Source organism: Schistocerca piceifrons, chromosome 2 (assembly GCF_021461385.2).
Source record: "Schistocerca piceifrons isolate TAMUIC-IGC-003096 chromosome 2, iqSchPice1.1, whole genome shotgun sequence".
NCBI lineage: Eukaryota > Metazoa > Arthropoda > Insecta > Orthoptera > Acrididae > Schistocerca > Schistocerca piceifrons.
In genome coordinates this window covers 755,399,696-755,543,874 of record NC_060139.1, presented here as the reverse complement: position 1 = coordinate 755,543,874, position 144,179 = coordinate 755,399,696, and the positions used below count along the sequence as shown (strand labels likewise).

The 144,179-nt window shown below is 41.3% G+C and overlaps 1 protein-coding gene across 1 annotated transcript; it reads left to right on the top strand.

The window, feature by feature from the left end:
* The first annotated feature begins 53,153 nt into the window (after positions 1-53,153).
* On the top strand, positions 53,154-131,106 carry LOC124775827. The gene is made up of 11 exons (XM_047250661.1): positions 53,154-53,340; positions 62,977-63,194; positions 63,369-64,279; positions 64,337-64,430; positions 80,069-81,550; positions 88,027-88,595; positions 89,938-90,022; positions 99,596-99,770; positions 115,343-115,481; positions 115,956-116,067; positions 127,145-131,106. Exons 1-11 carry the CDS (start codon positions 53,154-53,156, stop codon positions 130,316-130,318), a joined length of 7,146 nt encoding a protein of 2,381 aa, XP_047106617.1. The 3' UTR covers positions 130,319-131,106.
* Positions 131,107-144,179: the final 13,073 nt, after the last annotated feature.

The following is a 144,179-nucleotide window of genomic DNA, read 5'->3' as shown; positions in this document are numbered from 1 at the left end:
ATCTGAAAATGAGAAATTTCCTAACACTGAATTTAAATTATAATGTTAGGAAAGCTTAAATTTATTAAAATCGAATTTAAGTGTTAGGAAATCTTTTCTGAGGTATTTGTCTGGAGAGTAGAGTTGTACGAAGGTGAAAAGTGGACATGAACATCGAGACAAGAAGACGTTAGAGGCATCTGAAATATGGCCCTGCAGAAGAACGCTGAAGATTAGGTGAGTAGATCGAATAGCTAATTGAACCAAATTGGAGAAAAAGGACATTATGGCACAGCTTAACTAAAAGAAGGGGATCGGTTAGTAGGGCTCACCGTGATGTGTCAAAGAATCGTCAGTGCTGTAATGGAGGAACGTGTGGAGTTTAAAATTTGTAGAGGCAGACCAAGGCTTGAATGCAGTAAGCAGGTTAAAAATAATGTAGACTGTGGTAGTTACGCAGAGATGAAGAAGTTTGCGGAGGATAGCATCAGTCTTTGCACTGAAAATCACAGCAACGACAAATTATGCTTACAATGGTTTATTTAAATGCTGAAATACCAGTCATCTTAGCAGTAATTGATTGTAACATTTATACTCTCAATCGTCAACATCATCATCAACCATTTGTCTAGACTAGCCCATGCATTGCAGTTTTCAGTAATAATGAACCCTTGTTGCTGCTGTATGTTTTCTAATGTCATCTGCCAACATTTCATTGCGCAGTCGTGCGTTATGGGCTGCGGGGCTGCTGGGACTCTCCTCTCTATTCTGGAATTGCCACACCCCTGATAAAATATAATGGAAGCTGTAACAATGGCCTACCAGTATATATTCTTCAGTATACTAACATAGCCCGAATCAGTACTTTCTTTCTCAAGGGCTATTAGGTCGGATTTTGTAGAAATCGAGTCAAAAGGTTGCTCAAAAGCTGTGGAACCCAGGAAAAATGGTATTTCATATTCATTGCTCCAGTCTACAATTCACTTATAAGGACTGTTTATTCCTTTGCTTGATTAAAATTGTTTTTCAGCATATTTGGTAGTAATTTTAGTGAAGGTCTTGTACTGTAAAGAGAATTGCCGGATAACTGTTCAGTGTTTTATGTCATGTCTGTCGTATTTCGCAATTGTTCCTTGCGCATTATATCTGCTCCATATTTAATCATTTATATGTAAGTACTATCATCTCAAGGCGCCTTTCACTCTTCAACCCTCGAATGGCTTGATATACCTCGTCTAGTTTCACTTGTTCAATTTCGCTATTTTCATTCTTAACAACTTATGTTTCTACATCTACATCTACATCTACATTGATACTCCGCAAGCCACCCAACGGTGTGTGGCGGAGGGCACTTTACGTGCCACTGTCATTACCTCCCTTTCCTGTTCCAGTCGCGTATGGTTCGCGGGAAGAACGACTGTCTGAAAGCCTCCGTGCGCGCTCTAATCTCTCTAATTTTACATTCGTGATCTCCTCGGGAAGTATAAGTAGGGGGAAGCAATATATTCGATACCTCATCCAGAAACGCACCCTCTCGAAACCTGGCGAGCAAGCTACACCGCGATGCAGAGCGCCTCTCTTGCAGAGTCTGCCACTTGAGTTTATTAAACATCTCCGTAACGCTATCACGGTTACCAAATAACCCAGTGACGAAACGCGCCGCTCTTCTTTGGATCTTCTCTATCTCCTCCGTCAACCCGACCTGGTACGGATCCCACACTGATGAGCAATACTCAAGTATAGGTCGAACGAGTGTTTTGTAAGCCACCTCCTTTGTTGATGGACTACATTTTCTAAGCACTCTCCCAATGAATCTCAACCTGGTACCCGCCTTACCAACAATTAATTTTATATGATCATTCCACTTCAAATCGTTCCGCACGCATACTCCCAGATATTTTACAGAAGTAACTGCTACCAGTGTTTGTTCAGCTATCATATAATCATACAATAAAGGATCCTTCTTTCTATGTATTCGCAATACATTACATTTGTCTATGTTAAGGGTCAGTTGCCACTCCCTGCACCAAGTGCCTATCCGCTGCAGATCTTCCTGTATTTCGCTACAATTTTCTAATGCAGCAACTTCTCTGTATACTACAGCATCATCCGCGAAAAGCCGCATGGAACTTCCGACACTATCTACTAAGTCATTTATATATATTGTGAAAAGCAATGGTCCCATAACACTCCCCTGTGGGACGCCAGAGGTTACTTTAACGTCTGTAGACGTCTCTCCATTGATAACAACATGCTGTGTTCTGTTTGCTAAAAACTCTTCAATCCAGCCACACAGCTGGTCTGATATTCCGTAGGCTCTTACTTTGTTTATCAGGCGACAGTGCGGAACTGTATCGAACGCCTTCCGGAAGTCAAGAAAAATAGCATCTACCTGGGAGCCTGTATCTAATATTTTCTGGGTCTCATGAACAAATAAGGCGAGTTGGGTCTCACACGATCGCTGTTTCCGGAATCCATGTTGATTCCTACATAGTAGATTCTGGGTTTCCAGAAATGACATGATACGCGAGCAAAAAACATGTTCTAAAATTCTACAAGAGATCGACGTAAGAGATATAGGTCTATAGTTTTGCGCATCTGCTCGACGACCCTTCTTGAAGACTGGGACTATCTGTGCTCTTTTCCAATCATTTGGAACCCTCCGTTCCTCTAGAGACTTGCGGTACACGGCTGTTAGAAGGGGGGCAAGTTCTTTCGCGTACTCTGTGTAGAATCGAATTGGTATCCCGTCAGGTCCAGTGGACTTTCCTCTATTGAGTGATTCCAGTTGCTTTTCTATTCCTTGGACACTTATTTCGATGTCAGCCATTTTTTCGTTTGTGCGAGGATTTAGAGAAGGAACTGCAGTGCGGTCTTCCTCTGTGAAACAGCTTTGGAGAAAGGTGTTTAGTATTTCAGCTTTACGCGTGTCATCCTCTGTTTCAATGCCATCATCATCCCGTAGTGTCTGGATATGCTGTTTCGAGCCACTTACTGATTTAACGTAAGACCAGAACTTCCTAGGATTTTCTGTCAAGTCGGTACATAGAATTTTACTTTCGAATTCAATGAACGCTTCACGCATAGCCCTCCTTACGCTAACTTTGACATCGTTTAGCTTCAGTTTGTCTGAGAGGTTTTGGCTGCGTTTAAACTTGGAGTGGAGCTCTCTTTGCTTTCGCAGTAGTTTCCTAACTTTGTTGTTGTACCACGGTGGGTTTTTCCCGTCCCTCACAGTTTTACTCGGCACGTACCTGTCTAAAACGCATTTTACGATTGCCTTGAACTTTTTCCATAAACACTCAACATTGTCAGTGTCGGAACAGAAATTTTCGTTTTGATCTGTTAGGTAGTCTGAAATCTGCCTTCTATTACTCTTGCTAAACAGATAAACCTTCCTCCCTTTTTTTATATTCCTATTAACTTCCATATTCAGGGATGCTGCAACGGCCTTATGATCACTGATTCCCTGTTCTGTACATACAGATTCGAAAAGTTCGGGTCTGTTTGTTATCAGTAGGTCCAAGATGTTATCTCCACGAGTCGGTTCTCTGTTTAATTGCTCGAGGTAATTTTCGGATAGTGCACTCAGTATAATGTCACTCGATGCTCTGTCCCTACCACCCGTCCTAAACATCTGAGTGTCCCAGTCTATATCTGGTAAATTGTAATCTCCACCTAAGACTATAACATGCTGAGAAAATTTATGTGAAATGTATTCCAAATTTTCTCTCAGTTGTTCTGCCACTAATGCTGCTGAGTCGGGAGGTCGGTAAAAGGAGCCAATTATTAACCTAATTCGGTTGTTTAGTGTAACCTCCACCCATAATAATTCACAGGAACTATCCACTTCTACTTCACTACAGGATAAACTACTACTAACAGCGATGAACACTCCACCACCGGTTGCATGCAATCTATCTTTTCTAAACACCGTGTGTACCTTTGTAAAAATTTCGGCAGAATTTATCTCTGGCTTAAGCCAGCTTTCTGTACCTATAACGATTTCAGCTCCGGTGCTTTCTATCAGCGCTTGAAGTTCCGGTACTTTACCAACGCAGCTTCGACAGTTGACAATTACAATACCGATTGCAGCTCTTGAATTATAAAACAAAAATGTATGTTTGGCTCTAAATTTCTTTCTGTTATGTACAGCGTCATCTGCAACCTTAACTAACAACATAAGTATCTGTTTTGTTTTCTTCGTACTCTGTATTTTTTCAGTTAGTTTTCGTACAAAATATTCACTGTATCGTCTCATATCCTTGGGCAGATATTTCCAAAGTGTATTCCTGTTATCACTTGATCGAAACTCTCGCGTACTCTTTAGTAGTTTTCTTGTCCCTTCTAAGAACTTATTTGCCTTTGTCTTCTCTGTGTCTGTTATTACTCTTTGTATTACTACTCTAAAATCAATTGAATAAAAAAGCGTTTTAAGAGGACCAAATTCTGTCTAGTTTCCTTATTGTTTAACAAAATATAGTCAGTTTTAGTTTTAGCTCCATCTGGTTTTTGCCAAGCCACTTTTTATTTATTTTCGGGAAAAATGTGCTGAAGGCGAACGTGTTGTTCTTTTCGACAAATTCTACAAACTTAAGACCTCTGTCATTTCTGGTGTATTACCTAAAGTTTTGCACTGAAGAATCGTTATGTAGTTATCGTATTTTCGCATTGATTATAATCTCGTAGCGGGATTCGCTGTAATTTATCAATTTCTGTAATTCCTCTAAAAGATTTTCTACCTTTTTATCAGAATCTGAACACGTCGGTCAATTTATTTGAACAGTTTGCATAGAATATCATATGTTCACTTTTAAAACAAACCTCCCTATTCTATCAGGGTTTCCTTCGATATCTGTAATATTGTTTTTAATTTCCAGATTTATAGTAAAGTCTACTTCTTAATTTCCTCTATACCCTCTTTGTGATCAGAATGTCTGAGAAGTCTGTGTTAAGTGTTCGAGGAGGATTTTAACAAGTTGCCTCCCTGATACTAATCTTTAGCCCTGCCCTCAATATGTGGCTCGAGCTTGTGACCTTTGTTCATTTATTCACCTTCTTTTAAATATTTTTTGTCATTCAGGAGTGTTTCGATATGTTTTAAGTCGATCCCTACTTCTTTCTGTTCTGGTGTGCCGTATGTTCACCACTGTGTGCCTACTACAGTTTATATCCTTACAACTACCACTATAAAGTTATTCATTCCAGGCTTTGTTACCCCATTATTTCTTGTCCTTTATTGCTCCATGCATTAACAGTATGCTGAATGCGTCAGTATTTTCGCGTAAATTTTGTTTATTTATTTTCCTTTACCCAGTAACAATTTTCAGTTTCTGCTCTAACATATCTTAGTTATCAATTCGTCTGTCGAATTGAATTTTAAGACCTTTCTAGAAGACGGAATTTCTTATGCTCCCAGTTTTCGCCTTTCTGGTCAGTGTGTTTCGTTCTAGTAGCGGTGTACTTCAAATTTATAACTGAAAAACATTTTTCTTAAGCGCAACTCATTGTTTGAGGCAAGCTATTTATCTATTGTCAAGAAAACAACCAATGACATTCCGCCTTTAGTGTCTCCCTTAAGCCGGCCGCTGTGGCCGCATGGTTCTAGGCGCTTCAGTCCGGATCCGCGCCGCTGCTGCGGTCGCAGGTTCGAATCCTGCCTCGCGCATGGATGTGTGTGATGTCCTTAGGTTAGTTAGGTTTAAGTAGTTCTAAGTTCTAGGGGACTGATAACCTCATGTTAAGTCCCATAGTGCTTAGAGCCATTTGAACCATTTGTCTCCGTTACTCTATCACGTGAAACTTTGCTACCCAAATGGCAAATCTTCTTCACTCCATGCCAACGTATTCGTTTGATTTTGGAATTTTGAGCAGCTCTTGTCTATTATTCCATTGCGAATCCTTAGATTTGTTCCCCATAGTTCAAAACTTTGCCAAGTAAACTACTATAATTAGTTTTATTTTCGCCTTAGGCTGCCCCTATACCAACCAGTGACTACGATGGATGCCAGTGATATCAAACGAAGGCACAGTAGTTCTATATTTATCTACTCGAACTTTCCTTTTCTGGGAATTACGATGTGTGCTACGATTAATCTTCTGTTTATTTGGCGTGAGTTCCCGCCCGATGTCAGGGTCTTTTGAGTGTATGCGTTGACTCCATTTTCTTTGGTCATAGGCCGTGACAGAATGGAGATTTAGAGCCTCCGTGTCATTGTGCAGTGTGTATCGGCCCATCGTTGCCGCGGTCGCCCCTTGCGGCTCCTTCCGGTGACTTCCATTGTGTGGGCTGCCTTCGGGGTTGTATGACCCCTGCGCGTAGCACTTACCCAGACCATCGAAGACTGTTTTCACTCACTCTCTTTCTCTCTCTGTCTCTTGGATCAGCATAACTCCGAAACGTTCCCCACTCTCACCATTCCAGGTAGATAAGCCATTCCAGGTAGATAAGGTCTTGCCGACTGTCCACTTACGAATCTTCGCCTCCTCGACGTCCAGCTGTCGTTCTGCCTCTCTTGTAGCTGGCCAAAACTCGGTGACGTACATTGTCTTATCAGAAGTATCCGGCCACACCTTTGTAATGCGGCATCGATCACTAGTTGTCACGAGAGGCGGACGCCAGTATCAAAGGAGGCGGGGAGTGCTGTGTTGTCAGTAGGGAAGCAATAGCAGCGGAGTGGGTCGATCAGGAGAGCTCATCAACTTCGAACGTGGACTGGTCACTGGATTTCACTTGAGTAACAAATTCGTCAGGGACATTTCAACCCTTCTAAAGCTGGCCGAGTCGACTGTTGGTGATGTGGTTGTGAAGTGGAAACCCGAAGGAACAACCATAGCTAAACCTAAGTCCAGACAGACCGCACTTACTGACGGACAGGGACCCACGCAGATTGCATAGCGTGGTTGTAAAAACCACATGAAATCAGCGGAATCACTTGTGAGTTCCGAAGCGCTGCCGACAGTCTAGCTAGCACACTGAATGCGCGTAGAATGTGGTACAATGTGGTCGGTGCTAAGCGATGCTTGATGGGGTGTAAAGAGCGACGCCATTGCATGGTGGACGACTGAAAATGAGTGATTTGCAGTGATGAATCACGCTACGGCGTGTGACAATGAGATGAAAGGGTTTGGATGTGGTGAACGCTTGACATCATATTTACTGCCAACGGTGAACTATGGAACAGGTGGTGTTAGAGGGTATTTTTCGTGGGTAGACTGTGGTCCTCTTAATTCTGCGCTTAAGAAACCGCTAAATGAGGGAGGATATAAGCATTTTTTTACAGCATTGTTTACTGTATACAACAAAGGGACATTTCGGAGGCAATGACTGTTTGAATCAGCATGAAGTGCACTGTATCATAAAGTAGTGTCTATGAGGCAATTGTTTTTGGACAGTAACATTCTTGAAATGGAGTAGCCTGCCCAGAGTCCCGACATGAACCTAATGGAACACATTTGAGATGGGTTAGAAGTCGACTGTGCCTCAGACCCCAGTGTCCATCATCACTACATTCTCTGGTTTTGTCTCTTTTGGAAGAATTGGCTGTCATTCCTCCATAGTCATTCAGACACCTCATTGAAAGTGTCATTAGCAGGACTGTAGCTGTCATAAAGGCGAAGGATGGACACAACCCATGCTAATGTCCATTAATAGATGTAGATAGATACTTCTTACAGATAGCGTAGATAAAACTCGGTGGGTAACAGTGCGGTAGATTTTATATTTCAGATTACACGACACAAGTGGCGTCTGTAGTGATCGTCGCTTCGTCCATGTTTCGTTTCCCTTACACTCGCCATTAAATGGATTGTCGACAGCGATAACGTTCATTGGAGGTAGTATAAATAACGGCCCATAATTGGCAAACTGTTTACAGTTCTGTCCCGATCACTTGATACAAGTAACACAGTCGAAGGCGTTGTAGACAGTCGTGGCTATGCTTAAGAAGAAACAAGTTGTGACATCACTGCCGCGCGGGATTAGCCGAGCGGTCTTGGGCGCTGCAGTCATGGACTGTGCGGCTGGTCCCGGCGGAGGTTCGAGTCCTCCCTCCGGCATGGGTGTGTGTGTTTGTCCTTAGGAAAATTTAGGTTAAGTGGTGTGTAAGCTTAGGGACTGATGACCTTAGCAGTTAAGTCCCATAAGATTTGACACACATTTGATTTTTGTGACATCACTAGTGTTTATAAGAACCAGACAAAAAATTAGCTTCTCCCCTGTCCCAGGAGACATTACGCGAATACCGCTTAACACAGGCTCTATTCGGCGCAGAAGTGTCCTCAAGTTTCTTCAAGTACAACATACGTATTGAAGCCGTTCTTTGATGATTGGAACTACCATCTTGCGGGGGTTTTGATAGCTAAGTTTCACCTGCTGTCCCAAATAGTCCCAGATATTTTCTGTTGGCTTAAGATTGGATGATACAGTGCGCCAATCGAGATGTGAGGTGGGGTACCCAAGTATTTGTCAACCCTGGAATGAATGCGTGGAACCCTGTGAACACGGTTGTTGTCGTCTTGGAAGACGGTTGTGTCCACAGAATACACATCATGAACATGTTGAAGAAAGGGAAACATAGGGTCACCGAGACTGCTGAAATAAGCTCCCTGTTTCATGTTCACCGTAGCGTGGATGGTTGGGGCCAAGTCGTGGTACGAAGCACACTCCCAAAACATCTTAGAACTAAATCGTCCGCACACTGCGGGTTACACGCCTCATTAGGTCAGTGGTGCACTCGACGCTTGCATAATATGACAAGTGGCAACATAGCGGCTCGCCCGGACACACAACACCCTTACAGTCAGCTACTGTCCCGTTATCGCAGGGCTTCCCAACCTTTTCAGCTGGTGGACACCTTCTTCAGTCGAAAATCCATGGCGGAACCCTAGTCTGTTCCCAATGACCCCCCCCCCCCCCCCCACACCGAAGTATCAATAGTCTTTGGTTTAGAGATGAATGAAAACAACTTGAAGGTCAAAATCGACTTATAAATAGGTAGTGCACTGACAAAGCAAGTTTAACATTTAATGATGCCTGGGGCCGCATGCGTGCCAGCGAGTGCTGTGATTGGTCGACAAATCTCTCTCCGCGCATGCGTAAAAGGTTTCAGCGCATCTACCGCCGTGAGCCGGCGCACAACCGACCCCTGTATTGCTGGGAAACAGTCGATCAGAGAAGCCGCATTCTCCGGCACTAAACTGTGTATGCGTTCTCATTTAGGAACCGCAAACGCTGCTTGGAAATATGACCTGAAGTAAAAGTACACATTTTTTTCACACGAAAAAAAAGTGATGAATTTGATTTTCACATTTTTATTCAATAATTTTACTCATTATTTTACACGATTTCGTGAAGGGCGGCCACGGACCCCCTAGAAAGAGCCGGCGGACCCCTTAAGGGGTCCGCGGACCACACGTTGGGAAGCCCTGCGTTATCGTAATGTTTGGCACCTGAAGAAGTGTAGCGTCTTGTGGCGCCGTGAACGACGGCCTTTTGCTGGATACCCGACTCTGAATGTCCACTACGCAGTGTCCAGCCAGAAATTGCTTCAGACGGACGTGCATTCACCGACAACAGCGATTTCTGTCGGGTTTTAACAGACAAGTCGTCTCCGGACCCTGTCGGTTAGGATCGCTTCACGATCACAGTTCTTAGCCGTATTGCATGAGTGCGAATGGTAAACCATTCCTTGTAGGCACGTCGGACAATCAATATTGACAAACCGGCAAATCGATGTTGTTGAGGTCATCCCAAACTCGATAGCTTTTTTCTGTCACTTGTCCACGCTGACCTGTGTTACCGCACTGGTCCACACAACCAACTGGCACATACATATCACTTCACTGACATGGTGGGTAACATGATCCCTCCCACAACCCCCGCCCTGCATCAGTTATACAACGTCCATAGCGTTCCAAAGCTAGCAGTGTGCTCTTTTAAACGGGTGACTAATATTTTATTTGTTGAGCTTACTATTGACTTGGCTTACCCTGGACCCAAATATAATGGTGTGAGAAATATTAATATTGTCTACCTCTTCATGGAGGAAAAACACAGTTCACAAAACACATCGCAAATTAATTTTGCGAAAATGTCCGGGTTTCTTGCTACAGAATGTATGGTTCAAATGGCACTGAGCACTATGGGACTTAACATCTGAGGTCATCAGTCGCCTAGACTTGGAACTACTTAAACCTAAATAACCTAAGGACATCATACACATCGATGCCCGAGGCAGGATTCGAACCTGCGACCGTAGCAGCAGCGCGGTGCCGGACTGAAGCGCCTAGAACCGCTCGGCCACAACGGCCGGCACAGAATGTATGTCTTGCCTGGTTGCCGTATTGAGTAAACAAACACGATGTGACAAGGTTTTTGTGTGACATTGGGGCAGAGTGCTGTGATTTAACTACGTCAGCATTCTATGTCTGAAAATAAATACAGTTTGACCGTGCTATTCCGTTAAAGAAATACCTCTGTAAAGAAATAAAGCTGCTAATCATTGCTGCATATGTATGAGGCGCATCCTTGGGAAATTTTTCGGAACTGAAAGTTCTAGTGGTCATTGACTTTAAAGACTGTCTCGGAAAACACTGTCCGGTTTCAAATCCCAGGCCTGAAGATGGATTCAATCTTGCACGAAGCTGAATGTGAAACTTTGTGAAACTTTAGTCAGGAATCGGCCAGATCTGGTGTTACAAGTATCGCGAGGTAGGAGACGCAAACACTGTCAGAGTATGAGAAAAGACAAAACGGTTCATCGAAGTTGCGAGTTTCATCGCGAGGTGTACTTTAACAGCCCGCAGTCAGTTGTAAGGTATCAGCAGCGAACATCAGACGTACCTCTCACAAAATACCATACAGCCACTCGATATTAATCGGCCCCGGGGTTTACAGTGAAGTTTGTTTCTCCAAGGCTTGGGATGCCTCACATTGTCGCTAACCGCAAACTCCACAAGTGCGTTTGACCAACGACAGACTAGAAACAGTTACCCAACACGTGATGTTTAAAAAATAAAGTATATTCTTGGGACTACCATTCACTTGAATATGCTTGGGAGATCTAGTTTCATAAGTTATACAAGCTTGTTACGTGACTTTCTCAGTATTTCATAAACTGTTCAGAATAACGAAACAGATTTTACGAAAAGCGACGATATGTAAGAACAAGTATTCTGCTATACTGATAATACTGATAATTATTGTTTATACACTCATTTATTGACGAGATCATGTTTCTGTTAATGTGTCGACTATTAAACAAGTAACGAATATTAAACATTCAGCAAATTACTCGCATTTTTGCCTTCTGTTACTTTTCGATAATGTTATTTTGAATTGTCTATAAATACCAGAGCGGCGTCATGTATATCGCTTTGCCACCATCATTTATTGTTCGTAAACTGTAGCAGGCATGACCTGTTTCATCAGTTCATTTGATGTCACATCTGTTCAAAAAATATGTAATTCTGCGTCAGTCATCAAATGAGGGCCAAGAGGCCAGGCTGCGACTTCTGCCGTTAAAATTAATTGAACGAGGCAAGAAATCGACAATATTTGCCACTAAGAACAGCTCTGTAAAAGATACCTTCTCCTGATGATGGTAGTGGGCGAGGAGTCAAAACGCACAGTTGATTAAATAAAGACTTTGCGACTTGCGATGAATTGCATACTCTTTTTTTTTCCATTTCAGTTAACAGTCGCAGTCACAAAATATTCCGTAACGGATGAAATTGGCATATCAGTGTTTCAAAGAATATTGCGTTTCTCATTTGTTTCAGTTTCTTTTGTAAAGGCATAATAGTCTGTCGACAGTAAAGCCAGTATAACGAGTGGGGGTAGAGGCGGCTTACACCACATTTCTAGGAACCGTCTGGACATTCGTCTAATCTGTTGTACAGTAACCACCTAAACAGCTACAGGAGCATACGAGCTTCTCCCCTCCCAAGTGTGAGTGCAATGTGCAGCCTCGCTTCACTCTTTTCCTGAGAGATTTTGGTCCTCAGGCTAGTGTTCTATCAGGTATAGTGACCAGCTTCTACAAACACAGCCCACTGGAGGGCTCCGATAAAGCGCCGTCTGTTGCTGCACGCGCACAGGAACTGTTTCGTCAGAGCGACATTGCCTTGTCCCCACGGTTAAACCGTTGAGTAGTAATACCGCACATCGTATTTGCTAATCATAGCAAACGTACTACTGTCCAAACATTAAACATAATTGGATGAAAACAAAAAGGGAAAGAAAAAGGTGGACAGTCGAAGTAAATAACATTCATGATTTCTTCGCGTCTCACAATTGTACTATCTCTATGGAAAAGGAGTATTTCCTGCGTTGAACTGGAACGTTACTCAGTGAGAAGTTGATTGCATTAGACTCGTTATGTCTCAGTCGTGTTAGCACTTTCATTGTCTGTCTCTTGACCTCATCCTGGAGGGACGTAAAACCATTTTTTTTCCTTTCTTCTTATCTACTTTTCTGTTGTTAACAGAGTGAAATTCGACGTAATGCTGCAAGAACACCATTTGGATCCGGTTTTGTGGGATAGAATCCTTGGAAACCTCGAATCGGGTCAGAAAAAAGACACAAAATAATTGTCAGGCTGCAAATTCGATCTTTGGGATTCATACCTCGGGGGTATTTTAATCCGGCACTTCTCGCTTCTTTAACTTTTTGCAGCGTACTACTGATCTGAAAACGGCAGGTTGCACAGTGATTCTGAGTTCGCATTCAAATGTAGGTACCCGTATACAGGCGGCTGGGTCAGTCAGCTCAGAAAGCATGGACATAAAAATATTCAAATGTGTGTGTATTCCTAAGGGACTAAACTGCTGGGGTCATCGGTCCCTAGACTTACACACTACTTAAATTAACTTATGCTAAGAACAACACATACAACCATGCCCGAGGTAGAACTGGAACCTCCGGCGGGAGGCATGGACATACCGAATCCAAGAACACCATGTCTAGTACAACACTGCTGTGTTCAAACCAACCTTTGGGTTGAGAGCAGCTGTAGTTTTAGCTTTTAGAGAGATGCCGATGCCTCAGTGCTACAGCACAAGATTCGAGTTGAAATCCCTTTGTTTCTTGCTGGAGCTAGTACATGCACCAGTCTCCACCTGACAAAAAATCCACAGTTATAAATTTCCGTTTGTGTGTAGTTATTATTATTATGATGGTGTTTTCATTCTCTTCAGTCGAGAAGGTATTTCTGTGGACTGTAGCCATGCATGGAAGTGAAACATGGACGATAAACAGTTTAGACACGACGAGAATGCTGAAATTAATTCGATGAATCACGCAACTAATCAGTAGGTACTGAAAGGAATTTGTGGTACAACTTGACTAAAAGAAGTGATCGGTCGATAGGAGACATTCTGAGACATCAAGGGATCACCAGTTCAATATTGGAGGGAGTATGAGGTAAAAATCGCAGAGAGAGACCAAGAAATGAATAAAGTAAGCAGATTCGGAATGATGTAAGTTGTTTAGCAATTCGGAGATGAAGAGGTTTGCACGGAATAGAACAGCATGGAGAGCTGCATCAAACCAATCTTCGGACTGAAAAACACAACGATAGGGGCGGCAGCAGCAACAACAACAACAATCACCATATGTTTCCATATGCAAATTATGGTTTCAACATTTACACTGAAGAACCAAAGAAACTGGTACACCTGCCTAATATCGTGTAGGGCCACGCGAGCATGCAGAAGTCCCGCAACACGACATGGCATGATCTCGACTAATGTCTGAAGTAGTGCTGGAGGGAATCGACACCATGAATCCTGCAGGGCCGTCCATAAATCAGTACGTTTATGAGGGGGTGGAGATCTCATCTGATCAGCACGTTGCAAGGCATCCTAGATATGCTCAATAATGTTAACGCAGGGGGAGTTTGGTGGCCAGCGGTAGTGTTTAAACTCAGAACAGTGCTCGTGGAGCCACTTTGCAGGAATTCAGGACGTGTGGGATGTCTCATTGTCCTGCTGGAGTTGCCAAAGTCCGTCGGAATGCACAAAGGACATGAATGGATGCAGGTGATCAGACAGGATGCTTACGCACGTGTCACCCATCAGAGTCGTATCTAGACGTATCAGGGGTCCCATATCACTCCAACTGCACACGCCCCACACCATTAAAGAGCCTCCACCAGCTTGAACAGTCCTCTGCTGACATGCAGGGTCCTTGGATTCATGAGATTGTTCCATACCCGTACACATCCATCCACTCGGTACAATTTGAAACGAGACTCGTCCGACCAGGCAACATCGAAATTCCGTGTGGCTAGGGCCTCCCGGCGGGTAGACCATTCGCCTGGTGCAAGTCTTTCGAGTTGACGCCACTTCGGCGACTTGCGTGTCGATGGGGATGAAGTGATGATGATAAGGACAACACAACACCCAGTCCCTCAGCGGAGAAAATCTCCGACCCATCCGGGAATCGAATCCGGGCCCTTAGGTATGAGGCAACATGTTTCCAGTCATCAACAATTGCTGATATTCACGGTACACTCGTGAAGTAGTCGTACAGGAAAATCCCCACGTCATTGCTACCTCGGAGATGCTGTGTCCAATCGCTCATGCGCCGACACTAACACCACGTTCAAACTCACTTACATCTTGATAACCTGCCATTGTAGCCGCTCTAACAACCGCACCATACACTTGTCTTATATAGGCGTTGCCGACCACAGCGTCGTATTCTGCCTGTTTACATATCTCTATATTGGAATACGCGTGCCTATACCAGTTTCTTTGGCTTGATATACCACGAAAACAGTTTTTACTATAGTTTTTTGACAATAAAGGGAAGAAAGCAGTTAAGGCGTTTGTCTGTTACGGATTTTGGTATGCGCTCGCCCATTGGTGTCGCACCCCAATGCTCCGTCTCTTCCCGCCGCTACCGTCTGTCTCTTACGCATGCACGTGCGTGTATGTGGCTGGGACCGGAGGAGGGACGGCGGTACTCATTTTGTAGCCGCACTTGGGTTGGGAAAAGAGGGAATGAAAGATTTCTTCAACTACATGTTTTACAATATTTATATTATCATTACTCTTGCTTCTGACATTTTGTCACTGTGAAGCAAACTTAAAAAAAATTAAATAGGTTTCGGCTAAATCATGCGTATAACACGCATTAATCACAATTAAACAGATTTTATACATACACTGATATACGCACATGCCAGTAACTACAACACAGTACAGATAATAAGTTACAAAGGCACATTAAATGGTTATCAGTTCTTAGAGTAGCTTAACATGGAGAATCGAATTCCATGTCATTTGCGTTTCCCATTTACGGATATAAGAGTATTTTTATAAAGACGTTACCAAACTGTCTATGAAACAGACATTATTTCCAGAGAGGCAGCAAAATAAATCTAACGCCTGGACTGTCACTGTAACAAATCTTAGCGGATTTTAACGTATTTATCGATCTCAATACATTTTTAGTACTGCAATAGTACAGCAACGGTGTAAGAACATGGAATTTGTAAACTGTATTTCTAATGTCTGCTAACATAAAGAACTGAAACACATGTTTCTATGCGTGCGAAATGTGGAGAAGACCGAAACAAAACGATCAGAACCCTGATGAATGTGCAGCTGTGGGAAACTGTTGAAGATCATTCCTCAGCCGGCCGGAGTGGCCGTGCGGTTCTAGGCGCTGCAGTCTGGAACCGAGCGACCGCTACGGTCGCAGGTTCGAATCCTGCCTCGGGCATGGATGTGTGTGATGTCCTTAGGTTAGTCAGGTTTAAGTAGTTCTAAGTTCTAGGGGACTGATGGCCTCAGAGGTTAAGCCCCATAGTGCTCAGAGCCATTTGAACCATTTTGTTCAAATGTGAGTGAATTCCTAAGGGACCATACTGGTGGGGTCATTGGTACCTAGACTTACACACTACTTAAACTAACTTATGCTGTTAACAACACACACACCCATGCACGAGGGAGGACTCGAACCTCCGGCGGGAGGGGCCGCGCGATTCCTGACATGGAGCCTCTAACCGTGCGGCAAACTAACTCAAACCGACCTTAGGAGTGCAACTTCCTGGCAGATTAAAATTGTATACCAGACCGTGGCTCGAACCTGTAACTTTGCTTTTTGTGGTCGAGTGGTAGGACAAGAGGTGATGGGGGAAGTAAAGCTGTGAGGGTGGTCCGTGAGTCGTACTTGGGTATGTCAGTCGGTTAAGCTGTTACCTGCGAAAGAGAACATCACAGATTCGAGTCCTGATCCGGCACACAGTTTGAATCTGCCAGGAAATTTCAAATCAGTCCGCTGCAGGATTCATTCTGAAACCTTTGGCGTGATGACCAAACCAACAGCATCGACAATACAACACTACTTGCACCTTTTCGTAATCAGTAGCCGAAAGCCTTGTTTCACTGTCATCAACCGTTCGGGAAATATTCGAAGTTAACTGATTAGATCACCACAATTGTTACAGTTCTTCTCATCGCAAATAAGGTATTTATTAACGTTCAATTTGCATTGGCTATAGTATTACGACCCTTAACAGCTTTACACGCGCCGAAGTATGCAGCGCACTGTCAGTCTTGTACGATGAGCGGATAAAAAACTTCTTTCGAAACAGAACCGTCGGTCACGGAGACAAGCGAGGCCGCTATCTGCTGATAAGAGCTCTAGGAAGGTGAAAGCAGTGGGGCCTCGGCGGCTCCTCCAGTTGCCACGCCAGACCAGTGGGCGCAGCAGTCTGCGGTGACGCACTGGACTTCCTGGTTCCTGTGTGCGGGAGGCGGAGGAGGGAACGCTGCTGACGTGTCGGTGGCTGCGCGCTATCTGGAGCCGGCCGCTCTGTCTATCTTATCCTTCGTGTGGATCTTTCCAAGTAATTAGCCGTCTCCGTGTGTGGCAACTGAAAAATGTCGGCTTTTGTTGCTCAGAGAGCAGGACATGTCGGGCATCTTCAGTGGGTTCTGCAACTAAGAGGAAAGAAGAGTTACGAACATATGTGTGTATATATGGCAGTACTACAGTTGCACGGGTCTTTAGTAGCAAACAAGTTAAGGTTTTCTGACTTGTCTGTTTAACAATATATTACTAACGTTAATACGTCGGGCATGGCGATCTTGAGATAAAACGCATACCTGGAAAACGAGAGTTCGCGAAATAGAATTCCCGTCGAACCACGAAATATTTTCAGCTTACCTTTAACTTAACCCTCACTCTCTCAATGATGTGAAGATACAATACAAACGACACGTGGTTCGGATTGTACGTTAAGCTGTTGGTCCCCTTTCCCCAATAAGTTTGCTCGGGTAGCTTAGGAACACGCGTATCACTGAATTGGCGTTCAGTTCAAAGACCTGCACTGGGCCGTTGAATCACGAAATTATTATTATTATCATTGTTAATACGTGTTACAGCGACTTAACTCCATTAATAAGGGATAGTTTTCGTCCAAACGAGTTCCTGTGGAAGTAATCTCGTATCCTGTAGATATTCTACATCTGTGTCATGTCGTCCATTTCCGAGTTGGTTGGCATGGGTTCTGGAATGCTTCACTTGATTCTTTTGTCTCTCATAGTGGGGGAATTCAGTAAGTGAAATTTGATGGTGGGGCAGGAACATATGAGAACTTTAGCCACAGAAAAATGTTTCTGTTAGATTGGTGCGATTTTGTTTGTTTGTTCATCTCTCTCCCTCTCTGCGCGCGCGCACATGTGTGTGTGTGTGTGTGTGTGTGTGTGTGTGCGTGTGATATAAAACTATCTGCTCGTACTTAAAAGTTCCATTTCTATCGAATGTAGCTGCCCACTGCAGATGGTCCGCATCTCGTGGTCGTGCGGTAGCGTTCTCGCTTCCCACGCCCGGGTTCCCGGGTTCGATTCCCGGCGGGGTCAGGGATTTTCTCTGCCTCGTGATGACTGGGTGTTGTGTGCTGTCCTTAGGTTAGTTAGGTTTAAGTAGTTCTAAGTTCTAGGGGACTGATGACCATAGATGTTAAGTCCCATAGTGCTCAGAGCCATCCCACTGCAGATGCTAGGCGAATTATGTTACGGTAACATAACTCAGCACGTAAATTAATTTTAGGAATGTGGTAAGACTGTTACTGTGTACAATATATATAAATTATCTAGTGGATAACGGCAGAAGCTCCACGAGGCTATTTGCAGTTGTCCATAAGAAGGTAGCAACACCAGAAAATTGTAGCCAACTGCGGGAAGACCGGCAGAGGATGGAGAAGGGTGCAGAGATTGCAACTGACACTCAATGCAAATAACTGCAGCATATGGCAGATCCGTAGGAGAAGAAATACACTAGTGCACAATTTGACTATTGGTGATAGATCACTAGAAATAGATACTACCGTAAAATACCAAGGAGTAAGCACACAAAAAAAAAAATGGTTCAAATGGCTCTGAGCACTATGGGACTTAACATCTGTGGTCATCAGTCCCCTAGAACTTAGAACTACTTAAACCTAACTAACCTAAGGACATCACACACATCCATGCCCGAGGCAGGATTCGAACCTGCGACCGTAGCAGTCGCGCGGTTCCGGACTGAGCGCCTAAAACCGCTAGACCACCGCGGCCGGCTAAGCACACAAAAGAAATATTTAAAGAAAAGATGCCAGCCTGAGAATCACAAAAGAATATTAAGAAAATTTAATTAATGCACGGAAGAAGTGGCTTAGAAAGCCCTTACTCGACCGACTTTTGAGTACTGCTCATCAGTCTGGGATCTTTACCAGGTATGATTAATCGACGAGATAGACGAGATCCTGCGAAGAGCGGCACGTTTCGTGACGGAGTGATTTACATGGCGCGACGGCGTCACGGAGATGCTCAACAAACTCCGGTGGCAGACGGTACAAGAAAGGCGCATAGCATCGCAGAGAAGTTTACTATTGAAATTCCGATAGAGTACGTTCCGGGAAGAGTCGGAAATGTATTGCTTTCCCCTACGTACGTTTCGCAAAATGACCACAACGAAAAATCAGAGAGATTATAGCTAATACTGAGTTTTACTGCAGTCATTCTTCCCATGCGGCACTTGAAAATGCAAGAGGGAAGAGGGATCGAATAGTGGGGCGAGAGGGACAATCCGCCGCATACACTGTAAAGTGGCTTCCGGAACACAGGCGTGGCGCAGGTGTAGATAACAACAAGAAACTTCTGTTGCTAAAACGTGGCAAATTATTTCAAAAACTTGAACGAGATTCAGTGAACCTTCTGTCAGGCACTTAATTGTTAGCCACGTAGAAGTAGAGGTAGATATTCTTAAAGGAAAAAAGGAGAAAAAAGACTAGCAAAAAAAAAATTATGCTAGGATTTAAGTTTGTTGATTCAGCGGCGTTTCGTCCACGTTTCCAAAAGCGATTAAGTGGTAGGGTGGTTGAAACACCGATGTTACATTCTGGAGGGACGGTATTCAGTTAGCTATCTGGCCATCTTGGTACATTTTCCGTGGTTTGCGAAAATAATGCCACGCGAATGGTGGGATCGTTTGTATCGACAAGGCCACGGCCAAGCCCTTCTTCAGTCCGTTATCTGCTCAGCCAGTGCACCGTCTCTTAACGACCTCGATGCCGAAGCAAAGCTCGAAACTTTCTCCCTTCTTTCCTGCAGACCAGTTTGCCCATCTACTCCGCAAAAGTAGCCACTGTTGCGTACCCAGGGCAACGAGAAAGATGAAAGATAGATGCGGGAAACGCCAGCTTTGCTTTAAGATGTGGTGGTCATTGTGGACCTGTCGATGTCCCGTGACGCTGGTACAGACGGGTAAGGAAGTGATGTGTAATACCATGTCAGAAACACGCTGTACCTTTTTTTACTTCGTATCCATGTTCATTTGTTCGTTAACTCTGTAGCTTAGTGTCCCTCTTGGCCGCGATTGTGCACTGAGTCCAGTAATTCCGGATCCGAAACTGCAGCATATCTCCGTATAAACTTCACTGCGAACCTCTGAAGGACTACGCTGGCGCTAGAAGGAAAGCTCCTGCACTGACTGGTCAGTCTGATGACTCATCAGCGGTGTCACATGATTCCTATTAAAAAAAAAAGGGCTGGTTCGAAGTAGGAAAAGACTTGGTGGTACAACAAGGAAGAAAACTTCTGATGATTCGAGGTCTTTAGATACACAGCTCTCCCTCTGTTGGATGAAGAATCTATCCCGGAATTAAGCTGAAACAGTAACAAGAAACCACAGAAATATAAATCTCAGTGTTAGGATGCAAATTTCAGCTGCATGCCTTTGGACAACCTATTCAGAACTTTGTCAATCGCGTTGCTAATGCTAGTATCTATATCTAAAGTACAGGGCATTTGACAAAGATTTATCCGCTTTCAAAACACTACATTTTGTACATGAAATGAGATAAAGTTATATTTAACTTACACATAGGACAAAAAAGTGTTTATTTTCGAAAGAACCTTCTGCTTTTATTTGGTTATCTCTTTTTACATTTAGATTTAGGATGAAAGTTTTCATTTAGCACTTCACAAGTGTTAAATGTGCCATCCACTGGACGCACGACAGACTTCTACATGATAATCAAATTCGTCCTATGCTTCTGCAAGCATTTCTGGAGTTTAGCATTCACTTCATGCAGAGGTATTGCAAGGAGAGGCACCATAGACGAAGCATTTCGCAACCTCCAACAACAAAACATCACATGCCGTAAGATCAGTTGTGCATTGCGATATCCTTACGCCCTTTACGTCCGGTCCATCGTAGAGGCAACTAATTGCTACGAAGTGATCTTAGATGCAGCTGCCAATACGACGGCGCTCCGTCATGTTCAGATTTGAAATTTTGCCACGTTCTCACAGTTGTAGAAAATCCAGATCCGACAAATCCAGCTACAGGATGAGGAGCCATGTCGTCTTGGAACACGGCATCGCCATTGGGGGACAAACGTCGTAGCATGGGAAGGACCTGGTCAGCCAAAATGGTCACATAATCCTTGCAGAATAAACATAGAGTCCATGGAATATCACGATATGGCTGCCCAAATTATCACGAACCCCCGCCATGTTTCACTCTTGGGACGTAAACTCGTCCAGAAGTTGGAAACTGTGTGCAACAAGACTCATTCCGACCAAATGACTGTCTCCCGATGCTCCATAAGTCAAGTTTTATGGCAGTGGCATCACGTTGCCCCGCCTTGCGTCACTGATGTGTGGTTTTGAAATTCCAGCTCGCCCTCCAGTTGCTCGTTTCTGGAGCTTCCTTCGTGTTGTTTTGCTGCTGCCTGGATTCGCGAGTGCGACATTCAGTTCTGTAGTGACTTTTGTAGGATTCATCTTCTTGTTTTTCGTCATATTTTTCGTCACAATCCTTTTCAATGACCGTCTGTTACAATCACTCAATACACACTTTCTTCCGTGTTGTGACCTAGCGAATAATGTATCTCCATTTCCCCTGTATGCGGTATAAATCTTGTATATGATGCCTCTCGAAGCAGCAAACACTTCGGCTACCTTGGTTACACAAACATCCACCATACGAACACCAACAACTTGTTCAAATTCGAATTCACATATCTCCGACATAATGCAGCGACAATCACACACAACACTGTGCTGACCGCGACTGACCCATTCCACAGGTGTCGTTCGTGGTCGGATACAACGGTGCGACCTCCAGGCTTGGCTAGCATCTGCATTTATATTCAAGCGTGCATTTCTCGCGGCATTTCCATATTTTTGCCGAACCCTTGTATGTGATTCGTGTAACGGAGCGAGCGATCTAGTTGCTTCAGTAAGACGGCTATCGGCAACCGTTGACCAGGCGACTTGCAACTTAAACTTTTAGTTTTGACGTATACATTACCGGCCATTAAAATTGCTACACCAAGAAGAAATGCAGATGATAAACGGGTATTCATTGGACAAATATATTATACTATAACTGACATGTGATAACATTTTCACGCAATTCGGGCGCATAGATCCTGAGAAATCAGTACTCAGAACAACCACCTCTGCCCGTAATAACGACCTTGATATGCCTGGGCATTGAGTCAAACAGAGCTTGGATGGCGTGTACAGGTACAGCTGCCCATACAGTGTGAATACAATACCACAGTTCATCAAGAGTAGTGACGGGCGTATTGTGACGAGCCAGATGCTTGGCCGCCATTGACCAGACGTTTTCAATTGGTGAGAGATCTGGAGAATGTGCTGGCTAGGGAAGCAGCCGAACATGTTCTGTATCCAGAAAGGCCCATACAGGACCTGCAACATGCGGTCGTGCATTATCCTGCTGAAATGTAGGGTTTCGCAGGGATCGAATGAAGGGTAGACCACGGGTCGTAACACATCTGAAATGTAACGTCCACTGTTCAAAGTGCCGTCAGTGCGAACAAGAGGTAACCGAGACGTGTAACCAATGTTATCCCATACCATCACGGCGGGTGATAAGACAGTATGGTGATGACTATTACATGCTTCCAATGTGCGTTCACCGCGATGTCGCGAAACACGGATGCGACCATCATGGTGCCGTAAACAGAACCTGGATTCATCCGAAAAAATGACGTTTTGCTATTCGTGCACCCAGGTTCGTCGCTGAGTACACCATCGCAGGCGCTCCTGTCTGTGATGCAGCGTCAAGGGTAACCGCAGTCATGGTCTCCGAGCTGATAGTCCGTGCTGCTGCAAACGTCGTCGAACTGTTCCGTGCAGATGGTTGTTGTCTTGCAAACGTCCCCATCTGTTAACTAAGGGATCGAGACGTGCTGTACGATCCGTTACAGCCATGCGGACAAGATGCCTGTCATCTCGACTGCTAGTGAAACGAGGCGGTTGGGATCCAGCACGGCGTTCCGTATTACCCTCCTGAACCCACCGATTCCATATTCTGCTAAGAGTCATTGGATCTCGACCAACGCGAGCAGCAGTGTCGCGATACGATAAACCGCAATCACGATAGGCTACAATCCGATCTTTATTAAAGTCGGAAACGTGATGGTACGCATTTCTCCTCCTTACACGAGGCATCACAACAACGTTTCACCAGGCAACGCCGGTGAACTGCTGTTTGTATATGAGAAATCAGTTGGAAACTTTCCTCGTGTCAGCACGTTGTAGGTGTCGCCACCGGCGCCAACCTTGTGTGAATGCTCTGAAAAGCTAATCATTTGCATATCACAGCATCTCCTTCCTGTCGGTTAAATTTTGCGTCTGTAGCACGTGATCTTCGTGGTGTAGCAATTTTAATGGCCAGTAGTTTAAGTTGAACCCTACACCACGTTTCTGTCTTCATTTATGTAGTAGGCACGGCTTTCTGAAATTGTTTAAATCCTTTTGAAACACCGAGTAATTTGTTACTGTTGATATTGGGGGGATATTGTGCGATTCGTACGAAAGTGAATGCGTACTTCGTACTATGGGGATGAATGATTAAGCGTACGTGTATGTGGTACTCTTCTTAGAAACAGTGAGACTGGAAGTGAAGATGTATGTGACGGATGTAGCAGAGGTATTTTTCTCGCAGTGCTCGGTTCTCGGCTGCAGACATGTCATCAGCGGGCCGAAGCGGTCGCAACCCTCCGCTGACGTAACAGCTTCCGCCGGTGGGCGCAATTTCTCGGAGCGGGCTTATGTCGCCCGAGACTTCAGTCTGCTGCTTCTGTTACCGCGGTAACTCGAATTGCCTGTCACGCTATCTTACCATTCCCTCGAGACTTATACCACTATGGTAACATGGTTCTACTTATGAAAAGTTTCCGGAAATGGGTGGCAGTATTGTGTAATTATTTTTAGTCATTTTCCGTTAATTTTTTTTATCTCCAAGAAACCTTGTAGAATTTTTTGTTGCCAATACTAGTTACCCTTGGAGCATAACTGCTGAAAGTTGGTTGTCTGTGTTGTAACAAATGTAACGTGTTTGTCAAATTTGTTGATACAGATTGTGATATTCATGCTGAAGAAGCACCGACGTGTCAACGTACTCTTCATGAACATCATCTTCCTTTCAAGGATTAGGCTGTTGTCTGTGCCGAACTACCGTACGACGCAAGGGTTACAAGGTTAACAAGGGAAGCTCCCCCTTGGCACCCCCTCCTATTTAGTGGTACGATGGTCAAGTGGATAGCCCGTCAAAAACTGAACACAGGTCAAGCATGATAACAAAAAAAAAAAAAAAAAAAAATGGTTCAAATGGCTCTGAGCACTATGGGACTTAACATCTGTGGTCATCAGTCCCCGAGAACTTAGAACGAATTAAACCTAACTAACCTAAGGACATCACACACATCCATGCCCGAGGCAGGATTCGAACCTGCGAAGGCTTGATAACAGGAAGTAAGTGTACTGAACTGTCAAAAAGGAAACCAAATAGAAACTGTGAACGGTGCAAGCTCAAGATATGCAACATGGAGCGAATGCGAATGAACAAGGCGTCTTCGTTAAGTGGTCAGGGTGTTGGACTACGAAGGGGGAGGCCCCCGTGTACAATTCTCACTCGTGTCCCAATTTCCCCCCCCCCCCCCCCCCCAAATACGAACTTTCCACCCTTTCATTGAAGTGCCTGTTCGCTGTATTCAGATCTGTGTTTGTGTCGTGGTGTCACATCCGTGTGCAACAGCAAAGTATAAGAAAAGGATCTCCAGACGTAAATACCTTCTGTTTGTTCTACACAAGGGCCACAAGTTACGACTCTTGCGTTATGATTTGGAAGTTATGAGTATTGATTTCTTTTGTTGTAACATAGTTCGCATCTGTTTATTTGTCGTTTTCATTTCTCTGAGAGATATATGCGGGGTTTCTTCTGCTCTCACTATTCATCAGATTTATTTGCGACGGTAAATACACGACTCATACTCTATAACCAATTATAGTATGACAATTGCCGAGGCTACGGAAGAAGAACAGACACGTCAGTGACCGGACGGAGAGTTCATAATTTTCTGAAAAAACTGGGGCATGAGAAAGATTTGAACACGAATCTCCCACTCTGCATTCCAACACTGTGACCACACAACCACGATGCCACGATTCTTGCAATTTGCTCGATATTGCACATTTTGAGTTCGGTCCGTTCACTATTACTATATTTTTACAGTTCAAGAACACCTTCTTCCTGCTTTCATGCTTGATCTGTATTCAGTTTTTGACCGGCTATCCGTTGGGCCATTTTAGCATTGAACCTGAGGGGGGTGGATGTGGAGTTTCCCTTGTAAGCTAACCTGGAGTGTCGAAAAGATGGCGCTTACCGGAGGACGAGACGCTACTGAAGAACATGTCCGGCGCATTCGATGATCAGAGAAATCTATCACCCACAATAGTTTTCAAATAAACTGTACAGTTTTTTTGAGAATGAGAGTGTATGCAAAATTAAACTTCACCTCCCGGGTTCCCGGGTTCGATTCCCGGCGGGGTCAGGGATTTTCTCTGCCTCGTGATGACTAGGAGTTGTGTGATGTCCTTAGGTTAGTTAGGTTTAAGTAGTTCTAAGTTCTAGGGGACTGATGACCATAGATGTTAAGTCCCATAGTGCTCAGAGCCAAACTTCGCCTAAAGCCACACGTTCTTATGCCTGAACGATTTTAGAATGTGGGAAGAATTTCGTTTTGATGGGTGCGAAAAATTTCTTCTGTCATGAGGATTCGGACCAGCTGCTTCAGAGTCTTTCGTCACCGCATCAAAGGTGCTTCAGCGATTCTGACTGAGGAAGAAGATTGTATTACCTGATTTAAGAGCGGCTTCCATCGCGCTTTAGTTTGATTATTTTTATTTTGTTGTGTAGCGTGTAATCATTATTACTGAAGGACAACACTTTGCTACATTTACTAAAGGACTAGGAAGAGAAGTAACCTTTATTCGGCAGAAGAGTTCAGTGACAAGAAATTTTTCATACCCGCTGAAACGAACTATTTCCTTACCTGGTGAAATAACGCACTTCAAAATCATCAGAAGCTGTGACTTCAGGCATAGTTTAATTGTGCGCACCGAATCATTCCAAAATATTGTATAAAAAAAAGGTCAAATGTGTGTGAAATCTTATGGGACAACTGCTAAGGTCATCAGTCCCTAAGCTTACACACTACTTAACCAAAATATCCTTAAGACAAACACACACACCCATGCCCGAGGGAGGACTCGAACCTCCGCCGGGACCAGCCGCACAGTCCATGACTGCAGCGCCTTAGACCGCTCGCCTAATCCCGCGCGGCAAAATATTGTACAGTTTTGTTTGCAAACTACGGTGGGTGATAGATTCCTCTGGTCATCGAACGGGCCAACTTTCTTTTTTCGATGCTCCAGGCTGCCTTAGTCGTGCTAATAAACCTTGCACTGAAACTTCCTGGCAGATTAAAACTGTGTGCCGGACCGAGACTCGAACTCGGGATCTTTGCTTTTCGCAGACAAGCTGTGAGGACGGGTCGTGAGTCGTGCTTGGGTAGCTCAGTTGGTAGAGCATTTGCCCGCGAAAGTCAAAGTTCCCTAGTTCGAATCTCGGTCCGGCACACAGTTTTAATCTACCAGGAAGTTTCATATCAGCGCACACTCATTCTAGAAACAACCCCCAGGCTGTGGCTAAGCCATGTCTCCGCAATATCCTTTCTTCCAGAAGTGCTAGTTCTGCAAGGTTCGCAGGAGAGCTTCTGTGAAGTTTGGAAGGTAGGAGACGAGGTACTGGTAGAAGTGAAGCTGTGAAGACGGGTCGTGAGTCGTGCTTGGGTAGCTCAGTTGGTAGAGCATTTGCCCGCGAAAGTCAAAGGTCCCTAGTTCGAATCTCGGTCCGGCACACAGTTTTAATCTTCCAGGAAATTTCATATCAGCGCACACTCCGCTGTAGTGTGAAAATTTCATTCTATAAACCTTGCACTGTATGGTCGTGGAGCTGGCAGCAGCCTAATCCTTGATAAAGAAGATGGTGATGATGAGCAAAGCTTAAGTCTAGGTACCGGATGTCCCTCTTGAGAATCGTCTGGCACATTTTCTCTGATGTTTCTGTCGATTTTGCAATTTCGTTTTTGCAATGTGGAGCTGAAGTCATCGCAAACAAATATGCACATCCCGTCTTTCACACGACTTCCAGTGTAGATGGATAGCTTCGGTTTGTTTCCCGTTAAAAATAAAATTATTTTTAAAGAGGAATTTTACGTTCGATAGAAAGGTCCTGGAGTTGTCAAATGAGATCTTTTTTTCATCGATGTGTATTGAAGGACAGCACAACACGATAAGTAGCCACCCAGTACTCTTGCAGCGATAGAGCACCGCCGCTGCATGGAGGCAGCAGTCGGCGCGGGCAAGGGCAATGCTGCCGCTGGTGGAGCACTGGTTATTCTTTCTGTTTTACTGTTCCTGTTAAGACATATCCATAAAACAAACATCGCACTAGGCTAATTTGGGACCGCTCTATCGAAAGGACACGTAAAATTCCGCTTTAAAAATTATTTTGTTTGCGACAGGAAACAAACCGATACTGTTCGTCGACACAGGACGACGCACGAAAGACGTGATGACCAGTATTTCTTTGGACTGGCTTCAGCTATAAATTCCATGAACTAAAAGCAAATATCTGCCGAAACACCAGAGAAAGTACGCCTGACGGCTCTTAGGAGGGGCGTACTGCTTGCAGTAGAAGACACAGTATCGAAGATGAAATGGTCATAGCTGGTAAGGTATACATCTTAGAGCCCATGTTTAATGTACTTTTTTAATCGAATCACCGTTCCTGCCATATCCCTGAATATTCGTCATTCCTCCTGGGACACCCTATATACCGGCTGATCAAAAAGACAGTATAAATTTGAAAACTGAATAAATCACGGAATAATGTAGATAGAGAGGTACAAATTGACACACACAAGCTTGGAATGACATGGGGTTTTATTAGAACAAAAAAAAATGCAAACGTTCAAAAAATGTCCGACAGATGGCGCTTTATCTGATCAGAATAGCAATAATTAGCATAACAAAGTAAGACAGGGCAAAGATGATGTTCTTTACAGGAAATGCTCAATATGTCCACCATCATTCCTCAACAATAGCTGTAGTCGAGGAATAATGTTGTGAACAGCACTGTAAAGCATGTCCGGAGTTACGGTGAGGCATTGGCGTCGGATGTTGTCTTTCAGCATTCCTAGAGATGTCAGTCGATCACGATACACTTGCGACTTCAGGTAACCCCAAAGCCAATAATCGCACGGACTGAGGTCTGGGGACCTGGGAGGCCAGGCATGACGAAAGTGGCGGTTGAGCAGACGATCATCACCAAACGACGCTCGCAAGAGATCTTTCACGCGTCTAGCAATATGGGGTGTTTTTTTGGTTCTAATAAAACCCCATGTCATTCCAAGTATGTGTGTCAATTTTTACCTCTCTATCTACATTATTCCGTGGTTTATTAAGTTTTAAAATTTATACTGACTTTTTGATCACCCGGTATAAGTGTTCTACTGAACTCACCATGTAGTAAACCAGGCTGACTGCCTTACAATTTGGAAACACCAACTTGAGATACGATCGGTACATATCACTATGGCAGTTCTGAAGCCTCTTACTTCTTCCATTCTCGGAACTGATTCGAGAATTATGGAAGCCATTACACTGTCGGGCGACTGATTCTGTTGCCTTAGCTTAACGGAAGGGATTGCTATCATACGCCTGTATTCGGTTTGTACTGTAACGCGTATGCGTACTTCAGTGTTCTGATTCCAGAAAAGTAATATACACTGAAGCGCAAAAGAAACTGGTATAGGTATGCGTATTCAAATACAGAGATATGTAAACAGGCAGAATACGGCGCTGCGGTCGGCAACGCCTATGTAAGACAAGTGTCTGGCGCAGTTGTTAGATCGGTTAGGCTGCTGTTGCTATAATGCCAGGTTTACACTTTTACGTGAGTTTGAACGTGGTGTTATAGCAGGCGCACGAGCGATGGAACACAGCATCTCCGAGGTAGCGATGAAGTGGGATTTTGTCGTACGACAACTTCACGAGTGAACCATGAATATCAGCACTCTGGTAAAACATCAATCTCCGACATCGCTGCGGCCGGAAAAACATCCTGCAAGAACGGGATCAAGGACGACTGAAGGGAATCTGTCAACGCGAAAGAAGTGCAACCCCTCTGCAAAATGCTACAGATTTCAGTGCTGGGCCATCAACAAGTGTCAGCGTGCGAACCATTCAATGGAACATCATCGATACGGGCTTTCGGAGCCGAAGGTGCACTCGTGCACCCTTGATGACTGCACAGCAGAAAGCTTTACGACACCAGCATTGGACTGTTGATGACTGGAAACTTGTTGCCTGGTCGGACGAGTCTTGTTTCAGGTTGTATCGAGCAGATAGACGCGTATGGGTATGGAGACAACTTCATGAATCCATGGACCTGCATGTCAGCAGGGGACTGTTCAAGCTGGTGGAGGCTCTGTAATGGTGTGGATCGTGTGCAGTTGGAGTGATATAGCACCCCTGATACGTCTAGATATGACGCTGATAGGTGACCCGTACGTAAGCACCCTGTCTGATCACCTTCATCCATTCATGTCCATTGTGCATTTCGACGGACTTGTGTAATTCCAGCAGGACAATACGACACCCCGTACGTTCAGAATTGCTAAAGAGTGGCTCCAGGAACACTCTTCTGAGTTAATACACTTCCGCTGGCCACTGAACTCCCTGATATGAACATTATTGAGCATATCTGGGATGCCTTGCAATGTGCTGTTCAGAAAATATCTCGACCCCCTCGTGCTCTTACGGATTTATTGATAGTCCTGCAGGATCCATGGTGTCAGCTCGCTCCAGCACTACTTCAGACATTAGTCGAGTCCATGCCATGTTGTGTTGCGGTACTTCTGCGTGCTCGCTGGAGCCCTACACGATATTAGGCAGGTGCACAAGTTTCTTTGGCGCGTCAGTGTAAGTTTAGAAAAAGGATTCCAGTTATTTATTATGGTGAAGAGCGGTGAAAACGGAGTAGGAATGTTGATAGGGCAAAAGCTGAAAAATAAGGTAATGAAGTTACAAAATATTGATGGAAGACTGATGATGATGTGACTGAAGGGTAGTTCAAAAGATTTGGTGTTAATACAGGTATATATGCCAACCAGCCAGAGTAGAGATGAGGAGGTGCAAGAATATTATGAGAAAATACAAGAACTCATCGAGAAAGAAATTAGAAATGCCTGCATTATCATTATGGCGGACTGGAATGCAGTGGTGGATGAAGGAAGAGATGAAGATACAGTAGGAAAATTTGGATTAGGAATAAGAAATGAGAGAAGTGAACGACTAATTAGTTTCTGTAAAGAAAATTCACTAGCAGTGGGTAACACAGTATTTGAACACCACAAAAGGACGCGTTACACATGGATATCAAATTGGAATAGGGAAAGATATCAGTTGGACTACATCCTGATACAAAAAAGGCTTAGGAACTTTTTGAAGAATGCCAAAGCCTATCCAGGAGCGGATATAAATTGAGACCAGAACCTAGTAGTGGGAGAAATATGAATGAAGTTGAAAAAAGTCTGGAGAGGTAAAGCAAAGGAAAGACTAAACATAGAACGACTCAAAGAGGTAGGAAAGGCATCAGATTTAGAGAACAGATTTATGGAAAAATGGGAAAGAGGTAGTGTTGATGAAAGTGTCAATGATAAATGGATAAAAATGAGGGAAGGACTCATGGGCTCTGCCAAAGAAGTACTAGGAATTAGAGTATCCCAAAGTACCAGGAAAGAATGGATAACAGAAAACATCTTGAAAAAGAAGGAAGAGCGGAGAAAGTGGAAAAATGTAGAAACTGAAGAAGGCAAAAAGAGGTACAGGAAACTGAATAATGAATTAAGGAGAGAAACTGAAGAAGCAAGGGAAAAATGGATGAAACAGAAATGCGACGAAATAAAGAAAATGGAGAAAGAGGGAAAGCATTGCTAGCAGATGCTTTGGAAGGATTGGTTTGTGGGAGAGGACTGAGAGGAAGAAGGAGATACAAGATGATAGACGACATAAAGGGAAGAGGACAGCCTGGAGGACTACCATGTGAAAACCTGCCTTTTGGCAGAACACTGATGATGATGATTATTATTATTATTATTATTCAATATAAGTCCGTCCTTCAACTTCGAAAAGACAGAAAGACGGGACAGTTACTGACCCGTAAAGACTTTTGTTCCGCATTTACAATTATAGTTTCTTACGCGGTCACCGTACCAAATGTCCTGCGAGTTATTGTACTTGTATTTAGTGTTTGGCGAGCTAAAGCCTTCCGGTAGCGTAGCCGTCACTAAGAAATTGCAAACAGTCCTGCCGTCCATACAGTTGGCGGACGAAGCAAACGACGGAACCCGAAACAAAAGTGAGAGATGTGTTTTATTATCTGCCACGTGCTGCACGTCTGTTCACAGTCGTTTGGCCGTAGCGTTTCGCAAGCTTGTTCACTGACTTCTTCACGTGGGTTTTGTTTGAACACAGCGGGGCTGTTGACTTCTTTACGATGCTCAGCTCCCTGATGGTTCTCACTGCCCTCACTCTGGTGTGCGTGCGTGCGAGTGTGTGTGTGTATGTGTGTGTGTGTGTGTGTGTGTGTGGGTGTGAGCGCGCGCGAGTTTGTGAGTGTGTGCGCGGGTATGTGTGTTCCTCGCCGCATTCGGCGTAGTTCCCGTTAAGATTAAAAGCCAGCTTTGCATAAGGAGCTCCAGTTCCATGGTGATACATAGAGAGAGTGATTAAGTATGAGGTACAGCAAAGGAGTGTACTGACTACGCGAAACCCTTTAACATAGTTGCAGAAACTCTACTGCAGTTCTATAATACAACGGTGGTACCATGCAAACTGCGTGGCAGGGAGACATGGACAGTTAAACTTAAAAATGAACACAGGGTTTAAGTGCGGAGATGAGACTTTTAAGAAGAGTAGGTGGGTACAAGAAACGAAAAATTTTGCAAAAAATCTCTGGGACAGTGAGAGAGATGGCTGGAGAGTAATGGACAACCACGAAATTAACAAGTTATCCAGGAAAAATATAGTTAAATCTGGCGAATCTCAGAAAATATGCTGGTCGAAGTGCGTGGATTAAAAAGGATGTAACACAGAAACGTAATCTTTCGCCGCTAATGTTCAGTCTAATCGAAGAATGAATGACAGTCTATATATCGAAGAATGAATGATGGAAATAAAAGAAAGGTTGAAAAGTGGAATTAAAATTCAAGGTGAAAGGATATATCAGTCATAAGATTCGCTGATGACATTGCTATTCTCAGGATCTGCTGACTGGAATGAACAATCTAATGAGTCCATAATGAGTCCATATTGAGAGTAAATCGAAGAAAGATGAAAGTAATGAGAAGCAGTAGAAATGAAAATAGCGTGAAATTTACCATCAGAATTGAAGGGCATAAGGTAGATGAAGTTAAGGAATTTTCCTAGACAGCAGAATAACCCAATGACGGACGGAGCAAGCATAAAAAGCAGACTTGCTCTGGTAAAAAGGGCATTCCTGGCCAAGAGAAGTCTACTAGTATCAAAAAGAGGCCTTAATTTGAGGAAGAAGTTTCTGAGGATGTACGTTTGGAGCAGAGCATTGTATGCTAGTGAAACATGAACAGTAGGAAAACGAGAAAAGAAGATAATCGAAGCGTTTGAGATGTGGTGCTACAGAAGTATGTTGAAAATTAGGTAGACTGATAAGGTGAGGAATTAGGAGGTTCTGTGCAGAATCGGAGAGGAAAGGAATATGTGGAAAACACTGATAAGAAGAAGAGACAAGTTGATAGGACATCTGTTAAGACAACAGGGAATGACTTACATGGCACTAGAAGGAGCTACAGAAGGTAAAAACTGTAGAGGAAGACAGAGTGTAATACATCCAGCAAATAATTGAGGACGTAGGTTGCAAGTGCTACTCTTAGATGAAGAGGTTGGCACAGAAAAAGAATTCGTGGCGGGCCGCATCAAACAAGTCAGATGACTGATGAGTCAAAAAAATGCTGCTTAACAATAATGAAAGGAAGACTGTAATAGCTTGAAGGGAGAGTCGTCGAAGAGTGAGTTGGCCGGCCGGAGTGGCCGTGCGGTTCTAGGCGCTACAGTCTGGAACCGAGCGACCGTTACGGTCGCAGGTTCGAATCCTGCCTCGGGCATGAATGTGTGTGATGTCCTTAGGTTAGTTAGGTTTAATTAGTTCTAAGTTCTAGGCGACTGATGACTTCAGCAGGTAAGTCGCATAGTGCTCAGAGTCATTTTTGAAGAGTGAGTTGGATGGACAGTATGTTGAAAAAGGAGATCAAGAAGAAAAATTTCAGTATTAGAATGCATCTGACAGCTATAGGGAACATACATCGGGTTGTCTTAACTGGGATTAGAAGATAACCCTTAGAAATTTAAAAGATCTGATAGATACCATCCTATCCACGATCGAAGAAAGTCTCGCGAATGTTCACTAAATCAGAAAGAGGTTTTAAGTTTAGGATCTTGTCGACACTGAGTTCGTAAAGCCCCAGCTTCCGACTGGATGCGACCTCATTCCGGTACTCGTCAGAATTAATGTAGGGAAACCATGGAAAATCTCGCCAGAATAAAGAAGTGGGAATTCGGTCCCTGCTCTTTCTAATCAAGAGTACGATTACTTATCCGCTGCGCCTCATCGCTCGGTTGGATGGTCTTTACCGGGAATATTTAAAACGTTATCGTCATTGCTGTCTGCACGCACATCCTTCAGTGGCGTAACTGAGACAGTTTTGCAAATTTTCAGGTATGTTGAATATGCCTAATTAGTAGGTATGTACATGGGTTGGAAATTTGTGGTAAGGTCTTATGGGGTCAAACTGTGGTTGCGAAAGCTCGTATCGATGATATTTCGTTGAATCATTCGCACGCTGATACTTGTTCATGGCCCAGCATTGAAATCTGCAGGAATTTGCGGAAGGGTTGCGCTTCTGTCACGCTGAAAGATTCTCTTCAGTCGTCGTTGGCCCCATTCGTGCAGGATCTCTCTTCGGCTGCAGCGATGCCGGAGATCTGATGTTTTACGGATTCGTGATATTCACGGTACGCTAGTGAAATGGTCGTACGGGAAAATGCCCACTTCATCGCTACCTCGGAGATGATGTGTCCCATCGTTCGTGCGCCGACTCTAATGCCACTTAAATCTTGATAAACTGCCATTGTAGCAGCAGTAACCGATCTAACAGCCAGACACTTGTTGTCTTATATAGGCGTTGCCGACCGCAGCGCCGTATTCTGCATGTTTACGTATCTCTGTATTTAATACGCATGCCTATACCAGTTTCTTTGGCGCTTCAGTGAATATTATTGGCTTGGGTTACCGAAGACATGTCCCCATGGGTGCAGGTATGGAAGTATTTGTAAAAACTATTCTAGCTTGGACTGTTGCATCAATTCGGACTTCTGACTGATGACGAGAGTAACAAAAAGGTATTGCGTCAAATGCAATACTTGTTTCTGTACTTGTTAAAGTATTTCGTCGGCAGGTTTGCTAGACGTATCTTTGCCTGCATACAGTCCGCTTATACGATCATATAAAGTTTCTTTCCGAAAGATAAGTGGCGAAAATGAAGCTGCTTCCTGCGTACAGGCGACACGTGCTTCTGCTTAATGCGGTCACTGCTGAGGCAGCTTTGTTGCCGACATCCTCGTGCGGAGCCGTTGCTCAGTTTAACATCGCGTGGGCCTTTCAGCGGCTTCCCTGTGGAAAAGACGGATCAACGACATTGGTTAAGACACTGGGCTCTCCGTCGGAACGACAGAATTTTGTATTTGCGTCCGACCATCGCGTTGGGGCTTTCCCGGTTTCTTGGTTCGTTTAAGGCGGATGCTGAGATGGTTCCGTCAGGTAGAACACCCCAGCTCCCGTAACTGAGCGCGTGCTGCATCTGTCGCTGCCTTAAACTCGACGGGACATTAAGTCCTTCACTTTCGTGTTGAAAAGATGGTTGTCTGAGACTCTTGTGCTTCCCTGTAATCAGTGTGAAACAAGTGACCGGTAACGCTGGACATGTTTGTAGCATATAGGTCGGACACATGAATTCCTGCTCAAAAGTGTGAGACAATTTCAGTACTGTAATGGATTCTGAATTTTGTTGTACGTGGATTTAAAGAAACGGCTTTTTAAAAACTGTATGCTTACTGTAACTTATTCCATACGTGTTCAGTTGTTTGCTGTTTTTGTCGCACAGTGGAAGAAATTTTTGTTGTTTTCTTCGTAACCTATTCCCTCCTCCTTCGGCAAATTTGACTGGAAATAAGATACATATTCACTTAATTTAGAAGGGAAACTTGGAATTATATCGGCATGTGGGACACTAACAGTGGTGTATGTATTTATTAAGAGACTGAAGAAGATAAAATGTATAAATACATGTTTCAGTATAGCAAATTTCAACAGAGGGAGTTATTAAAAGAGGAGAAAAATATCGTCGGTTTAAACGCGGCAGCTGCCAGCAACGGCAGCGAACTCTGTTGTGGGCTTAGCGGGACTCATCGTACGGTAGGGTTACGTAAACAATGGGTCAGTGAGTTAGTCTAAAACTGTCAACAGTTGGCGCAGAGGGTTTCATTTACATAATGTAGTGAACTCTTTTAAACTTTTTTTTTTAGCATCGTCAGCGATATCGTTAGAAACGTACCATTCTCCTGGAAGGAACATTCGAGGGAATCGCCTGTTTCTTAATACTAGGGACCATCACGGCATTCTCAAGAGATAATGTAGAGAAACAACGAAAAATTTAAATAATATTCTTGGATCTGGTTGTTGAACCGTTGCAGAGTACGGGTTCACTATCTTAACTAGTGCCCCCTCTCGTTCGACATTAGTAGTATCACTGCACATAAATTTATAGTTGGAGTCACGAAATACGGCGGTCGAGTTTAGGCTTGTTCTACGCACCTACGTCACGCATACTCCGACAACCAATGAGCGTTCACTAGTGTTTTGAGCACTCTGAATGCCGTAGTTAATGCGAGCATGAATGTGGTCGGAATTTTTGTTTCATTTGTTTGCGAGCTGTCATCGCCGATGATGGTGGCTGTCATCGCCGATGATGGTGGTAAGCGATAAATTCTGCATAAGCAAACGAGAGACATAATTTTCAGGGTATGGTATATGCTTCCTTCACGCGGAAAGCACGTGCATGTGCGTACTGCAACTGTCGCTTGGAATCGTCAACAATCCTATTCCCCCGAACCGCCACCATTTGTGGATCGGACTATAGTCATTCCCTTGAAAGGGCACACTGATTGCTTTAGTAAGTTGTGGATGGTTTAAAACTGATACTAGGCGATCATGTGACACTCCACTGCTGACTTAAGACACGGTGTGTGTGTGTGTGTGTGTGTGTGTGTGTGTGTCAGTCAGTTGTACGGAATCAGCGCAGTATCATAAATCGACATGGGTATGTGGGAGAGAGTCAGAAAGAAGCTATCGTGCTGGATGTGCCCGTGACCACACCGTGAACGATGTTGCCCTACTTGATGGTGTATCAACGCGGTCTGTCCAACATGGCTATGAGGAATAATATACCACTCCCGCCACGTAACACGGTGTAAGAATAGTGGTCCTAAAAGATCATAACCGACATGGGACGGAGACTAATGTCACGTCTTATCAATGACGGTCGCTTTCAGAACCGACAGGAACTGCTGCTGTTAGTGAATGCAGTCCATCTCAACTATTTTCCGAGCGAACATTGCGAAGGAAACCTCGTGCAATGGACGTATGGAGTCGGGTACCTCGCAAGGGACACATAACGGCATGTAAAGAAGCACGTTTTCAGTGGCCCAAACAATACAGAAAATGGACAGTATATGACTGGAGACATGTAATACGGTCCGACGAGTCGTGATATTGTATCTTCTCGGATGATGGAAGATGAATGCATGACGGCCCCATGTGGCGTTCAAACTCGCAGTGTGTGGAGCGTGTTGTTCAAGCTGGAGACGGTTCTGTGATGTTTCGGGGTGTTTTTATCCTCATGATGAATATGTTGTGGACACCACAGTCTTCAAAGATGACGACAGCGGTGTTCACAGGACTGCACGCATATGTTCCTGATTTGACCCTGTCACATCTCGACTGGCGCACTGACTCATCCGATTTTAACCCCACATAAAAGTATATGAAGAAGGTATCTGTTCTTTCGGACGCGTCCGAAAGAACAGATACCATCTTCATATAGTTAAGGCTAACAGGCCATTGACCTCCTCCTGTGCCGATGCACACGCACTGCCCGAACTTTTACGGGACTCGGTAAGATTGTCTGCCGCGAGTAATGAGTGTAATGGGCAGGTGCACTAAGAATTTAGTGTGTGGACATTAAGTTGGGAACGTGGGTATCACGGGGAGCGTGCAAGGGATAACTCCCTGCAGTCGCACTATCCTCTGTGCCCTCGGTGGCTCATATGGATAGAGCTTCTGCCATGTGAGTAGGAGATCCCGGGTTCGAATCCCGGTCGGTGCACACATTTTCAACTGTCCCCGTTGACGTATATCAATGCCTGTCGACAGCGTAGGGTCTTGATTTAATTATCATTTCATCCACATAAAAGTGTCTGGAAGTATTTGGAACAGCACGTAAAGCATAGCAATCGGCATCCTTTCAGTTAGGCAGCTCTGTGCGATCTAATCGCTACTGAGTGGATTCGACTTGCAACGCTAGAGGCTTGTTATTCGTCATTAGCGTGTTGTTTTCTCCGCGCGCCTGATTTTTTTTGTCCGGTGAGCTTGTTTTCTCAGTGCCATTGTAGCGAAAAACTGCTTTTGCCAGAATATTCTAGGTGTTTAAGTCCTCGTAGGTGGAGGCGGCATGACGTCGTTGGCACACTGGCCTTCATAGAACTTCTTATGGCATCCGGACAGCGGCGTACGTGATAAGACGGCCGATTTGTCGTACGCTTCACCTCAGTGCTTTGTCTGTAAGATGCTCGCGTGCATGCTATTAATTGATTTGGTAATTCAATCCTAGTTTAACTTGCACGCAAGAAGTTGGCTCTACATACTAGAAACTTTCGGGTTGTTTGGTTTACGTCTCGTCGTTTATTTCACAGTTCTTGTTTAGAATGTATGGGTCAAACAGTTTGGTGACGTTATAATAGCTAGGCTAGCACAGTCATAAGGTTTACATAATAGCGGTAGGGGAAAACATTTTTTTCGTGTTCAATGTTTTGTAAAATATTTCACAATAGAATCGATATCTGTATGCACACTATCAGTGCCCGCATGAGCAACAACAACAATTTCTTTGGGTATGTTGACTCACTATGGGAATTTTAAAAGGCTCCAACCTTTTGGCACAGTTCTGGTGCCGACAGATCTGCAGCAGTGATGGGACTGTCACTGTTTCCACATTCCACGCCTTTTGCTCATGCTATGTTCTCCGAGCTTCCGGAAACACTAGCGAATCGTTAACCTTTACTTGTCCAGAGTCTGTTAGTCGCAATAGTCGTCAGCTATTGGAACGTCGCTTAAGTGAGTTTGTGTTTTAGCAACCACAAGAATGTCTCTTGTCATCTACCCATCTTCCATTAGTTGTCACTTCGGGTTTTCCTTATCTCTTGCAACCCGCAGAGAACTTCCTCGGCCCATCTACCGTCCACTCGCCTTACTACATGTCTCGTCCACATTCATTTCATGTTCATTACAGTCGTAGTTATGTCATATATTTCAGTCTGTTTCCTGATCAATTTGTTTCTTTTGTTGCCTCTGCTTATAATTTCCAACGTGCACCTTTCCATTCACCAACGAGCAATCCTCGGTTTTTTATGGCCAGTGAGACAGTAGGAGAGTAAGATATATCCGTGAAGCACGAAAAATTGTTGTTGTTGTTGTGGTCTTCAGCAACAACAACAATTTTTCGTGCTTCACAGATATATCTTACTCTCCTACTGTCTCACTGGCCATAAAAAACCGAGGATTGTGAAAAATATAGCCTAAGGGAGGTTCAAAAAGAAACGAGCCGGAGGCATAATTACAGAAACCAGTACCTGTATGTTAGAAGTATGGACCCTGGCTGTTGACACACTTGTCCCTCTGTGACACAAAGCGGTGAATGGCTCTCTCATAAAATTCCCGGGGCTGCGGTGTGAACCAGTTGCGCACGTACAGCTGGACGCCGTCGTCCACACGAGTGCAGGAAAAGTTATGCTGACGTTCTTCCTTGACCAAGATGATTGACTTCTGATTGGACAGCAGTGATTGCCTAGCGTTACTCGCAAATCTTGTCCACTCTTCGGCAAGCGATCAAATCAAAACGAGCAGACAGTCTCACCCGTGGGGTCATTCTGTTCCACGACAATGCAAAGCCTCATACGGCCACACAGTCGCGGCACTCCTGTAGAAATTCAAACGGGAGGTTCTCGGCCACCCTCCATACAGCCCGGAACTCTCTTCCTGTGATTACACCATTTTTAGTCCCCTTAAAAAGGCTGTGAGGCGCAAATGATTCACCTCGGACGACGACGTCGAGCTGTACGTGCGGAACTGGTTCACATCGCAGCCCCGGGAATTTTATAAGACAGCCATTCACCGCCTTGGTGTCACAGTGGGACAAGTGTCTCAACAACTAGGGTCATTACTTCTAACATACAGGTACTGGCTTTTGTAATTATGCCTCCGGCTTGTTTATTTTTGAACGCGCCTTATATAGTTGCGTTTATCAAATCTTAGGCGATGAGCTGGTTAGGTCTTATGTAGAGAACTACAGATGACTCGTTATCCAAAAAAATTGTAAGAGTAAAAGTGTATTCAAGCAGAAGGAAGCGTCGATCAAGAGCAAGATGTTTTAGATGACCAATACTCAAGCTTTTTCATAAATTAACTGTTATCACTGATTGTATCCACAGTATCAAGTAATTTTATAAGAAGTGTATCGAATCTTTTAGCTATTTTGCAGCTGTCGGGAGGGCAATTCCTGCCATATAACCACCGAATTCAATACTCCGCTTGCACATTCCGTGTAGTAACTTGGTTTGTGCTATCCAGGTACAAAAGTCGACTTTGTTGAAAGACCACTTACTTGCCTGTCGCCATAGTTTATCACTGTTTCTCTCAGGTGTCTAATCAGTTAATATCTCAGGCGCTTATTTACTGTGCTATTCTGTTGTATAACTTATAATAGAAAGTGCGTCTTTCAGTGATGAAGATATGTGATCATTAATTATATTTGTATTCTGTTCGGGCGTATCGTCCACATTCATTTTGCCAAAGTCCACGATTTGTGCTCTTTCGGGAAAAAACGTCATTTTCTGTAGAGACACAAAAAGGAGGCAGATGCCAGACTACAAATCAAAAGAACTCTGGTTCGATCCCCCCCATGGTCCTAGGATTTTGTATGTCGCTTGTTTCATATGTGACAGTTATTTGTTGATGTGAAGGAAAGATGTCATGCTGCACCGAGTTTCAAGACTGTACATAGCCCCCCCCCCCCCCCCCCCCCCCCCCCCCCGCCACCCGTGAATTGGGCTGGGTGAGTTAATCCAAAGATCCAATAGTACAATGCACTGCTGTGGTCAAACCAATCTTCGTGTTGATGATAGCTTTACCTAGTGGATGATCGATTTGAGTAAGCCTAATGTTAGTCTTTACCGACGATAATCATCAGACACTAAAGGCAAGGCCTTGTTGATGTACGGTAGCCGTGCTTGTGCGTCTCGCCATCTTTAGCGTTTCGTTGTAATTGCTGCAGTTCATTCCACTGATAACACTAAGGAATACGGATGTTCTGTGCCTTCCTCTTGATCTTTTTCCCAGAGTTTTCCATATAAGTCGCTTTTTATAAAACTGTCATGTCGAATTAGGTGTCCAGTTAATTTAGTTTTTCTTCTCTGTATCATGTTAGTGGGTGTCCTTTTTATCTTTAATTGATATTAGTATTTGTTCATTGGATTTTCTATCATTCCAGGACGTTTTGCCAGACCAGGACTCGAACCCAGGACATTTGTCTTTCGTGGGCAAGTGCTCTAAAAATTGAACTACCCTAGCACGGCGTCTGCTAGTTTCGCTGCGGAGCTTCTGTGAAGCTTGTAAGGGAGGAGATGAGGTACTGGCGGAAGTAAAGCTCTGAGCACGGGTCTCAAGTCGTGTTAGGATAGAGCGGTTGCTTGTCGGCACGGTAGATCAGCGTGTTTGGTCAGAGAGTTAGTCGCCCTCTGTAATAAAAGAACTGAGTAAATGGATCAACGACGAACTTGAATGGGTGTCTTGGCACGTCCGCGCCGAACAAATGCAACGAACAAAATGAGATAAAAAAAAAGTTGGTGGAGCACTCACCCGCGAAAGGCAAAAGTCCGAGGTTCGAGTTCCGATCTGGTACACAGTTTTAATTTTCCAGGGAGATTCATTTGATGTAATAAATATTTAAATAAAAATAAATTGTTTATTTATTACGATTTCAAATTTGACGAAAACGTATAAAATAATTTTTCCTATCCGCACACAGGCAGTACCGAAAGTTTGTGCTTGTAAATTTTGAATAGCTGTGGCAATATTTATAAGATGCGTGTAACAAAAAACGGAGGGCATATGCAGTAGATAATAGTTGGGAAGTGAACTATTCGTGCATCAGTTATGTATTACGTGCGTCCCACGTTTTGCGTTATAAATCTTACAAGTATTGTTATGGTTATTAAAAATTCACAAGCGCAAATTTTCAGGACTATCTCATTGAATTAGGAATCTGTACGGAGCTAGGAGAAATTATTTTATACTTTTTAGTCCGTTTTAAAAAGTGTTATATTATAAATTTGTTTTTATTTGAATAGTTATTTTTAGCTTGTGGTTGTCAGAGGACGACCATGGGATAACTAAACTACATAGCGTAATTGCGTGCATTGCACTCATCCTCGACTACGTATGCAAATTTGCGAGGGTTTCGTCATAGAAAACGTGGAAGAAAGAAAAGTTTTTCAGAAAGGAACTTTCGCCGGCCGGAGTGGCCGAGCGGTTCTAGGCGCTTCAGTCCGGAACCGCGCGACCTCTACGGTCGCAGGTTCCAATCCTGCCACGGGCATGTGATGTCCTTAGGTTAGTTAGGTTTAAGTAGTTCTAAGTTCTAGGGGACAGATGACCTCAGATGTTAAGTCCCATAGTGCTCAGAGCCATTTGAACCATTTGAGAAACTTCCGTTCCATACGGTGGAGCGGACAGGAAAAACGGGCTGGGTCCCCCGGGACGAATCCATTATCTGCGTGCAGGGAATTGTGTTGGCGATTGGGCGCGACTGCCATCAGCACGTAGTACAGCGAGCTATCTAATCGCGCTGCTGGCAGCGCGGTCGGCGGTTGGCGGCGTGGAGCGGTTGGGTCTGCAGCAGCAGGCGAGGCCTTGGCGGCCCCGACGCCGGCCTCGGCACGAATAGCGCCAGCTGCGCCTGCGCTCCTCACCTGCTCCGCTCTTCCTATCTGATACCGCCGCCCAGCTCCTACCATCACGCCCAAAGAAGCCGCTTTGAGTCAAGAGTCGCGCTCCAGGTGTTGCTCTTTCTCTACCTATTACTACCGTACAGAATGTGACACACTTCTTCCATCAGCGGACAAGCTCATGGGTATCCGGATTCTACAACGAATCCATCACTCCCGTCACTGCATTGACACCTGCGACAGACCACCGAGCCTAGTGCTTAGCGTCTTTGGCTACTATTGCAGAGGTCTAGGGATCGATTCGCTTCTGTGGTGGGAGGTTCTGCAACGGGGTCCTCTCAGCCTGGTGTGACAAAATAATACAGCCGCTTAAGGTCTAGGGATAGTTTCGCTTCTGTGGTGCGAGGTTCTGCAACGGGGTCCTCTCAGCCTGGTGTCACAAAATAACACAGCCGCTTAATGAAATAAGCAGCAAAATTGACACTCGAGCCGCCGAAGTGGCGTCAAATAGGAAGCAACCACTCTGTGTCATTCACAGACACGATACTGATGTACTGCCGTCCCGTAAATGACTGCTAAGCAGTAGGGCCTTCGTGTGAGAAACGATGAATACGTCAATGGGTGTATAGCCGTGTGAATAATGTAAAAGTTGCACACCAGTGTGCCATATTTTAATTGACTGGGTCTTATATACTGATAAGTCAGCAACTTTTCTTGATAATAATTTTTCCAATTTTTTAAATGATAATGAGGTGACTTATCTTAGAAGATAGATTAAGACAAATGAAAAAACTGCTAGAAGCCGACCTTGGGGAAGACCAGTTTGGATTCCGTAGAAATATTGAAACACATGAGGTAATACTGACCCTATGCGTTATCTTAGAAGATAGATTAAGGAAAGGCAAACCTACATTTCTAGCATTTGTAGACTTAGAGAAAGCTTTTGACAATATTGACTGGAATACTCTCTTTCAAATTCTGAAGGTGGCAGGGGTAAATGACAGGGAGCGAAAGGCTATTTACAATTTGTACAGAAATCAGAAGGAAGTTATAAGAGTCGAGGGGCATGAAAGGCCGGCCGGAGTGGCAGAGCGGTTGTAGGTGCTACAATCTTGGAACCGCGCGACCGCTACTGTCGCAGGTTCAAATCCTGCCTCGGGCATGGATGTGTGTGATGTTCTTAGGTTAGTTAGGTTTAAGTATTTCTAAGTTCTAGGGGACTGGACCTCAGATGTTAAGTCCCATAATGCTCAGAGCCATTTGAACCATTTGGGCATGAAAGGGAAGCAGTGGTTGGGAAGGGAGTGGGACAGGGTTGTAGGCTATCCCCGACGTTATTCAATCTGTATATTGAACAAGCAGTAAAGGAAACAAAAGAAAAATTCGGAGTAGGAATTAAAATACATGGAGAAGAAATAAAAACTTTGAGGAGCGCCGATGACATTGTAATTCTGCCAGAGACAGCAAAGGACCTGGAAGAGCAGTTGAACGGAATGGACAGTGTCTTGAAAAAAGGATATAAGAGGAACATCAACAAAACCAAAACGAGGATAATGGAATGCAGTCGAATTAAATCGGGTGATGCTGCGGGAATTAAATTAGGAAATAAGACGCTTAAAGTAGTAAACGAGTTTTGCTATTTGGGGAGCAAAATAACTGATGATGGTCGAAGTAGAGACGATATAAAATATAGACCGGCAATGGCAAGGAAAGCGTTTCTGAAGAAGAGAAATTTGTTAACATCGAGTATAGATTTAAGTTTCAGGATGTCGTTTCTGAAAGTATTTGTGTGGAGTGTAGCCATGTATGGAAGTGAAACATGGACGATAAATAGTTTGGACAAGAAGAGAATAGAAGCTTTCGAAATGTGGTGCTACAGAAGAGTGCTGAAGATTAGATGGGTAGATCACATAACTAATGAGGAGGTATTCAGTAGAATTGGAGAGAAGAAAAATTTGTGGCACAACTTGACTAGAATAAGGGATCGGTTGGTAGGACATGTTCTGAGGCATGAAGGGATCACCAATTTGGCATTGGAGGACAGCGTGGAGGGTAAAAATCGTAGAGGGAGACCAAGAGATGAATACACTAAACAGATTCAGAAGGATGTAGGTTGTAGTAGGTACTGGGAGATGAAGAAGCTTGCACAGGATAGAGTAGCATGGAGAGCTGCATCAAACCAGTCTCTGGACTGAAGACCATAAAAACCACAGAGGTGAGTGTGGAAAAAATTATAATATTTTTAGGCTTCCGTATTTCAGTCGATAATAACGGAACACTTATAGGATCACATTGTTGCCCGCCTGTCTCTCTGTCCGGCTGTTAAAAACCCTTTCTCTCGGCAACGGGTAGATGTATCAAGTTGACACTTATGTGACATACATAGGTCTACGGTTCCCTGGCGACGTAAATAAAGCTAAGCTTCTAACTCAATCAAAAGATACTGTCATTTATTTCACATGTTTTGATATTCGCAAACTCACTCATCAAAACCTGTAAGATACTCCCGTTGACCTAGAATCTTGAAATTTGGCAAGAAGCAAGTTTTCACAGTACAACCAACGGAGCCGCGCGGGGTAGCCGCACGGTCTTAGGCGCCTTGTTACGGTTCGCGCGGCTCTCGCCGTCGGAGGTTAGAGTCCTCCCTCGGCCATGGGTGTGTGTGTTCTCCTTAGCGTAAGTTGGTTTAAGTTAGATTAAGTAGGTGTAATCGTAGGGACCGACCACCTCGGCAGTTTGGTCCCATAGGAAATTAGCACAAATTAAAAAAAAAAAAATCGGAAATTGTGAATTTGCAATTATTTTGTTGTCAGACTGTATGTCTGTCCGTGCGCCTGTTAAGAAACCTTTCTCTCAGGAAGGGGAATACAGATCAAACTGGGATTCATGTCACATACTACGAGTCACATCTATGGTGCCTTGGCTGTATAACAAACGTTAGCTTTTAAGTCAGTGCAGACAAAACGTACAAACATTTCTGTCACAAATTTTTTGATAGTCGCAAACTCACTGATTAAAAGTATACGCTACTTCCCGTTGATGTAGAATTATAAAATTTGGCAAGAAGAAGGGTTTCACAGTACAAGTAAAGGAAAAAAAATAAGAAAATCGTCGTTTTTCAATTATATTACTGCAAAAGATATTTCTTTTGTAATTTATTGCCCGATTTCAAATCTGAAATTAAAACTCTCTCGAAAGTCTAGGAGTCCCTGGAACGATATCTTGCTAGTATCAATGTCGATAGCAGGCAGAAGTCGTCAAGGTTCTAGATTCCCGTGATGGATGAAGTGTCTGTACACATGATTAAGTTTGTACGGAAGCCTCATTGCGCGAGTCCTACTCACACGTCGCCAGTTTTTGTATTGTCAGAACGCTTGCTCAAATAGTTGGGTGGATTATTTTAATGTAACTCGCAGCGGCTGGTTCATCCTAATTTTAGTCAGTGGTCAACCCAGCCACGGTTTTCTTAATCAGTTCAGTTTTGGCTACATGTCCATTTGTCTTTTAATATAAATTTTTAAACTGAGACTCAGAATTTTATTTAAGCATTTTTAACGTTCATTTGTGGAACCTTATCCAACATGTATTTGTTCTCGCAGTGGCTGACTTTTACGCCGTTTTTATTAGTTGTCAGCCGGCCGCATGTAACTAGAACTAAGTTTTAGTCCTTTCTACTGCTATAACTATGTTATAGATTTATTTAAGCGCGAGGTAAGGGCGTGGACTTGTGTGAAGACACGCACCCTTGAAAAGAAACCTCTGTATGTGAGTGGTCATTAACAGACAGTCTTTAAAGTCTCTAATAGATGTCAACGGGCCATTGTCCCAAGAAGATTGCTTAAGAGGAAAAACGTGATCCTCAGTAAGCAGTTAGTTCATATTTTGAAAGGGCGCTGACGACCATGCTGTTGAACGCCCTGAAACGAATATCATCGTCGTCATCAATAATATAATGCTATCTTCACAGTGTGGAGGCTTTCCTGTCTGAAGATGTCAATTCTGTTGACGTACGGCGCCAAGTCTATAAGTAAACGCAGTTTGTAACTAGTCTGCATGTGACAAAACAGCGGCATGCCGTAACGTGACTCTTCTTCTTCTGTGGCAGTTACGTTGATTCATCTAGTCGTAGTGATTTCAGAGCATTTTTTTGTCAGTACCCCATTGTCCGTAGCACAAAGGAAGAAACAAGCGGAGTGATTCCTTTTCTGTGCTCTGAGTAGACTAAAGCTGCGAAGATTATTCGCAGAATACAGCTACAGTATGGCGAGAGCTGTCTTAGTGCCCGAAAAAATGTACGAGTGCATAAATCATTTTTAAAAGGGATGTGTATCCGTCTGCGATGAAGAGCCTTCGGGTAAACCTTCCATTTACAAAACGGACAGGAACATCGAGACAGCTGAGCGAATGATCTTACTAGAATTGATGATATTGACCAGAAGTTGAGCATCAGACACGATTCAGCATTTACAGTCGTCTATGAATCTCTCAACTATCACATTTTTGTGCTCTTCTCGTGTACCTCGTCCACTGACAGACACAAACAGGGATATTCGTAAATTTCTAAATCACAGTTAAGGCGTTTTGAAAACGAAAGATTCATTACACTACTGAAGCTCAAATACTGTACAGTGACAACTGTTGTGAGCTACTGCGGGATCTGAAGCACAAAATAAAAATGAAGAGGAGATGATAAAATTCAAAAGGAGTGGTTTTGCGTCACATAATGCCCACTCTCATACAGGTTGCAGAACAATGTGTTGTAATCAGAATCACCCATCGCACTGTCCTGACTTAGCTCCGCGTCGTTTTCATCTTTTTGATCCTAGGAAGGAGAATCTGCGCGAATGTAAGCGCCACAATGCTTCTTCCAGGACGGAATTAGGATGCTTGTCAAAAGATGAATCACGTGCATATAGGTTCAGGGAAATATGTAAAGGAATTGTGTTATTTATAATTTTCTTTTCCCAATAAACAGTTTCTTTTTAAAAAATTCTTTTCCTTTTGACATGCCCTTTTACCATATCAGATACTACTTTGTACAAGGATGCCACCACAACTTGAAAGTCTTGATACTTATGAATCCAAGCCCACAGACTTCGCTTACTCTTGTCTATTTCATCTCACAGCTGGATTCATCTTGCATCTCGCTAGACCTATTGTTTCTGCTAGTTACTATAAAATCTCCAACTCCTGCGAAATCTGTCTATCTTCCCGCTCTAAGTTTCGTGTGTTGCCTATAATTTTCCTTCGTTTTCTTGCAATTCCCACTTCTTAATATCGCGATGAGTTCCTTCTTGGAACAAAAAAATCGTTACGAATTCTCCAGCAGATAACAACATATATTTTAAGACTCTCAACATACATAATTTCTACCTGGTGTACAGTATATTGTAGCAATTTGTTTATTCGACATTGGTTTTTCTACGGGGGATTTCGAAGGTTCGCCAAGTCTAAAAATGAAATAGAAATAATGCGGATTCCACACCCACCCTGGCACTTGACTTGCCGTTTTCGGTGACTGATGTACCCCTGACCTATTCAGGACGCTTTTACATGTCTCCATTCCGTAGCACAGGTTGAGGAATATAAAAACTGACTAAACTTTTGATTTAATCCTCCACGCGCGACTTCAGACCAGAGCATCCCAATCAGTCCTCGGAATGATGTTGCGAATCCACAGCTGTGCTACAAGGGAGTCTAGCTGTCTTCGCCGTAGCGTGACTCTTCTCCGAGAAGATATTTGGGTCTTTCATATTTGGGTTTTTAGAATAATCTCTGGATTTCTCTAGCAGCATATCAAATTCTTCCGTAGTCCTAAGATATGCAAGAGCTACTTTTAGAGCCTCTACAGAATGTTACACTCCGGCTGCATTAAAATTTGGATTCTGTAGGGACTGGCCAGTTTCCCACACAGTCCAAATACTTCACTTGCTACTGTTATACAAAAAATAGTATCAAACTTTTCAAGCCACTTTGCATAGCCCCACAGGACTGACATTCTTTTGTCTCTATCTGAGCTCGGTACTTTCAATATTTAGGTCACCATCTTCTGGACCTGCTCATAGTGTTACCTGAAACATGTCAAAGATTTTATTCTTACAGCCCATTGGGTGGGACACATTGGAATCAGTCATTGAGCTTTTGGGTTTGGATTTGTCTCATCGACACCAGATGTTAGCACAACATCTGCATACACATTTTGCCTTTTTGCAGATTCTAGAATTATATTTGAGATGTCTTTCACAGATACCAGTACATTGCATAATCGATCACAGCTTCTTGAAACTTCCCAAAATCCCAGATCCAAACAATGATTGCTGCAGTGGGCGCCCGGAACAGGGGTGAAAACCTATGTTCTCCCTTGCTCCTATGATGTGTTCTTCCACCTGGCAGACCTTTCCTGTCTCGATCTCACCGAGTGCATATTTGAGCGGCACTATCGTGCACGTAATGTTCGAACTACCTACAGTTAACAGCTCTCTTTCTTTTCCCCTGTGGCCACCAGGGCTTGGACAGAGGAGAGATTGCTGCCCGAGCAGGAGGGCGTTGGCACGCTGGCTCCGCGTCATTAAGGCAGTGACTCAACTCTGCTCGTTAGAAATATAAAGTTACATTTACAATATGCAACCTCTTCCATGGAACAGCTCCAGATCTAAGCTTGCTAGTTACTACCAGATACCTGCTAAGCGCTAGATCGGGGTTCTTTGTGGGCCACGTTGGCAACAGGTGTAACTGACAAGCTCCGTGACGCGTTTACGTCAGGAGACCGTCCTGCCACTCCATCACCGGCGCATTTCGCAGCGGCCGTATAAAGCCGGTCGACAGCTGCCAACGAAGCTTTCAACCTTTCACGGACAGCAACCGACTCCTCCATCAAGATCCTTAGCTTATTTACTCACTAGCTGACAAACCTGGCATTGCCGAGGTATTCATTTTGCCAATTTTCTATTAGAAACGAAAACAAAAAATTAACTGTGTTTGTAGTGAATTATCGAAAAAATGTCGTGTCCGTGTATTCGTGAAAACACCCTTGAAATTGTGAATCAGTTGTACAAATAAATATTCGTAATTTAAAAATGTGTAAGTACTGTATCCAATATAAAAAACAGGGTCCCAGACAGTTCCTGTACATCGGGGAAAGCTGCTTCGAGTGTCTACATTGCGATTTTGTAAACGTTTCTATGGCCTCGACTCTTCTTGCCTCTGTAGACGGCTATCCTTTTCGCCTACAGACGTTTGCGCTTCGCAGTTGAAAGCTGTCAAAAGCGCTACCAGGCGTCAGGGATTTCCTTAAGCTGACTGGACCATGTAGGAGTTTCTTTGGAGCAAAGAATAAATGTATTAAAACTTCATGCATGATACGGAATTTTTTCATGTATCACAGTGTTTATGACATATCTCTTGGATTATTTGACTTACAATGATACACTACTGGCCATTAAAATTGCTACACCAAAAAGAAATCCGGATGATACACGGGTATTCATTGGACAAATATACTAGAACTGACATGTGATTACATTTTCACGCAATTTGGGTGCATAAAACCTGAGAAATCAGTACCCAGAACAACCACCTGTGGCCGTAATAACGGCCTTGAGAGGTCTGCGCATTGAGTCAAACAGAGCTTGGATGGCGTGTACAGGTACAATTGCCCATGCAGCTTCAACACGATACCACAGTTCATCAAGAGTAGTGACTGGCGTATTGTGACGAGCCAGTTGCTCGGAAACCATTGACCAGACGTTTTCAGTTGGTGAGAACTCCGGAGAATGTGCTGGCCAGGGCAGCAGTCGAACATTTTCTGTATCCAGAAAGGCCCGTACAGGACCTGCAACTTGCGGTCGTGCATTATCCTGCTGAAATGTAGGGTTTCGCAGGGATCGAATGAAGGGTAGAGCCACGGGTCGTAACACATCTGAAATGTAAAGTCCTCTGTTCAAAGTGCCGTCAGTGCGAACAAGAGGTGACCGAGACGTGTAAGCAATGGCACTCCATACCATCACGCCGGCTGATACGCCAGTATGGCGATGAAGAATACACGCTTCGAATGTGCGTTCACCGCCATGTCGCCAAACACGGATGCGACAATCATGATGCTGTACACAGAACCTGGATTCATCCGAAAAAATGACGTTTTGCCATTCGTGCACCCAGGTTCGTCGTTGAGTACACCATCGCAGGCGCTCCTGTCTGTGATGCAGCGTCAAGGGTAACCGCAGCCATGGTCTCCGAGCTGATAGTCCATGCTGCTGCAAACGTCGTCGAACTGTTCCGTGCAGATGGTTGTTGTCTTGCAAACGTCCCCATCTGTTGACTCAGAGATCGAGACGTGGCTGCACGATCCGTTACAGCCATGCGGATAAGATGCCTGTCATCTCGACCGCTAGTGATACGAGCCCGTTTGGATCCAGCACGGCGTTCCGTATTACCCTCCTTAACCCACCGATTCCATATTCTGCTAAGAGTCATTGGATCTCGACCAACGCGAGCAGCAATGTCGCGATACGATAAACCGCAATCGCGATAGGCTACAATCCGACCTTTATCGAAGTCGGAAACGTGATGGTACGCATTTCTTCTCCTTACACGAGGCATCACAACAACGTTTCACCAGGCAACGCCGGTCAACTGCTGTTTGTGTATGAGAAATCGGTTGGAAATGTTCGTAATATCAGCACGTTGTAGGTGTCGCCACCGGCGCCAACCTTGTGTGAATGCTCTGAAAAGCTAATCATTTGCATATCACAGCATCTTCTTCCTGTCGGTTAAATTTCGCGTCTATAGCACATCATCTTCGTGGCGTAGCAATTTTAATTGCCAGTAGTATATATTTGTGTAGGTACATTCAGCGGCGTTTGTGGATCCTATCTGGGAAATATGTTGCGAATAGAGTTAGTCGCAAAGAAGTAATAAATTTAAACGTCATGCATGATGCAGCAGCTTTTCACGTATCTCAGTGTTTATGGAGTCATATCCCCTGAACTGTTTTTAGTAAAATGATATACTCTTGTAGCTAAATTTAGCAGCATCTGTGGATAATGTCTGCGAAATTCATTGCGAATACAGTGGGCAGCACAGAAGTAATACATCTAAACGCTATGCAAGATGCGGCAGTTTTCACTCATCCCATTGTTTGTGACGTCATATGTCCTGAACAATGGCAGGTAGGTAATTCTTACCCGGCAGCGATTATTGTCTGACACGAAGGGATATGTGTACGTGGTTTGGTTCAGTTCAGTCGAGCGGTTTAGGAGGAGATGTGGAACATAAACACCAACATATACACATACATACAACCATTTCTATAATCTAGATCTACATGTATACTGCGCTAGCCACCAAGCGGTGTGTGGCGGAGGGCACTTTTTGCGCCAAAGTCATTGCCCCCCCCCCCCCCTCTGTTCCACTCGCGAAGCGCACGAGGGAAAAACGCCTCAGTACGAGCTCTTATTTCCCTTATCTTTGAATGATGATCATTACTCGATTTGAAAGTTGGTGGTAATAATATATGCTCTACATCCTCGGTGAAGATTGGATTTCGGAATTTTGTGAGCAGCCCCTTCTGTTTAGCGCGTCGTCTATCTGCAAGTGTGTTCCACTTCACACTTTCTATGAGATTTGTAACGCCCTCGCGATGTCTAAGCTATTTCCTTTGTTGAAGGACTGCATCGCTTCAGGATTGCTGGCCGGGGTGGCCGAGCGGTTCTAGGCGCTACAGTCTGGAACCGTGCGACCGCTACGGTCGCAGGTTCGAATCCTGCCTCGGGCATGGATGTGTGTTATGTCCTTAGGTTAGTTAGGTTTAAGTAGTTCTAAATTCTAGGGGACTGATGACCTTAGAAGTTAAGCCCCATAGTGCTCAGAGCCATTTGAACCATTTGCTTCAGGATTCCACCAATAAAACGCAATCTAGAGTTCGCCTTACCCGTTACTTCTGTAATCTGATCATTCCATTTGAGATCATTTCTAATAGTTACACCCAGATGCTTGACTGACGTTACCGCTTCCAAAGACTGATCATTTATTTTGTACTCGTACATTAATGGGGATTTTCGCCTTGTTATACGCAGTAGGTTACACTTACTAATATTGAGAGATAGCTGCCAGTCATTATACCACGCATTTATTTTCCGCAAATCCTCATTGATTTGTTCACAACTTTTGTGTGATACTACTTTCCTGTAGACTACAGCATCATCGGCAAACAGTCTCAGGCCGCTGTCAATACCATCAACCAGATCGTTTATGTAAATCGTAAAAAGCAGAGGACCTATTACGCTGCCCTGTGGCACACCTGAAGTTACTCTAGTTTCTGTTGAAGTTACCCAGTTCAGGACAACATACTGCTCCCTGTCTGTTAGAAAACTTTCTATCCAACCGCATATGTCACAGGATAGACCGTAAGCGCGCACTTTATAATATGTATAGATGAAAGAGATCGCAGGTTCGAATCCTGCCTCGGGCATGGATGTGTGTGATGTCCTTAGGTTAGTTAGGTTTAAGCAGTTCTAAGTTCTAGGGGACTGATGACCACAGATGTTAAGTCCCATAGTGCTCAGAGCCATTTGAACCATTTTTTTTTTGAAAGAGACCACACACCTAGCTCTCGCAAAGGCGAAAAGAAGTACAGAAATTTAGTCGATACTAATGACTGCGCGTAAACATTAAACTAAGTCCAAGGTGCCGACTTTATTCCGCGGTTGCTGTAAGTGAGCCTAACTAGTGCCGATGCCTCACGATTTGGCGCACTCCTGGATGTTCTTTAACGGTCTTTGGTTCATACTGAACGTGATAGCAGACTTACGGTGTAGTAAAATTTAAACGACGGCTGTGTTACCTAGACACGATGGCGCAGTCGAGGAATGAGGAAACGGGCAGACAAGTACGTGGGTGCCAAGTGTTTGGCGCCAGAGCTGCTGGGACGTCGGTTGCAGACGGAGGCCGTGGGGTCCAGCCACGGCTATTTCAGGCGGCGGCGGCGCGCAGGTACACTCTGGAAGCCGTCTCTGCCCATCCGCGCCGTCGCCGAAACATTCGAGAACACCGGCAGTACTGTGTCCTCGTTCCGCAGACGCTACTCCTTGTCTTTGCAGCTGTAAGGCGCATATTTTTGGCCTAGAACACATCTCCCCTTTCCTAATAAAGTGGATTGGATAAATTGTAATGAAATTAACCTTCCTGGGTCATTAACACCTTGCGCTGGCTCTAGTTCTACATCTACATGGATACTCTGCAAATCACATTTAAGTGCCTGGCAGAAGGTTCATCGAGCCACCTTCACAATTCTCTATTATTCCAATCTCGTATAGCGTGCGAAAAGAACGAACACCTGTAACTTTCAGTGCGAGCTCTGATTTTCCTTATTCTATCATGGTGATCGTTTCCCCGTATGTAGATCGGCGTTAAAAAATATTTTCGTATTCAGAAGAGAAAGCTGGTGATTGGAATTTCGTGACAATATTCCTCCGCAACAAAAAACACCTTTGTTTTAATGTTGTCCATCCCATATCCTGTATCATTTCAGTGGCACTCTCTCTCCTATTTTGCAATAACACAAAACGTGCTGCCCTTCTTTGATCTTTTTCGATGTAGTCTGTCAATCCAATCTGGTAAGGATCCCAGAACGGGCCGCAGTATTCTAAAAGAGGACGGACAAGCGTAGTGTAGGCAGTCTCTTTAGTAGATCTGTTATATTTTCTAAGTGTCCTGCCAATAAAACGCAGTGTTTGGTTAGCCTTCCCCACAACATTTTCTGTGTGTTCCTTCCAATTTAAGTTGTTCGTAATTATAATTCCTAGGTATTTAGTTGAATTTGCGGCCTTTAGGTTTGACTGATTTATCATGCAACCGAAGTTTAACGGATTCCTTTTAGCATTCATGTGAACGACCGCCGGCCGGAGTGGCCGTGCGGTTCTAGGCGCTACAGCCGCAGGTTCGAATCCTGCCTCGGGCATGGATGTGTGTGATGTCCTTAGGTTAGTTAGGTTTAATTAGTTCTAAGTTCTAGGCGACTGATGACCTCAGAAGTTAAGTCGCATAATGCTCAGAGCCGTTTTTTTGTGAACGACCTCACACTTTTCATTATTTAGGGTCAACAGCCAATTTTCGCACTGTACTGATATCTTTTCTAAACCGTTTTGCAATTTGTTCTGATCTTCTGAAGACCTGACTAGACAATAAACGACAGCATCATCTGCAAACAACCTAAGACGACTGCTCAGATTGTCTCCCAAATCGTTTATATAGATAAGGAACGCCAGAAATCACTTCTGCTATACTCGAGGACTTCGAATTCCATCAATTACTACGAACTGTGACCTCTCTGACAGGAAATCATGAATTCAGTCACAAAACTGGGACGATATTCCATAAGCAAGCAATTTCACTACAAACTGTTTGCGTGGTACAGTGTTAAAAGCCGTCCGGAAATCCACCCCGGGGCATAATATTTCACTGAAAACGATCGTAAATGTCCGAAAATCATTTTAATCTGTCAGGAACATTCATTTCGGCAGGTCCGAGGAAGGTGGCGCAGTGGTTAGCGCAATGGACTCGCTTTTGTCCATCCAGATTTAGGTTTTCCGTAATTTCCGTAAATGCCGGGATGGTTGCTTCGGAAAGGTCACGGCCGATTTCATTTCCTATCCTTTCGTAATCCGAGCCTGTGTCCTGTCCCTAACGACCGCGCTGTCGACGCGACGTTGAACTCTAATCTTCTTTCTTCTTCATTTGGCGGATGCCCCATTTCAGAATGACAGTTTCATTCTGGAAGCAACTACCGTGCTATATCTAAGTAATTTTGCAGGATAGGGTTTAATGAAACAAAATATATAATTCTGCGTCAGTCACGAAATTTTATACTATTCACTACGAGTTTCGATGCTTAATCGTCATCATCATCTACATCTACGTGATTACTCTGCTATTCACAATAAAGTGCCTGGCAGAGGGTTCAATGAACCACCTTCAAGCTGTCTCTCTACCGTTCCACTCTCGAACGGCACGCGGGAAAAACGAACACTTAAATTTGTCTGTGCGAGCCCTGATTTCTCTTATTTTATCGTGACGGTCATTTCTCCCTATGTAAGTGGGTGTCAACAGAATGTTTTCGCAATCGGAGAAGAAAACTGGTGATTGAAATTTCATGAGAAGATCCCGTCGCAACGAAAAACGCCTTTGCTTTAATGATTGCCACTCCAATTTACGTATCATGTCTGTGACACTATCTCCCCTATTTCGCGATTATACAAAAAGAGCTGCGCTTCTTTGTACTTTTTCGATGTAATCCGTCAGGACCACCTGATGCGGATGCCACAGCGCACAGCAGTTCTCCAGACTAGGGCGGACAAGCGTGGTAAAAGCAGTCTCTTTAGTAGACCTGTTGCACCTTCTAAGTGTTCTACCAATGAATCGCAGTCTTCGGTTTGCTCTACCCACGATATTATCTATGTGATCGTTCCAATTTAGGTTATTTGTAATTGTAATCCCTAAGTATTTAGCTCAATTTACAGTCTTCAGATCTGTGTGACTTATCGCGTAATCGAAATTTAGCTGATTTCATGTGAATAACTTCACACTTTCCTTTATTCAGGGTCGATTGCCACTTTTAGCACCATACAGATATCTTATCTAAATCATTTTGCAAGTCGTTTTGATCATCTGATGACTTTACAAGACGGTAGATGACAGCATCATCTGCAAACAATCTAAGACGGCTATTCAGATTGCCTGCTATGTCGTTAATATAGATCAGGAACAATAGAGGGCCTATAACACTTCCTTCGGGAACTCCGCATATTACTTCTGTTTCACTCGATGACTTTCCGTCTATTACTACGAACTGTGACCTTTCTGACAGGAAATCACGAATCCAGTCGCACATCTGAGGCGATACTACGTAGGCACGCAGTTTGGTTAGAAGACGCTTGTGAGGAACGGAGTCGAAAGCCATCAGGAAAGCTAAAAATATGGAATCAGTTTGACATCCCTTGTCGATAGCATTCATTACTTCATAAGTATAAAGAGCTAGTTGTGTTTCAAAAGAACGATATTTTCTGAATCCGTGCTGGCTATATGTCAATAAATCGTTATCTTCGAGGTACTTCACAATGTTCAAATACAGTATATGTTTCAAAACTCTATTGCACCATCAGGTGTAAGACATATTTTACGTGGTTGTTGTTACTGGTAAGCATTGGCGATTTCGTACAGCAGCATGTGAGACGGTCAGGTAGTTTGGTTATTACTTACACTGCTTATTATTAATTGGAAATTAGCCACGTAGGCTATAGATGTGACGTAGCAGCTGGTTTGTTCAGACTAATGAGGGTTTTTCAAGAATCGGTCGTACAGGTGCTTCGTAAGCCACTTCTTTCGTGGATGAATTACGTTTGCTTAAGTTCACCTAATGAATCTCACCCTGGCATGTGCTTTTCCTTCAGTTCGTTTTACCTGATCATCCCATTGTAGACTGCTTCAGACGATTACTCTGATATTTTACGGTTGTTTTGTTACGAGTATATCTAGTGATTTTTCGTCAACGGCATAATCGAACAGTAGCTAACGGATCTCCTCGGATGTTTATGCGCAACATTTTAACTTTTATTTACGTTCAATATTACTTGCTAGTCCGTGCACAATCAACGATTCTCCGCAGGTATTCCTGTCTTTCGTTACAGCCTTCCGACGTTGCAACCTACCTCTGGACAACACCATCGTCAGCGGACAGTCTCATGGTGCTTCCAATGTTATGCACTAGATCATTTGTATATACTGTAAACAGTTACGGTTTATAACATTCCCTTGGGGTACTCCTGGAATTACCTATACATTCCACATCAGTGCTGTGTTCAACGCGTTTATACGTATTGGTAATTCCATTTTTTGCTATATCTCTGCTAAAGTGGCACTAATAAGACGTCTCTGTTTGAAGTGAGGCGGGGGTTGGCTATACAGGGGAACGTTACTCAAGAATTGGTCGAACAAGGGTTTTGCATCTCCTTTGTGGGTTAATTATTCTTCCTCATCTTTGGTACAACTTCCAAGAAAAAAAATCTGGAGACCGGCTGCTATAGACAGTTAACAAGATCTTGCTCCACTCTCGATAAACCTGTTCACCCCATGTCTGAGTTTAATGTGGTTATGTTCAGCATCGGCCCTCCATCTCCGATGCGTGATTCAACCAAGTTACTTGCCTCCCGCTACTTTTACATCATTAACTACTGCTCTTTCTCGACTGTGCAGTTGTGCATTATGTACAGACTGCACCACCGTCTCCTCTCATGTCGTTGTTTTGTGAATCACTAATGTATAACAACGGGCGCAGTTGTTTTGATTATTGACACCCTTCCCAACTTAGTGTCAACGCAGGGGTCATTGGTCGCTGGAGATACCATCAGCTACAAGGAGAATAAATGGACGAATTAGATTTACTGGAAGAAACCAGGAAATATATTTCACAATTAATGGCTCCTCGGTTTTCAGGACGCGTAGATTGTACTTCTTGAGCTTTCTATAGTCACCGCACCCATCATCTTCACGAGTTAAAATTATTGGCTCTTGGAAACGATATCGTGCCTTAATATGCACGAATCACGACGGAGAAGAGAGAGGGACAGAGAGAGAGAAGGGGGAGGGGGGGCGATTGGGAGCGCCATATGCAGAAAATCACATACTGTCCTTTACTCTGTGAGTAATTTGACATATTTTTCGGCATTCAGGCACTTGATAGCGACCAAGAAGTTCGATGGAATGAAAGAATTTCATGTGTACAGCGTATGGTGTTGATTTCCGGAATGTGTTTCGTTAAATTCATTAAGGTCGTCAGCAATTGCTATCGTCAAACATTCATTGTATTTCGGTTCTATCAGTTTGTCAGAGAGTTGGAAAATCTGTTGCTAATGTAATGTGGAAATCAATTTCTTAGTTATAAATTAGTTTATTAAAATTCAGAAGTGGTTTCGGCTTTCCAGCCATAATCAGATCTGAAAATAAGCAATTAAAAACAAAAAAACATGTCACTGGAGTTATAAAGCAAGACACAAGTTTACTAAATGTGCGGAAAAAAGTGAACAGACTCACCGAGTACACGTAGGCGTGTAGTCAGGTACGTAAGAGCGCAGAGTGTATATTTAAAGAGAAAGTAAATGGTACTTGTTAGTTGTATTATAAAGCTATTAATGTGTTTTTAATTACAAATAAACAAACATCGTCTGGATCAAAACCTCTTTTTCACCGACTATCGCTTACAATCTCGGTGCAGATAAAAAAAATGGTTCAAATGGCTCTGAGCACTATGGGACTTAACAGCTGTGGTCATCAGTCCCCTAGAACTTAGAACTACTTAAACCTAACTAACCTAAGGACATCACACACATCCATGCCCGAGGCAGGATTGGAACCTGCGACCGTAGCAGTCGCGCGGTTCCGGACTGCGCGCCTAGAACTGCGAGACCACCGCGGCCGGCTCGGTGCAGATCATATTCAGGTCTGGCGCCGTAAAGTGCAGTTTTGTCAACAGTGATGTAAGACTAACGTATTTGACGTTAGTTTTACGTTACTGTTGCAAATAAGATCACCGTTCCTAGTCATGGCGTCAGTTATGAGATATGTTTTTTGTTTAAATTTTCTCATTTTTACATTAGATGATGGCTTCAAAGCCGAAACGGCATGGGTTTTGTTTGAATAATGTTTTCGCCATTTAACTGTTCAAACGTCTTTATTTCATGTTACTATCACGATTTCGCCCATACACCGTTATGAAGTTCAACAATGTTGGATACAATTAGACTTTAAGTGAAGTCTTGATCAGGATCTATTGAACTGGGTGTCGCAACATGTAGATAAGTACATCAAAGAAATGTATGGAGACAGGCAGCAAACTTGTTTTCCAACCGTAGAACAAGAGAGCCATAAAATGAACATCAATACAATCGTTACATGTCCAGTGAATATGGTCTGAAAATAAACTATGGAAGTTACTAGTTGACTGGTGGTCGAAGATGAACACAGATGAGCATCTTTGACGACCAGTCAACCAATAATTTCCAGAGCATACGTTCAGAATCACCGCACAAGTAACGACAGTGTTGACGTCCATCTTGTGGCTCATTTGTTTTACGGCTGGAAAGCAGGTTTGCTATCTGTCTACACACATTTCCTTCATTTTGTACGTATCTATACGTCGGGACACCCAGTTCAATGGATCGTGGCCGTGACTTCACTTAACAAAGTCTGGTTATATCTAACAATATTGTACTTCATAATGGTTTCAGGCGGGAATTTGATATAAAATAAAGAAGTTTGTACAGTCAAACGGCGGAAATATCTTTTCAGGCATTGCCCGCATCTCGTGGTCGTGCGGTAGCGTTCTCGCTTCCCACGCCCGGGTTCCCGGGTTCGATTCCCGGCGGGGTCAGGGATTTTTCTCTGCCTCGTGGTGGCTGGGTGTTGTGTGCTGTCCTTAGGTTAGTTAGGTTTAAGTAGTTCTAAGTTCTAGGGGACTGATGACCGTAGCTGTTAAGTCCCATAGTGCTCAGAGCCATTTGCACCATTTTTTTTTCAGGCATTATTACATGACTATGGTCCAAAAATACAGCGTGTTCATAGATTATCTTTACAACCTAAGACTTTAGTACCTTTAGAACTGTACTAGATACTAACAATTGGTTTTCAGCATGTGATAAGATAAATCATAAAGTTTTGTTCCTCAGTTGTACACATCAATTTGTGCACCCTTAGTCGCACAGATAATGTCTAGTCGGAACGCCATTTCTCTCCACAAACGGTACAAGATCTTCACGGTGATATATTCAGACGCATTGCAAATGCGTGCCTTCGAATCCTATAGGTCTCTAACCTTGGTTCTGTACACCAGATCCTTTACAAAACTCCACAGGGAGAAGTCGAGGGTGTGAGGTCAGGGGACTGTGACGGCCATTGGATTGGATCATTTCGTCCAACCCACCTATCTGGAAACTTTTCATCTAGAAATTGACGAACATTTACGGACAAGTGGGATGGAGCCTGATCGTGCTGGAATATGGTACCAGGTTACACGTCTTCCAGTTGTGGCACGGCAAACTCTTGTAACATGTCGAGGTAAATACCACTGTTGACGGGAGACTCGATGAAAAAAAAAAGGACCAGTGATGCAATTGTGCTTCAGTCCGCACCGAACATTGACAAAGGGACTGTTTCTTTCCATTTCACGTGTAACATGAAGATGCTGGGACGCACCGATGTTGTTGGACTCCTTAAAAGCGCCTGCCGTACCTGGTCCACGTTGGCGTCCGAAACAAATGGGCTACTCTTGCCTCCTTTTTATGGAGAACACTACCTGTTTCTATAAATGACGTATGCCAAGGCCGAATAGTTGGTCGAGACGATGGTTGCCTTCCATACGGTGTTCGAAAGTTTCGTTGCACTTGGCTCTGAGCACTATGGGACTTAACTACTGAGGTCATCAGTCCCCTAGAACTTAGAACTACTTAAACTTAACTAACCTAAGGACATCACACACATCCATGTCCGAGGCAGGATTCGAACCTGCGACCGTAGCGGTCACGCGGTTCCAGACTGTAGCGCCCAGAACCGCTCGGCCACACCGGCCGGCTTCGTTGCACTTGGGTGTAGGACGTTATCTGTATGAATCAGGCTTTCTCATGTGGCGACGACATTTTATCAGGTTTTCAAGTTCAATTTTGCATCAGAACTGCGTCACCTGGAAGATAAAAGAAAGCTTTTTGAGTTATCATATGTTGAAAAACATTTTTTATTATGTAGTAATATCTATTGTCAGATGCTCATTTTTCCATATGAGTTTATTTTCATTAGTGACTACGCAAACTGCATTTTAACTATTAAATTTACGATACTAGTTAGTAGTGTACTCTAACTACAATGCCCTCTGCTGACCTCCGTTATTTGTATAAATACCAGGCGCATCCAGGCCGTCACCAGCACTTGCTGTGTACCTATATGTATAATTTTTGACGTTGATACCTACGTCAGAGCCGGCCGCGGTGGCCGAGCGGTTCTAGGCGCTTCAGTCCGGAACCGCGTGACTGCTACGATCGCAGGTTCGAATCCTGCCTCTGGCATGGATGTGTGTGATGCCCTTACGTTAGATGGGTTTAAGTAGTTCTAAGTTCTAGGGGACTGATGACCTCAGATGCTAAGTCCTATAGTGCTCAGAGCCATTTGGACCTATATCAGAATATTTTATCGTGCGTTTGGCTGGTATGCATGGTTGTTAAGCGTGTAAATATTTTTTTATTTTTCTTAATTATCAGTAGGCCTGTTATAGATTTTGCTTCAGCCAATTGAACTTAGTTGATTACGACACTGTTTTTCTATTTGTAACAGATCTGAAGATGGCAAGTAGCCGAAACCGGTAATTATTAACTGTAAAATCTGTATGATGAAGGGGGAGTTTACAAATGAAATATCTAATATAGAATAACACTATTACATGGCCCAAACATACAATGTGTCCATATATTATCTTCGCAACTTAAGACTTAAGTACCTTTAGAACTGTACTAGATATTGACAATTGGTTTTCAACATGTGGTAAGATAATTCATAAAGTTTTGTTCCTCAGTCGTAGACATCAGTTCGCGCACTGTTAGTCGCACGTACACTGTCTAGTTGGAATGCCATTTCTCTCCACATACGATACAAGATCTTCACGATGACATGTTCAAAAGCATTGCAAATGCGTGCCTTCAAGTCCTGTATGTCTCTAACCTCGGTTCTGTACACCACATCCTTTACAAAACCCCACAGGGAGAAGTCTAGGGTGTGAGGTCCAATCCACGTATCCGGAATAATCGACCGTGACTGTTTCAAAACTATGACAATGTTTTCAGATACCGCTACTAGTCACATTTGACAGTCGGCAACAGAAACCAAAACATTGCATTGAAACAAGCGTTCAGTTCATAGTGCTGTGGAAGGTGGGAAAAAACCGCAAATTTGCATTCATAAGAAGAAGAACACCACCAAAAATGCAACAGGAGCGTAATATGTAAGAAATTGTCCACGCAACCTGCCACTGATGATGCCTTGCAGAAAATAAAGGTGAAACGCGTATGGCACTAAAATTGTGTTTTATTCAGTTGCTATCAGACAGTCCATAAGTAAAAATTATCAATATACCGTAATATTACACGCAACTGAGGAAGAAAAAAATGGTTCAAATGGCTCTGAGCACTATGGGACTTAACTCCTGAGGTCATCGGTCCCCTAGAACTTATAACTACTTAAACCTAGCTAACCTAAGGACATCACACACATCCATGCCCGAGGCAGGATTCGAACCTGCGACCGTAGCGGTGGCGCGGTTAAAGACTGTAGCGTCTAGAACCGCTCGGCCACTCCGGCTGGCAACTGAGGAAGACAGGACTACAAAAGTTTAAGATAACTAGTCACAAAATTTGTTGCTCATTCAATTATTTATTTAGCGACGTGTATCGAGATGATATTTCATCAGGCTATATTGGCATTATAAAAAGATTTAAAGTGTTAACAGATATTAAAGTTTCTTTACACGATTCTTGTGATCAACTGTGTTCTTGTGGCGTGGTATTCTTCTCGTGATTGCCAGTGACAGATTGCAAGATATTCGGCGATGCTGGACCACCGGTTTGTGACGCAGCTGTGGCACTGTGGCGTGCCTTCCAGAGCGGCCGCTGCGCTCTCTCCCGGAGGCGCACAGGGCGTGGGCGCAGCTCGGCTGGCAGCCGCTCCGCGCGCCGAGGGATAAAATTGGAAGCAGCCCGTCGGATGTGGCGCTCCGCCGCTATCGATTGCCGGCGGCCGCTGGCGCCCGCGCTCGCCGCTGGCCGCGCTCACGGAGTCTTCTTTTGCAGGACGAGGTCACCGCCGACGCGGCCACTGACGCGCCGATGACGTCTCCCGAGGCCGCCGAAGCCCCGCCGGCGGGCGAAACCGCAGCCGCCCCCGCTGCCGACGCCCCCGCCGCGGACGCCTCCTCCGCGGACGCGGTCGGCGAGTCCACTTCGAAAGAGGAATGCGACGGCCACGACAGCGCCGACTCCGGCGAGGTCGGCGAGCCGGGCGCGACGACGGCGGAGGAGGCGGAAGAGGACGCCAACCTGCCCGAGTGTAAGATAAAGCGCAACTACTCGTGCAGCCACTGCACCTACTTCACGCAGAACCCGCGCTCGTACCTGTACCACCTCAAGGACGAGCACAAGGAGAAGATCAGGGTGTACGAGTGCCCCAACTGCCTGTACGCGTCCAAGCACAGCCAGAAGCTTCAGCGGCACGTGCACATGGTGCACGTCATGGGCAGGGGCAAGCGGAAGAGCTCGGCGCGCTCGCCGAAGACGCCCTCGGCCAAGGCGAAGAAGGCACCGCCGGACAGGGACAAGGGCGCGAAGGCGCCGCCGCCCCTGCTGCCCTGCTCGGACGTAGTCGTGAAGCAGGAACCTGCCGGTTCCGAGGAGGAGGCGCTAGGGGACGGCTCCGCTCCGAAGGAGGGCGCCGAAGACGAGAAGTGTGAAAAGGCCGACGAAATAACCAAAGACGGCAGTAAGGAGACGTACACGTGCTCGCAGTGCCCGTTCTCCGACCAGAACAAGGCGCTAGTGGCGCGGCACGAACAGGCGGTGCACCTCCGTAAGAAGTTCTTCCGCTGCAGCAAGTGCAATTACGTGACGCACATGCGCGCCAGGTTCACGAAGCACGTCAAATACCATTCGATGCCGATGATCAAGTGCGACATGTGCGACTTTCGTACGCCGTACAAGTGGAACCTGGACCGGCACTACAAGAACCACACGGGCGACGGCGCGTTCCGCTGCTCGCTGTGCAACTTCACGGCGGACATCAAGCAGAGCCTGACGGTGCACGAGATGAACCACCACGTGCCGCCGGCGAGTGCGGGGGCGCCCGTGCCGCGCCGCCGCAACAAGGTGGGCGCCAGCGACTCGGCGCCCGTCCCCGCCGAGCCGCTTCCACCGCCGCCGCCGCCGCTCCAGGTGCCGCCCCCGCACCTACAGGCGTCGCCGGCCACGCCCACGCGCCTGCCGCCCCCGCCGCCCTTGCAGCATATTCCGACTCTCGTGTCCGACTTCCGCTCCCAGCTGCACTCGTCTCAAGCTTCTTTCGAGGTAACATTGCACCTACACGTCCACAGGGGGAAACACTTGCCCCTTCACTGTAGAGAGCCTGTATAGGGAGATACGGCGCCCATTTTTCTGCCAAACTGCGGACGGGACTTTTGAATGGCCAGTAGTGGAGTACACATTCACCGAATCAAAAGCACAAGAAAATATGGCGAAATCATTCGTTAAATACCTTTCTTTACAGCTATAATATACTCATAGTAGCCTGCTACGTACAGCACAGGAAAATTTGATACAGTGGTTGTAAAAATTATTCGTTACTTGCATTTACCTCCTTTAAAGATCGTTTACTAGACATATTGCAATGAAAGTAACGTAAATAAAAAAAAATACAGGGTGTTACAAAAAGGTACGGCCAAACTTTCAGGAAACATTCCTCACACACAAAGAAAGAAAATATGTTATGTGGACATGTGTCCGGAAACGCTTACTTTCCATGTTAGAGCTCATTTTATTACTTCTCTTCAAATCACATTAATCATGGAATGGAAACACACAGCAACAGAACGTACCAGCGTGACTTCAAACACTTTGTTACAGGAAATGTTCAAAAGTCCTCCGTTAGCGAGGATACGTGCATCCACCCTCCGTCGCATGGAATCCCTGATGCGCTGATGCAGCCCTGGAGAATGGTTTATCACAGCCGTCCACAATACGAGCACGAAGAGTCTCTACATTTGGTACCGGGGTTGCGTAGACAAGAGCTTTCAAATGCCCCCATAAATGAAAGTCAAGAAGCTTGAGGTCAGGAGAGCATGGAGGCCATGGAATTGGTCCGCCTCCACTAATCCATCGGTCACCGAATCTGTTGTTGAGAAGCTTACGAACACTCCGACTGAAATGTGCAGGAGCTCCATCGCACATGAACCACATGTTGTGTCGTAGTTGTAAAGGCACCTGTTCTAGCAGCACAGGTAGAGTATCCCGTATGAAATCATGATAACATGCCGCATTGAGCGTAGGTGGACGAAACTAAAATGAGCTCTAACATGGAAATTAAGCGTTTCCGGACACATGTCAACATAACATCTTTTCTTTATTTGTGTGTGAGGAATGTTTCCTGAAAGTTTGGCCGTACCTTTTTGTAACACCCTGTATAGTGTATAGCATTTGTTTTGTATCGGAAGTGCATAACGCTAAAGATTTAACGTACCTGTATTACGCCAGATGAATGAAAGTCATAAGCAGTTGTTTACTTGTGACATGCAAAAAGTGTTTGCATGTCACAAGTAAGCAACTGCTTACGACTTTCTTTCATATATATATATATATATATATATATATATATATATATATATATATATATATATATATATACCTCTCGTAGATAACAAACGAAAAAGATTACAAAAATCAGGTAATGTTAAATGTAGGCTACTGTAATAACGACCAAATATAACTAGAAAACTACCGTATCCCTTCTACCCCACAGTAAGTAGGCCTATTAAAACCTGTCTTCGAGAGTACCCACAATTATTAACTACGAATAATGTTTCAGCAACAACGACAACTGCGGAAAACGTGCTTACAACTTGCCTGCGTCAACAGTCAGGCAATAATACTGAAACCAAAATAATGCCTAGTGTTGTGATTCGGAACGAAATTAAGTTTGACGCTATATAGTCGAATGAGCATCGCACAACAATTACAGGAACTTTCCGTTTCCAGCAAGGACTGTCAGATATTGGCTTCAGAAAAGCTTGTGACGCTACCAGTATGCACGAACTGTTAAAGAAATAAGAGCTTAAAAAACGATATACAACTAAATCGAACATACATGCACAACACACAACAAAATCTCAATAATGCAAATACCTTTTAATCGTTTCCAAAAGTCCTCTGAACTTCAATTCAACTCAAAAGCACGGCGAACATAGGAAGCGCGAGAGACGTTTGGCAAGAAAATGGTGCCAAAGCTGATCAACCAATCACGGGCAACTTCACCTATGGCCACTCTTTCTGTATACAGGCTCTCTACTTCACTGAAACTTGTATACTGACTTTTCATTCGTTACAGAATTCTCACATATTTCTAAAAGGGGCGTTTCGAATGTAAGTTTCGTCATTGTTTTTCACACGGAAGCTTCATTGCAAAAAACAAACACACCGTAGTATTGTGAACTATAGATCCTGCACTACGAGGATGGTTTGATAAGTCACCGCGCGGAATTATCCGAGTGGACTGTGCGGCAGATCCCGGCGGAGGTTCGAGTGCTCCCTCGGGCATGGGTGTGTGTGTGTGTTTGGACTTAGGATAATTTAGGTTAGGTAGTGTGTAAGCTTAGGGACTGATGACCTTAGCAGTTAAGTCCCATAAGATTTCACACGCATTCACCTATTTGATAAGTCTGGTAAATTTCCATGAAAAAATGGAATATTGTTGTTGCATCTTCGTGGTTAGTAAACTTGATTATTCCAAGGATCGTACAAAGAATTTCAATGTACAGCGCACACTTCATTGTTGACAGAAAACCGAGTTTCCTGCTGTTATCAAACATTTTCATTTGAATGGTTGGACTCTCGCCCAGATCAGAACAGACCCGGATGAAATTCACGCGGTCACTGCACCATCACTAAAGACCATTTTCTTTTGGGTTAGTGAATTTAAATATTGTCGGACAAGCACCGAAGACGAAGCAAAATCCACCCGTCCAGTTCATGTCACCACAAAGAAAAATGCATAATATTCTGCTTGGAGAAAAGGTTACAGGGAAGCTGTGTGAGAGGTGAATGCCGCGATTGCTCATAGTCGACCAAAAGTGTATCCAGCACAACATTTCAGCAAAATACCTGCCGATGTTTAATCGGAATCCTCGAGACGTTTTGCGCCGGTTTGTAACTGTTGATGAAACTTGGATCCATCATCACACACCAGAGTCAAAACGGCAGTCAAAACAATGGACAAGTGCTGGTGATATAGCACCGAAGAAGGCAAGGACCATATTTTAATTGGTAAGGTGATGGCCACCGTTTTTTGAGATTCCCAAGGAAGGAGCCTTATAAATTACTCGGAAAAGGACAGAGCCATAACTGGACCCTACTGTGCTTCATTGTTGGATCTTTTGATACTTACGTTGGCTGAAAAAAGACCAAGGTTGGCATGCAAAAATATGCTCTTTCAACAGGATATTGCACCATGCCACACAACAGCGATAACAGTAGCAAAAGTGCGTGAACTGAGCTTTGAATTGGTTCCCCATCCACCGTATTCACCAGACTTACCCACAAACGATTTTCCCCGTTTCCTAATGTGAAACTTTGGCTTGCTGGGAGAAATTTTCATCAAGTGAGGGAGCTGCAGTTGCAGTCAAGTATGAGTGTTTTGACACAGCAAGGGTCTGACAGGTTCGGAAGTTATATGTCACCAGATGTCTATACAAGTAATTATTGCAAAAAGGATGAAGGTGCAGATGTAAATTACGTGCTGCTGATTTGTCCCACAAGTATTCTGTAGGGTTCCGATCAGGCGAATTTGATGGCCAAGACATTCCAAGTCAGTGCACCATAACTCTCCACAAACAATTTACATCTTGATACTGGGCTTGTGAGATAGACTGTTATCCTGGGAAGATACCAAGTGTGAAGGGATGCAGATGGTCTGTAATAATATTCGTGTGGCCCACAGCTGTCGTGGTGCCTTCAATTACTATCACAGACCCCATAGTATAATATTGCTCCCACCGCCTTTTACTGTGTTGTGGTGAATGTTTCGAGCAGCAATTTGCCTGGATGAATACATATTCAGGCACGAGCATCAATCTGGTGTAACAAGGAACGTGATTTATCCGATACTTTTCCACCGGTTCATTGCTCGTTCTCAATGATCCCGTGTTCGCTGCAATCATAACTGACATTGTCGTTATGCCGGTTGTCACTTATCCTGCTTTACAGATTCGACAAGCTTTTGACGTCCACTTTCTGTGACAAGGCATCAACGTCCGACACCTTGTCACGTACTCGTGGCTTCACTGCCTTTCAGCCAATTTCCATAGATAATCAGGGAAGTAGCACGCAAGCAGCCAACCGGCCTCACTGTTTCCGAGGTGCTCATTACAAGGTACAGGCCATAATGGTTATCCCTTTGTCAAAGTTGTCTGTCTGCGGATTTCACCATTTTGGGCAGCATTGTCGCTATAATAATTTCCTTTTCCTGTGTCCTCTGTGCATACACTTTCATTACTGCATCATCAGGCGACATTCAGTTTCGCGGTGGGCATTGTCATCAGTGCATATTGACATTAAATGACAATTATAAATTGTGAACATTAGGGGAATATGATCTCATTAAATGGTAGACACGTAACGTAAATGCTGAGTATACGTCCCCCTCCATTCTTAGTTTTATTGTTGATCTGGAATAACTGGACTTTCTTATGAGTTCATTCCACAACAAATAACATACTGGTTTTAAAGTATAGCATTCTCTATGGCCCCTAAACATAATTTTTGCTGGTCTGCAGAACAGGTAAGTTCTAAAGTGACATTAGATCACATTTTGAAAATTGCTGCTGATATTATTCATTAATCACTTTTGAAAATAAATGAGCTGGCCGGAGTGGCCGAGTGGTTCTAGGCACTACAGTCTGGAACTGCGCGACCGCTACAGTCGCAGGTTCGAATCCTGCCTCAGGCACGGATGTGTGTGATGTCCTTAGGTTAGTTAGGTTTAAGTAGTTCTAAGTTCTAGGGGACTGATGACCTCAGTAGTTAAGTCCCATAGTACTCAGAGCCATTTGAACCACTTTTTGAAAATAAATGAAACAATGGTCATACGTGAATTAATGCCTGCTCTAATACACAGCCCTGTCACATTAATGTTACCACCTATCAAAAGCCTGGAAAGCTATCTTTTGCAGTGCGGACGTGCAGGAAGAGAGTGTGTGAGGTTGTGAATGGTACTGAGAGGGATGTGAAGCCCTGCTGACTGCAGTGCCTTGGTGATCTGTGCTAGGTTTCACGGTTGAGGCTCCGTGGCACCAACAGTCCGATTGAAGTGGTTCCATAGTTTCTTGACTGGGTTTAAATCCAGAGAGTTTGTTGGCCAGGGGATTACGGTAAACTCATCCTTGTGCTCTTTGTGCCACAAAATTATACTGTGAGCTGTGTGACATGTTGCATTGTCCTAGTGGTAGCTGCCATCATATGGAGAAAAACAGACTGCATGTAGGGCTGGACACGGTCCCCAGGGACGGATGCATTGCGCCTTTCAGAATGACGTGCTGCGGAGGCTCGTACACAGCAATGTTCACTGAATTGTCATCGAGGAGACGCTGTTGGTAGCTCCTTGTTTCATCGAGGGATCAGATGCTCAACAGTTGCGTTCACGTCTCTGCAGGTTCTGTTCACCCCTGTCATTGATGATTTGTGTGAGGTTCACAGTTTTACATTTCTGTACATTTAAAGCTAATTGTATATTTTTGCACCACTTTGAAATATTATCAAGATCTGAATGAAGACTTGTACAGTTTTTTTTTTCAATCAGTACATCATTACAGATAACTGAGTCACCTGGAAAAAGTCTCAGGTTGCTATTAATATTGAGCATCATGTGATTAATATACAACATGAAAATCAAGGGTTCCAACATACTTCCATAGGACATGCCCGAAGTTACTTCTACATATGTTGCTGACTGTTCAAAATAACATGTTGTGTTCTCCCTAGCAATAAATTCTCAACCTAGTCACAAATTTCATTCAATACACCATACAATCGTAATTTCATTAATTAGCATTAGTGTGTTACAGAGGGAAAAGATTTTCCAAAGTCAGGAAATCCTGCAAGTACCTGACTGCTGTGTTCCTAGCCTCTCAGGCTGTCATGTGAGAAAACCACAGGAAATTATGTCTTTTTTTTTGGCCTGTTGATAGTTTTGGCTGAGTCCTGCAGTGAAGACAAATGTGTGGATACCCAGAACATTGCCAAAGTAGAGTCTTCAGTCCGTTCTCTCTGCCTTACTCGTACAGCCTTCGTCAAGCTGCAGGAGGGGACCATTCCAACGCACTGGCCTGTGGATTCTGGGTTCTGTTTCCAGCACAAAATAAATATTATTGCAGTTAATCTTGCTAAAACCTATCCAAAGTTCCCACAAGGATACCCCTTCCTCCTGATACAGATCTTAACCACAGCTGTACTTTACCATATCTCAGCAGTTCGAAGTAGTTCTGTCAAGGCTTGATGTGCCCTCATTCACTTTTATAATTGCCAGTACCGGTACACTCTAAAGAACATGGTCTTGCTGTACTTTATCTGTGGTCTCAATTGCTTCAATGGAAAAGAGAAAATATATTTGTGCATTAGAAGAGAGGGAAAAAGTGTGAAACTTCAAAGTCAAAATGATCTCCACTCCAGGAATCAGGACCTTCTTGAACTCCATGTGGTGTACGATTGTGCAACGTGCATTCATATAATTATCAATTCAGCTGCCCAACTGACATGGTTGCACAGTAAGGCATGAAACTAGGGAGACGAGGACTGCCTCGGTTCAGTCCTAGCCTGATAACTAGATCTCAGATTTTCAACATCCACAATGAGGCAGAAAAACAATAAAAATGTGCAGTATCAAGATTCAATTCTGTGTTTCTATTCTTCTAAAACAGCACAAGACAATAAATTTCTCCTAACTTTCTTGACTCAGGCTCATGCTGTTATCTGATAAAACATTTTTGTACACATGAAATGATGTTTCCACAAGTGACAAGGGCATACATCAGGGAAGGAATTTCGGACAAAATCAGGAGTCATAGTTAAATTTCACAAATGTATGACGTGTCCTCATTCATTAGATCCTGAGCGGTATGGAATTCAACTGCTTTTCTTTGTCAGTGACAGTAAAAAGTGTTGTTTTGTTGATCAACTTTATAGTACAAATGTCGGAAGGAAATGATTTAATGACATGTCATTGCTGTACTTCACACACTTTTCTACGAAGCAAGAACATCCAGCTCACAATTTCTTTAATTTTTCACATCCAAAATATAATTGGTGTACAGTCTGTAAATATCATATTGTGCCAACTTCGGAGGTGACTGCGGTTGGAAGGTAAGGCGAGTCTGATGTCTCATTCAGTGCTGGCAGAATACTTCCGCCGCATACCTTATGTACAGCAATTCCATAGCTCACGTACAGTAACCTGTGCCTCTCACCGTAGATTGCAAGGATTGGCAGCAGTGAGAGAAGGCACGAAGTAGCAATGGGCGAACTCGGGTTTACAGCAAACCGAGTTAACAGAGTTGCAAGTTTGTGTAAGCTGAGTTCAAACCAAGCTAAACTGGGTTGGGATGAAAAAACTGAGATAACATTCAATGCCATTCTCTCTTTCATGTCTGCATGGCTTACCATTGAGTTTAGGTAACCAACCCGAGTTTTGCAGTTACCTAATTAGTGATTATATATATAGTCACAAGATGAATTGCGGAAAACTATACAGAAACTGAAGTCCAAGAAATCAGCTGGTGATGATGAAATATCAAATCATGTAATAAAGCTGGTATGTGAGGAGATAATAACACCACTGCTGAACATAGCAAACTGTTCTTTCAGAGATGCAATTTTTCCAGAAAAACTGAAGATAACGAAGGTAGTGCCAGTGTACAAGAAAGGGAGTAAGGATGATCCCAACAACTACAGACCAGTTTCACTGATCAGGTTTCTCAGAAATCCTAGAAATGCTTATGTATACCAGATTAGTTAACTATTTGGACAAACATAACATTCTCATACCCTCACAACATGGTTTCAGAAAGGGTAAATCTACAGAATCAGCAATTGCCAGTCTAACAGAATACATTTTACAGTCCTTAGATGAGAAAAAGATTGTCTCTGCAATGTTTCTGGATCTTTCAAAAGCATTTGACACCATTGACCATGAATGCTGATACAAAAATTAAGCAACTATGGCATTCGGGGTCAACCAGGTGAATGGATAAAATCATACTTGTGCAACCGCAAGCAGTATGTATCATCAGGAAACTCGTACCAATTGGAAACCAAATCCATCAAATATGGAGTGCCGCAGGGTTTGGTAATGGGGCCATTGTTATTTAATGTGTTTGTTAATGATATAGGTGTTGAGGAGGAAGAAAAGAAAATATTGTATGCTGATGACATGACAATACTAAATAGTGACCAAAATATGGAACAGCTTGAGAGAAGAGCACACATATCTGCAAATGTCACAGCTCAATGGCTGTTGGAAAATGAACTGGTTATAAATCTAAAAAAGACTATGTATGCAGTGTTTAAAAACAAGGAAAAGGCTGTAGACATGGATTTAGAGGTTGATGGAACAAGGCTGGAAGAAGTAGAATCTGCTAGATTCTTAGGTATTCTTGTGCATAATGAACTGAAATGGAAAAAAAACATATTAATAAGGTCTGTAAGAAACTGAGCTCTTTCATGTTCTTAATGATGCAGGTATCACAGTATTCAGACAAGAACCTTCTGTGTACAGTGTATCATGGACTTTTCGAACCATACTTACAGTATGGAGTGACTGTGTGGGGAAACTCAAAGAAACAAGGGACAAAACGAGTGTTCACATTACAAAAAAAAAGCAATTAGGACCATTTTAAGAAGAAAGACCTCTGAAATGTGCAGAAACTGTTTCAAGAATTTAGGTATCTCAACTTTTTCATCGTTGTATATATACAAAACAATAACGTACATCACAAAAGGTAGTGAGGACTGGATTACAAATGCTACTGTACACACCCACAATACAAGAAGGAAGAATGAAGTACGGAGCGTACCCCACTGACTGGCAATGCTAGAAAAAAGGACCCCAGTACTCTGGTATCAGACTACTAAGAAGTCAGCCCAAAAAACCTGCATGATAGTGTACTTCATAATGACTTTCCAAAGAAACTTAAAGACTATCTCATTGAAAAAGAGTTTTACAGTGTTGCAGAATACTTATGCCATTAAATTTGTATATATTGTTACTCATTATCAGTGATGTAAAAATGTAAGCTAAAGGTGTAGAAAAATAAGTGATAAAGAATGTTAATACTTTGACATGCCCTATATTACACGTACATTTACTGTACGCAATATAATCTTACAGGATCAAATAAAATTCAATTCAATTCAGTTCAACTACATAGGGCACAATTTCTGGTCTTTCACGTTCAAATTTTGAAGATAGACTTGTGAAAAACTTGAAACATGCAGTATAGATTTCGACGGCTATTGGCGATCGTAACATAGCTCAATACCTTTTCAGGAGCATGACTGTGAACTGTACTACAGACTACAATTTTGAGTCTTTGGACATGAAATTTTGAAGATGATGATACTCCCGGAATTTGCTGTAGTGGTAAGGTAGTAAAATGTCTCATCACAAGATTAATGGATGCCACTTTACAGACTGAAATTTGAAAATATGCTCATGAGTCACTTTGAATTTGCTGTAAGATTTGGATGGAAATTGGGCATTTTTAAAGTAGCCAGATACCTTGTCATGTGCATGAACGGTTGCTATGCTATAGGTCACAATTCAAAAATATGCTAATGAGACACCCGGAATTTGCTGTAAGGGTTTTTATGTTGATCAGACGATCCTGAGGTAGCCAAATACAACTGCTTGGGAATGATTCATTAAAGTTACTGCTTTGTCATCATGTTTCTCAGTCACTTTGTGTTCAAAATTTTAGTTGCCGAGTTGCCATGACGCTAATGTTCTGTAACAAAATAAATCGTAATAAGCTACTGAACTTTTAAAGATCACACTGAATGATGTTGTGTTCTGTAGTCACAGACTGAACTTGGTTCAAGACATGTTCAGTCAGCGTGAAACTCCATTGTCGCATGAAACCATCATTGATAGTGGTGGCCGCTGTACAGTGTGCAAACAAAACACAAGTTAGTAATAGTCTAGCATGGGTTGACTTGAAATCCCCTCAACCTGAGGTAATTGGTTTGGTAACTCAAGTTGACCTATCTCTAGCATGCAGTATGTTGACTTCAACCAACATCTTCTGAGCCAAACTAGGGCGCTTGAGCTCAGTAACAAAATTCATGAAATTACTCAATTTACCAATTTTCAAATTGAGACCACTGTAAAGAAAATATTTTGATATGATGAAATTTTCCAAATATACTTTACACCAGTGAGCATTTGAGAGTAAAATTACTTAGTGTTAACATTGTAGGACTTTAATTAAAACCAAACAACACTTAAAACCTTTTAGCAGTGCATAAAATAATTTGCATAAACTCACAGAACATCCAACTGAACCTTAACTTGGTACATCCAGTGGCATTTAAATCACTTTAAATACTGTTCTAAGGAAAGATATATATGACAACTGTAATAAGAAATTTGAAGGTTAAACTTTTACAAAACACTCTGAGCAGTCTCCTGCTTTGCACACAGTACATGCTAGTTGGTAGAACCTTTGACACACCACAAGAACACAGCCAAGTGGCCCAAATTAACTGGTTCTAAAGCATATACAAAGCTTTTATTACAAACTCAACAAATTAACGTGTGCAATATAGCATGGCAACAAATAGCTGAATCTCACACTCTGGGGATTGGATTTAAGGATTAGATACTCCCCCTTTCTTCAATACCACTCTCTTTTACAGTATAAGAAAGGACAAGTAAAAAATTCCTGTTACCAGATGATAGAACAGAGAACTGCAATAAATTTACACAGTTTTGCTGCATTTGCAAGAAGCTTTATTTTTGGTTGCATGCAAAACCCACACAACTGTACTTAATAAAACAATCCTATTAATAGCTTAGGGGTCCAAGGCAGGGCCAAATCTGTGAGGAGTGCCCACAAAGAACACTGGTGAAGCTTTAAAAGTCACATCAAAACTTTATGCTGTCCACATAGCAAAATTTGCAGAATGTAAGGTCATATGTTCTTATTCACTTTTCTCATCAAAGGACCAATGTAATAAACAGCAAACATGTAATTAAAAGGAAACCTTGCCATGGGAGGCTGAACCTTGTCAAACAAATCAAGTGATTTAAATAGTAAGATGATATTTAGCGGATATTGGATTCTCTCTGAGGGCCACCCAGTAGAGGAGTATTACCCAGGTTAGCACCCATTCAAGTCACTTGACTGTCATAACCTATCATAATTGCACTTAGAACAGTGCTCCTGTGCTGCTAAATGAAAACAACTACTTCAGAAGCTTCTCACTGGATATTAATGGAGAGATGTAAACATGCAGCTTACGGTCCCATGGCAGTCTGTGGAGTAGAACGTGGGCACAGACAGTGGTTTGCTGCATCACCAGTCCTTAGGCTGCAGTGGAAAAGACCCCTTTTCCTGCTATATCACCCGCTACAGTGAAAGCGGTCTGCACGCCCGTAGTCGGAAGCACAGTTGCCAACTTGACACTCCCCGGTGCTCCGCAAGACCCCAAGTTTTCCTGTTAGGCACCACTTGCCTTGTTGGCGAACAGTCTGTGAGAGAACTAGTTCACCAGAGACCTGTTGTAAGCTACCCGTGGATGCTCTCTAGCAAAAGATAAATGCGCACGAAAGCCTGGCCTGATTGGTCGATTCACAATATGACTTAGGAAGTCCTTTTGACAATGATGGCATTAGAGATGGAACATTAGTTCAACTGATTAAATACGCCTTACCCTGAAATCAAGGTTATCACCTTAAATAATCTGGTTAGAACAAGTAAAACCTAAATCAGGGTGCACAGGTGGTGTCGTGAATCTTGCTGCTCCCAAATATGACTACACTTCCTTGCTCACTGTTTTCCAATCTTGGATACTTAAACAAGAATTTGTATGTATTTCTTCCTTTGCTGTAGATCCTTCAAACAATCATTGGAAGAAAACATAGGTCACACCTATCTACAAGAAGGTTAGCAGAAATGATCCACAAAACTATCATTCAATATAATTGATGTCAGTTGCTATAGAATGTAGTCTGAGCTGAAACATAATGAGGTATCTTCAATAGAAAGACCTTATTCATGCAAATCAGCATAGATTCCAACAGTTGTGCCCCAGGGAAGTGTGTTGGGATCCTATTTTTATGACATGGTAGACAATCTTAGGATTAACCTCAGACATTTTTGCACACAATGCAGTTATCTATAATGAAGTAGTATCTGAAAGAGGCTTCACAAGTATCCAGACATGTCTTAATAAGATTTCCAAGTGGTCCTAAGATTGGCAATTTATTTTAAATGTTCATAAATGTAAAATTGTGAACGTCACAAAACATGGAAATGTCGTATCCTAAAACTTCAGTATCAGTGAGGCATAGTTGGGATCATTCAGTTCATACAAATATCTGGCTGTGACAATTTGTTGGGACATGGAGTGGAGTGATCACGTAGGCATAATCATAGGTATAGCTGTTGGCTATTAGTTCATTGACAAGAACTGGGAATATGCAATCTGTCTACAAAGGATATTGCTTAATCCTTGTAAGTTCATTGTTCCATTTCTTTTCAGTAATGTATAGTGATTAATATTACCAGCAGTTCTCAGGATGTGATCTGTTGTCACTTCAGAATGTAGCTGTTCTACAGACCAGCAGAAAATAAATTAAAATAATATAATATAAATAAATTAAATAATAAAAAAGATCTTTTTTATTATTTAAATGACATTGCTGCACAGTTTGTCCTTTCAATATGCCTGGCCCATACACTTAGTTAATCGAAAATCCTTTAGTTACAGTTTTTGGTCACAATTTTTTAAAAGTCTAGAGAATTAAATTTTTTCTTCAGCCCTTTGTAGTAACGTGTAGATGTCATAGTAACATGTAGATGTCACAGAGAAGCAGAAAACTGAAGTACTGTGGTTACTCTTTTGTGGCACAGTTGTCTGCCTGTTTATGATTTATAATAGATTATAAGACAGGTTTGCTGGCCAGTACTTACCTCTAGTTTACTACTGCCAATAAACATATAAGACACGTACGAGTCATAAACACATCATCACTTTTACTTTTATTGCACAGGTTAAAAGAAATTCTTCACTAAACATATTTAATTATCTAGACTTTTAACACATTGTGACAAAAACTGGGAATAAAATAGTTTGAATGTTCTCAGATCACTGATAACTTTTGGTGACAATGCTACAATTAGTTCGCTAAGTTAATAATATCCTGGGCTTTTGCAGAGTTGCAGTTTAATTAACACTTATGATCTTAATGGATAGTACTTGTCTGTAAATTGACACTGTGTGCTAGCTCTCTGATAGTAAGTCTGTGCTGCCCAGTACATTAGCACCATCTGGTGACATCTGGGAAGATTGGAGCGCCAAGGTCCACCTTCCTTCAAAACTCATTGTTGCCTTATCTTCAGATATTTTTAGATTCCTTTGAGCTTTGTTACAAAATTTATTTGCTGCATATTCTTGATAATTGTCGTATACAGACTAAACGCAATTTGTTTCACCTTGTAAAGCTATTATGGACACAAAAAAAGTGGGTCTAATAAAAACTATGATGCCTTTACATCAGTTAATGCAACATAAAATTCAATTTTAATGAGAAAATGAGAATAAAAATAAATTAATAACCAATATTAAGTGTAGTTTTTAGGTGAACTGCTGAAAAATGTTGTAATTTTTCAATCAGGTCAAAATAGCCTGACACAGTTATTAATTTGGACAGAATTTATTGGCCATTTTCCACATTGTTTGGATGAATACTGGGATTTATAGGGGCATCACCTTAGTTTTGGTTTTGTTTTGCATTAGGTTGCAAAAAACAACTGGGGTCATACGCGCCCAAGTCAAAACTATAGAACATGAAGACAGAGAGGAGTTAAAAAACGACTATACATCAATCCCAATTGACATAATAGAAGACAGCTAAAAACAGGCACATGGAAAAAGGGCTAAAAAAGACACCATACAGAAACGGAGATCCAAAACTAAAAATTAAATGACCTTCTCCATATTGCTTGGGTGGATAAAAAGTAAAACGTGGTCGACAGCCTGTGTCTTATTTGCTACAATGGCCAATAACTTATACAACAAACCCAAGCGGGAACGTAAATGGTTAAAAAAGAGGGCATTCCATCAGGAAGTGGTGGACAGTTAAAACTTGGGCGCAATGCGAACAAAGTGGTGGGGTAGCACCACTTATCAAATGACAATGGCCAAATAGGCAGGGCCCAATACGCAGCCTAGTTAAAATGACCTCGTACCGGCAGGAGGGCCGAGAGGAGGTCGTCCAAGTTGCTGGGAGAGGCTTAATAAGCCAGAGCTTATTACCATGAAGGGAGGACCATTGGTGATGCCAAAGGGACACAACCTCCTGACAGATGGCAACACAGAGATCATCAGAGGGAATATAGGAACTAGCGGGCTGAGGGACTGCAGCCTTGGCAGCAGCGTCAGCAGCCTTGTTTCCTGGCAGACCGACATGACCAGGAACCCACAAAAACATCACACTGTCTCCACCAAGAGTGAGCAAGTGACAGTTTTCCTGGGCCCGCTGCACTAAGGGATGGACAGTGTACAGCATACATAGACTTTGAAGGGTGCTGAGAGAATCTGAGCAGAGGACACAATTGAAAAGACTGTGTCACCGGATGTACTGAAGGCGATAGAGTGAGGCTGGAGTAGTGTTCTTAGGAAGTGAATGAGGGCATTGCTCTGACAGGTCCTGGGAGAAACTGAAAGGGGATGATGCGCATATAAGTCGCTGAGCAGCAAAAATGGGGGAGTTAGCTGCCCAATAAGCTGAAGGAAGTCTGCCCTGCTGACATCGAATGACGGAGGGACATAAATGGTACAGAGGGAAAAAGTCAGATGGGGAAGGAAAAGGTGAACTGCAACAGCTTGAAGAAGGGTAGCATCACCTTAGTGTTTGTATTAATATTAGTTGCAATGAAAAAATTATATAAATAACCAAAAAAAGCCAGAATCAAAATTTTACTATCTCACAATGTACATACATATATCATTGATTTAAAATACCGGAGACACAACAGTATAAATAATGTGACAGAGTTACATGCAATGTGACAAAAAATTAATCTTAATTTACAAAAATCATTACAAATTTGTTTCATTATTCTACAAAGAAATCTTCATCATAATTTAAAAATTCCTTGAGTGTGACAAAATTTTTGCACTAGGATGGTGCATAATTTTGTCCCCAGTAAACCTAGTTCCATAATGTGAAAATTTTCATTTTTAATATATTATTAATTTTCATTGCTGTGTATTGAGGACATGGGAGTAGAGTTTCTATTCTATGAGATGGCAAAATGAAATTTCTTTGTTCTTGTGTCATATATGTGTTGGAAATGGTTTTCGGAGCAACTGTGAGTGTCATTTACATTTATTTGGCTTTTTTGTGTTGTATGCTGTTAATTACTATCAGTGGTAATCACCTTTTGCCATATCCTCATATGATGCAGTGATACCATCCTATCTCATTTTCTTTATGCACTTTGTAGACTAAGACATTTTTTTAAATTTACGTACTTTACAAGTATTTGTTGTTGTGAAAATATTCTCTGCCATTAATCAAAATAACATTTTATTAGTCAATCCAATTGTTAGTTAAATTCACTAGTTTATAATTTTATGAGTAGACAGTTGTGTATATGTATAGTTTTAATTTTATAATATAAAACTATTAAATTATTTTTACCATTATGTTCCTTCTACAGGTTTCACCATTCAACCCAGTCCTTGGTACGAGTACTCCAGAACTGCATTCATCTTTTGATCACAGCATCAGTGACAAATGCATAGGCAGCAGTAAAGTTCCCTCAAGTGGAATAATAAAAAGATCACCAAAAATTAAAGTTACCGCAAAGAAAAGTAAAGTCATATCAACCCAAGAACACAGTGAACGCCATGATTTTCAGGCTGATTTTATACACCCAGATGATATAATTCATCATAAAAATGGCAATGTGTACATAAAAACATTGAAATGTAAGAGCTGTAATTTCAAAGCTGCCTGGGGCAGTGAAATGGCTCGCCATGAAAGCAAAGTCCATGGAGTTCTCACAAAATTGACACCACCCAAAAAATTTCCTCGACCAATACCTAACTTGATACCCATACAGCCAAGGGCATCAGTGCCAAGTGCATCAAAGCCAGTACCCATTCTGAAAATACCAACCATCCGTGCTAGAGACTTTAGCACAAGCTTTAAACCTGGAGTGTCACCTTTATCAGAAAATTCACTGAGTGAAAAGGATTTAAATGAAATATGTGCAAAATCATGTGCAAATAGCTCTCTTAGAGATTTTGCATCTGTAATAGGTGATGAAAATGCATTCACAGTTTCAGGAGAAGAAAAAAGTAAGCCATGGATGGATGAATCACACAATACTATGTGGAGTGAACCACACAGTATAGAATTAAGAAATAATAACTGTTTTTCGGAGTCACTTAATGACCTGAAATTTGAATCGTCACCTGTGGGTACAATGAAAAAGAAAAGTTCTTCATTTTTGGATCAAATTAAAGAGAAATTATTAATTGGTCCAGGTGATTCCTCTAGTTTAGTGTGCACATTCTGCAACTACGAGTGCAAATGTCTTTCAGAATTTGTTAGACATGAGAAACAACACAACTTAGGAAGTAACAGAACATTGTGTGTGGGAGGCAATTCATCCACTATACTGAGTGGTACAGAGCTCTCGTCAACTAGATGCCAGCATTGCAGACAGCGCTGCAAAACAAGTGCTGACTTGGTCATTCATCTGCAGTCATGTACAGAAGCAAACAGATACACAAAAGGGTCCAGTGATATAAATCTTGAAATATCTGATGATGTATGTGAAACGAATGGAGAACTTACGCTGAATGAACCGTACATTGACAAACAAGAAACAGCACATCCCATGGTAAACAAAGTATTTGTATGGAATGAATTTGGTCAAGATATGGAGAGTGACCAGAATAGTCAGCTCCCATCAGATGAAATGCAGGAACAAGAAAATATGTCAGTTGATAATGAAACTGAGAGCTGTCTACAACTTAATGGAGGCTGCAAACCATCTGACAATGAAGTAGGCCTCGTTGGGTTTGAGACTGCTCCTGGTTATGGGGCTGTAAGTAACACAAGTGATGATGGGACTCCAGCAGGCAACAGTGACTCAGCTGCGACTCCTGGTACATATACTGTTGTTAAAAGGGTATGTTGTTTATATGCTTTGTACTATTATTATGAATCTTGAGGGTGTATGGTTTTAATTTGCCAAGATTTTCTGCATTCCAATAAAAATGTTTCTTTAAAGAATATGAAAATTCACACACACACACACACACACACACACACACACACAGAGAGAGAGAGAGAGAGAGAGAGAGAGAGAGAGAGAGAGAGAGAGATCTTGAAGTTTATTGCATTGTAATATTCATTTTGTGAATTTTACAGTCCTTAAACCTCCCTTATGCTATTAGTTATAATTTTACTGAACTGTTGAGAACTCCTCAAAATGTATAAACATTATATTATTTATGAAATTATTTCATTAATCAAATGAGAATGGCTTGAGTAATAGTTTGAAAATAGGCAAATACATTAAAAGCTGGTCACTATTAACTCAAATGTGAGCACAACTAAGGCAGAAAACTATGAAGAAATAGTATATATCAAGTTATTAATGGTACAGGGTGTCCATAATAAAGTCTCAGTTTCAAAACACTATAGAAAGAGAATCACTGATCAGAATGACGTGAAATTTGAACAGCATATTATTGACACAGGGAGAAATGTCATGGAACAAAAAAATATTAATGAAAATTTTACCAATAAATGGCACTTTAAGAGTCTTAAAGTAAATTCAGTCAGCTACAAGTGACAGCTGAATCACAATAGGATGGCTGTGATTTGAGTTGTGCATTACACCATCCATACTGTTCAGTGTGCATGACTGCATAAGTTTGGCAGGCAACAGGTGTAGCACAGTTGGTTTTTAATTGTACTGGGGCCAGTAACCAAATACAAAGCAAAATGACATAATTTTCTAATTGCTGTGAGACTGGCACAAGGAATCTTCAGTATGCTATCCACCCATCTGTGTCACAAGTTGAAATTAAGTAACAGCCTGTTCCACAAAAGATCCGAGTGTCTCAGGGGTCATGTTCAGAGTATGATGTGCAAATCATACCTTCGACTCAGCTACATTTGTAATTGGAGCATTGAAGACAACATCTTTCAGATAGTCCCACAGCCAGAAGTCATACAGGTTAAGATCAGTAGCAAAATGATGGCTGATAATTCTAGCCTTTCCAAAAGGCCTCTGTAGCATTGGCTGTGCCATGTGTAGAGGAGAGCCATCTTGCATAAAAAAGATCCCACCCACACATCAACACTGTGGAAGGGATGGAATGACATTGGTGTGCAATGTGTGATGTCACCCACACGAGTGCTAAAAGGAATCCATTAATTTGCAATTCCACAATAAATAAGTCAGATTTAAAGGCTGTAAATTCAACAAAATTCCTAAAAATTACAATTACAAACAACTGAAATTGGAAAGGATGTGTAGAAAGTGTTGTGGGGAAGGCCTACACTGCAAATGTCTGTCCTCTTTCGGAGTACTGCTGCGTGTTGTGGGAACCTTACCAGGTAGCATTAATAGGGTACAGAGAGAAAGTCCAAAGAAGGGCAGCATGTTTCGTATTATTGAGAAATAGGGGAGAGAGTGTCACTGACATGATACAAGATTTGGGTTGGAGATCATTAAAATAAAGGTGTTTTTTGTTTCGGTTGAATCTTTTCATGAAATTTCAATGACCAACTTTCTCCTTTGAATGTGAAAATATGTTGTTGATGCCGACCTACATGCGGAGAAATGATCATCAAAGCGAAATAAGGGAAATCTGAGCTTGCACGGAAAGCTATAGGTGTTCTTTCTTTCTGCGTACTGTTGGAGATTGAAAGAATAGGGAATTATTGTGAAGTTGGTTCAATGAACCCTTTGCCAAGCACTTAAGTATCCATGTATGTCTTGAAAAATACTCAGTCACCTTTCCAGAATGAAGTGGTACCAGTTGACGTGCATGCAGGTTTTCCGTTGCCCACATTCTGCAATTCTGTGTTTTGACTTGTCCTGTGAGATGGAAATGGGCTTTGTGTCTCCAGAGAATGTTCCATGGCCATTCATTCTTCACTCCCATGTAAGTAAGAAATTCCAGAGTGAACATTTGGTTTGCTGTCAGTTCATCTACATCTACATCTACATTTATACTCCGCAAGCCACCCAACGGTGTGTGGCGGAGGGCACTTTACGTGCCACTGTCATTACCTCCCTTTCCTGTTCCAGCCGCGTATGGTTCGCGGGAAGAACGACTGTCTGAAAGCCTCCGTGCGCGCTCTAATCTCTCTAATTTTACATTCGTGATCTCCTCGGGAGGTATAAGTAGGGGGAAGCAATATATTCGATACCTCATCCAAAAACGCACCCTCTCGAAACCTGGCGAGCAAGCTACACCGCGATGCAGAGCGCCTCTCTTCCAGAGACTGCCACTTGAGTATATTAAACATCTCCGTAACGCTATCACGGTTACCAAATAACCCTGTGACGAAACGCGCCGCTCTTCTTTGGATCTTCTCTATCTCCTCCGTCAGACCGATCTGGTACGGATCCCACACTGTTGAGCAATACTCAAGTATAGGTCGAACAAGTGTTTTGTAAGCCACCTCCTTTGTTGATGGACTACGTTTTCTAAGGACTCTCCCAATGAATCTCAACCTGGTACCCGCCTTACCAACAATTAATTTTATATGATCATTCCACTTCAAATCGTTCCGCACGCATACTCCCAGATATTTTACAGAAGTAACTGCTACCAGTGTTTTTTCCGCTATCATATAATCATACAATAAAGGATCCTTCTTTCTATGTATTCGCAATACATTACATTTCTCTATGTTAAGGGTCAGTTGCCACTCCCTGCACCAAGTGCCTATCCGGTGCAGATCTTCCTGCATTTCGCTACAATTTTCTAATGCTGCAACTTCTCTGTATACTACAGCATCATCCGCGAAAAGCCGCATGGAACTTCCGACTCTATCTACTAGGTCATTTATATATATTGTGAAAAGCAATGGTCCCATAACACTCCCCTGTGGCACGCCAGAGGTTACTTTAACGTCTGTAGACGTCTCTCCATTGATAACAACATGCTGTGTTCTGTTTGCTAAAAACTCTTCAATCCAGCCACACAGATGGTCTGATATTCCGTAGGCTCTTACTTTGTTTATCAGGCGACAGTGCGGAACTGTATCGAACGCCTTCCGGAAGTCAAGAAAAATAGCATCTACCTGGGAGCCTGTATCTAATATTTTCTGGGTCTCATGAACAAATAAAGCGAGTTGGGTCTCACACGATCGCTGTTTCCGGAATCCATGTTGATTCCTACATAGTAGATTCTGGGTTTCCAAAAACGACATGATACTCGAGCAAAAAACATGTTCTAAAATTCTACAACAGATCGACGTCAGAGATATAGGTCTATAGTTTTGCGCATCTGCTCGACGACCCTTCTTGAAGACTGGGACTATCTGTGCTCTTTTCCAATCATTTGGAACCCTCTGTTCCTCTAGAGACTTGCGGTACACGGCTGTTAGAAGGGGGGCAAGTTCTTTCGCATACTCTGTGTAGAATCGAATAGGTATCCCGTCAGGTCCAGTGGACTTTCCTCTATTGAGTGATTCCAGTTGCTTTTCTATTCCTTGGACACTTATTTCGATGTCAGCCATTTTTTCGTTTGTGCGAGGATTTAGAGAAGGAACTGCAGTGCGGTCTTCCTCTGTGAAACAGCTTTGGAAAAAGGTGTTTAGTATTTCAGCTTTACGCGTGTCATCCTCTGTTTCAATGCCATCATCATCCCAGAGTGTCTGGATATGCTGTTTCGAGCCACTTACTGATTTGACGTAAGACCAGAACTTCCTAGGATTTTCTGTCAAGTCGGTACATAGAATTTTACTTTCGAATTCACTGAACGCTTCACGCATAGTCCTCCATACGCTAACTTTGACATCGTTTAGCTTCTGTTTGTCTGAGAGGTTTTGGCTGCATTTAAACTTGGAGTGGAGCTCTCTTTGCTTTCGCAGTAGTTTCCTAACTTTGTTGTTCTACCATGGTGGGTTTTTCCCGTCCCTCGCAGTTTTACTCGGCACGTACCTGTCTAAAACGCATTTTATGATTGCCTTGAACTTTTTCCATAAACACTCAACATTGTCAGTGTCGGAACAGAAATTTTCGTTTTGATCTGTTAGGTAGTCTGAAATCTGCCTTCTATCACTCTTGCTAAACAGATAAACCTTCCTCCCTTTTTTATATTCCTATTAACTTCCATATTCAGGGATGCTGCAACGGCCTTATGATCACTGATTCCCTGTTCTGCACATACAGAGTCGAAAAGTTCGGGTCTGTTTGTTATCAGTAGGTCCAAGATGTTATCTCCACGAGTCGGTTCTCTGTTTAATTGCTCGAGGTAATTTTCGTATAGTGCACTCAGTATAATGTCACTCGATGCTCTGTCCCTACCACCCGTCCTAAACATCTGAGTGTCCCAGTCTATATCTGGTAAATTGAAATCTCCACCTAAGACTATAACATGCTGAGAAAATTTATGTGAAATGTATTCCAAATTTTCTCTCAGTTGTTCTGCCACTAATGCTGCTGAGTCAGGAGGTCGGTAAAAGGAGCCAATTATTAACCTAGTTCGGTTGTTGAGTGTAACCTCCACCCATAATAATTCACAGGAACTATCCACTTCTACTTCACTACAGGATAAACTACTACTAACAGCGACGAACACTCCACCACTGGTTGCATGCAATCTATCCTTTCTAAACACCGTCTGTACCTTTGTAAAAATTTCGGCAGAATTTATCTCTGGCTTCAGCCAGCTTTCTGTACCTATAACGATTTCAGCTTCGGTGCTTTCTATCAGCGCTTGAAGTTCTGGTACTTTACCAACGCGGCTTCGACAGTTGACAATTACAATACCGATTGCTGCTTGGTCCCCGCATGTCCTGACTTTGCCCCGCACCCGTTGAAGCTGTTGCCCTTTCTGTACTTGCCCAAGGCCATCTAACCTAAAAAACCGCCCAGCCCACGCCACACAACCCCTGCTACCCGTGTAGCCGCTTGTTGCGTGTAGTCAGCAGGGAGAAACTCCTGAACATGAGTAATTTTGTATGGATAGCAATGCAGGATGTTACGTAGGATTTTACACACCGTACTTGCCGACATGTCCAATGTTCAGGCCTTTCTCCATGCATGCATGCCACTGATCAGTCCTATCTGCAATACTGTAGTCAGACCTTCAACAGACATCAGATCAACTGCTTTTCTCCCTCTGCCACATTGCACTTGAAAGGAACCTGTCTTTTTGAATTTTGTAATAATTTTCTCCAAACCGATAGCAGACATCAAACCAATGCCTTATTTCATACCCTTGACTGTCCAGAACTTTTGTAGGGCTACTGGCACACAGTCACCATTCTTTTAAAAGAACTTTACCAGCAGTCTGCAATCCTTATAGAACAGTTTAGTTGGGCATCACGGACACAAACTGAGGAACAGTTGTGTGCCGTGAATGCGTTTGTGCTCATATCCTAACGCTTACAGCAGAATCTATTGGTCAAATTTATTTTAATTTTTCCCCCCATGAGATTTCCCCCCAGCATCAATAATATGCTGTTCAACGTTGACATCATTCTGAACAGTGGTTCTCTTTCTACAGTGTTTTGAAATGAAACTTGGGTTTTGGACACCCTGTACTTCAGAACTACGTTTATTTTCATAGCCATGAGATCCTTTTTACAAGAGAAATAAGGAGATTAGTTTAAGGGTAACATAATTTTGTTATAAACACCCTTGTGGTTTTTAATCTAATGAAAAATCTCTCATAGCTTTTATAGTTGATTATGTGCTGGTACTAAAAATGTTTAGCTTCTAATTGACAGTGATTTATATCTTCATTATATATTTATTCATATATTTGTTTCAGACCTATATTTGTAGGTGTGTGCATTTTATTTTGAGAAAAACATTTACATTAAATTTTGAAATAATGAAGTTGGTACTTAGGGTGGCATAAAAATACGGTACCTTGATTAGCTGTTCATCTGTAAGTTCGCTTGACAGGCACGGCCAATTTCCTTCCCCTTAATTCATTAACCTGAGCTTGTGCTCCATCTCTAATGACCTCATTGCCAATAGGATGTTAAACTGTAATACTCCTTCCTTCCTTTTCGAGGGTTAAATCATGGAATCAAAATTTCCAATATCTCCATTTCAAAGGAACCACAGAAATAACAGTGCTTGATTACAATAGACAAAGAACCAGTGCAGCACTAGATCAGATGTTCTGTTCTTATTAGTGATCCAAATACTAATTGTAGTTCGTAAACTATTGGACAGAAATCAGTTCTGGAAATATGCATTTTGTAGGTGTTCTGTGTTAAATTATATCTGTTCTTCTGTGGTAAATTATATCTGTTCTTCTAATATTTCAAAATGACAGGATATTTATGTAATATCATACGTAAACCAATCATCTTTGATGATCTGAAAAATAATTTAGGATCAGAATCGTACTTATATTACAGCAACAAAAATGTAATTAAAGCCTTTGCTTTCTCAAACAGGTATTCAAATGCCCACACTGCACTTTCTGGGCATCCACAGCATCTCGATTCCACGTTCATATTGTTGGACATCTCAACAAGAAACCATTTGAATGCTCACTGTGTGCTTATCGCTCAAACTGGAGATGGGATATTACAAAACATATTAGACTGAAAGTAGTCCGTGACAAGAATCATGCAGACGCGAAAGTCTTGATGACAGATGAAACAGGTCGACGGAATTATAGCAAGTATAACAAGTATCTAACAGCACTGAGAATGCGTGAATATCTTCCATCTGCCACCGATCAACAAAGACTGCTGCCAACACCACCTCGTCTCATGCGTGCTCCTACACCACCAGCAGATGGGGTATGTGGTGTCCCTCCTGGTCCACTTCGCCCACCTCCACCCCTCCGTGCTGCACATTCTATGATCTCGTCAGTACCATCACAAGTACAGTCTCAAGAACCAGTGGTACAGAAAACAATATCTGGCCAAAAAAGATCAGCATCTGATGCTGCTCTTACGGATAAGCCCCCGGTTGAAGTCAAGAGAACATTGTGGAAGTGCAAGAAATGCAATTTCCGGTAAGACTGCATTTTGTTAAGAGCATTTTATAAAGCTGTAGACTTTAATTACTGCTGGTGCAATAAAATGGATAAGTGTTCTGTAAAGCACCTCTGCATATTGTGTGTGTGTGTTTTTTTTTTTTTTTTTTTTTTTTTTTTCTCCAGAAGGCCATTCCTCACAAAGTTTCAGTAACCAGTGAAGAGCCTGATAATTGTTAGAATTTCAGTCTACTTATGTTAACATAATGCTACAAGGATCGTTCAACGAGTCCTTAGAGAAAGATAGAAAAGCGAATTATTCCAGGAAACATTATTTTTACTTTCCAACGTAATCGCCTTTCGACTCCATATACTTTTTGAATTGTTGCTCCAAATTTTTAAGCCAATCAAAAAATAAAGTTTTGGGAGGTCTGTAAAATAGGCATCTATTGATGACGTCCTTGTTCGTTCAAATGGGAACCATCATCTGCCGATCCATTTTTTTTTTTTTTTTCCCAAGTTTGGGGGAGGAAAAAAAGTCAATGGGCACCACATGTGGTGAATATGGTGGTTAGTGCAATAATTTAACCTTTAATTTCATAATTTTGGCCATTGAAACTGCGTGGGTGGGCACCTGTGCATTGTTGTAATGAAAGAGAATCTTTTCTATTTTCAAATGAGTATGTTTTTCCTGGATTTTGTCACCAACCGGAAAAATAATGATGCATAATACTCATCGGTTATTGTTTCTCCCTTTACTAAGTAACCAATGTGGGTGTGATTCTGCATGCATCCCAAAACACTATGGCCATCATCTTGGCGGTCAGTTTCACCTTCTTTTCTTTCTCTGGAGCCAATTTGCCTTCAAAAACCCGCTGTTTTGATTGTTCCTTAGACTCTGGAGTGTAGTAGTGTACCCACGTTTCACCGTTTTATGTGGCAATGCAGTAACCAGGCAGGACTTTGACGGAAAATGCCAAAACAGCATCAACATTCACCACATTGTTTTCTTTATTCTCCTTTGAGAGAAAATGCAGCCCCCATTTTTCTGAGATTTTGTCACACCCAATTTTTTGTGCAAAATTGAAAACACTGGATCTTGTGATAACCCTGTGGCCTCAATTATTTTGTTTACTTTGATTCATCAATCATGGATTTTGTCAATCATTTGGGGCTGGTCAATTCCACCAGATGTCCTGAACACCTGCAACTTTGTCTGCCTTCTAACAACAGATGACACTTATTGCCAGCAAACTATTTTGATACTACGAGCGCCATCTCTTGGATTTTCTAAACACATATTGAATTACCCTCATAGTTTATTAAGTGCCGTCATCATAGTGTATGGAAGGATTTGATCTAAAATATTTATTTCTTACAGTGATGCAAGCCGTGAACTAGTGCTTAGTCATGTCAAGGGACACTACCAGGAACGTCTTCTTTCGCAGGGTGGAGCTTCAGGTGATGTAAGTATTGACCTTTTGTATCTCAAATGTAGTATTTTTATTATTTTGTTATTTTCTAACCAGGCAGCATAAATTTTGCAGTTTGTTTCATTTTAGTCAACAGTCATGTGAAAAAGCTGTTCTGTGAATTTTTGGAGGATACATATGTTGACAAAAATCTTGCATTCGCTCAGTCACCTGTGTCTACAAAATATTTAACAGTAAAAGTAGTCATTATTTTTAGAGAAAAATGAGAGACAGTTTAAACTGATAAATGTCTGTGACACAAAAAATCAGTAATTATTTCTGCAAATACATGTGGTGATCGGATTTTGCTGATTGCATCACATAGCATTATAGACGTCTTTTGAATCTGATTAGTTTTTAATTCACATGGCAGCCCTTCTATTATAATCTGAGTTAATTAGTTTATCAAAACTAACATTCATTTGAGAAAACTATAAAATTTTGAATGAGGATAGTTGGCCAGAGCTTACCTTCAGGAGGTGAAATTCTTAGTAATGCCAATAATACACATAAAAGTACAAGAAATTATCCTAGCTTTTGGAAGTATTATTCCTTCCCTGCGGGGGGGGGGGGGGGGGGGGGGAGATAACTCTGGATAATATGTCATGGTGATCTCTGCAATAGCCCCCTATTCAGATCTTTGGGAGGGAAATGACAAGGGGGAGGTGATGATGATAAAAAGATTGAGTAACTAAGGAAAGGGTGACATTGTGTGAGTCAGAGAGTGAAATAAATCCAAAAGTGGTAAAGAAGCTTTGGTAGGAAGGTAGGGCAAAGAGTAGATTACTGTGAACTGTTCAGTGACAATATTACTCTCACCAGAATCAACAGGAAACCAGCACCAACAAATACAGTTTAGATATACGTGCCGACATCACAAGCAGAATATGAAGCATATTCAATGTGTAATTCAGTATGTAAAGAGAGACGAAAATCTAGTAATCATAGGGGGCTGAAATACTATAGAAGGGGAAGGAATAGAAGACAGAGTTAGGGGAGGATATGGACTCGGTAGTTGGAATGTGAGAAGAGAAAGACTAATCGAGTTTTGCAGTAAATTTCAATTAGTAATAGTGAATACAATGCTCAAAATTTAAAGGGGTTCAAGCTTATTTGGAAAAGGCCTTGTGACAGGGGAAGATTCGAGCTGGATTAAATTACTGTCAAACAGAGATTCCAAAATCAGTGAGTGGATTGTAAGGTGTACCCAGGACCAGACTAAAATTTAGTAACTATGAAGACTGCATTGAAGTTTAAGAGAATTGCCTGGGAGAGTAGTGAGGAAAGAAATGGGATACTGTAGTAGTGAGGAATGCTGAGATATATTTGAAGTTCTCTGGGGATGTAGATACTACAGTAATGAATTCCTGAATAGTCAGCTCAGTTGAAGAGGAATGGAAACATTTCAAAAGGGCAATTTCGGAAGCCGGATAGACAAATATTGGCACAAGGAAGGTAACTGTGAAGAAACCTTAGGTAATAGAAGAAATAACTTCTATTGATCAACAGATGAAGGAAGTTAGGAAATATTCAGGAGAAGACATATGTCACATAGGAATGAAATAAATAGAAAATGCGGGGAAGTCAAGGTAAAAGTGCCAAAGGAAAAATTCTAAGAAATCAATTAAGGAAGAGGTTGTTGGAAGGAATGCTTCAGCATGCAGAAATGTCCAAACAACCTTTGGTGAAATTGAAAGAAAAGACATCAGTGTTAAGAGAATAACAGGAATCCTGTGTTAAATGCGAAGGACAGAGAGCAGATGTTGCAAAAAGTATACTGAATGTCTTTACAAGGAAAAGGAATTGTCTGATAGCATGATAGAAGAATGCGGGTCAATATGGAAGACATATGGGATCCAAGAGAGCTTTGGAAAGCAAGCAGTCAGATGTGGTGCAAGGTAGGGATAACATTAATTCAGAATTTCTACTTCATAGGGGGAAGTGACAACCAAATGACTGTTCAAGTTGATGTAAAGAATTTATGTACCTAGAAACACAGCATTGGTTTTTCAGGAAAATAGCAGCCACACATTGCTCGAGATAAAGTTAAGTCTGAGACTATTAGATTATCAGTTTGTATTTTGAAAAGGCAGGGGCATTGGAGAGTCAGTTCTGATCTTGCTATTGATGGTGGAAGCAAGACTTTAAAAGAAATCAAGAAGGGCTCATAGTATTTGTCACTTCGAAAAAGCATTTGACAATGTAAAATCATACAAGATTCAAAATTCTGAGAAAAATGGAAGTAAACTATAGGGAAAGACAGATAATATACAATACAGACAAGAACCAAGACGGAACAATAAGAATGGAAGACTAGGATTGAAGTATTTGGGTTAAATAGGGTGTAAGAAATTGATGCAGTCTTTTGCTCCTACTGTTCAACCTATATATCAAAGGAGCAATGACAGAAATAAAAGAAAGCTCAAGGAGTAGGATTAAAATTCAGGGTGAAAAGATATCAGAGATAAGATTTGCTGATGACGTTGCCATCCTCAGCGACACTGAAAAAGAATTGTAGGGTGTGTTGAACGGAATAACATAAAGAGCAGGTTAGTACAGGCAAAGAGGGAATTTCTCACTGGAAGTATCAAATATAGGACCTAATTTTAGGAAGTAATTTCTGAGAATGAACATTTGGAACACGTAATTGTATGGAAATGAATCGGGGACTGTGGGAAAACCAGAAAATGAGAGAATTGAAGTATCACCTGAGATGTGGTGCTGTAGAAGGATGTTAAAGATTAAGTGGACTGATAAGAAATGTGGAAATTCTCATCAGAAGAGATACTCATGGAAAACATTGACAGGGACAGGATGATAGAATATGTGTTAAGACATCAAGGACTAACTTCCATTGTACTTGAGGGATTTGTAGTGGGTAAAAGCTTTAGGGGAAGATAGCACAAATAATTTAGGATGTTGGTTGCAAGTGCTATTCTAACATGAAGAGACTGGCACAATACAAGAATTCAATGCGGAACACATAAAACCAGTCATAGGACTCATTAAAAAAATCCATCATTTTATTTTCAAAAAAGATGCAAGACAGTTGCAGTCAGTAGAATCTATTGCTGCAAGTTTTAACAATGTGCAAAACCTCGGTTTTGGTGCGGTGTACAATTAGTTTCAGCCTTTGAGATAGTTGGGTAGAGGGGGATCAGGTGAAGTGGTTCAGAGAGAAGGTATTGAGGTTGTGTAGGAATGCAATAGGGTGTCTTGGCCTTGGGTCCAGATCATGAAGGTATCATCAGTGAACCTGAACTAGACTAGGGGTTGGGAGTTAGAAAGGTTTCCCCCAGATGGCGCATAAACAGGCTGACATAGGAGGGTGCCACGCAGATGCTCATGGCTGTGCCACAGATTTGTTTGAATATCTCCGCTTCATAGGAAAAGCACTGTGAGTCAGGATATAGCTGGTAAGGTGTATAAGGAATGAGATGGTCGGTTTGGAGTGTGAAGGTTGTTGGGAGAGGTTGTGTTCGATAGTGGTAAGGCCATGGGCATGAGGGATATAGTTTATATGGAGGTAGCATCAGCAGTGATGAGTAGGGATCCAGGAGTTAAAGCAGTGGGTGGAGAGTTAGAAAAAGAAGTGGTTCATATGTTTGATGTGGGAGGCTAGGTTTCAGGTAATTGGTTGGAGGTGTTGGTCAACAAGAGCAGAAATTCTTGACAATTTCTCCACAAGTACAACACGTCACCCAACCATTCACCTGGTCATAATGTGCCATTTTCCTGGACAGTGATCTCAAGCTCTCTGATGGCTCCATCTGCATCTCTGTCCTCATAAAAGCTGCTAACCACCAACAGTACCAACATTTTAACAGCAGCCATCCCTTTCACACCAAAAAATTACTCCCATACTGCACAGTGTCCCATGGATGACATGCAGTATGAGAACTCCCTTGAAAGGCCTTCACAGACGGGCAATACCTCCCAAATCCAGACCACAAAGAGATTTCCTGTGCCATGTCCTGAATCTGCTTAGTGTATTCATCTCTTGGTCTCCCTCTACGATTTTTTCCCTCCACACTGCCCTCCAATACTAAATTGGTAATCCCTTGATGCCTCAGAATATGTCCTACCAACCGATACCTTCTTCTGGTCAAGTTGTGCCACAAACTCCTCTTCTCCCCAATCCTATTCAGTACCTCCTCATTAGTTATGTGATCTACCCATCTAATCTTCAGCATTCTTCTGTAGCACCACATTTCGAAAGCTTCTGTTCTCTTCTTGTCCAAACTATTTATCGTCCATGTTTCACTTCCATACATGGCTACACTCCATACAAATATTTTCAGGAACGACTTCCTGACATTTAAATCTATACTCGATGTTAATAAATTTCTCTTCTTCAGAAACACTTTCCTTGCCATTGCCAGTCTACATTTTATATCCTCTCTACTTTGGCCATCATCAGTTATTTTGCTCCCCAAATAGCAAAACTCCTTTACTACTTTAAGTGTCTCATTTCCTAATCTAATTCCCTCAGCATCACCTGACTTAATTCGACTACATTCCATTATCCTCGTTTTGCTTTTGTTGATGTTCATATTATATCCTCCTTTCAAGACACTGTCCATTCCGTTCAACTGCTCTTCCAAGTCCTTTGCTGTCTCTGACAGAATTACAATGTCATCGGCGAACCTTAAAGTTTTTATTTCTTCTCCATGGATTTTAATACCTACTCTGAATTTTTCTATTGTTTCCTTTACTGCTTGCTCAATATACAGATTGAATAGCATCGGGGAGAGGCTACAACCCTGTCTCACTCCCTTCCCAACCACTGCCTTCCTTTCATGTCCCTCGACTCTAATAACTGCCATCTGGTTTCTGTACAAATTGTAAATAGCCTTTTGCTCCCTGTATTTTACCCCTGCCACCTTCAGAATTTGAAAGAGAGTATTCCAGTCAACATTGTCAAAAGCTTTCTCTACATCTACAAATTCTATAAATGTAGGTTTGCCTTTTCTTAATCTAGCTTCTAAAATAAGTCGTAGGGTCAGTTTTACCTCATGTGTTCCCATATTTCTACAGAATCCAAACTGATCTTCCCCGAGGTTGGCTTCTACCAGTTTTTCCATTAGTCTGTAAAGAATCTGGATTTGTATTTGCAGCTGTGACTTATTAAACTGATAGTTCAGTAATTTTCACATCTGTCAATGCCTGCTTTCTTTGGGATTGGAAGTATTATATTCTTCTTGAAGTCTGAGGGTATTTCACCTGTCTCATACATTTTGCTCACCAGATGGTAGAGGTTTGTCAGGACTGGCTCTCCCAAAGCTGTCAGTAGTTCTAATGGAATGTTATCTACTCCAGGGGCCTTGTTTCGACTTAGGTCTTTCAGTGCTCTATCATACTCTACACACAGTATCATATCTCCCATTTCATCTTCATCTTCATCTACATCCTCTTCCATTTCTATAACATTGCCCTCAAGTACATCACCCTTGTATAGACCCTCTATATACTCCTTCCACCATTCTGCTTTCACAAAGACTACTAATGAAGTGCTAGCAAAGCGAAACAAGAACGGTTATCCTACTAATATATTCTGTAAAGCCATTGACAGTATGGATCACAAAATTCTACTGAGCAAACTGAAGTATTGTGGCATTAATGACACTCATAAGGCATGAATGGGATATTACTTCCATAAGAAAAAACAGAGTGTCTTGTTAACAGGTGGTACCTCAGGCATAAAAATAACTTCAGAATGAGGGGAACATAACATGTGGAGTGCCACAGGGATTGGTACTGGGGTAACTGCTGTTTATGATCTGTAAAAATGATATTCCAATAACTTTAAAGGACAACTAGCTCAAAAACTGTAATCTTTCTTGATGAGACAATGTATTAATCAAGGATCCAAACTCAGCTCTTGCAGACACAGCTAACAGTTGAAGGCTTAATCTCACAAAGACTCAAAGACTCATATTGTGTAGTTTCGAGCAAGCAATAATGTCCATCTTGCATTCCTTTGTGAAAGCCAGAGAGGCACTTAACAAGTACTGCCGCACATTAATGGCCACACACTGAATGAAGCACAGTGTGTAAAATTCCTGATGGTTCAGCTGGATAACAAGTTAAAATGGAGTCAACAAATGGATAAATGAACCAAAAAGCTCAGTTCAACATGTTATGCCCTTAGAAATATCTCTCATTGTGTTGACTTAATTAGCACATTTTCGCTCCTTGTTGACTTATGGAATTATCTTTTGGGGCAGTGCACCTACAGTAAACAGAGTGTTTATTCAGCAGAACTGAGCAGTAAGAATGTTGTTTAAAGTACTAGACACACCATACATCTTGCAGAAGCCCTTTTAAGGATCTTTTAATTCTTTCAATCACTTCCAATATGGTTAGTCCTTAAGGGGACCACACCTGTCTACCTAACCCATGTTAATTTAGGCAAGTATTTGACCAATTTCTGAAAAAAACTATTTGATGCTGGACCTTAATATTTTTACTGTATGTTACATAATTCTAATAGAGTCAACTGTGCTAAAATCTACTTTATCCATTTAATAGTTTTTAAGAAATATTTTTTAAATTTATTAACAAAAAATATTAAGTTTTTTCTGCAGAAAATATTTTTTTAAACTTCCTAATAGGCGAATGTTAATGAATGTACTACCAGAGGTGGATTTTTATGTTATGCAGAGTCTCTGAAAATTTCATTCATTTATCTGTGGTAGTTTCTGATATAATGGGGCATATGTACTGAAAATTTGAGTTTGCAGAAAATTGACTCTAAAGAAAAAACTTTTGAAATTTGTTATTTATAGTTAATTAAAACTGTCCTGCTGCATACGATGGCCCTTCTTTGGCCTCTAGCAGGTCTTCCAGCTTCTTTTTCACCTTCCTGGATGTTTGTCTTGATTTCTTGGCCATATTAGATGCAGACCTGTCTGCATCGGCTATCCTTATTTTATGGCAGTGTTGCAGCCCAGTGATCATATTTTCACCAGGATTAATTCCCAGCTTTTTCAGTACCCAACAATTTCCAATATTACCACAATTGAATGTAATAACAGCATCATGAACTCCTAGTTTCATTGTATGCATGCCTACAAATACAGTTTTAGGAAGGCTGTTCCAAATTATGCTGTTGAAACATTCATTTGGGTTCTGTGTCTGCCCATGCAGACATTTTCTTTGGTCAGGATGAGCCAAGTCTCTGAAAATAGCTTTAATTGCTGTAATAACAGCAGAAAGGAGAGAATGCTGGTGAGAATAAGATTCTCCAGTTGCCTGATTCCTATTGTATTTGCACCACCTCTTGTACAGAAAGCTTTCTAAACTTGTTTCCTCTAAATTGACATTTCTTGAAAATGCCTTTACGTTTCATCATCTTCAATAAACACAACAAAACACGCGTAAACAAACACTAAAAACGTAAGTATAACAATTACTCGCAATCACACTTGAACAAAACTAACCGCGTGTTTGAAAACGTGTTTTTTAGAAACACCAGAAACAAAAGAATACCGACTATTGCATTCCAAGGATAGCCAACACACTCAGGAGTAAGAAAAAATCGCAAACGTGCAATTTAGGGGGATATAAAGATCTAAAATACATGCAGAAAAGTGGGTGACAGAAAAGTGGACGTGGCACATAAACACACGTGTTAGGAAAATGCTCTTTAAATAATTTTTTTCAGTGAAATCCTTTTCAGAGTACTTAAATAAAACTTTAATCTATCGAAATATGATGAAAACTGAAAATTGATTTTTTTTCGACCTGAACCATGGTGTGGTCCCCTTAATGGTTTTTGTTGCAGATAATAGAAACTGGTTTCAACTAAACTGTAATATGCATTCATAATACAAGACAAAAATATATTTCATATAGACTTCACCTCCTTGCCTAAAGTTTCAGAGTGGAGTTAAGTACCTTCGTATGTAAGTATTCAGCAAGATCCCACCTAATATAAACCAAGAAATCTGAAACCCCTACCAACTGAAAAGAAAACTAAAAACATACCCCATAAACTACCCTCTGAATAATTTATGTGAATATCTAGGTTCAAGAACTAGTAACATGTCAGGTAAATAATAATAAAAATAGTTATGTCATATGGCTCAATGGCCTGGTGCAAGTCTTTCAGTTAGATGCCACTTCGGCAACTTCAGTGTCCTGGATAGTGTTCATTCTAAGCTTGACAAGTAGTAATGTGCGGTCAATAGGACTGAATATTTCCAGATGTAGGTAACTATTTTCTTTGAAAAATACCATTGTAATTGAGTAAATATTAAGCTTCTAATGACAAATAAACAACAGCTGTATAGTAAAACTGAGGAGATGGTCACTTTTTTCACAGTAGCAGCTTCCTTACTAATATATCCAATTAAATTTATATAACATCAGCATGGGTAGAATTAGGCAGTGTAATGATAGTTTATTGTTAATACAGCATACAGAATTAGTTTCTACAATGCCTATGTCATATGTATATATACAGTGTCTTGTTCCACATCCCTGAAGGTTCACCTGGGTGTGTGTGCGAGTGTATACCTGTCCTTTTTTCCCCCTAAGGTAAGTCTTTCCGCTCCCGTGATTGGAACGACTCCTTACCCTCTCCCTTAAAACCCACATCCTTTCGTCTTTCCCTCTCCTTCCCTCTTCCCTGATGAAGCAAATTTTGTGTGTATGTTTGTGTTTGTTTGTGTGTCTATTGACATGCCAGCGCTTTCATTTGGTAAGTCACATCATCTTTGTTTTTTATATATATAAAAAATAGAGGGAAACATTCCACGCGGGAAAAATATATTTAAAAACAAAGATGATGTGACTTACCATACGAAAGCACTGGCAGGTCGATAGAAACACAAACAAACACAAACATACACACAAAATTCTAGCTTTCGCAACCAATGGTTGCTTCGTCAGGAAAGAGGGAAGGAGAGGGAAAGACAAAAGGATGTGGGTTTTAAGGGAGAGGGTAAAGAGTCATTCCAATCCCGGGAGTGGAAAGACTTGCCCTAGGGGGAAAAAAGGACAGGTATATACTCGCACATGTGTATGTGTATGTGCGGATGGATATGTGTGTGTGTGTGTGCGAGTGTATACCTGTCCTGTTTGCCCCCTAAGGTAAGTCTTTCCGCTCCCGGGATTTAATGATTCCTTACCCTCTCCCTTAAAACCCACATCCTTTCGTCTTTCCCTCTCCTTCCCTCTTTCCTGACGAAGCAACCATTGGTTGTGAAAGCTAGAATTTTGTGTGTATGTGTGTGTTTGTTTGTTTGTGTTTCTATCGACCTGCCAGCACTTTCGTATGGTAAGTCACATCATCTTTGTTTTTTATATATATATATATATATATATATATATATATATATATATATAAAATAGAGGGAAACATTCCACGTAGGAAAAATATATCTAAAAACAAAGATGATGTGACTTACCAAATGAAAGTGCTGGCAGGTCGACAGACACACAAACAAACACAAACATACACACAAAATTCAAGCTTTCGCAACAAACTGTGTGTGCGCTTGTGCGCACGCAGGCGCCTTTCATGTATTTTCTAATTTACTGAAATAATGGTTTTACTTTTAGACTCCAGTTTTGAAAAACAATAAAGACAACTCACAGTCACCTAGAAATGAAAGCACTCATCAAATAATAAAAAATGAAACAAAGAATGAAACACAAAATGAGGATGTCAATATGAGTATGACAGAAAGAAGTCTAAGTGCTACAGGAGAAACTACAGTGAAGCAGGAAAAGGAAGGTAAGAAGATATTTTTCTTGTGTCTGCTCCAATATTTAAAAGAATATGATCAGTGCCCAAAAAACTGAGAAAATTGTTAATTATATGTACTGGTGAGGAGAGTTATATGTTTCTCTTTTGTGGTCTTTGTATCTTTATAGGCTCACTCAACAAAACATTACTCATAAGTTGTATCAGAACTAAAATTAACTTTAGGCTTCTGTTTATCATGTTAAGAAAGTAAAGTGGGTACAACTCTGTGGTGAGTGTAGACTAATGTTTAGAGTAGTCAGAGTGACTGTTCCATCAATTATGTGCAGCTTGGGACACAATATCTATGTGATATTGTAAGGTTAAGTGAGAGCTTCCAGGTATACTAGAGGTCATTCTGCAAAGTAGAAGATTTTGCAAATGTAACATTATGTACTACCTGCTATAGCAAACTGTAACAGATCCACAGCAGAACTACTGATTATTGTAATTTTATCATAAATAAAAAGTGGTTATGGTATGAAATTAAGTAAAGCAATCTACCTGTCATGCAGAATGAATGTAACACAGAACATGTGTAATATTCTACATGAACCATAACAAAACTGTAAAACACAAAGAAGATATACAAAAAAGTGTCAAAAGCAACAACTCCAGAGATAATTTTCTAGTTGAAGCATGGATTTTAAATTATAACTTCCAGCACTGCTGAATGATGGTAATAACAGTGGTATATACACATGGTCACAGGAAAGCTGCTTTTATATGAGGCAGCAGTTGCTACTGGATGTCAGTGCTTATCCTTTATGACCCATTTTTGAATTAACACTTACATTTTAGGAATATTTGGATTGGTGTTGCATACAGGCAACTCTTGCTTCTTTGTATCCGTGAAGTTGTCTGCTGCAGTGAGTGAAGATACATTAGCAGTGGGTAGTGGGGGGTGGGGGTAGAAACATATGAACTGGCAGACAAATCACATTTTTCCCTTCCCTGAAGGCCCCTTCACTAATTACAGTCTTTGAACTTCTCTCCTTCTTTGATGTTGTCCCAGGTACATTCTCTGCAGTGTTGGACTTCACCATATCTTTGTACCTGAGATGTGATCCTTGTCTTGGTCTTTCATTTATGAGTTTCAGACCATAGATTAGTCTTGATAGCCTGTTACCATCTTACTGAGAGTCACTGTGATGTTATTTTGTCTTGTAATCTTACAACTTTTTCCTGTTTTTGATGTCCTCATTCCAGATTCTATCCTGCTGTGTTTTTGCAATGGGACTATGAACAAACCTTATCTCAGCTGCCTGAATTCTGCTGATGTCTTTTTTTCTCATGGCCCATGCTTCACACACCTACGCCACTGGTTTTGTTGATGACACTTACATTTTGTGGTGCTTTTGTGTTCTCTAAGTGTTTGATAGAAGTTACTACTTGTTTGAATTCTGTGAGTAATTTCATTCTCTTTTCAACGAGTATCAGAGGCAATGCCACCAAGATTTTTGATATGATGGGTCACCTGTAGCTGTTTCCACTCCATTTCAACATGTCCCTTTGGTTGCCCTATCTTTTCATGATCATCACCTCACTTTTCTCCTGGCTGAAGATGTGACTATATACTTTGCAGCTTCCACCTAGTTTTTATTGGGTCTTGTTTTACAGTTGCCTCATAGACAGGTTTCATCACCAGGCAACTTTGTTTTCATTTATTCATCTCCAATGGTTTGGTATACTCTTCTGTGGATCTTATTCATTATAGTAATGAAAAGAAGAGGAGGCAGAACTTCACCTTGCCTTAACCCAAATCATATGCCAAAGTTGCAGCCATTCTTGTGAGTGTTTTGTTTTTAGTTTTAGTTTATCTTCATACATATTCTTGGTCCTGTGAACCATGTCCTCTTGTATTTGAATTTTCTTCACTGTTTCCCCCATCTTATATACCTGTTCATAGTATCAAATGCTTCCTTTATATCTAGAAAGGATAACATGGGTCCTGGTTGTATTTATAGTATTTTTCCATTAATTGGTGAAGAGCAAAAATTTAATCAGTTGTTGAACTCTCTATCCTGAATCTGTACTATTATTCCAATATTCCAAGAATGAAGGGTTTTATCTTATGCTCTATTATTCTTTCACAATGTTTACCCACTGGAGATATTCAGGTGATACCTCTGTAGCCACAACATCTCTTTCTTTCACTTCTCTTGAAAACTGTGATTGTGTTGCCTATTTTCTGATCAGCAGGTACCTTCCTTTTTTTCCAGGTCTTACAAAAGAGTCCATAGATTGGCTGCTTCCCAGCAGCTCCTGTCTTTGATCATATCTACAGTAGTTATTTCATTAAAACTGGCAAATATTCCAGTTTTGATGTATCTCCAGGCATATTATACATCATTTCAAGTAATATCTGTCCCATTAGATGAGTCAACAAATATGAAAAAGATTGATTGCCACTCACTGTAAAGATGATGTGGAGTTATAGACAGGCACAGTGAAAAGACAGTTACACACTGAGCTATTGGCCAAAGCCTTCTTCAGGAAAGAAATGAAAACACACACACATCCACTCAAGCAGGGAACATCTCACGCACATGTGACCACTATCTCTAGCTGCTCAGGCCAGACTCAAACTGTTGCAGTGAACGAAAGCAGTAACCTGGAGAGGGGCAGGGAAGTGGGAGGGATAACTGGATATGGGTGGGGGGAGAGAAGAGTGCTATCTGGTAGAGCATCCAAGTACTAGAAGGTAGCAGGACAGGGCTGCCAGGTGCAACATCAGGAGGTTGTGAGGGAAGGGAGGCAGTGGGTGGAAAAAAGCAAAGGAGCAGACAGAGGGAAAGAGTGATAGCTGTGTTGGCAGAGAGCTGCACACAGTTAGGGTAAGAGGATGTGAGTTGGGAGGAGGTGATAGGACAGAGGGCTGGAAACTGTTGAATGGAGGTTGTGGGGACAGTAGGTTATTGTAGGTTAAGGCCGGTATAATTTCAGGGTCGAAGAATGTGTTGTAAGGATAACTCCGCTCTCCACAGTTCAGAAAAGCTATTGGTGGAGGGGAGGATCCAGATGATCTGAGTGGTGCAGCAGCCATTGAAATCAAGCATGTTATGTTGTGCCACATGGTGGTCTGTTCCTTATATCTTTTTCTATTTTTATTTATCCCATGTAGCATTTTATTATTGCCATTAACATCTTTCATTTCATTACTCCACTTGTTCAGCCACTTCCCTCTTTCTTCTGTAGCAACTAATCTTTCCTATTTTTTTAGTGATTCAGTACGTAAATGGTTTTATGGCATTATTGCCTGGGAGACTCTGTCTGGGGTTGTTCAGCTGCCTGGTGCAAGTCTTTCAATTTGTCGCCACTTCAGTGACTTGCAAGTTGAGTCAGTTCTGTATAGTTCCTTATTTTGGTTGGTTTTGTGGACATCATCCATGTGACCTCAGAATACTCTCATATTCATCTAATGCAGTCACCACTTTGGCATTCATATCACTGTGATAACGTTCCTTCCGCTTTTACTCTTTCACCAAGACCTTTTTTAAAATAATCATTTTCTTCTTCTTCACAACCAGTCTAGGTGGTGCATAGCACTGAACATTATTGATGTTCTGTAAAGGATTTAATTTTAGCCCAATATGGAGAGGTTTTTTGCTTGGACTCCTCTCGACCAGAATAGACGATATCCATCTCTAAGTTCTTTTGATCCTTGCCCCTTCCTTGTGGTTTTTCTGAATCCGAGCATGTTGATTTTTCATAATTTTCATCAACTCTAGGCATTCTCTGTTTCGCCAGTTAGTGTCAGAATATTAAGTGTGAAAGATCTGATCTTAGTCTCATATGGAGTTTTGTGTGTTCTCTTTGGTTGTGATGTAGTATCAGGTGTTGCACCATCATTAGTATCATTGCCAAAGGGAGTGCTAGAGTCATTATCTTGAAAATTAGTGTTTCCATCCAAGGCCTCATTGAGGTGTGAAAACACTTTCATTTGTTCTGAAATCCACTTACTGGGCCTATCACTTCTGAAGATTTATGTGTCAGGATTATCTCCCTTAACCTTTGGAGTTCCCATTCCACCACAGGGCAGTGGTTCCAGTCTCATTTCATACCCAGAAAGGAGGGTCTCCTCATCTTCCAGCTTTGGTGTACTGAAGTTTCCTTCAGGACCACTGCTACCATTGAGATCACCATCCATAACCCTGGACGTGGGTTCTGTGCTATACCCCATGAGATTGGGTCTCTGTGTGAACTCAGCCGTCCAATCACTCTGGTATATGGAACTGTAATCCTGTCCCACACAAATATTATTTATTCACAAATTTATCTATTGAGAAGGAGTTTTTAAGGAGAAATATTTTCAGTTTGGTTTTAAAACTGTTTTCATTGTCTACAAGCACCCCTTGTTAGGGTGCATACTTTGCCGCTTTGTGCACACAAGTGGGGCTAAGAAATTGATACTGCAGGCTGTTTTATTTTCCTAGAGTTATTTTTATGATCGCTTTCATCATTTTCAAATTATGACTGATTCTTACAGTAAATTTTATAAGAGAGTAATTGTGTAATAATGCTGTTGTTAGTAAGGTCTAGCTTTTGAACAATTACCTATATGTAAATGAAGGATGGACACCAGATATTATGAATAATTTATGTCTAATTATGGAATTTCCCCAGGGAATTATTTCATATGATATTACAGAATAGAAGTGTATGAAGTAGTCCTACTTTTTATGTTTTTGTCTCCAAAATCAGCACATACACACACAAAATTTTGCTGAACTTAAGCATTTGAGAAAATCATTAATTGTGATTTCCAATCCAGTTCTGATCAGTGTGGTTATGGAAGCATCCAATGTATCAGCACCAACAATTTGCCCACATGCAAAGTCACTTAGCTCGAACACAATCATTCACAACTACACAGAACACCATTCTAAACATGACAGACACTTGAAACATATTGAGGACATAGTACAGAAGCCATTCATGGTCATATACAACAGCACAATCTACAGGCTTGGAATCTCTGTGCCAGCCTATTTACAGACCAAGAAAAAATATTTTTAATGCTTTTCAAAACATCTTAGTGGCTGACAATAAAAGTCTGAGGAAGTTTGGGGAAATCCATTGAGATAAGTGACTTTGAAAAATGGCAGATCATTACTACACAGAACCTGTGAATGATTATCTCTAAAATGGTGAAGCTTGTCAAATGTTCACATGCTACTGTCTTGAGCATTACAAAAAGAGGTAGAAGGACAGTGAAACTACCACTAGGTGTTAAATGGTTGGACATCCATGTCTCTTGACAGAATGTGGGGTTCAGAGCTTGTCTGCTCTGTAAAATAAGATAGATGGTGATCTGTGGCATCTCTGCTGAGAGAACACAGTGTTGGTGTGCATGCACAAGTGTTTCAGAGCACACTGTTCATTGTGCATTGTTGAACATGGAGCTCCACCCCAGGCCACCCCTTTGTGTTCACACGTTGACCCAACAACATCATCAATTATGATAGCAGTGGGCATGGGACCATGAGGATTCTACTGTCGATAAATGGAAACATGTCGGCTCATTGGGTCAATCACATTTTTGCTGCACTAGTTCGATGACTGTCTCCAAAAACACTGTCATCGAGGTGAATGGTGGCTAGAAACGTGCATTGCGCCATGGATGCAGGATGGTGGGAGAAGTATTGTGCTTTGGGAGACAGTCTCCTGCATTTGCACCGGATGTGTGGTAGTAATCAAAGACATGCTGACAGCTGTGAACCATCTGCATCTCTTCATGTCATCTTTCAGCAGTATAACTGTCCATGTCTCAGAGCCAGGCAGTGGTTTGAGAAGCATTACAGTGAACTCACATTGATGTTTCAGTGACCAAGTTTAACCTGATGTACACTATGTGATCAAAAGTATCCACTTCACTATCACATCAGGAAAAGTGGACCTAGTGATGTTTAGGAGTGTGGAAATCTTGCTTACAGACATATGACACAAGTGACACCCAATCATCTAAGTGGCAACCAATCACCTGACCACGTACGAAGTCCATAAGTTCCACGGAGCGCCCCATTCTGCTCTCTCACGATATCTAATGATTACTGAGGTCGCTGGTATGGAGTGCCTGGCGGTAGTAGGTGGCAGCACAATGCACCTAATATGAAAAACATATGTTTTTTGGGGTGTCTAGATACTTTTGATCACATAGTGTAAATCCCATGGAACCCATCTGACTCACTATCAGATGCCATCACCACGTATGCAAATCAACGGTCCATTAGTTACATGAGTTACATGACCTCTGCGTAGACGTCTAATGCCACATACCTCCACAGAGCTACCAACTGTTGGATCCCTGATATGCAGAATTAGTAATATATTTCATTCCAAAGACAGACAAACAAGCTATTAAGCAGGTAGTCATAACCTGTTTTGTCATAGCCAACCTATCATAGCCAACAACAGTGTTTTACAGATGCATCATAACATGAAGTTTAAGATCACAAAATTGTTATATGTATTATGTGGATTTCATCACTTTTAATAACTGTAAAGCAATTATGAACACTGTGGCTACGTGAAATTACATCAAATCTACTTTGAACAGATGGAGGTAAAATTTACTAACATTGAATACATTACCAATGACTTCTTTTATTTTTGCTTGTGTTGAACATAATACGTTCAGTTACCTAAACATTACATACGGATTCACTCCAGGCTATCAGTTTCATTCAGACTGACACTAACACATTTGTCCATCCTGGACTGTTCTGATTCATGGCCACTCAAGTGAGCTGTGTGCACATTAATAATTATATCATTGATGGCAACTTCCATTATACCATTGTTTCTCCAGTACTCAGTTTCTAATTTTGACACTGTATTGCATTGTGCTCTCAAGTTGTCTGCAGCGACACTTTGAAGAGATGTATGTGCAAGCTTTTATAGGGTTTTGCTGGATGTGTCCCCAGTTACCCTGTATTCTCTGAAATCTCTTATAACATTTGCCAAGGCGAGTTAAACTGTATTTAGATTGCAGTTGTACAGCAGTAAGCGAATGACTTTATGACTTAGACTTAAAGGCATTTCGTTGATGGCACAAATTTTATTTGCTGATTTGTGTAATTCAATCAGAGAGAAGAGAACTCGATTTCTCATTGTTCTTCCGCAGCCATTCCATCATTATCATTTTCGTGTTGCTTCTCATTGGTGTCTTGTCAAGCTGTCTGTTACAATGTGATGCATTATCTATGACAATCACTGACTGCGGAGGAAGGTTCAGCAAAACTAATTCCTGAAACCATTCCTCAAAATTCATGGAATGTAAAGAAAATAAAGATGTTCCGTAAAAACTTTGCAAGCATTTTACACTATATGAGGTAAAAGTATATCATATAATATATGTAATACATAGTTGTGATTTAGCAGTAATTGAATGCCATATTAAAATAATTGACTAGGACTAGGACTGTCAAGTAAAAGAATTACTGAAACTAGCCTCTTCTTCTTTCCTGGAATTACTGGAGATTCACCAGAATAACCATTAGTAAACTTCAGGAGTCTCTTTAGGATGGACACACTTTTTCCAGTGCAGACAGCAGCTCACTTTCTAGACTGAGCAAATAAGTGTAGCAGTTTGTTATGCTGTTTTTCCATGTCACAGAATTTTACATCATTCATCATCATTTTGTGAGCTTGGCTCTGAATCACGGCTTTCTTCCCACAAACGGGAGTGGAAGGAGTTTAAGGTATCAACCCCGTGAAGCAGCATCAGACTAACTCACTTTGAAAGTAAAAAACTGAATTGCAAGTCACAAATGGGTAAAATAAACCTGGAAATAATATGGCTATGAGAATATGAGACTAGTAGCTAAGGTTGGTAGTGACTAAAAACAAGTGAATATCATTCCAAAGTCATATATGGTCTTTAGACTTATATCGAATTAACGACTCTCGACACACACTGAGCCAAAGCTGACTTTGTAGCATAGGCTGTGAATAAACTTTGGCTCTTTACAAAATGAACAGATGATATGTATGTATGTTTCGTATCTCATCAACCACTGGGTTGTTCCCAAGCAAATGTGCTACACTCACTGCTAACTGTCTGGAAAGAAGTACCACCAATCTCTCATAGGGGTGGGGTTGGAGTGAAAAAATGTTGGTAACCCCTGACATGTAGGTTGCCCTGCACAACTGGCACATTGAGTGGATAGTATCGGAATGCGCTCCAGGGGGTATACGTGTGAATGGGCATGGGCAAGGGATAATAAAGAGGGGAGAGGAGGATGAGGTGGATAGAGAACGGGTGAGGAACAAATGGATAGAGAGTGAAGGAGGAGGAAATGAACAGAGAGAGGGGGAGGAGGAGATGTACAGAGAGAGGGGAAAGGAAGAGACAGAGAGAGAGAGAGAGAGAGAGAGAGAGAGGGGAAAGGAAGAGACAGAGAGAGGGTGAGGACAATATGGACAGAGAGAGAGGGCGGTGTATGAGGCAATTGAGGGGCGAGGAGGTGAAAGAGAGGAAGGTGAACAGAGAGGGGAGGGAGGAGGAGGTGTGTGCTATGTACCATGCATGTATGTGGGCAAAGCCATGGATTAAAGGTTGATTTTCTTTGAATCTCTAATTTCGTGGTGTAATTATATTGTTGTAAAAATAATCAATTGTAAGTCTGAAGTGAAAAATAATGACTGCTAAAGGAAATTCAGATTTTTCACTTTCCAAGCTCTTATTAACATTATTTAAATGGACCTGAGGTTCATGTACTACTGCAACAGTAATTCTATAACAATAATAAGAGACATGAAAGCTCAAACATAATTTTCTGTACAAAATATGTACTCATTAGTAATTGTGTCATATGTTTGATGTACCATGCACAGTGTTTGGTGAAAGTTGATGCAATGAATTATTTCTTCTTCTGCAATCATATAACACAGTTCAAAATGTTTGTGAACAAAAGAACTGTCCAGTATAGAGCCAGAGGTGTTTTCTCAGCACATGGTATGCAGATTCTGCAGTTATATGGCAAAGACACATTTTTGTAACAGCTGTTAAACACTAAATAAATGACATTTTTAAATATTTTGACAGTGTTCAGAAGGCTCCATCACACTTACATGATAAAACTACGCTGTCATGATTCTCTATAGGGAAAACTTTTTTGAATTAATAAAGCTTCCAATTAGAAATTAAAATCAAAGATTGACTTAAATTAAAAACAGTAGGATAAATGTATTGCTCGAACACATAGAAATGTCACTGTTATTTTAAAAAAAGCATTTTCCATGAAGAGCAAAATATATGATTGTTTACTTAACATGGTTATGTGTGTGGTTTCCAATGCTTTCCACTCTTGTAACTATCCTACTGACCAGGCCCACAGACAGATCTCCTCTCTTAGTCCTAAAGCTGTAGCTTCTATTTCCAAAACACACCAGAAGGACGCCACCACCCCTTCTTATTACCAAGTACCACCTACGCTTGACTGCTTCAGTAATTTGGTCTTCAGGGCTTGGCCTTATCAAGTCATAGAATGAAACGAGATTGCTCATCTATTTCATCCTCCACACACTGTCCATTGCTGAATGTCATTTTCACCCTGACCTACATTTTTCTCAAACACTAAAGTATTCCCAGACCATTACTCTTTAAACTGACTCTTCATAAAACCCGCTCCATGCAGCCATGCTCAACTGTGTACTATATCCCCTACTGCTGGCAACATGTGCAACATTTAAGACACAGCCATTCTCTCTGACACATTTTTCTTCATCTGGCTTCTGTTCCTGCATCCACCAATCAGTTTCTCTTTCCTGCCTGAACAGGGAACCTTAGATTCCAGGTGCTAGGATTTTTATCAATTTTTATGCTTCTGTCAATTTTGTTGCAAGTTGTATCTCATGGAGGCAAGTTCTGGCCATCTGTCACTGTGAATTTGACACTTCTATGAATTATATTTTCCTTTTTACACAGTTAACATTGTGTCATGATGTCTTATCAAGTATTTTAAGTGGCTTTATTGTTCATAACAAGTTTAAAGGGGCCAACTAAGAAAAGTCAATCTGCTATCAATCACATGCTGTACTGTAACTCTCAAGTCACAGATGTACATGTAAGGGATGATCAAAAAGTTTTCGTTTGAAGGATGTACAGTCCAGAATTGGTATGCCAGTCAGGCAAAATCACCATGAGCATTGAGGAGATCATCCCATCGACACACAAGGTGGAAGATAACCTCTTTCATAAAATACTGTGTCCTCCTGCAAGAAGAAGTGCATAACTAATTGTACCTGCTGCACATATTCATCCCACAGGAATCATTGACCCTTCAAGACTTTTTTTAAGGGACTGAAGGTGTGATAGTAATAGTCACATGGGGGGGGGGGGGGGGGGGGGGGAAGATGACAACTACAGAGTGTCTCCCACTTGAGATGCTGTAACCCCTCCGCATCACGACATTTGCGGTATTGGGACGTGTGTTATCATGAAGCAGCAGCACACATTGTTGGGCACCATTTCACAATGGTGGTCTTCAACATATGTACTGCCCCATACATATTCCTTATTCTCTAGTGGATGTCTACCGGTGTTTGTCCTTCAGCAGCTGAGAAAAAAAAATAACAGCACATTGGTCCTGTTCAGAGGAATTTGCTAATAATGTCGCTGTAGTTTATGTATCTGCATTTATCGCACACATGTTGGAAAGACATGAATGCCACATTGATCCCTTGCCTACTTGTCAGTGTCTCTATACCCACATTGGAGTTATGCTGTATTGCATACGCACTGCAGCAATACAATTGAACAGAAACTATTTGACAGCCATTCATATGAAGATCTCTTCTCTCCACTCCCCCTATCCTCACAAACAGTTTTTATTCTTTCTAAGTATAGCAGATACCAGTTACCGAAATTAATAAATCAGAAATTATTGTGATCTGGACTGCCTTTTTTGGTTGTTGTTGTTGTGGTCTTCAGTCCAGAGACTGGTTTGATGCAGCTCTCCATGCTACTCTATCCTATCCTGTGCAAGCTTCTTCATCTCCCAGTACCTACTGCAACCTACATCCTTATGAATCTGCTTACTGTATTCATCTCTTGGTCTCCCTCTATGATTTTTACCCTCCACACTGCCCTCCAATACTAAATTGGTGATCCCTTGGTGCCTCAGAACATATCCTACCAACCTATCCCTTCTTCTAGTCAGGCTGTGCCACAAATTTCTCTTCTTACCAATTCTATTCAATACCTCTCCATTAGCTATGTGATATACCCATCAAATCTTCAGCATTGTTCTGTGGCACCACATTTTGAAAGCTTCTGTTCTCTTCTTGTCCAAACTATTTATCATCCATGTTTCACTTCCATACATGGCTACACTCCATACGAATATTTTCAGAAACGACTTCCTGACACTTAAATCAATACTCGATGTTAACAAATTTCTCTTCTTCAGAAACGCTTTCCTTGCCATTGCCAGTCTACATTTTATATCCTCTCTACTTTGACCATGATCAGTTATTTTGCTCCCCAAATAGCAAAACTCATTTACTACTTTAAGTGTCTCATTTCCTAATCTAATTCCCTCAGCATCACCCGACTTACTCAACCACATTCCATTATCCTCTTTTTGCTTTTGTTGATGTTCATTTTACAGTCTCCTTTCAAGACACTGTCCGTTCTAGACACTGGACTCGCATTCGGGAGGACGACGGTTCAATCCCGCGTCCGGCCATCCTGATTTAGGTTTTCCGTGATTTCCCTAAATCACTCCAGGCAAATGCCAGGATGGTTCCTCTGAAAGGGCACGGCCGACTTCCTTCCCAATCCTTCCCTAATCCGATGAGACCGATGACCACGCTGTCTGGTCTCCTTCCCCAAACCAACCAACCAACCAACTGTCCATTCTGTTCAACTGCTCTTCCAAGTCCTTTGCTGTTTCTAACAGAATTACAATGTCATCGGCGAACCTCGAAAGTTTTTATGGATTTTAATACGTACTCCGAATTTTCTTTTGTTTCCTTTTCTGCTTGCTCAATATACAGATTGAATAACTTCAGGGATAGGCTACACTCCCTTTCCAACCACTGCTTCCCTTTCATGCCCCTTGACTCTTATAACTGCCATCTGGTTTCTGTACAAATTGTAAATAGCCTTTTGCTCCCTGTATTTTACTCCTGCCACCTTCAGAATTTGAAAGAGACTACTTCAGTCAACATTGGCAAAAGCTTTCTCTAAGTGTACAATTTCTAGAAATGTAGGTTTGCCTTTCCTTAATCTATCTTCTAAGGTAAGTCATAGGGTCAGTATTACCTCACATGTTCTAATATTTCTACAGAATCCAAACTGGTCTTCCCCAAGGTCGGCTTCTACCAGTTTTTTCATTTGTATGTAAAGAATTCGTGTTAGTATTTTGCAGCTGTGACTTATTAAACTGATAGTTCGATAATTTTCACATCTGTCAACACCTGCTTTCTTTGGGATAGGAATTATTGTATTCTTCTTGAAGTCTGAGGGTGTTTCCCCTGTCTCACACATCTTTCTCTCCAGATGGTAGAGTTTTGTCAGGGCTGGTTCTCTCAAGGCTGTCAGTTGTTCTAATGGAATGTTGTCTACTTCTGGGGCCTTGTTTCGACTTAGGTTTTTCAGTGCTCTGTCAAACTCTCCCATTTCATCTTCATCCTCTTCCATTTCCATAATATTGTCTTCACGTACATCACCCTTGTGTAGACCCCCTATATACTCCTTCCACTTTCCTGCTTTCCCTTCTTAGCTTAGGACTGGGTTTCCATCTGAGCTCTTGTTCTTCATACAAGTGGTTCTCTTTTCTCCAAAGGTCTCTTTAATTTTCCTGTAGGCAGTATCTATCTTACCCCTAGTGAGATATACCTCCACATCCTTACATTTGTCCTCTAGCCATTCCTGCTTAGCCATTTTGCACTTCCTGTCGATCTCATTTTTGAAATGTTTGTATTCCTTTTTGCCTGTTTCATTTATTGCATTTTTATATTTTCTCCTTTCATCAATTAAATTCAATATTTCTTCTGTTACCCAAGGATTTCTACTAGCCCTCGTCTTTTTACCTACTTGATCCTCTGCTGCCTTCACTATTTCATCCCTTAAAGCTACCCATTCTCCTTCTGCTCTTTTTCTTTCCCCCATTCCTGTCAATCATTCCCTTTTGCTCTCCCTGAAACTCTCTACAACCTCTGGTTCTGTCAGTTTATCCAGGTCCCATCTCCTTAAATTCCCACCTTTTTATAGTTTCTTCAGTTTTAATCTACAGTTCATAACCACTAGATTGTGGTCAGAGTCTACATCTGCACCTGGAAATGTCTTACAATTTATAACCTGTTTCCTAAATCTCTGTCTTACCATTATATAATCTATCTGAAACCTTCCAGTATCTCCAGGCCTCTTCCATGTATACAACCTTCTTTCATGATTCTTGAACCAAGTGTTAGCTATGATTAAGTTATGCTCTGTGCAAAATTCTACCAGGTGGCTTCCTCTTTCATTTCTTAGCCCCATTCCATATTCACCTACTATGTTTCCTTCTCTTCCTTTTTCTACTATCGAGTTCCAGTCTCCCACGACTATTGAATTTTCGTCTCCCTTCACTATCTGAATAATTTCTTTTATCTCATCATACATTTCATCAGTCTCTTCATCATCTGCAGAGCTAGTTGGCATGTAAACTTGTACTACTGTGGTAGGTGGGGGCTTTGTGTCTACCTTGGCCACCATTATGAATTCACTGTGTTGCTTGTAGTAGCTTACCCACACTCCTATTTTTTTATTCATTATTAAACCTACTCCAGCATTACCCCTATTTGATTTTGTATTTATAACCCTTTAATCTATCCATTTCCCTTTTTATATTTTCTAACCTACCATCCTGATTAAGGGATCTGACATTCCACAATCCAATCCGTAGAATGCCATTTTCCTTTCTGCTGATAACGATGTCCTCCTGAGTAGTCTCTGCCCGGAAGTCCGAATGGGGGACTATTTTATATCTGGAATATTTTACGCCAGGGGACGCCATCAACATTTAACCACACAGTAAAGCTGCATGCCCTCAGGAAAAATTATGGCTGTAGTTTCCCCTTGCTTTCCGCTTTTCGCAGTACCAGCACAGGAGGGCCTTTTTGGTTAGTGTTACAAGGTCAGATCAGTCAATCATACAGACTGTTGCCCCTGCAACTACTGAAAAGGCTGCTGCCCCTCTTCAGGAACCACATGTTTGTCTGGCCTGTCAACAGATAACCCTCCATTGTGGTTGTACCTACGATACGGCTATCTGTATTACTGAGGCATGCAAGCCTTCCCACCAACGGCAAGGTCCATGGTTCTGTTATAGTGTTAAAAACAATCTGTCATTCCACTATAACATCAAAATTGTTTTATTCTTTTATTCGTATAGTATTGTTATTGTTTACTCTCAACCTTAGCATATGAGGTGTGATCAGGAAGTAAGTGAAATTTTTTTTTCTTAAAGAATCATTACTTATCAGTATCAACTTTGTCCACTTCAAAGTAGTCCCCTGCAAATATAATCACTTGCATAAGCACTTTTTCCAATCTTGGAAGCTCTGGAACTCACTTTTTGATATGGTGTTCAGCTCCTTCAGTTATTATATTCTTACCTCACCAGTGGTCGCAAAACAATGTCTTTTCATGGTTCTCTTCAGCCTCAGGAATAGAAAGTAGTCACAGGGGACCATGTCCGATGAATATGGTGGCTGAGGCAACATAACAGTTTTGTTTTTTGTTGAAAAATCATGAAAAGGCATTGAGGTCTGAGAGCATTATTGTGATGAAATTTCCACAAGTGGTTTTACCACAATTCTAGTTGTTTTCTTCGGATTGCTTTCTGAAAACAGCGTATAACTTCCAGGTAGTATTCCTCATGGACCATATGACTATATGGCAGGAACTCATGATGCACTATCCCACTGTAATCGAAGAAAACAGTGAGAAGAACCTTCGCATGTGGTTGAACTTGTTGAATTTGTTTTTCGGTCTTGACTCTTCAGGCAGTTTTCGTTGGGATGATTGGGCCTTGCTTTCAGTGTTATACCCGTATACCCAAGTTTTGTCACCTGTCATACTCTACTTTAGAAGTACTGGAATGTTGTCAATTTCATCCAACAATTCCGAAGTGATGTCTACATGTCGTCGTTTTTGGTTGGAATTCAACAGTTTTGGAACAAACTTTGCTGATACATGTTTCATGACCAAAAAATCTGAAAAAATTCCTTAGCATGATCCTAAGATATGCTGACATCATCAGCAACCTCTCTGATAATTATTCAGTAATTTTCCAGAACCATTTCCTTTACTTCTTCCACATTATCATCAGTGATTGATGTGCTAGGATGCCCAGGGCAGTTGTCATCTTTAACATCTTCTCAACCCCCTTTGGAATGTTTATACTGCTCATAGACTCTTGTATAAATCCCAGGAAATTAAAGAGTCCCAGTTACTTTTTGATCACACCTCGTACGTCAATATCTATATTTTATGCAGTGTAAATTCTAGCATAATCTGTATTAATATACTTATAATCATACTTGATTAGTTCTTTCTTTTTTAATTTCAGATGATTCATTCAGATGTACCATATGTCCTTTCATAACAAATCTCGAGAACGCTTTAGAAGAACACCTTGAGAACCATGCTTCCCAAAGTGTGAATGATCTCAAATGTACAATGTGTTCATACTCTGTTGTTGACAAAAGGTATAATTTAAATTACATTGTGTTTTGAAATGGCAAAGTAATAATAAAAATTTCTTGATAACTGTTTATGTATTTAATGATGTACTGTTAAGAACTACGTATCACAGAAACTAACCCTTTCACTCATTTTTCTAAAAGAAGTAATTGTACCTGGAATTAAAAAAAACTGAAGTATTTTATTATTTCATGCTTTGAGTGGTCTAATAAAATATCATGTTTCAATGCGACCATGTGTGATAGCAACTCCAGGATTTCTTTAGGAATTCACAAAAATTGAGATTATCAGAGCTCTATAAGCTTGATGTTCAATTTCAAAATTAAAGTTGTTGGTAACTACTTGGAAATTACGTCTGCGTGTCAACATCCCAGTTTTGATATTTCTCTTCTTAAAAGGCTTTCCATTGTAATTTTTGATTTTCAAAAATTTAATTTAAAAAAAGGACCAGACTGAAACTATGATGATGATTTTTGCAGTGAGTTATCAGAACATATGAAGCTACATGGTGTTATGGATGCAGAGTCAGGTGATGACAATTATCATCTTGATATGTCTGTGGACAAAAACTCGGAGGAAGAAGAGAATGAGGTAAATACCCATTATTGAAACATGAGTCTGTTCTGGTACTGTGCACTGTTTTCTCTTCAATTCTGAGAGAGAGAGAGAGAGAGAGAGAGAGAGAGAGAGAGAGAGAGAGAGAGAGATGACAGTCAGTTATTGTAACTTCTGTAACTCTTAAATACATTTGTGTCCTGTATTGCCTTTAAAAACTTCCACATCATGTAAATACTATTGACGCATTAGGTGACTGCTGGTATTGTCATACTTTTAACGTTTTTCATTGTGATTACATTACATTGCCTACATGATAAACTAAAGGTTTTTTGAATCAGAGATTTACAACTTAAAAAGCAAACTGAAATTGTTTAAATGATTAATTTGCATAAGCAGTATCATTTCATAGCAATACTTATCTCAGTATTAAGCGAGCAGAGAACCGTGTTGCTACTTTCACGGGAGCAGTAAACACTGTGCTTTTGCTTTGTTGGAAAGACTCCACTTCTTTCATTCACCTTATCTAATATGTGCTTAATATCAGATGGTGTTAATTCGGGACACCACAGATAATTGCCAGAGTGCCTGACATTACAGTGCAACACTATGCCTGTAACCCTAGTTTTAAGTAAACTTATTCATTCCACATCATTTGATAAAAAAAGTTGTTCAAATGATCTATAGACCATGCAACTAACTAATTAAATAAGGTTCACTGTAGAATTCATCTTATGAACCTGTCACACTATGCACAGGACAGTCCGTGTAGAATGCTCGCAGCTGGAACTATTCTGCTGTCTTCCACATCCCCTTACTATGCCTCTATGGAACAAACAGTTTAATCTAACATAATTTAACAAAATTAATTCAAATGTGATGAGTTTTGTGTAGATCGTCACTGTTCTAAATAGGGGAGATAAATACATAAATACTTCAGTCTGTGGCAACCAACATGACAAGTACTATATGACTGGGTTTTGAGATGATACATTTGTGGGTGTGAAACCTCTAGAGCAGGCCTGGCCAAACAGAGCTGTCACCTTGTCAGACGCCTGGCACTTTTCTGATACTACTGCTTCCATGAAATTAGATTTGTGTTCTGCAAGAGGAATACTATGGCAGCTGTGCTTTGTCCAAAAAGTATAAAATGGAGAAGCCACGGTGTTCCGTGCTGAATGGGAATTGCTCTACTTTTCATATCATTTAAAGTCCTTGCAAAATGTGTAATATGCCATCACATTATTGTGAGCTGAATAACACTTACTGGAACATCATTACAACGCGAGCCACACAGATGATAAGAGGCACTTGTCTTGTGCCGAACAACAGTGTATGCTGGCTCAACTGAAGGTGGCCATTAGGGAAAAAACTAAGTTCAGGGTAAGTAGAGTGGTGACAAATTCTTTTATGGTCAGCATCACCAGTTATTTGAAATCATTAGGTGTCTTAATGCAAGGGGAGAATCATTTGGAAACAGGTATGATGGACGAGATTGATGCTGTCGAAATAAAAATGATGCTATGAAAAAATCAGCTTCAAGATCATGACGTGCAACATTTCCTGTAACTCAAGGCAGTCATTTATGGACCAGACATGACTGACTACATTTCAGTAACTGAAACATTTCATCACAAGTTCTGAAAAAGATTACAAGACTCTGCACAGCTGAAGACTTGTTTAGATTTATTTGTCAGGTCATTCTCAGTTTTTCCTGCTGATGTACCTCATTACTTCAAACTTGAGCTGATACACCTACAGTGTGGCATCCAGCTCAATGATGTGTTTTTCCAATACAGAAAGATACAAGACTTTTATGAAATGTTATTCCAAGAGCAATATCCTCAACTGCTGAAGTTGTTTCAATCTTTGGTTCAACAAATGTGAGTGACCGTTTTCTTTTGTGTTATGAAATTGACAAATTCCAGTCATTGTTCAGGTTTAACAGATTTTAATTTGCATAACACCATCTGTTTGCCTGTATCACAAGCCATATTTACAGATATATTGTGTATTCTAAAATTAAAATGTGTATAAATTTATAAACATCAAAACTTAATGTTAAATATTTATTTGTAAAGCTTTTTGTGTTCTGTTCACTGTATATAATGTAATTATTTAATCTACTAGTAAAATTATTGCTTTGGCAGAAAAACAAAAAGTTGAAAATAAACACATGTAAAAAATTCCTGCTTATAAAAGCATGCTGCAATATTTGCCTTTTGGAAGTGGTTGCTCTGTATTGGAAACACATTTTCCTGAGTTTGTTATGTGTGCAGCTTTCAGCATATAACTGTCTCATTCACTCACTGGCTCGGAATAGTGCAGTGCTGGGGGAAGCTGGAGTACCAAGCAGACTCGTCTGCACTCACGGAGCACAAGTCTGCTCCAGGAGCGCAAATCCTGATCAGGCATGCTCTAGAGTAACTGCCACAGAGTAACTGTCACATATCAGTTATATTAAACTCGGGTAGTGATGCAGGACTGCAGCTCTTTCTGGGTGTAAGATTGATTGTAAAGATTCTACTGTGGAAATTCCCAGTCGTTTCAATTCATGTGGGCTATGAGCAAGCACAGAGACAAACACAACAACCTAAAGATTCCAAGGGGGTCCTCACTGAGAACTCCACTCAAAACTGTGACTTCATATAAGGAATTACCATATCTATACAGAAAAGAAGGAAATGCTTCAGATAAAGGTTACTATACAGATTTCACATACCAGGTAGGGAAAGCATATGATGCAGTAAAAAGTCCAAGGCTTAATTTGATTGATCTTTGAGAAAAAGAAGAAGAAAGTGTAAAAGATCCCAGCCTCAGTGTGTAAATAAGGATGTGATCCTGGGGCAGCAGTTGCAAATACCATTTAAACAAGTGATGTACATTTGTCTTTTCCTACATCTGCAACACTGACCAGACTATTTTTATACTTTGGGTATTGCAAAACCACTGCCATCGTATATTTATGAACATAAAAATACACACATATAGTATATTAGGAAGATGAAAGCATCTGCAGTCAAATATGTACAGCAAAACATGTATCAGCCATCCAATCATCACATGTTTATAGGTCAACAAGTGAATAATGCTGTGGGGTCGCAAGTAGTCCAGTGAAGCTCATTGGAAAAAAAAAAAAAAATAAAATAAAATAAAATAAAATAAAAATAGCACCATTGCTTGTAGACACATTGGACAGTCCATGGTATCTGGGCCATATCCAGACACAATAGCTCCCAACCCAATCTGTCACGTCTCTGCATTGACCCATCTCACTGTGCTGATTACTTGCAACTGTCTGGCACTTACACACCAATTCACTGTCATGACTTACATCAGTGTCTGAGAGTCACCTGGCCATCTGGTACTAGTTACATGCATCTACTGTATTCCAAAAGCAGTGACAAATATTTCATCTGATGAGCTTATATCAGCATAGGTGAGTGCTGAGCATTAAATTGTGTTTATAATTGCTGAATATTCTTCCTCTGTTTATGTCACAAAATTAACATTATTCCTGGTATTGTATCTGTTGGCATTATTTGCCTCTGTTTCACTGTAAAGGTAGTCTGACCTGTGATACAATGAAGATGAATGAACTGGTAAGAAACTGAACTTGGACAATGTTAAGTATCATATATGAAAAATATTGCAAATGAAGCTATTGCAATAACATATACTACTTCTCATTCAAAATGGAAGGAAAGTAGAAAAAGTATAAGAAGACTATGGAAAGAAAGGTCTCTTAAAGAGAAAAGAACACCCTGAATGTAGTGAATTTCATGGGAGATCCACAGTCATTATGTAATCATGAGGAAAAAAGTTTGACTACTAAAACTTTGTCTATCTGAGAAGTAGATATTTTTTTTGTGTTTGCAATTCCATGTACAAATATTTTGTTGGAACATAATATTTTGTCTTCCTTATAACGTCTTTATCTGTCACTCTTCATTTATTAGTATATTGTTGAAATCTGATATTAGTTTCTGTTTATGGACATTTTAAGCATTTGAATGACATCTGTTAATGTATGTCATCCATTTTGTTGTGGGGAAAAAATGAAAGAATCATGTCTGTACATATTAACTACCTTGGGATTTACATGAAGTGATATTAATAAATCATAAAAATTCTACATCAAGAATGGCACACATAGTTTTAACTAAACTGCTTTGAAAATGAGTCCTTTCCTGAAAACTTATTTTTAGTAACAGACTGACCAATCTATTATTTTCTCACCAGTTGTGAAGTAGATGGAGGGTTGTACACACCTTCAGAAACACAGTATATGAGGTCATGCTGAAAAGTAATGCCTCCAAATTTTATTTGAAAGCTCTTAAAGCTTTTTTAAATAAAACATTATTAACGTTCTACATCTTTATTCTTCATGTCTACCTATTTATTTCTTAACATAGCACCCTAGTGATGAACACGTTTTCCTAATGAGTCACCAGTCTGTTGATATAATCTCTGTAAAATGTTTGATTTTGTTGATGGAACCATATTGCCACCTCTGCTTGTACCACTTCATCAGTATCAAAATTATGTCCCTGAAGATGCTCTTTTAAGTTTCTCAATTGATGCTCTCTTGTATTTGGTATCACAATGGTGAACCCAGGTTTTATCACCTAACACAATGTTGTTAAGGAATCCATCCCCCTCACACTCAAAATGCGAAAGAAATTGTTGACATATGTGCTTATCATCTCTGTTTTGTGTCAGTAGTGAGCATTTGAGGCGCCCAGCATACATACAGTTTTCTGTAACAGTTCTGTAGTGATGGTCTGTACATGCTCTAGCAACATGCCCCTATTACCTAAGAGCTGTGTGTGCATTATACAGTGATTTTGTCTGAGTCCATCAACTCAATTCCTATGAGTCTCGTCAGTTGCTGTACACAGTTGTCCACTCTGAGCTCTGTCACACCTGATGAGTTTAGCACGAGGCATTTCCTTCATTAAGAGCATTCAGAACCCAGCATTGCACATTACTGATGTCATTACAATCATCACTATACACAGCTTTTGTTCTTTGATGGATTTCAATTGGAGGCATGTTTTCTGTGGTGAGAAACTTGATTACAGTACACTGTTTGTTGACTGACATAGTTAAGTTTCACACTGCCAAGTTACACACTACATTGCAGTGTCCTCTGGTGGAAGAGGGCTGCAATATGCAAAGTCAGCCAAGTAATATGCATGACATGTAATACCTCAACCAACATTGAGAACAGAATAAAAAATTCAGAAGCATTACTTTTCAGCACACCCCCGCAGTAATAATTATATCTACAGTTTGATGTAAGTGTTCAAAGTTCCAGTATAAGAAACTAACTTGTGAGTTAAGAAATACAATTGACAGGCTTTGGTTCATTGACAGGATGCTGAGAGTGACAGTTCTAATGCAAAATGTTTATATGGCTCACCCTGAAATAAGGCTCTAGTGTATGGCAGATAACTGATATGTACATAGTATAACTGAATAAGTGATAATTTGGTCAGATTAAGTGCAGAACTATCAAAATTGACAGAGGCAAAGACAAAATGACAAATTACCTCATGAGAAGTAAATTACCAAATTTCTGGTACAGTTTTGACTGAATAATTTATGAGTGTTATGGGACACATTACATTTTACTCACATGGGGGCTGTTGAGATACATTTGTTGCAGTATATTATGAGGCATATAAACAACCATTCTTCCAATAATCTCCAGTACTTGCACAGCAAAAATTCCTCTGCACAGTCACTAAGGTCTAATGCAAAGAAAACTGGCAGTGAGATGAATGTGACATAAAAGGAAATTTGCTTTGAAAGCTGAAAATTCAATAGGTTGGTTGGTTGGTTTGGGGGAAGAGACCAAACAGCGAGGTCATCAGTCTCATCGAATTAGGGAAGGACGGGTAAGGAAGTCGGCCGTGCCCTTTAAGAGGAACCATCCCGGCATTTGCCTGGAGCGATTTAGGGAAATCACGGAAAACGTAAATCAGGATGGCCGGACGCGGGATTGAACCGTTGTCCTCCCGAATGCGGAAAATTCAATAGGCAGGTGATTAAGATACACTTCATGTTCAGATAAAATTGTATTTTCGAATATTTCTTTTTAAGTTGATTTAACTATTGTAGTAAAACAGTGAAATGTGCATTAAATATAATTGATAATGAGATGATAAAAAACGAAAACCATTTCAATTGATGAAACCATTCAGTTTTTAAATAAATTTGTGGACAATAGGGGGAAGTAAATACAGAATGGAGCTGATACAAAGAAAAAATTTCTGGGAATAGGGCTAATAACAAATAGTTCCAGAGAAAATATATGGTTGATGTTAAACAAAGGAAAAATGTACAAGTGTCAGATCATAATTAAGAAACATAAAAAGGCAGAAGAGAAACTATTATTGGAATTTTAAATCATCTGCTTCTCTATTTCTGCTTACCAATATAAGTTTACCAAATAGAAGTCTCTCTACATTTTCATCTTCATTCTTTTTGTTATTATCCATTCATTTTGTCACTGCTACAATTCAAGGTCTTATTCTGATGGAGGCAAGTTCGAATTCTCCTGTGGGCACACTGATTTAGTTTCCTGTGATTTCCATAAATCCCCTCTTTGGAATCAGTTTATCCAGTTGAGCTAACAGTCCATCTCTAATGGTTTCATTGTTGACAGAGTGTTAAACCCTAGCTTGCTTTCTTCTACTTCTTTTGCTAGCAGAATTTAGTTAAAACATTATTTAATACTTCCTGATGTGATTCTAGCCATGTTGTATCTCTTTGTGCTGCTTAACATACATTAATGAGTTAACTTCAGGCTTCAGTTTTTTTTTTCCTTTTTGTCTTCTTACTAATTGATGTGGCCCATCATGAAGTCCTCTCTTATGCCAACCTTTTCATCTCAGAGTTGCACTTGCACCATACAAGCTATTTGTTGGATGCATTCTAATTTCTGTTTTCTACAGTTTTTACTCTCTACAACTCACTCTTGTACTATGGAAGTTGTTTCCTCATGTCTTAACACATGCCTGTCATTCTGTCCATTCTTCTTGTCAATTTTTTTTTCTTATGTTCCTTCCTGCACCAATTCTGTGTGAAACTTCTTCATTTCTTACCTTATCAGTCAACTTAATTTTCAAGACTTTTCTACAGTACCTCATCTCCAACACTTCAGTTCTCTTCTTTTCCTGTTTACCCGTAGGCCTTAATTCACTACTGTGCAATGTTGTGCTTCAGATGTAAAGTCTCAAAAATTTATTCCTCAGATTAAGGCCAGGAATTCCCTCTTTCCCTGTGTTAACCTACTATTTATGTCATCTTTTCTTCATCTGTCATGAGCTATTTTGTTTCCAATGTAGCAGAAGTCCTTTACTTAATTTACCCAAGGTTATCACTAACCTTGTTTCTGCAACTCCTCAACCCTTTTGTCCTCCTTCGATCACTCTAAATCCAAATTCTGTACTTATTACACAGTTCATTCCATTCAATGCATCCTGTAATTCTTTTTCACTTTCACTGAGAATAGCAATGTCATCAGCAAATATTATCATTGATATTCTTTCACTGTGAATTTTAATCCCATTCTTTGATATTTCTTTTATTTCCATCATTGCTCCTTCAATATGTAAGTGAACAGTAGGAGCAAACAACTGCATCCATTTCTTACACCTTGTTTAATCCAAGCACTTCATTCTTGTTCTTCCATTCCTATTGTTACCTCTAGGTTCATGTCCATATGTTAGTATCTGTCTTTTCTTATAGCTTACTTCTATTTTTCTCAGAATTTTGAACATCTTGCTTGATTTTACGTTGTTGAATTCTTCTTCCAGGTGACAAATGCCAAGTATCTGTGTTGATTTTTTAAAAGTCTTGCTTCCATCATCAATAGGAATATCATAATTGCCTCTGTAATGCCCTTACCTTTTCAAAAGACAAACCGATCATCTAACAGACACTCTGCTTTCTTTTCCATTCCTCTATATGCAACTTGAGTGCATGAGCCGTTAAACTGATTGTGCAATAGTTCTTGCACTTATCTGCCCTTTGTATTTTCAGGATTGTGTGGATTATATTTTTCCAAAAGTCTGATGGTATATCTCCAGATGCATAGATTCTACACACCGACTTGAATGGTCACTTGGCTGCCACAAACCACAATGATTTCAGATTTTTCAAAGCTCTATTAAACAATGACTAAATCTGGATTCCTGTTTTCCATATAGATTCCCATTTCTTCCTCAGCTGCATCATCTGACAAACCCTGCCCCTTGTAGAGGTCTTCAATGTACTCTTTCTACCTATGTAAACTCTTCTTTTTATTTAAAAGTGAAATTCCCATTGCAATACAAATAATGACACCCTTGCTTTTAATTTTTAAAATTTATTAAAGGTGTGTAACAATTTTTCATTCTGACAGCGTATTAATTATGGAAATATTAGCAGTTCCAGTTCACTGTAATGTATTCACCTATTTTGACAATATCCTGACAAATGATCAGGGTAGTAGGTGCTGTATTCAAATGTTTTATGTTTTTTACGTTATTGTTTCTGACATGTTCCACACCCATGAGAATTATCACATTTTTGTGTCTATGGAACAAAAACTAAATCTGATCTAATCTTAATCTTTTCACCTAAGGTAGTTTGACCTTTCTATACACTGAATCAGCATTTCCAATAACATTTCATTTTTGATTTCTTTTTCTCCAGCTGTTTTGCCTTGGCTTCCCTGAACTTGATTTTATTTCATTCCTAAGAGACTTGTATTTCTGTATTTCTCAATTTCTCTGAACCTTTTGGTACTTCCTTCTTTTATCGTTCAGTTAAAGTATTTTGAAATTCTACAATTTTCCCAATATTCTGCACAATCTTCAAGTACTCCTATGATAATTAGATATTCTCGTCTGTCCTGTTAATTCTGTCTGAGACATTACAGTTTCACAAACTGTGACACATTCATGGGTTACAACCATGATCTAGGAAGTGTAGAATAAATTTATTTTATTTCTATCAGCGATTGCAAAACTTTTTGGTTCTTAGACTTCCAATTTTGGTCATGATCACCATCTTCAGATTGATTTTAAAACATGTCCTAATACAAGGGGGGATAGCCAAAAAAATAAAAAAAAATAATAGATTTACTTTTTAAAAGTTACTTATTTTCAAATTGTTTACAAAACAACCTTATTCTCTTCAAAATACTCTCTATTGCAACTAATATAGTTGTCCCACTGGTGCTCCCACTGTTCAAAACAGATTTGTAGTCATCTTTAGAAATGGCTGACAGCTCTTCCCTTGTTTTTTTCCTTGACCTTTTCAGTGTTGTCAAATCGATGTTGTTTCATTCTGCTTTTCGTGTGAGGAAATAATAAAAAGTTGCACAGAGCAAGGTCAGGCAAGTAAGGCATGTGGGACAGCAAAACCATGCCATTTTTAGCCAAAAACTGTCTAACAGAGATGGCTGTGTGTGCAGGTGCGTTGTTGTGGTGGAAGAACCAGGTCTGCCCAAATCTTTCGTTCAAATTTGCTCAGTGGAGCTCCAAGATAACCTTCTAATTTCTGACAGTTGATCAGTTGTTTGTCGTCAGCCTGTGAGCATAAGCTCTCGAATATTTTGAATATTTTTGTTGATTTGGCAGTTGATGGACATCTAGAATGAAGTTTATCATCAGTCGACATGTCACCACTTTTTAATCGAGCAAAGAACGTATATACTTGAGTTTTACACATAGCGTCATCTTGATAAGCTGTTTTCAACCTTAAAACAGTTCAGCAGCGTTTTTACCAAATAGAAAACAAAATATCACAGCTGCACATTGTTCACTTAAACTTGCCATCATAAAAAATGAAACAAGAACAAAGCAGTGCTAGCAAAAATGGTCACTGCAGATGAACAGAAAAAACCATGTCAACAACAAACGCAGCACTGAATTGGCAGCGAGTTGCACTATACATGCCTAGCGGCAGAAATACGTACTACACAAGCTCTGCCCACGCCAACATTATTTCCATTTTCTGTGGGTATCCCCTCCTATAATGAAGCCATAGTGGCATTGTCAAAAATACATACAAAATTAGCGTAGCTTTGTTGCACATGTTTAAAAGATGGTGTAAACTAGGTGACAGTGCTGGCAGAGCCATACAGTGCTACAGTTCAAAGTAAACTGTTTATTTTGAAAAGTAGCGCTGTCAACAGAATGGCTTTGCCACCACTGTGGCCTAGTTTAAACCATATTTTAAATATGTGTGACAAAGCTAATCTGGTTTTGTGTGTATTTCTTGACATTTCCACTATGGATTCGTTATTAGGACGTAAAACAGATGGGAAGATGGTCATCACTGACCAGAATTGGTAGTCTAAGGACTAGAAAGTTTTGTGTTCATTGATGGAAATGAAAGTAAGTTATGTTATTAACACTATGTGCTTTATGTACAGTGTGTACAAATAGAGAGTGATTTTGAGGTGGAAGACACAGTTTTGCACTTCAAATGTGACTTTTGAAGCTCAGTACTCTTACTAAGAGTTTACAGAAATAAAATTTAAATAGGTACATTTTATTAGGGACCATAGGAAAAGATGACACAGTTTTAAAAATGACAATAAACCGAAATAATTGGGTTGCTGATGCAGATATGGGAGACATCTGAGTCGATTCTAAGACAGCTTCAATATGTATCCATAATGATCTGTTGCATTCATATCATTTGTACAATTAATATTTGACCTTTTACTCAAATTGTGAATTTTTTTCCCTGAAATAATGGATTAATATTATATCCATTGTGGATTTAACTAATGTCAAATCTCATAGGAAGATGATTTCTTTATAGTAACATATTTTTTTATGTTGATGTTGTTCTGTGACTATGTTTTTCACGTTATTTCTTTGTATGTGATGTGCTTAGCTTTATGTAAATGTGAGGTTAATTTTTACATGGATTTTTTTTACACTTGTAGTTCTATTTTCAGTGGCTGTCATACTGTGTTAATTTGTATTAATAGTAGACATTAATTTTCAGTGGTAATATTTCCATGTGTATTTAATGTTCAAATTTTTTGACAGAATTGTCTAGACAGATGGAATATGGTACACTTTCTGTGCTCATTTTGTTTCAGAGTTCACCGCAACAGACTGGCACAGATGGAAGTATGTGCAAACGCTACAGATGTGCAAATTGTCCATATCTCAGTAACAGCAAGAGCCAGTTTCTTTACCACAAGCAGTTTCACAGGCCACGTGGAGCACCTTTCAAATGTGGTATCTGTTCATATAATGTTAGCAAACGCCACCTACTTCATCAGCATCTGCGTGTGCATGGCATTCTTATTCCACCCCAGAAAAGTCCCACCAAGTCTGGAAAAGAGAGCCAGGATGAAAGTGCTGATGAACAAGTTCAAACATCAGTGTCTGGGGACATTAAGAGGCCAACATCAATGGTAGACCACCGACTAACATCTCTAGATACTAGTGGTTTATCACAGGTGCCATTAGTTTGGGTTTCTAGAGAGAGTAAATTTTTTAAAATGTACAAATGCCGATACTGCCCACATGTAAATTTTCGTAAAGCTAATATCCTGGAACATGAGAAAATGCATACTGACAGAACCAAAGATGTTAACAGTCATAATGATAGTGGAGGGAAAGCTCAGTCAAGCAATAATCTAGTTCAGCACCATTGTCCAGAATGTAATTACATTTGTAATAATGCTGGAGTACTATCATCACATGCTAAAGTTCATCAAGGATTCTATGGTCAGATTCATGCCCTGGTAGATCCTTCTAGAACAGATGAAGCGCAGCTTGAAGAGCTCTCTGCAATGGTGAATATTGAGAGTGATTGTACAGGTACTAAGCAACCTATAAATAATATTAAAAATGAACAAACAGGAAGTTCTGATTCAAATAAAGACATCTCATTAGCTGCTGATGGCACAGAAACTTCTAAAAAAGATGAAAATCCAAAATGTGACCCTTCAGTTTTGGAGGATTCTGTGTCTATAAGTGACAGTACCAAGAGAAGTCTTTACTTTTGTCCTCGCTGTCCTGCAAGATTCTTGTGTGAAAAGGAATTGAAAATTCACCGTAGGTACCATATTTTCCATTTGTCACACGTATGTGAGTTTTGCTCCTACACTGCTAAGCAGCGACCCTACCTTCTTGCTCATATGAAAGTCCATACAGATGAATACCAGAAAAAAACAGACATGCTTCTTGAAATGTACGGATCGTGTCAGGAATATCCTCGGCCACAGATAGCTGTTGACAATTCTGAGGCTGCTAATGTCATGTGGGTAGTTATTGACAAGTCAGGAAAAAAGGACAGCAGAATGGATCCACGTGGAACTGACAAGCATTATACCTGCGATCGTTGTCCTGCGAAATTTCTTAAAAGTGATTCTTTACATTATCACATATCAATGCATGGAGGCCAAGGACAGTACAAGTGTAAATACTGTGACTACACTGCTAAAACATTTGGTCACTTAATTAAACATGAAAATGTTCACCAAGATAGAATATTTCCTCTAGACTCTTCTCTTCTATCCACAACAAACAAAGTATCACCTGAGAGTGTTTCTGACAGCAAAACTTGTCCACAGTCTGATGCATCTGAACAAAAGACCATTTCACAAAAGGTTTCACCAGAAAGAAGTGGCATATTACAATCTGTCTCAAAAGAGCGTCCACAGCTGCATGTAGATCCACAGTTTGGAATTCTTATGCATGGAAATCCCGACTTTATTTATCCCACTTACTTAAAAAATGGTAGACTGAAAGAAAAACGTTATAAATGTCACAAATGTCCTTCAGCATTTGAGAAACGTGAGCAATACAGGACACACCTTTCACTTCATGGTGCGAAGCAGAGATACAGATGTGAAAAATGTGATTACTCTGTAAAGTACTATGCCAACTACATACAGCATATGCGTAAACACAAGGATAATGATGACGCCCAAGCAGCACGGTTGATTGAAAAAAAAAAGTCTGATCATGAGTTACTTGATATAAAAGAAGAAATTACAGAAACAGAAGCAGAAGCAGAAACAGAACTGGCATCAGTACCAGAGTCAGAAGTGGAACTACAATCACAGCAGCAGAAAGAACCAGAGCCAGTGCCAGAGCCAGAGTCGGAGTCAGAGCAAGTACCAGCACAAGTACCAGTACCAGTACCAGAACCACCACAAGTACCAGAACCAGAATCAGAACTAGTAGCATTACCAGTACCAGTACCAGTAGCAGAACAAGAGTCAGAAACAGTACCAGAATCAGGACCAGTATCGATACCAGTACCAGAACCAGAATCAGGACCAGTAACGACACCAGTACCAGAACCAGAGCCAGTGACAGTAACAGAGCCTGAGGTGCAGTTTCAGCCAGAAGAGACTAGTAAACCAGCAGGAATTCGTGCCAGGAAGAGTATTGGATCTACTTCTAAACCTGGCCCAATTCAGATGACTGTAGCAGATCGGCAAATACTGTTATTGATGCAGATGAAACATGCGGAAAGTCTGAAAGCATCGCAAGAGACTTTCAAGGAGCAGTTGCAGAAAAGCTACTGGTGCCCCCATTGCCCCTATTCGACTCCTCAACATGATGACCTAGAAATCCATATTAGGAAGCACACATCAGCATCTGGTATACAGTCAAATTACCTATGTGATTACTGTGATTATTCTGTGCCATCTGCTCATTTTTTACATGAACATCATAAGTTGCACTTTGCTCAGAAGAGGTTTGCAACAGAATGTTTCATGAAGAGTAGATGTATACAGATATGGAGACAAGAAACTGGTGAAACAGACAGTGTAGAAACTGGTAAAGACCAGCCCTCTGAGGACTGTGAAAGATCAGGAAAACATCTAGCATTTAAAGATAGGGGAACTTCTGTGGATATTCAGGACAGATTTGAACCAATTTTACAAGAGGAAAGTGCTTGTGTAAACCTGGACATAAATGCAGAGAAGAAAGTCACAATTGATTTAGATACTGGTGACCCAATTGACATGGAAGCCGATTACCAGGAAAGTGGTGATACAAATGATAGTTCTGCAGACAAAGAGAAATTTTTAGAGGAACTCGACTTAGAAACCAAAGAAGCTGAAATGGAAGAAGCTGAAATGGAAGAAGCTGAAATGGATACTGAGATACCTCATGAGTTGAGGTGTGTGATTAAGCAGGAACTACCAGACAGTGAATATGCTGGGGATGATAGTTCGAGCATTATTGATGGTACAATAGAATCCACAGAGTACTTGAAAACTGTCGAAGATTTGTGTATTTCATGACATTAGTTTAAAAATAACAATAAGTCTAGACATTTGCAGAACGGGAAAAGACTGGCCAGATTTACAGATTTTACAAGTTAATTTGTGTATGTAATTAGCTGCTGTTTGCAGTGGTAACACCATTAATATGCCACTGAATAATGTAGTTTACAGAGAGTGAGTCTGTGAATTAGAAAAAGCCAAAGCAAAGATTTTAATATTTTCATAAGTGTATATATATATAGAGTTTTGTGCATAAGTTAAGTTAGTAAGACTTTTTTCCAGTTCGGAGGGATATACATCTCTCGTAAGTCCAAGGGACCATCTATTTGACCAACAAAGACTGTTTAGAAAGCACTGTAGCTTATTTTCCTTCATGTTATGAGCTGATTTTACAGAACAATTCAGCAGTTTTCGTAGTTACCTCCTTTTGCATTGTTATGTGATGTGCTATTCTGCTCATGATTGTGTGCGTCAGAAATAAGCATTAATTGGCAGTTTTTGTCTTCCCTCTAAGAAGTATGAAGGACTATGTTATCATAAATAAATGACTTTACAATTGTGAGACTATATGTATGAATGTAAATGCTGTTATTAAAAAAATACACACACAAAAATAATTTACACTCATCATAGAGTACAAAAAAACTGTAAACGTGTTAAACAGAATCCTTCTTTCTTTGAGGGAAAAGAGAATTATTCACATTCTGACTGCTCTTTTTCTTTGCCTCTCGTACTGTAATTTTCGTAATACATGTGCAAATATTTGTTGTTTAAGTTTATAAGCTTCGTGAAGTTATTTCAAATGTTTTCTAGACTGGATATCTAGTCATATCCAAATTAGAATAATAATTTATAATAAATTATATTTTATGAATAATTTTAATTTGTACATTATTTAAATAATCACCCAACTCCTGTATCTGCTCCTCATTTGATTTTATGTCATGAATCAGTTTAAAAATTAGCTCATCTGAATGTAGTTACCATAGTGGCATGAAATATTGTAATTGGAGTAAATTAAATAAAAAAAAACACTTTATTTCATTCATGATGTACAAGGTAGGTAGAGCATTAATATTTTTACTGTATTTTTCGTATGTGGTGCATGATTACCAACATTACAGCAAGTGGGTCCATCTCAACCAGTGTTCTGAGTAACATTTGTATTTTAGATTCCTTCACAAAGAAGAAGTTAATAGTTTCAAAAGCTAGAAACAGTTTTTTCATTTTTAAATACATCTACTGGAATACTGGACTTTCACCTCCTGAAAGTAAAAACTGTCTGGCCAGTCCATCTCCTTGTAATTTTACAGTTTCCTTAAGTGAGTTCTTTTTCAAATTGAATACAAATATGTTTGTAACACCAATGAGTGTGGTTACATGTAGTGGACATTCTGAAAGTTGCTTCCTTGTGGCTTTTGATTGATGTGGCTCGTATGTAGCTTTAAAAGCTTTAGATAGATTATCCATAATTAAAAGACTCATTTTACTCTGTGACATACAAGTGTGTTACGTTAATTTGTGGTTACTAGTGTGTATATCTGAATGAGTAAAAGAACATTCCAAACATTTGAAGTGAACAATTTTGTAGTTGTGCCGAAATAATTAATTTTGGACTATGACTGACAACAAGGAGGAAATTGAAAAAAATAGGTGAACATTTCATGCATCTATGAAATTATTTAAGCCAGATGAGTTCCTCAGCAGAAAAATCCTTATTTTCTTAGTCTGGAAGTATTTATTAAAAAATAGTAGTTAGCATATTAGATATATCACACTAAAACTGAATTACTCCAGTGATACACAGATTCTTAAGTAATATTTTGTCAAGCTAATAAACTGTGACTTACCAAATTGGTACAGAGGTTAGCTGACTGGCTGAAAGTTGTGAAAATTGCAGTGCACAGTGGAAATAGTGGAAGTGAACTGTTGATCTTCATGATATTTTGCATTAACTGCACATACCAAACTGCTGTGATTATAGGAGATTCACCTGATAGTGGTTCACCATGAATATGGGCCAATCCATCCTTGAATAACTTTCTCTGCTTATCCACTTTACCCTCACTCATTGTATTCAGCCCATACACCTCAAACATCTGGCGGTGAATGTCCACTGCTGATATGTTCCTTACTGTCAAAACACTAAGTATAGGCTTTGTTTTACAGTTGGTGAGTTGTTTAGCTGCCCTAAATATTTTAACACCACAATATAAACAGCATTAAGTGACAAGATCAATGTAAACTGAGTTTTTTGTGTGTAAAAGGCATGCTGGAAGCTGGTGTGCATATGTGGTTCTACAGGTGTATGAAATTTACTCAACAGCAGCAAATAAGACATTATTTAGAAAATACCCTTTATAATAATGGATTTTCATTGTTTGCTGTACTATTATCACTCTAGGCATTTCCAACCATGTTTCTCATTATTCACTCAACTTAAATATCTTGACAGTTATAGTATTCAGTTCTCTCTATTAAAAAAACTGAATTTATCCATTTTACCAGTAAAAACCAGGAAAACATGAAAGGAACATAATTCTTCCTTAGGTCTTGGTGTCACAATTGGTAACACTATCTGTTAAGATTACATGGTTAAGAGATGTAAGAACTGGAACATGGAATGGTTTATACTACCAGAAGATGCATTTATAAAACACAAGCAACCCTGCAGCTGTTGAAAGGTAGTTTACATTTATTGCACTGTTATTGAAGAAGACTGAGCTATGTACTCTTCTAAAGCTTTTGTGTTTTTAATAAGATAAGGTAGACATTTACTGGTTGTTTATAGTATGGTTTTTGTGTTGAAATCTCCTGTTATTTCATTATTTTGTTTAAAGATATGGTAAAATTTGACCATGAGTGAGAAGTGTGCCAATATTCTTGTAGGATAGTGAGTTATGGAGTATGTTGTGAACTGTGTAGCAAGTGGTTTCAGTGGTGTGATTGCAGTGGGAATCCAGTGGAGAACTCAGTGAGGCCCTCTCCTGGAGCCACAGAACATGTAGTAGGGATGTGCACCCTTCAGGCATAGTTATAGGATGCTAGAAAGAATCTAGAGAGGCTACGGGGAGAGAAGGTGGAGAAGTGGGAACTGGCAGTTGGCAGTAAAACTGTTAGGAAGAGAACATGCTCTGATAGTTTCATGTTGATAGTAAGTTTAGCCAGCTGTCAGTTGTGGAAAGGAGCATCAAGTAGTTGTAGGAGCAGGTAATATGCAGCAGACCCCAAAGTTGTTAGGAAACTGATGTTAGGCAGGAAAATTTAAGGTGTAGTGTAGGCCAACAATTGTGGGAGACGTTAAGGCATGTGTCCACTAGCAAGTAACTTCTGCAGGTAACTCCTGCAAGCATTTGCTGAGATACCGTATTTACAATAGAACAAAATTTTTTTCAAGTTTAGTTCTACAAGTCACTTGGGCAAGTTAATTTCAGGAACTGGTTGCAAGTATTTGTGGAAGTGTTACCATGAGAGTAAAATAGTGAGATGGGCAAATGGAAGTTTACAGCAACGTGCTTAAAAACCAGAGCAGCTGCCTCCATTGTTGCATTATTATTATTATTATTGAAGAAAAAGTGTGACAGAAAACAAAAAGTTAGAAAAAAGAAATGTTTGGTAAAGAAATTGGTAGAGAGGTACAAATATTTAAATTGCCAAGAAATGCTGTTGACTAAACTAAAACTGGAAGACTTCATTCAGATTAAAAACTTTCTGAGAATGCCGTATGCAAGCTTCGAACATCTCGTCTACAGTAGAATAAAATATTCAAAAACAGGATACACGGTATTTCACCACTAGATTACCTTTTAATTCCTCTTCAATTTTTGCAAACAGTATTTATTATTTTTATTACAAACATAATACATTTATGTTTATACAAACATTAAAAAATCAGCTAAATTTAGAGATGTCTGTACTGCCACTCTGCATCCTCTTCTGGTGAAACGAAGTAATGGGTAAATTCATTTCACACTCCCTTGGGTGATGGTGGCCAATTATATATGTTTAGGGGTTCCAGCGGTACATTTGTTTCGACATATCTGTTTTTGTGCCATTCTCCTCTTTGACACTGACATTTTCGTACTGGTACCGAACACACAAAACTCAAGCAAGTTTGAGAACAACTTCAAGCAACTGGCAACTTTGACAAGGTGCAAGAAACTGTTTCCACTAACTTGCATTTGTTACTTCTGGAAGTTGACAAAACTTGAGGAAGTTAACTTGCTGGGGTGTTTCCATGTCAAAGAACTTGCAGAAGTAGCTTCTGTAAATGTCTTGTGGACGTTTACTTGCTAATGGGCCGACGCCTTTAGGTAACGAGTACCAAGTCACCAGCATGTTTTTAAACCTGGTACTAGGTACTAAAGGGACAAAATATTTAATGGATTCATGTAAAGCTTTTCCAAAAAGGATCAGATAGTGATAGTGAAAGGGGATGGGAACAGTCTTGGTAAAGATTGGGCTTATGATACTGGCAGTGACTGAGACATGACTGCTGCTTAAACTCAGATGACCAATTTTTGTTTTGTACAGCAGTTCAGGCTGTAGTGGTTAATAAAAAAAATGGGAGAAGAGAGACCGTGAAAAAGGGAAAGAATGAAAAGCAAATCGGACTTTGTATTACAGATAAGCTATCGGACTTCATTATACGGAAAAGCTATTATTGGGGTGGTCCTTGTGGCGTTTTTGAGCAAAAGTTAAACCAATTTTCACTACAAAAGTTATTGAAAAGAAACAGAGAATAACAGAATGTAACTGACAGGGGGAAGTGGCGTAGACGAGAGATCATCCTTTACCAGATTAACTTATCTTCTTTAGGGCGGCGTCCACGTCTTCAAAAATCTCCTTCATTTCAGCGTGAAAAAATCTGCTCCGAAATCTTGCAATAGTCCAGGGATCACTAATTTATACCAATTAAAATCATCTTGATACTGTATGCAATTTAATTCACTTTGCTACTTCCATCCACCGAATTTCTTAATAACTTCCACAATGTCTACACATTACAGTCAGACCAAGATTAGCCATTAAGTTTTTACGTCAGCATCCGATCACGCCTGCCTTAAGCTACGGCTATCAAGAGACAAACAAAAAAAAAACGAATAGAAAACAAAAAAGGTGTTACCATTTTAGTATTTTCTCTGCCGTCGAGCGCTCATACCGCTGCGACGGGATATTTTTTATCTGAGGGAACGAGCGTAGCGCGGCGAAATTCAAAGCCCCGCTACATCGCCCCCTCGACTGTCACGCTAAAACATTTAGCGTGGCAGGCTAGCAAACAATAGAATAGATAATCAAAATATCCACGGGTATGCTGCCGGTCTATAGTGTCCAACGGGCACAATATTTCGGCGATCAAACATGTCGTCATCATCAGGTGAACTGACGGACTGAGCTCCTGTGAACGTGCCGGCACGCAGATCCGTACGCTATGGCTGGTCAGAGGGAACTGGGTTCGGTCGCGGCGGCGGCCGATTTAAATACCCTCCGCCCGCGGCGCGCTCCCTCCGCCGTCCGCGCCCAGCGCCACGGTCGCGCGGTGGAACAGATTGCGACGGCGTCTGAGATGACGTCGGTGTGATGGCTCTGTCCGCCGTGGTCGTCACAACTATACGTCTGCTCGATTTACTCTTGATTAACCCGATCGCTGGTTCCCAAGCCTTGCTAAGATTATAGCCACAGTCACGGTTTATGAGGTCGTCATTGGTGCGAATTTCGATGGCCTCTCTAACAACGCTGTCCCAGTATCTCGACGTCTGTACCAGAATCCTCGTGCGGTCATACTCCATGGCGTGATTTTCCGACAAACAATGTTCAGCGACCGCCGACTTGCTCGGATACATCAGTCGAGTGTGCCTCTGGTGTTCACGGCATCGATCCTCGACGGCACGCATCGTCTGACCAATATACGACTTGCCACATTGACACGGAATCTGGTACACGCCGGCCTTCCTCAAACCGAGGTCATCTTTGGCGCTCTCCACCAGTGCACGAGTTTTATTTGGAGGACAAAACACAGTTCCGACCCGGTGTTTCTTCAGAATGCGGGCGATTTTCCCCGAGAGTGCGCCTGTGTATGGAATAAATGCAGTGCCTACCTCCTCCCTCGTGACTTCATCCATCTCAACAGGTTGTGCTGCAGTGGTTGGGCGGAGAGCACGTTGAATCTGCCACTCTGAGTACCCATTTTTTCGAAATACAGTTCTCAGATGTTCCAATTCCTGGGGTAGATTCTCTGCGTCAGAGATAGTGCGCGCCCTATGTACTAGAGTTTTAAGTACCCCATTCCTCTGTGAAGGGTGGTGGCAGCTGTCTGCATGCAAATACAGATCAGTGTGCGTAGCCTTCCGATACACCCCATGACCTAGGGTGCCGTCAGCCCTTCTCTTGACCAAGACGTCAAGGAAAGGTAATTTACCCTCCGTTTCAGTCTCCATAGTGAATTTGATGTTGGGGTGTATGGAGTTTAGATGTGTAAGGAAGTCAAGGAGTTTATCCATACCATGTGGCCAGATGACGAACGTGTCGTCCACGTAACGGAAAAAGCAAGTAGGTTTCCATACGGATGACGACAGGGCTTCCTCCTCGAAGTTCTCCATGTACAAATTCGCTACCATCGGTGAGAGTGGGCTACCCATGGCGACTCCCTCCGTTTGTTCGTAGTATTCTCCATTAAAAAGAAAATACGTGGAAGTCAAGACATGCCTAAAAAGTTCAGTGGTCTTCTCGTCAAACTTCTGACTAATCAATTCTAGTGACTCTCGTAGGGGTACCCTCGTAAACAAGGAAACGACGTCAAAACTCACCATGATATCTGACTCATCCAACCTGAGGCTATCAAGGCGTTTAACAAAATCCACGGAATTACGGATGTGATGAGGGCATTTACCCACATAAGGACTTAATATTCCCGTCAGGTATTTGGCCAACAAATATGTAGGTGCCCTGATGTTGCTGACAATGGGGCGTAATGGTACCCCCTCTTTGTGAACCTTCGGGAGTCCATATAGTCTAGGCGGTACCGGACCTTGGGGTAACAATTTCTTAGCGTCACCCTCCGGTAAATCTGCGTCCTTGAGATTTACCGGAGGGTGACGCTAAGAAATTGTTAACCCAAGGTCCGGTACCGCCTAGACTATATGGACTCCCGAAGGTTCACAAAGAGGGGGTACCATTACGCCCCATTGTCAGCAACATCAGGGCACCTACATATTTGTTGGCCAAATACCTGACGGGAATATTAAGTCCTTATGTGGGTAAATGCCCTCATCACATCCGTAATTCCGTGGATTTTGTTAAACGCCTTGATAGCCTCAGGTTGGATGAGTCAGATATCATGGTGAGTTTTGACGTCGTTTCCTTGTTTACGAGGGTACCCCTACGAGAGTCACTAGAATTGATTAGTCAGAAGTTTGACGAGAAGACCACTGAACTTTTTAGGCATGTCTTGACTTCCACGTATTTTCTTTTTAATGGAGAATACTACGAACAAACGGAGGGAGTCGCCATGGGTAGCCCACTCTCACCGATGGTAGCGAATTTGTACATGGAGAACTTCGAGGAGGAAGCCCTGTCGTCATCCGTATGGAAACCTACTTGCTTTTTCCGTTACGTGGACGACACGTTCGTCATCTGGCCACATGGTATGGATAAACTCCTTGACTTCCTTACACATCTAAACTCCATACACCCCAACATCAAATTCACTATGGAGACTGAAACGGTGGGTAAATTACCTTTCCTTGACGTCTTGGTCAAGAGAAGGGCTGACGGCACCCTAGGTCATGGGGTGTATCGGAAGGCTACGCACACTGATCTGTATTTGCATGCAGACAGCTGCCACCACCCTTCACAGAGGAATGGGGTACTTAAAACTCTAGTACATAGGGCGCACACTATCTCTGACGCAGAGAATCTACCCCAGGAATTGGAACATCTGAGAACTGTATTTCGAAAAAATGGGTACTCAGAGTGGCAGATTCAACGTGCTCTCCGCCCAACCACTGCAGCACAACCTGTTGAGATGGATGAAGTCACGAGGGAGGAGGTAGGCACTGCATTTATTCCATACACAGGCGCACTCTCGGGGAAAATCGCCCGCATTCTGAAGAAACACCGGGTCGGAACTGTGTTTTGTCCTCCAAATAAAACTCGTGCACTGGTGGAGAGCGCCAAAGATGACCTCGGTTTGAGGAAGGCCGGCGTGTACCAGATTCCGTGTCAATGTGGCAAGTCGTATATTGGTCAGACGATGCGTACCGCCGAGGATCGATGCCGTGAACACCAGAGGCACACTCGACTGATGTATCCGAGCAAGTCGGCGGTCGCTGAACATTGTTTGTCGGAAAATCACGCCATGGAGTATGACCGCACGAGGATTCTGGTACAGACGTCGAGATACTGGGACAGCGTTGTTAGAGAGGCCATCGAAATTCGCACCAATGACGACCTCATAAACCGTGACTGTGGCTATAATCTTAGCAAGGCTTGGGAACCAGCGATCGGGTTAATCAAGAGTAAATCGAGCAGACGTATAGTTGTGACGACCACGGCGGACAGAGCCATCACACCGACGTCATCTCAGACGCCGTCGCAATCTGTTCCACCGCGCGACCGTGGCGCTGGGCGCGGACGGCGGAGGGAGCGCACCGCGGGCGGAGGGTGTTTAAATCGGCCGCCGCCGCGACCGAACCCCAGCACAACAGTCAAGGACAATACCACCCCTCATGTCACACCCACATTTTCACCTCATCAATGAAGAAGGAGAAGCGCATTAAAAAAGCGCTAGAACTTCTTTCCCGGCTGAGGGTTCAACCCTCCATCATGTGCGTCGTCGTCGACCGAACCCAGTTCCCTCTGAGCAGCCATAGCGTACGGATCTCCGTGCCGGCACGTTCACAGGAGCTCTGTCCGTCAGTTCACCTGATGATGGCGACATGTTTGATCGCCGAAATATTGTGCCCGTTGGACACTATAGACCGGCAGCATACCCGTGGATATTTTGATTATCAAATACGCCGGGAGAAACTCAAGAATCACAATAGAATAGATATACCTAAATGTCTATTATACATATTTTCCCAGGAAACGCCACGTGCATACTTAGAGGATTATCTTTGTCAATACTTGGTTTCTAAATCTATATACTACATACACTTGTTACAGTTTTGATCCTTTTTAGACAATTAATATATATATGTTTACATAGTGTGTTTTTGAGCAAGCTGCTCACCAGCGCAGTTAATGTGTACTCCCAGCGTTGGTTTCCCAATGCATCTCTGGCAGCACGTAGTCTTTCGCACGCGCAGTAGCATCACTGAATTTCGCGTGCGGCAGTTTCAAAATCGCTGTGTTATGACAGTCTTCAACAGTATTCACTTTCACATAGTGTTCATTACAAGTTGTTATTCCAGCATAAATGGCGTGTTAAGTCCGGTGACACCATAAGATTGAGCGTGTGCGTGATCTGAAGCAATGTCTATGTCTTCTGTTACGACACAACACTCCAGGTTCTTGTGCGTTTTCATGACTATTGTTCCCGGGGCATGTATGGTCAATGCAGTTTTTAGCCTCCACATCGCCTACGACAGGTGCTGAGTTTATTGTCCCCAAAGCATCTGAAGGCCGGCCAGGAACAACGGCGTCGATGTTCGCAAAGGTAGGTGTTTCACCACATTGTTTACACTTGCCAACAAACGTTCATTTGCAGTGTGAAAATCCTCATTATCGTCGAAGTAAATTGCAGTTTATATCGATTTACAAACAGTTATTTGGTTTATGCGCCATAAGTTTCACAAACAACACAAAATTCGTCGTTTATAACGTTCACAGTTTAACACAGTTTGCAACACTTTTTGCCACATTTACATTTCAACAAAGTTCACTTTGTCCAAGCATGTTTACATCGTTAATTCTGAAAGCTTACATTTCGTAGTCACATTTCAAAATATGTTGACCGTATGCAAAGTTTTTATACATATACAAATACGTATAAATTTACAAGAATATACACGTGAAATATTTACACCAAAAAAAAATTATACTAAGTCCCATTGGCTTTCTTTTATTGGGGTTTATGGTCATTTTGATTTTCTTTATTAAGGTTTTGACGTGCCAAGGGATATAAGACTTAATGTTTAAAGCACGGGCTTTCCTTCATTTATTATTTCTTTCTTTCTTTTGATTCCATATCTTGGCTGGCTAGTGGTTAACCAGGCTTGTAATGCCATTAATATTCATGTCTTTTTATTCATACCTGAAAGTTTACTGTCACACATTATATTCTTACATTCCATAAACAAACAATACCCAGCTGCAGTATGTGGTAGGATAATGGAGAAAGAAAGATAGACTGGAAGAAACTATTCACTACCTAAAAACTGCCAAATCCTACTGCTAATACAAAAAAAAGAGAACATAATACATTATAACGTTTGCATCACCTTCAAGGGGTGTGTGAAAGGAGGTGCTTACAATTTACCAAATCATGGGTAAATGTAAGTGTCCTTACGTCAAGTCTGTGTAGTGTAACATCATGACAGATTCTCTGTTTGTGTTGTGATTGTTCATATGACTTAGTGTATTATACCTTAACAAATCCTTGCATGAGTGAATCGCATGTCTGCTCAGTACTTCCTCAATATCTCCACTTCTTGTGGATACCGTCTATACAAATGGAAAATGTATCTCAGAGATTGTCTCTCTCATAATGTGTATTATATGATAACATATCAAATTTCCTCTCAAGAGTTCAACCATGAACTTTCTTCTACTTTAGTGAAGGTTAAACATCATGTATGTAGTATATATATATCATTTCTATCTATAAATTATAAATAAAGAACATATTATTATAATTGACAGTAAAATGTCTCTTTCTCACTGTCCGTTGCTCGACGTCGGCTGCACGGGTGGTCACTTCTCCTTTGCACTTACCTTGCATAGCCTGAAAAGTCAAATGTTGTCTTCAACATAGATGTAATTTTGTCATCTGTTCGCTTAAGTGGAGGTGTTGTACGAGTCGCAAAACGGCCTTAATAACTCTCCTATCTTTTGTTTCCTCATGGTTTTCTGTGGTGTGCAAGTATAATAAAGGCTAACATGGCACTAATTTCACTTTCGTAAAAAAAAATGTTATACAAATGTATTCACATGAGGGCTGTGTAAAAACTATATTTCAACTTACGTTCCTTCAAATATCATTCTCCTGTCTGAACACGAACTATAAATGTTCTCTTCCACACAGTGGCTTAACAAAACTTAACGAAAGGTTACTATGTTACACTCTTGAAATAAATTAAAGCTTATGTGTTTCCAAGTTACATTCTTATTACACTTCTTTCCACAGCTGTAATCATCGTTATGTTCACTCTGCTTTTCTTGCATTCATTCCTTTTCAAGGGCACTGAAAATAGATTCACATTTAACGTCTTGTACTCACGTGTTCTAACTCATCACAAATGTTTTCTTTCAAACTGAAATTATTACGTAATCTTAAAGATGTAGACTGTTTACTCACTTCTCTATGTAGCACAATATTACCAAACATTCTCACTCATTCCTTACTCACATATTCATCATAATATATATATCCTTATACATTAAACAGATTCCTCATCAAACATTAATATATCACATACGTGGGGCCATTTGGCACTTCCATTCTCATAAAACTCCAATAATATTTTCCTCAAATAATCTGTCTCCATCAACTACTTCACAGTAACTTACCTTCTTATATTAACTTAAATATTAACTCATTCATACTGATCATTCATTCTTACATCCTCATTCATTCTGCTACATACCTATGTCATTACTGATCTGAATAGCTATTATCTCCTGTCATTAGAGTGTCTTGAAATAACTAATTGTTGATTCACCTTATAATTTACAATTAACAACAAATGTAACCTGTGTAGATCTCATTCCTATATGAATATCTTTTCTCATTCAGTAAGTGTACTCACCTGGGTTTACATTCTCTTCATAATTATGTATACAAGTGTAACTGCAGTATATAATTTCCATAAATGAATGTTTGTGTTCTTAGGCTGTATAACTTAATGTTCGTGTATTCAGTACAAATATTTATGATCTCGTTTTCACAGCAACTTGCACATGTTCAACTTAGTTATCATTATATTATGTTGTTTTAGTGCACAAAGGGTTTCAAATGTCTGTGGGGATGCATCCCCCTCGGCTTGTGAGATAACGGGTATTCTAGGGAGTAACAACCTGGGTGAGGTATGCTTGCTATTCTGAAAGGACCTGAATATAATAGCTGCCATTTTCTGTTCAGTTGTTTTAATTTTGTAGACTTGGGATGTGAATGCAAAAGAACAAGGTCATGAACCTGATAGGTTTGTTAATTCCTGATCTGCTGTCATTTTGTCGTCGTACCTGAGGAAACAAACCGGCTCAGCCGTTGCGCTCTTACAACACCTCACGACCGTAGCACGAGCGCTTAGTTCGGTCGTCGACTGTTTTCCGTCGTCTGCTGTGTTTGGCCGGGCTCATTGACCAGCTCCACTATGTTTACATTCCGGCCGGTTGGCGCCCACGCGTCAGCTGATGGCGCGCCGCAATTGTTATTGCTACTTCGTGGCGGGGAGTGCATCACTGTACTGGGAAACGGCGGCGGATTCCGTGGAGGGCTATGATTTGTCATGCGTGAATTTTGTGTGTTCCACATATTCTGTCGGTGATTGATGTTGTTTTGATGGCAATTATGTCTGTTATATGTCATGTTCCTGTCAAAGTAGCCCGGGTTGTACCGGTTATTCTCACTTCTCCTATTGTTGTTGTACTGTCTGTAATTTTCATTTTGCTTGTAGTTACCATTTTGATATGGGTGATAATTATTGTTATTATTATTCCACGAATTTCTGCGGTTGTTCCTGCTGTCATACACGTTTCCATTTGAATATGTTTTGCGCGCAGGCATCGTATTGTGTCGCGGCGCGGACGGATGGTTCCACCAACCACCGTCACTACGGTTCCTTTGGGGTGGGTGCTGATTTTGGTTACTAATATGAGTAAAATTTGAATGGCGTGAATCGCCTCTGTAAACTACGTCCATTTGATCTAAGAAGTTTAAGAAAGTCTTAACGTCATTCTCCGGTACTCCTATTAATCTGTCTCGGTATGGAAAGGGTAAGTGGCTCTTTAAAGTATCAATTATCGCTGGCAAGTCGGCTGGTTTGGACCAGTACAGTGTCTTGTCTAGGTACCTCTCAAAGTATTGTCTTAATGTCTCTTTTTTAGGGTCATAGGTCTCGGGGATGCACACTTCTCTCCTTAGACTCTGTTGCTCATTCTCGGACCAGAATTCGTCCAAGAAGGCTTGTTCGAACTGTTCAAACGTAAGGCACCGCCGCTTCATAGCGGCACCCCACTTACCTGCTCGTCCTCTCATGAGATTGGTGACGTATCTGATTTTATCGACTTCTGACCAACTACGTGGAAAAACACCGTCAAATGATCTAATAAACACAATAGAGTGGACTTTGTGCTTGTCCTCACTGGAAAATGTCTGGAAATGCCCATGTCTTACAAACTTGTCATCGGCCATGCCGGTTGGCATAACTGTATTGACGTAGTTTGTGTCACTTGCTACTCTAGGTGTCGTATCGTAATATTGCTCGTTTGGTGGAAAAGGCGGCGGCACATTGTAATTTTGATTGGAAATAGGTGATTCCACAATAGGTATTCTGTCTGTGTCATTAGCCATGGTTTTAGCGGTTTTGTCGTTTCCTAGCGATGCGTTTGCACCAATCGCCAAACACGGCACAACATTGTCTCGTAATTTTGCCACTTCGCCTTCTGTGTGTTTTGTCTCGTCTTTAACATGTGTCTTTGCTTTTGAAAGTATGTCCTG

Excerpts from the sequence above, each read along its gene's own strand:
- LOC124775827 (XM_047250661.1), top strand. The coding sequence starts at position 53,154 with ATGAGGAAACGGGCAGACAAGTACGTGGGTGCCAAGTGTTTGGCGCCA. Across the intron at positions 63,195-63,368 it reads CCGCCGACGCGGCCACTGAC|CCGGGCGCGACGACGGCGGA; the intron begins GCGCCGATGACG and ends GAGGTCGGCGAG. Across the intron at positions 81,551-88,026 it reads CATATACTGTTGTTAAAAGG|GTATTCAAATGCCCACACTG; the intron begins GTATGTTGTTTA and ends TTTCTCAAACAG.